Below are 141,096 nucleotides of genomic sequence, written 5' to 3'. Positions count from 1 at the left end.
ATTTAAATTTTGAAGAACAGAATCATCTTTTAGAGCATAGAAGGGTGTTTTATTTATTTTTCTTTCTATATAGAATGGGTTTATCACATCTAATATATATCAACAACCAGAATTCCAGCGACACGCTTTTCTTCTCTCTTTATTTATGAAAAGCGACACGTTAATCATTTGGAAATATTGAAAACCTTGCATGTATATATGTGATAGTTAGGTCTCCCGTATAATGGACCAACTAGTTGTTTCAACCCCCACTCAAAGCACCCCTGCATCCCACAACAGACTCAGGGAATCCAATTAAAAATCATCAAATAATTTAACAACATGTACATTACTTTAACCTGGTTTTTATTATGGGTGAAAAAGAAAAATGCATACGAGTTTTGAGTTTTACTTTCTTTTGAGCTGGCAACTGTTCAACAAGGAGACCAGGAGAAAAAAAAAACAACAAATTCTGTAAATTGGCCAATGATTCGAGTTTAATCGTAACAATAGTTGGCAGTAGAGTCAGAAGAGTTTTATCTAACGAAAACTCCTACTACTGGAGGGTTAATTTTTATTTTTTATACCATATTGCAGGGTTAATTAGTATGTGAAAATACAAATAATTTTTTGCTATTTCCTAATATTTACTCTTTTTAATTAACTTGTTTTATTTATTTTTCCTATTTTTTTAATTTAACTTTTTTAAATAAAGATAACAATATAAATATTAGGAAATACCAAAAAAACAAGTTGATGCTACTATTTCAAGGAAAGAGTATGTATAACAACATAAAGACCGAAATTTTTTCCATAAAAATAGTATTATACATGAGGTGAAATCACCTTTGAAGACCATTCCCGAAGCTAGTAGTCAGATAAAAACAAAAATAACGAGGTTGTCCCAGTGTTGGGTCCAGAACTTTCATGCTCTCAAACTCTCAAGACCCTTCTCCAGCTTTCACATCCACTCTCTATATATTCAACGATTCTCCCATCTCACCCTCATCAACACTTGAAAGCTGAAATCGATCCTTGCTGATCAAAATCGCATTTCCTTTCATTTCTTCGTTATTTCCTAATCCCAATGGCTCAAGCACTATCAACTTCATCACTACTACTATCACAAAAAACAGGGTCCTACGTCAAACCACAGAACAATGTAATTGTACCCTGCATGGCCTCTTTTCCGTCAAGGAAGGAATTTCCAAGGCTAGGAAGGGTGAGAGCTCAGGCTTCTGGTGATAACAAAGACAACTCTGTGGAAGTACAACATGTTAACAAGGGTGACCAAGGAACCGCGGTTGAGAAGAAGCCACGTAGAACTGCCATGGACATTTCACCATTTGGTAAGTATCCACCATTAACATTGCCTTATTGATCAGTGCATTAGTCTTGCATGATTATTTTAATTTGAAATTTTCAAATTACAAACAATCAATTACACAGTATCATTCAACTATAAATCACCGTATCTTAAAAAAAAAACTATAAATCACCATGTATAATGATATTATATTAACTTGATGAATAACTATCTTAAATGATTTATGATTAATTAACCGTGTAATATGTCTATTAAACTCTAAAATATATTGTTATTAACTAGTTGCAACATTCTAAATTTTGTATATAATTTTTTTATCGACAAATATTAGTGATCAGTAACGTTAGTTTTTGTTGTAATATCTTAAATTTTGAATCTAATTTTTTTATCAACAAATATTAATTATTAATAATATTAGTTTCTGTTAGGGGAGGGATTTCGAGCCTCGCCCTCTCCTCTCTTTTCTTATTCCTTTATCACTAAATGAATCTTAAATCTCCAAATGATATTATTAAATGTTTTCAATGTGATTCTGTTATTGGTGATTCTTTACATATATTGTAGTGGTTGCTGTTGTCATCTATTCCACCATTGCCACTAAATTTTCATATTCTTTTGTTGCTTCCTTCGTGTTAATAGGATAGCTTTAAATCCAAGTTTGACATCATAAAGAAGAAAAAGAACTATTGATACTAGACACTTGGCTACAGATATTGGTATTATCCTTTTGGTTCGATTCTGTTATACACTTTCAACTGAAATGGAATGAAAATGACCAGTGATAAACCTTCATGAGTAAACAAACAAAGATTTGAACCTGAAGCCAGAAACCATGACAAGCACAACGGAGAAAAAATATGTCAATTTCTGTAGATACTCAAAATCTAAGCAAGTTCATATATAAAAAAGACTTCTTTAATGTTTAGAATTCAAGTGATTCATTGTAAATTTATAATGCCTGCCTTTGAGTGATGGTAGCTACGTTTACCTGAACTTGCTTCCGACATAGTAAAACATGTACACTGACATATAGTGTGTGTGGCCTATTGCAGGTATCTTGGACCCGTGGTCACCCATGAGGAGCATGCGCCAGATATTGGACACCATGGACCGAATTTTCGAAGATACCATGACATTCCCTGGAAGAAACATAGGAGGAGGGGAGATCCGTGCCCCTTGGGACATCAAAGATGAAGAACATGAAATCAGAATGAGGTTTGACATGCCGGGTCTTGCCAAGGAAGATGTTAAGGTATCAGTGGAGGATGATATGCTTGTTATAAAAGGTGGCCACAAAAGTGAACAAGAACATGGTGGAGATGATTCTTGGTCAAGCAGGACCTATAGTTCCTATGATACCCGTTTAAAGCTGCCGGATAATTGCGAGAAGGACAAGGTTAAGGCAGAGTTGAAAAATGGTGTGCTTTATATCACCATTCCTAAGACCAAGGTTGAACGTAAGGTTATTGATGTCCAAGTTCAGTGAGATATGCTTGGGCTTTGTATTATGCAACACGGTTTTTTACCATGTTTTTACGTTTTTAACATATATACACCCATTATAAGGGTTAAATATGTTGTATTAAGCGTAGAGAAGTTTAAATAAAACTGCTGTTGTATAATTTTCTAATGTCAGTTTCTTCTTCTTTTGTTTCATCATATGAAAATTGTGTTTCGATTGGTTCAGCCATGTCTTTGAAACATCAAATTGATCATAACCTGCGAGGAGATGCGAAAAGAAACTAATCCTCAAAATATTTTGTTTATCTTAATTAGGACAACAATTACCTAACCTCTACATTCCAAATTTATAAACAAAGTTATAACTAATCCGTGAGAGAGCAAAAAAGTTTATAAGAAAACTTATACCAATGGAAAATTTAGAAACTACCTTGAACTATTTATCTATACTATAGGTTCTATGTCTGCCTTTACATATTTCATTTCTTTCGGTACTTACAACCAAACTTCCTTTTTAAAAATAAAAAAAAAGTAAAGAGTTACAACAACGGGCAAGTGTTCCATGACTAAAAGATAAAGAAGGAACAATAACAAAGGAAGGAAGGAAAGCTTAAACAGCTAGAAAATTGAGAGAGACCAGTATTTTTATATGTTACTCATTTTCTTCGGGTATAGAGTCCAATTTTGTCTTCTGATTGCTTGAAAACTTAACACCAACCGTTTGAACCTCCGATAGTATATCCTCTACTGAGATCTGTTTGGTCACTAACTGCTGCAGCTTCTGCTTCGTTATTATTACTTTGATCCTCTTTATCCCTCCACCTGTCTTTAAAGATTTAAGATTTGGAGGGGAATGCAAAGAGGGAAGCAAGTAGTACAATCTCCCTGCCTTCAATTCATGATCTGGGGAGAGATGTTCTGTGACTTTCTTTGAAACACCAACACCATAAGCTGGATAACTTGTCAAGATATCTTTGACATGGATCGGGGTGCTGAACTCTAGTATCTTACCATCTGGTTTGGCTACCCTCACAAGTTTAACCTTTTTTGCTATGCAAGACCCTGAACTGGGTTTACAAAGATCAAGACAATTGCCCATTTTATTCTAGGCCAAGTTGTTAGATAGCTACAGAGAAAAAGTGCATGGAGTTGTGAATGTGTGAGAGAGACAAAGCAGGGGAAAGGAGAGGGAGTTTGAGTGGAAAATATGAGTTTTGCGGGTTTGAAGGGAAAGCAAGTGAGATATATAGTGAGGTGGGGAATTTTTTTAAAAATAAAATAAAAATAAGAGGGGTTTGTTTCGTGTGGAGTGGAGTAGAAATGTGACTTTCCGTTGAGAAGGAAACTTACGGATTATGAAAGATTTGTGTTGAGAATTGGAAAATGAAAGATTTGTCAACACGCATGCAGCATAGGTCGGTTAGTGGAAAGTGGCGCAATTGCATTGCTCATTTAACTATTTATTCAGCCCCTCCAGAGCCCAATGGATGCAACTATACTCCTATTATATATGCATATCATATGGTTGTGCCATCTATGGCACTTCAAAATTGGTGTGCAAGTGGCCTGATTTGATTGGGTGGTCATGAAGCTAAACTTAGCTTTTGGAGGAAACTACAATGTCCCAATTAGGTGGGGAGGAAAAAATCTGCAAGAACTAGAATAATGGAGAGAGATATTTTGTTCCTTTTATATTAATTCATGTGTAAGATTTTTTTCTTTTAAATCATATACTTGTTTTTGGTATATCCTCTGTGTCCCTAACAAAACTGCGAATCTAAAATTCAAATTCAAAATTGCTAATTAATAATTAATAATCTTGCATCAATTAATTCATGCTCATGCTGGGGGTAATACTTTTAATCCACAGTATAGTTATGCTTGTTTACTCTTTTTAAGTTGCATCACCTCATGGTTTAGGTGACGTCAAAGACAATTTTCAACAAAAAAAGTTATTAAATTTCCTCTTGTAAATTTAAAACACAATGGCACAACAGAACAAGGGGATGCAACAACGGAACCCCATCTTCCTTTTGGCTTTCGGTTGGAAGGGAAAGAGGGATTGGATAGTTGAATGAAGAGAGAATGAGAGATTATATTAAATCTTATGTAAGGGTCATGCTGGGTGGTGACGCAACAAATGCAGTTGATATGATATGGTTCAGGTACTACATGGCCAAAGAGTTAAGACAGGGCGTACTTTGATTAATGCCTCTGCCAACTGCTAACTGCTAACTGCTATTTGGCTGTTTCTCTTCTAATAAATAATATCAATGTGTGTCTACATTCCATGCCTCATGCCTACCTACGTTTTAAATGTAACCATACCTAGTATGTATGGGTGGGGTAGCAATTGATCATTATTATATCTTTTCGAATGATCTTGCTTTTTTCTAGTCTAACAGATTTTTCTCACACGCTTTGGGTGAGACTCGTAACACTCGTTGTATGCTCGGAAAATTGAGGGCGCTTCAATGCGCAAGTGCTTTCTTGATCTTAGATTGTCTAAAGCTTAATATCCAAAATCTTGCGGAAAGAGATAAAGAGGCAAACTTTTAGAAAGGCACCTTAGATTGTCTAAAGCTTTATAAGCAAAATCTTGTAAGGAAAGAGTCTAGAAGTTTCATTGTGCATTTGCACAACTATTGCTTCTACAGACAATTATTGCACACCTAAAAGAGATGAGTCAGCTCCATATTTTATTTAATTTGACCTAATATGAAGGAGAGAAAGACGCAACTGTAACACTAATAATGTTCTTAGTTGGAAAATTCAAATACTGGTGCGTTAGAGCCATAGGTATATAAAATAGGCTCATAAGTTTTGCTCACTTGCTAAGTATGCGTTTACTAATAGTTGAGACAGTAATCATCAATAAACAAGTCAAGTTGCTTGAAGTGCCCTAGGTTGTCTGGGCCCGGCTTAAGAACGTCATTATCCCAATGGCTAAAAAGATGAGACAAAGATCTTCTAAATCCACAGAGTCGGTTCCTTTTGTTATTATTATTTTTTAGTTTATTAATTTCCAACTTACTAACTCCATTATCTTAAAATGTTTTTCCTTCAGCTGCACATCAAATAGACCTAACCCCTATCAAACTTAAAGTGCAACTGTTTTTCTGGTAAGAATTAAACTTAATAATTATCGGATTAACAAAAACAATTTATTCCGGTCCCGTAGGGTTTTTTATGCTTTTAATGGTATATTCAATTTTATTTCTTTAATTTAACATTTTTTTTACTTTTAATAATAAAGCGGAATAATATAATTGAATGTTTGTATTCTCTCTCTCTTACATTCTACTTAAAACAACTTTTTATTTTTATTTCTCTTACACTCTATAAACAAAAGTGTCTGAGTTGAAGAAGTTTAATTTAATTGGTCAACAGAATGTATAAATACGATCTTTAAGAAAAGAACATAAAAATATCATTATTATTTATATTGTGGTCAAGTTTCCAATGGCCTCTTTGTTTGGATCCCAAGCTTATAAAGAGAAACATAAAATAAAGGAACAGAGGGACCGAATGTTTGTGGGAAAGAACGGTCTGGTGCTGCCTTCTTTTGGTATAGTCCTGCATTTAGAGGTATCCACTTCGATCTAGGACCATGGTCCACACTCTATACTACTCCATAATAACAAGGTCATTGCTTGCGAAATTCATATAAGATTTTTAATTTAATCCCTTAGTTCCTTTAGAAGAAGAGCATGATTAATTCCATGTAACAAATTTTCTTGGTTAGTTTGTGTGCCCTTTATAGGAGCAAAATTTCAGAACGCTTCTTTCTTTTGCTTTAATTTGCTTTTCTCTTTTATGCATATGATTACATTGGACTCTGGTTGAGCAAGTTGTTTCTAATGCAATGGGTTGTTAAGGACAAAAGGAGATGGCGGCGAGCCAAATCTCATCAATAGAACATGACAAAAGGAGGAGGGCAATTAAAACCTTTCTGCTTAAGAGCCAAACCACACTAGTTATTAATTAATTCCTTTTGTTATGCTGTGTTGTCACCACGCTTCCTTTCCCATCTTCATATGTTTGTGTGTTGTGTCACGTTGTGTGAGGGACTTCGGAGTATGCATGCTCCTCTATTTATTTTTTATTTTTTGACGCAGGGGGAATAGAAGTTAACATCATGATGTCTAAAGGTTAACCCTATGATGTCTAAAAATGACTTTCCCCTCCATTTTCATAGTTAACTGGCTGATATGATCATTAATAGGAAAGTCCCTTGTGTAGATGAAATTCTTTAAATAAACGCTTACTTTTCCTTCTTCCACCAATGCTTTAAAAATAGGACGCAATAAATCCATTCATCCAAAAAATGATGCGTTCAACTAATAAATGATACAAAAAAAGTACCAAAACATAAACTGTAGACCAGAAACACATTGGGCTTAACGGCCGATTGAATTGCAGCTTGAGTCCAAAAGGGCAATAGGAAATTGTGGCCCTCGTGGACTGGACTCCATCCAACAGGATGCAAACAATTTGGACTAGAGTTAGGGAATTGCTATTCTTTTATCAATGTTTTCCATTTTCATCCCCCTTATTTCAAAAACTGATGAAAGGAAAATTTTGTCCCTCCCTCCTTTTTTCCTACACCTCCTTCCCCTTCCCCCAGCCTCACTTCCCCCTTATGCTGCAGCAAACCTTCCCTCTTTCCCTATTTTCTTCTTATGTGATTATACCTTCACACTTTATTTTGTCACTCTAAAATAGTGTGCTCCGATTTAAAAGAAAATTTTAGGGCAACCTTGGACAGTGGTGTAAGACTTTAGCATTTACACGTAGGAATACTTTATTTAGTAAGAAAATTCATATTCGATTCTTTTTTATGTACAAATTTTTTTTTGAGTAATGGCAGTCACACATGAAAGTGAAATTAGTGTTTGATCCAGTGAAATTCATTTTCGATTCTTTTATGTGTTCTTTGATCCATAACCCAAAAGAAAAAAGAAAATTCTAAGGTAAAAAAAAACAAAAATTAATTCAATAATATAAATAACTAAGATTTAGAATTTTGTTTAAAAAAACTAAGATTTAGTAGAAAAAATGAAATTAAACCTAAAAGAAAAAGTAAAGAATAATATTTTTTAAAAAGATAAGCTGCTAAAATATGTCGATGAATAAATTTCATTATTAAAAATTTAAAGTGGTCAATAATTTTAATTTAATATATATATATATATATATAACATTAAAATTTGGAAGAAAAAGACTGTGCAATAAAAAAATTTAGGGCGTTTGATTCTTAGAAATGCAAGATGATGATTCTGTGAAACAAACCCCGAAGAATAATTTTTTTGTGTTATAAAAAAAAACTTGCATTTATTAAAGCATCTACAATGCATATTTGTATATGGATTGTTTATCTTACTTTTGGGGATCTTTTGATTCTATATAGATTTAAACAGTCAACACAAAAATTCACTTCAATATTAAGATTACTAAAGTAGGTATTTAACTTAATTTTATAGATTCTACAATGCTTGAAAAATCTATTATTTATTGTATAAATATTTTAAACAACATTTATTTATATAAATAACTCTACTTTATCTACTACAATGAAGAAGAAAAATGAAACAACATTACTTAAAGTTAAACGACTCATAATAAAGTGCATTGAAAATACTCTTCTAAGAGTTTGTTATTATATAAAGGTAAATTATGTATATAATTTTATTAGAGAATTTGATACAATCTAACTTTTAGGTTGCGACTTGTGTTTTCTTTCCCATATCAACGTCAACAAGATTATTTCACCGAAAAACATCAATCATATTATATTAAAATTGAGACAAGTGGTATCCTGGACATTCTTCTTCGAAGCCTAGCTGGCTGTGAATTTATCTAATTTGTCTCTTTTACACTCGTCACAGTCTATGAACATGTCGTTGTTTATTTGCTTCTGCTTTAGTCCGTAAATTGAATAAGGAATCTGTGTTATTATCTATGCATTTTAGCAGTAAAACATAGCCAAAATGGCTATAGTTTTATAATATTTGATACGATATACGAAATAAAGTTTCTTTTGTTTTTGGCATTGTCTCTTGGAATAGAAGCTCAAACCCCCTTGGATGCTAAAACGAATCCTACAAAAATATAATTTGATTCAAGGAATGCGGTAGGCTAAAACCCATCAAAATCATTTTCACCTGCTATTATTTACCCTCCTTTAATCCAGTCAAGAATGCCTCATCATCATGTGAATGCAACTTTATATAACACTACTTTTTCTAACTCGAAGGTACCCTAAGTGGCTAAGTTTAACCCTAAAGGGGTGACATCTTTTTTTCTCATATCAAAAGTACCTTACCTAAAAAGCTAAGCCAGATTGTGGTAGACAAAATTTTACCATGCACCACCCTAAACATAAAAAACAAAAGGGTAACAAGATTGAAGGGATAAAAAGGTAAATAGGATATTATTGATACTAATACTATATACCATAAATGGAAATGAGACGAACTTGATGCTTGGTTCCCTCCATGTTCTAATGTGTTTACAGAAATGGAAATGAGATGAATTTGATGCTTGAAGTGGGAGTTGGAGTAGACAGTCAATGGATTTTCTCTTTTTCTGCGTGGTCCAAACGCCCCATATGGCATCTACACATTATTCCACGCGGTAAGCATCATAATTTCATATTCCATATTATTATAATATGGAAAACGAATAAATGGGGATTAAATAAGTGATGGAACAGACGAGAGAAGATAGAAAGTTGAATACAGCCCGGCACGTATCTTCGGACCCATTAAAAGTTTGGAAAATCTTTGATATGGGCAAACTTATAAAAACGGTAGACTGCTACTTTTTACACACTCAATTTAATAATCAAAATACACATTACCATTAGAGGTGTCTGTGTAGTTGTTTTTCATAACTAGGATACATGAGAGACATCAAAATATTTACAGTACTATTTGTTTTATTTTACATGCTCCTTCTATTGTCATTTTGCCTACTTTCTAAGTAACTCTTCTGTATAATGACATGAATAAAAATATTGCATAAATAAAGGATTGGATTTTCTTGTGTAGTTTCCTTTTTCTATTTTCTTTCTCTTTTTCAGTTTTCTCTGTTCCTCTGCTTTCATTTCTTACATTTTCAACTCTTCATTAACTTTCTTGCTAAGGGAATCTTCGTCGTGGAATCTGAGGAAACGTCAGTATGAAAATCAAGGAATTTTCCTCGCCATAATGAACGAGAGAATCACTAGAGGCACATGTTGGTAGAAGATTTTCTCTGGGGATTGACTTGATTGATTGTTCACAGTTCATGCTAAACAACCAACCAAACGGCTATTCTGACTATTTTTTGATCCTGTTTCTAATCTTGTTTCTTAGACTGTGTCTAAGTCTTCCTTTCAGGCTTTGTGAATTGAATTCCGATGTCACAGCCAAGGCAAAATAAGATGATGAGTCCAAACCTTGCAAAACAAGTTGGTGACGCAACCTATACCAAGATTTTTGTTGGAGGACTGGCTTGGGGGACTAAGAGAGACACTCTAAAACGCTATTTTGATCAGTTTGGGGAGATCTTAGAGGCCGTTGTCATCACTGACAAAATCACTGGAAGATCAAAAGGATATGGCTTTGTAACACCCACTTCTCTATTCTTTAGGCACTTGGTCTTTCACTTCTTGGTATTTTTTTACTCCATTCACTTCAATATCTGTTTGTACTTTTGTTTTGTAGGTGACCTTCAGGGACCCAAATTCTGCAATAAGAGCTTGTCATAATCCCTATCCTGTGATCGATGGGAGGAGAGCTAACTGTAATCTTGCAGCTCTTGGTGCCCAGAAATTTGATCCATCTATAACAGGTCAGGTCTTTCACTTTCTTTGTTTCAATTCTCAGTTTACTTGATGATGGTTTTGTAAATCCGATCCATATTCCTTGCATGCAAACCATCATAGTGGCTTATAAGGTTGCACATTTTGACTCCTTCTACTGTGGCCTATTCCCACTTTCAAATGTTTCAGGAAGGCAAAAACTCAGTAGCCCGTCATGGAATATGGCACCAATTCCATTGCAAGGCACTTCCACTTATTATAACCAGCACATACCCCACTATCCATTTCCGTATCCAGCCTACAGGTATGCAATTCAAACATGTCACAATAAGCTGTTTTTATATTTGACATATTCATCATCATATTCTAAATGAATTTCAGTCCAACATTCAGGTATCCTGGTTATCCTCACCCACAAGACTTGTATGAAATGGTTAGTTTGCTCAAGAAAGTAGCTCTCTCTTTTCATACCAGCTTTTGAGTTGCTAAATGGATATCTATCTGCTAGAAAGCTATATGTGACCAAATTTGTATAAAATCATTGCAATTCATATAGGGAAACAATTTAGTGTACATTATATACAAGGAAAGATTAAACTACATCCACCATCCAAACAACTTTTATTTGAATTTTGTTGTTCTCTACAGAACTACAATAATGCATATGGTGGACAGCAGCTTCCACTCCGTTGGTTGCCAGCATATTGCCAACCCTTTTATGGCCTTGGTAGACAGTTTATTCCAACAGCATATGTGAAAAAGGCACAAACCCCCAACATGTCACCTCAGGAGTTCACAGTCGTTGGCTTCTCAGAACCTATTTCAGCTTCTCCCTCAATTTCCAGCACTGGTTCAGCATCTAAACTCCAAACAATGCTATAACTTTGTTTTGACTAAAATTTTCTGTATGTTCACTAATTCTTAAGGTCCTTGTGCATTTAATGAAAGCAGGATTAGACACAGGAACAGTACCTGCAACAGGAGTGCTAGAATCCCCCCAAGAACAGAAGTCTTCAACTTAAAGCTATGATGTCAATTGACTAGAATAGTGAAAGTAAAAAGAAAAATGACGCTGCTCAATAAACCAAGAAGCTCTGAGTACATGCTCGATGAGGTGGTCCAGCAAAGGAACTAAATCAAGCAATAACGTATTGAGATTTCCCATCGATGGAACATCTGATCTTAGAGACCAGACACTGAGGATGAAATGAATTCTGGATTTGTTCATTGTCTTTGAACATTTTTACTTTTCAGCATTCTAGTGCACATTATTCATTCTTCGGTTTTCCTTTTTTTCTTCATTTTAATTTTCTTTTTTAACATTGGATTCCTGCTAAGCTATAGTTGAAAAAGAAAAAAAAATGTTTGTTATTATTCTTTTATTCTTATACCTATGCTTTGCATTCCTATTTTGTGTTAGTTAGCTGAACTAAAATTGCAAGAGTAATATCAGCATTTGTTTCCATGTTTCCCAGATCATAGCAATTCTATCTCTTTTTAGCTGAAGTAAAACTCGGTTTTGGAACTGCTTCTCTCTAAAATTAATCCATTGATAATGTATGTTAAAAGTCCAACAATACATACCATCATGTACTCAAATTCAATGTAATAGACTAATAAAGTATTGATACATTTTACTTTATAACTCAATATAATAACCAAACTTTTGTCAATAAAGATAATTACTTTATGTGCATTTTTAACATAGTAGGATTATGCAGAAAGATACAGCTTTAATCAGGATTGTGAAAATTATGACATGAACGACCAATAAAAACCTACTTACAATTTTTTTACGTCCGTCTTCTTCTTCATGTTATTTTGTCGTGTATAGAAAAGGTACCAAAAAATGTGAATAAATTATAGAGTCAATTTAATTAATTTGATAGCAAAGTTTAGCAAAAACTTATCCAGAAAGTATACATGGGCTGTGTCGAGCAGGTAATTTGCTATATAAAGTAATGCAGAGTTTCCTTTTTAAAAATGGTGACTGACTCTGTAGCTTGCATGCCTTGCTATCCACTTTCACAAACAACAGCGACGGAAAACAGTTAGTCAAAATATTTTAGAAAATAAATATTTTTTAACAACTTAAAATATAATTATTTTTTAGTTTAATTAGAATATGCTAGTGTAAATAGTTTTTATAATATCAACATAATCATATATTACTGTATCATTAAAAATCTTTAAATTTGTAATAATTATTTTACAAGTCATAATTCAAATATTATTTAATTAATTGATAACATAAAAAAACTTTATACTGACAATATACTTATTTTTTTTATAAAAAAAAAGATGAATTAAATACATACTAGGATTTTCTCAAACATAATCACTTTTTCAGTTTTGAGTTTAAAGAGTTTCAAATCATAGCTTGAATAAGAGCTTATTTCTTGTAACTTATGCTCAATTTATAAATTGATGAGTCCAAACTGAATGAAACTAAAGACATCTTTAAACACGTAAAAGCTAGAATTAATAGAGCTCACTTTAATGTGAAAAATCATATTGGTGATGTGATTTGTTTCTAAACAGTAAACACTCACTTAAATTTACTCCAACTCAAAATTATTAATTTTGGATGCAACATCAAAATCAATTCATCAATGTAAAATTAAACTTGTAAACATTTACTTAAAATGACATTAACTGATACTTGAATTATTATATAAATTATATATATACATATATATATATATATATATATATCCTTCTCACTACCCTAAAACCACACCTTCAAACCTACCTTAGGGGATGGGTGTGAGATGGGGGAGTATGGATTGAATGATGAAGAACGAAGACCAGTACCCAATAAAGATGCCCACCAAGTTGAATAAGAGCCTCTGCCCTTGCAAATTGCAATAAATAGATGGCGAATTTAGGGTGCTTTGGAGGAATGAAGCGGTGTGCTTTGTGATTGTGCTATGGACATCTCTTCATCCTTCAAGTAACTTGAACTCATTGTTCGTGTAGTTTTTCCATGCTTTCACGTGACAATTTGTGGGTTAAAGATAGTGAGCACCTTCCTTGTTTGTTCTTGCTATTAGTGGTCTTGCTTTCAATTATGATATGGTGTTTTGAGATTCAAATGTGAATTTGGAGTGTTCGGATGGAATTTCATTATGCATGTTTAATTATAAATTATTAACGTTAAATGTTTAAAAATGATACAAAAATTACTTTAAAATATTTCAAATTGACATACAATTATGTCTTGTAATGTATACTTAAACAAGCCCTTATTATATCGTATTAAGGGTATTTATTATAATGTTGATTTTGGATGATTAAGTGTGTGTTTATTTCTACATCAATTATGTGACATCAAACTAAACATTCACTAACTAAAGTAGTAACTTGAGATTTTAATTAAATTAATGATCAAATCATACTCTTCTCTCCGGTTAATATTTTTTTTAACTATTTTATACAAAAAATATAGAATTTAATTTGTTAAATTTGTTAATAACATATAATTTTATAAAAAAATATTAAAATTACAAAAATTTCATATGCTTAATATCTTACCTTTTAATTACTTATTACATATCTACTAAATGGATTTTTACATTCTACAAAAACAGACAAAGCGAATGGAAAAGTAATTTTGCTGAGTACGTGTTTGGATTTTTGTTAGAAGAGCTCAATAATACTTTTTCTTAAAATAAGTATTTCTATACAACAACAAAAAAGAATGTAGCATATAATTTAGAGAGATTCTTACAAAAATCCAAAGAAAGTTAAGTGCTTTCATTATTCATTCTTCTTTCACCCATACTCTATCTTCATAAAGAGAAAAAAATTTAAAAAATATGTATCACATTTATTGTTATTGACTATAAAAAGTCAAAGTATAATATTTATTTAGTGACAGTTTTACATCAATTATAAATAACTGTCTAAATTACTTTAAAATAATTATTTTAAAAGTCAACAAACTTATTATATATAATAAGTTGTGATTAAATGATTATATAAAAAAATTTACACGGTCAATTCATAATCTTTTTTCTCAAAAAGTTATTGACCAATTAAAGACATTTTAAAAAAAATAATGTAGCAAATAATTTGGATGGATTCTTATGAAAATCCCCTAAGGGATTAATGTGCTTTTAAGCAATTATTCATCAACTTACATGGACTAAAAATTAGTTTGTCACATTTATCCTTATAAAAGATAAAGTTTAAGAAATTAATTCGTCATATTTACTATTTATTGACTAGAAAAAATATTGACTAATTAAGGGCATTTTTATTAAAAATTAGTAAATAATTTGGAGATATTCTTATAAAAAAATTAATGTGGTAAATTAGTTTTTTTTTGTCTCTTATAATTTGGGGAAAATGAAAATGAATAATGGAAGAACACTACTCTCATTAGTAATTTTACAAGAATCTCTATAAATTATTGACTTCATTAGTTTTTAACAAAAAAAAATTCCTTAATTAACCAATGATTTTTCTAGTCAATAAATAACAAATGTAGTAAATTAATTTCTCAAACTTTCCCTTTTGTGAGAATAAATGTGGTAAATTCATTTTTAGTCAATTTAGGAAATGAGTAATTGCTGAAAAGCACATTACTCTCTTAGTTAACTTTTATAAGAATCCCTCTAAATTATTTGCTGCACTATTTGTTTTACAAAAGTGTTTGTTTATTGACAAAATAGAAAATAAAAAATTATAACATTAATTGTTTATTGACTAAAAAAGTTATTGACTAATTAAGGACTTTTAAAAAAATAATGTAGAAAATAATTTAGAGGAATTCATATAAAACTTGCCTAAGGAGAAATGTGTTTTTCAGTAACTATTCATTCTTCTTTATTGACTAAAAATTAATTTATCACATTTACCTCGCAAAAGAGAAAGTTTAAGAAATTAATTTACCACATTTACTACTCATTTATTATATTATTTTTACTAATTAAAGACATTTTTTGGTTATTAATATATTTATTTTAAAATAATTTTAAAAAGTGAAATTTAGCAAACAATAATATATAATACACATGTTGATGTCCACATTCTATTACATCCCAATGCCATAAATTTCAGTCAACACAAGACAATCTTAGCACCTACAGCAAGTATACCATTCAATTAATTTGCAACCTCATGTGACATAAGCTTTCATCATATCCTTAAAATCTTTTATAACATTGCATAAAGACGTACTTAAATAATTATATAGAACTACTATCACTAATAATAATATTTGTTTTTTTGTAATAATAATAATAACAACAATAATTAATTTTGATATTGATCAATGGGTCAACGATTAGGTTCACATGTAAACGACTAAAAATTAAAACTTATTATTCAATTCTTACATAAACAAATATAAATGGATTAATTATATTGCTTTGATCGAAACACTTAAAAAATAACCTAAAAATATTTGGGTCAAATTAAATTCACAAATGACTATACATACATGTGAACACTCTTATCTTATGTTAAAATATACCACTTAGTATATTTAATTCAGGGTTAATGTGAACATCCTTATCTTATGTTAAAATATACCACTTAGTATATTTAACTTAGCGTTAATGTAAATTATGCCCTAATGTGTTGAAAAATACAAATATTATATTATTTTCCCAGCTTGTATTTAAAACAAATATAAGTTTATATATTCAATTGTATGTATTTTAAATAAATTGATAAAATAAAAACTTCACTTCCTTTGGTTTTGTTAAGAAAAAAATAAAAATCTAAGTGAATAAATATCAAATTATTTTACTATTTTTTATCTAATAAAATTTATTTATATAAAACGCTTTTCTTTTATATTCAAGAGAGAGAGAGAGAGAGAGAATGATGAGGCTCACAAATGTACATCATCTGAGGGTTGCTAGCAATACTCTTTTATATTCAATTGTGAATCAATTCTTTTTGTTGTTTATGTGCGCATTGCGGCTATTCCTCCAACTTGAATATCAAATTATCATTGGTGGGGCTTGGAAGCATTGCAAAAACAAAAAAAGGTGGCTTCCCAAATCCAGGGTTGGTGGGAGAAACATACCACTATTGGTGATAGGCATATGCAAGTTCACAGGTAATAGATGGCAAACACAATTAAGACAGCAGATAGCCCACAAAGCTAGGTGTTAAATAAACTACACGTAAGACAAACAGAAAATCAGACACTATTTCATATCGCGATCTAAACAAATATCCATGATAAACACCTCATGAATAACGAAAACGAAGGCTTTGTAACATGTTTCTTTAAAATAAATTCCAGACGTTAGAAACACCCAACAACCATAAACTTCTCTCCTTGCATGATCAACACGACACATTGTGCATCATAAATTAAGCCATCAAGATCCTCGAAGTACGATTCGACTCTACATGCTAAAACAGAGACCCATAATCCCCCAAGGGGAGCAAAGTAACCATACTGTAAGACATGAGGACAAAAGTACCAACTAAATGCCACATGTTCCTTAGAACATAGCTGTTTCTATGTATGTATATATGTAAATATATCTCAGCAGCAATCAACCCCAGAAACATGGAAAGTTGATTCAGTGCATAGAAGGACGAGGAGCACGTGAACGAACTGGTGTCTTCGATGGACTTACCCTGCATACCAGATACCAGACCAAACATAAGAATGATTGAAATGACATTAAAAGAGTTCCTAAAGTTTTTAGGACAGTTGAAATCAAAGAGAAATTTATCAATCCAACCTTATGGGCAGTGAACCCAAAATCACCCCACTACAGCTTAGAGCTGCAATTGCACTCTCAGCCTGAAAGAATGAGGCAAAAGAAAATCTTTCAGATAGCCAAAAAAGAAAAGACAAAAGGCTAAACAAACAATAGACAACATAATGAACATATATTTGGAGACAACTGTTATTTCTTAGCTGTAAGCACACATATAATTCTTAAAAAGAAAAAAAAAATTGATAAATTTCAAAGACACACAGAACTTTAATCATTTAAACCCTTGCATTATGGCATTTTACTAGAGTAGTGAAGTTCAGGACTACACCAGTTAAGAACAAAACCAACTGCACAGATGTATCATACAAAGAGAATTTAAAATTAACTGAGTCTCGCATAGGAAAAGAAGCATCATCTTGTTGTGCAAGAGCTTCATTGCATTCAAAACAATTTGCAGGGGAAACTGAAGAAAGTAATTTTTGAGAATAGCCAAAAGATGACGAGAAAGCAGAAGGATATGGAAAAACAAGGGGGTGTAAGCATTGCACAGAAATGCTCTATACAGACTGAAATCCATCCTCAAAAGTTGATAAAATTTAAATCTAAGGTCAAAACGAAGTCCCAAAAGCTTATTAGCCACACCAATTCAAACTAAGGAAGCCCAAGCATGGATGGCTGTAATGAAAAAGACAAATCAACATGGTTGAACCAGAAGTCACCATCATATCGCATGATTCCTGAAAATAACATTAGCAAGCTTAAGGGCCACTACCCTTTCGTGGACCAAGGTTATCCCCACTGTAAAAAAAATATAATAGCAAATGGATATTGTCTTGCCATATCCTTCATCAGCTACAGTTGCAAAAGAATCCACAGATTTGCATCTCTTAACCACAAGACCATACTCATTTCAAAGCACCATACTCATTCACAAAAGTGTAAATTGAAATGACTCACTGAGCATCAAGAACTATACTTATTCATTATGACTTCTGAAGGTGAAAAGCATACTAAAGTACCAGATCAAAGACTATCAACTGCCTCTTAAAACCATACACATCAGCTTGTCATCCCCCTCTTTTCTCCCCTCTGGTTGCTCTAATTACACCTTAGAGCACTAGCTATGTCCAATGCAGGCCATATCAATGGAGTGGATTTTCCACCAACAAACTGCTGCTTAAAACAATTAATTATAGAGACAAGCAACTAATTTACTATGTGAGGCTCACATTATAGTGATTACAATGCACATTCTATGGTTGCATTATAGTGAGTAATGCTCCATCCTTCTCACTTGCTCTCCATGGATGAGGAAAGAAGTTTGAATATTTTCAAAGAGGATCTGCCACCTGAAGCCATTTGATGTTATCATTGCCCAACAAATAGGTATGACCAATGTAGTCAAAATCAAGATCCTAACTAGGATTGGAAAGGTAGGCCCCTTAGCTATCAAACAGCTAAGAGGGAAAGGTTCAAAAATTCCAGCAAAAACTAACATCAGCAAGATTCATTTCTATCTTCTCTTTTTAAGATTCTCCTTACATGGAGAAAGACAGTTTTAGTAAGGAGGAGTTATTACTAGAAAAGCATTTACTGACACAAGTATACCCACAAGAATCTCAAGAGTGTACCTTTTGCTATCAAACACCTAAGACGGAAGGTTAAAAAACTCCAGAAAATGCATCAGCAAGATTTATTTCTCTCCTCTTTTGGTTATTCTCCTCACATGAAGAAAGACGGGTTTTGTAAGTAATGAGGAGTTATTACTACAAACACATTTTTTGACACGAGTGCACCCACAAGAATCACATGAGTAGTGAGACAAGGCTTTGTTGTTGTACATTGACAGATTGGCTTCCCTTTAATTTCCAAAGAATATTTCCTATAAACAAGGAAATAAACATGCCCTTTGCTATCAAACACCTAACACAGAAAGGTTAAGAAAACTCCAGCAAAAGCTATCGTCAGCAATTATTTCTCTCCACTTTTGCTTATTCTCCTTACATGGTGAAGGACAGTTTTAGTAAGTAGTGAGGAGTTATTACTACAAACACATTTTTTGACACAAGTGCACCCACAAGAATCACATGAGTAGTGAGACAAGGCTTTGTTGTTGTACATTGACAGATTGGCTTTCCTTTAATTTCCAAAAATATTTCCTATAAACAAGGAAATAAACATGCCCTTTGCCATCAAACACCTAAGACAGAAAGGTTAAGAAAACTCCAGCAAAAGCTATCATCAGCAATTATTTCTCTCCTCTTTTGCTTATTCTCCTTACATGGAGAAGGACAGTTTTAGTAAGTAGTGAGGAGTTATTACTACAAACGCATTTATTGACACAAGTGCACCCACAAGGATCACACAAATAGTGAGACAAGGCTTTGTTGTTGCACATTGAAGGATTGGCTTCTCTTTAATTTCCAAACAATATCTCATATAAACAAGGAAATAAACATGCCCGTCGCTATCAAACACCTAAGACAGAAAGGTTAAAAAACTCCAGCAAAAGCTATCCTCAGCAAGATTTATTTCTCTCTTCTCTTCAGGTTATTCTCATTACACGGAGAAGGACAGTTTTAGCAAGTAATGAGGAGTTATTACTACAAACGCATTTATTGACACGAGTGCACCCACAAGGATTACAAACAGATTGAAGAAGTTTTCAGGAGCAAGGGACAACATTATTGGAAATGATAACTGCAAAGCCAATAGAAGCCCTCAATCTAAGGGTTATAACTTCACAAATGGATAGATAATGCTACAAAATAGATGTGTAAACCAGAGGAGAGTTGGATAAAAATATAAGGTTGAAAAGTTAGCAAGTAATTACCACTGTGAACTCAACAAAAGCAATTCGAGTTGAATGATGGTAATCTCCAAGAAGCCTCAACCGTTGAACCTGGATAACACACCAAAATGATGGAAAATATTTTACAAGATAATTAAATTCAAACAATAACAAAAACTCAAACATTGAACCCAGATGAATACACCAAAAAATAGTGGGAAATACCTCAAATGATACTTAAAATTCAATCAACAATAAACATTAAAGGTCTAGTTCCATGAAAAGCTACAAACCTCTCCGCAAATAGATTCAAAGAAGTGTTTGACATCAGCTTGAGTAAGCTGCAGAGGTAACAAGAATGCAAATTTTAAGAATTATGAGTCATAATTGTAGCAAAACAGATATGAAAAATTACAGAGCATTTTCTCCAGCAAGATTATAAGAAAAAGGTCAAATCCTAAACTACCTTCTTGTCAATATTTGTGCAATAAATTGTTCTTGAACACATCTCCCTTTCATCTTCAGACTGAGAAATATAGCACCATTAGATAGGTCAGACAAAATAGATGCATTATCAGCTACTCTGGTCAATCTTCTAAATGTAATAGGCAACTCTAACAAAGAAGAAACATTACCCTGGGCAAAAATGTTGGATTAACAGGGGCAATAGCAGTTTTCGAAGGTAGTACTCTCAACGGGTAATATCCAAGCATGGTTCCAGACAGGTTCAAAGCAGCCCTTGCACCATCTGCAAGCACAACACTGTTAATACAGAGAAATGTCAATAACAATTACAAAGTTGCAAACATTTGGTGGTCATGTTACCTTCATCTGTAAACTCAACGAAGGCAAACCTCAGAATAGAATTAGGATCCCCACAAACACGGCAATCAACGACCTATAGTCAGGAAAGTGGAGTTGATTCAATCAATAACACAGTCAACAATTATTAAGAAGAAAACACGCATCATAAATAAACCATAACCATTTCTACCTGGCCACAGTTAAGAAAGAGCCCCGCCAACTGCTCTTCAGTAACCTACATTACAACAAAAAACCAAAAGTCTTCGAATGAATACACGTGCCAGACATTGTATTGGAACCTAAACAAGAGAATCCGCTAAAATTTGTACCAGTTGATCAATGTCTGACACATAAACAGTCCTCCTAATCATCTCTTCTCTCTTCTCCATATCCATTTTATGATTCACTCTTCGCTTCCCATGATTATAGCCATTCTTCCTCTGCAACACATCATCATCATCATCATATTAAGAGTGAAAACATGGTAATGAAAATCGGCAATAGAATAAACAACCAAGGAAATCAAAACAATTCATCCATACCCTTCTGTTAGTTTGACCGTTAGCATCACCAAAGTTATTGAGCAGTATAAAATTATTAGGGTAACCAAACCCGGCACCAGCACCGGCACCAGGTCCAGGTAGGTAGCCATGAGTATTGGTTAGTGATGGGGGCACAAATTCCTCAGCCATGGGATTCAACTTTGACAAAAGCTCTTCCAAATCCCTCATATCACGCTTGAAACTCTCACCCCCATTCTCCCCACAAATGACCCCATTCATTCCATACCCATCATTGTTCACCCCATTTGTGTGCATCTGACCCATTTGGGCCTCGTAGTTATAATTGATATTGGGCACTGGCATAGTGCCAGGAACTCTATCTTGGTGGTTGAAGACACCGTTGTTCAGCTTCTGATCGTCGTTGATGGACCCACTTCTGGGTTTTGATTGCTCAACCTCGCCTGAGTTCGATGACACTACATTGTTTTCCAAATTTTGACTGGAAGAACCGATTTTGGCCCCAACATTCTCAGCAACCGCCATAATCACTTGTGTAGAGATAAAAAGGTGTTGTCTTTTTTGTTCCTATGCAATCAGATTTCCCTGTGAATCTGTGTCAAGAGATTAGTAGAAGAAAAACAACAATTGACCCAGAAAAGCATGTTTTAAAAAGAAAGCATACCCGAGTTCTGTCTAAAAAAAATCCATTGATATAAGATCAAACCGAGAAGATCGTCAGGTACAACTACTCCAAAACCCCCACAAGAGAACAATTATCAATTATCCTTGTTATACATGTAAAGAAAAGCAATAAATTTGTGAAGGAAAGGGAGGTTTATCTTACTAATTTACTGAAGAAGAAGAGGAAGATGATGATTATTGTAGAGAGAGATGAAAAGGGTATTCTTCGGATCGTCCGTTTTCGCTGCACTGACTTTTTGGACCTTCCTGAGAAGAACATCCCAATTTGATGATGATGATGAACGTATAAAAGAAATAAAATAAAATAAAAATGGACCCAAAATTTCGTTAATTTCCACAAGTGCCCATTCTACATGTCATCCATCATACATTTCACTAGTACATCATGCAATGCATCCCAAAGGATACATGGTAAATCCAACAAAAGGTAGGCATGCCGAGGATTTGACAATTTAAAGACGTTAATTAATCAGTCACTTTTGTTTGAGAAAAGTGTCGAGGATGATGAAAGTCAGGGAGGTTACAAAAAATTCTTGGCATGTATCTATACGTTTTATCTTTTTCTTTTTCTTGTTCTTTTTTTCACATTGAAAATGATACATAGGAGAAGTTCTTTTATAAACAAAATTTAGATATAACATTGAGATTTTTTTTCAATTGAAATTATAAATTTATTTTAATAATTTATTTAATACAAGATTACATTAAACACTCATTTAGTAGTCAAAATATGATAGAATTGTTTGAAATATTTTTTAATGTTTGAAATATTTTATTAGTCAAATATTTATAATAAGAAAAGTCAATTGTACTTTTTTAGGAAATGATAAAATATAATAATATATTTTTGCACACACATACATCTATAGGCATAATTACACCCTTTACATGCGCGTGGACACACAAACTTGACTCTCCCTTTTATAATAAATGGTTTAGAACACACAAACTTGACTCTCCCTTTTATAATAAATGGTTTAGATTGATATTCCTTAATTAAAATAGTGACATCAAAATTTCACTTATAACAAAATTTAAATTATTGAATTAAAATGGAAAAATAAATTATTCTTTTAAATAATTTCTTGAGAATTTGTTGACTTTTTTATTATCCACAACTAGTATCTTTATTGACTACTCCAACTACCAAAACTCACCCGACTCTAGCAAATAGAGTAGGAATGATACTGTTGTTGCAACTCCCAACAAATTCAAAGACGATGAAACATATAATAAGGACAACTAGGATGACAATGTCAAAGGTGACATAGAAATAGAAAGACTTATTTGATAATGGAAGCAAATGCGATTCTAGAACAATAAACCTCGTTAACAATAACATTGGTAACAATAATTTTCTTGTAATTATAACAATAAAAGTCATTGTAAAGGCAAAAAACACAAGAAAGATGATTGAGTTGTGATATTAAAAAATTTCGTAACTTTTTTTCGTAAAACAAAGTTATCACTTGCTAATAGAAAAATTGCAACAAGATGTTCCCAAAACCTTTAAAATCATACAAAACTTTGAACATAATTAAAAATAAGTTTTCACACTTCATTTCATACTTGTATTTCAATAATCTTTCCGTTAAGTGAAAAACATTTTTAATCCAACGGTGGTTCTTAGAGCTTAATCGTGGTTGTCTCAGCCTACCTAACCATTGTCTCCAACATGCTCTAGTGCCTTGCACTGTTGCTCTCCATAGTTTCATGGCCACAAGACATGTTGTCCTTCCCATTTTACTAATCTAAGTTGATCACCAAGTCAAATTATTGGCTCTGATATCAATTGTTGGGAAATCGAGGGGGGGTTAAACATCGAGAGATTTACACCAATTGGTCATGATCAATCATATAAGTGAATCTACCACCACACTTTAGCCCAAAATCTTAAAGCTCATGTTTATGGATATTTCCTTCAATGTTGTTCAACTTTTCCATTTTCACCTAATGTGGAACTTCACCTTACACTTGTATTCCAATACAAAGATACAATGAATTTTTATATCGATTCATCTCTACCATTGACATTACGTTTTTTACAATCACCAAGTTTCACTATCTTTCAACAAAGATACAAGGATTTTTCAGTGTCACTTTTGACTCTTACACAAACCTTGTCTGAAGCTTTTACCACCAAAGTATTATTTTCTATTAAGCCACTTCTGGCTCTAAAACAAATCAACCTTTTCAAAAAGTTGTTGATCTCTATCCTTCTTACCCAATTTCCAGATTGATTATCATTTTTTTTAATTTCCCAACTTAGTATCAGATATAAATATTCCTAATACCTATCGAATCATAGTAATAAAGGACATTGAAAGAAATGAAGTTGTAACATCCCTTCCTTTCCAACAAACCAATCATTCCTGTAAAAGATTTTCTCTTTATTTGACTTTCTTTCACATCACTTATTATTTTCTTATTCTGACTCGAATAAAAAAAAAATCTAAATCAAAATGATTAATAAAAAATTTCTATGGAATTCTGAAAGATGTAAAAAAATTATTAAATCATATCATTTCATTATATTGGCAATTCCAAAAAAATTGTCCATATCATGAACACAGAATAATGGCAGTAGGGCAAGTATGTCCCCATCATCTAGTGGTCTAGGACATCTCTCTTTCAAGTTCTACAAAAGGAGGTTGATCATGAATTTTCAATAAAAATTAAAATGTCTACCTTTTGTTCTTATTAATATTTGTGTTTGAAGAAGGTGCACACAAACAATTGTTAATGTCTTACAGACGAATTTACAAGGTAAACACATTGTCTTTTTCTCTCATGCTATACAAGGTGTTTTGAGAGTTTTTACGATTTAAGAAATTTTGAATATAGAGAGCTTCAAGGTAGGAGAGAATATAGTATTTGTAGGCTTATTCATTAAGTAATCATTGTCTCTAAATTGTCTTCATTTGCATCTGTTGTAACATTTGGAAAAATGTCAGTTGGAGCATTAAATGCAAGTATACTCTAAGCTGATAAATCGTTTTGGTCATCTTCCTCGAGTCACACTTCCTGTATTGTTTTTGCTAGTCACATCAAATTTTATGCAGAACAAGTCTGTTGTGAAGAAAGAGTTTAAAATTGATTATTCTCTTACTTTTTTCACCTCGATTGATCCTAGAAAAGGATGTTTGAACATTCTTTACAAAGATCTAGACAAATTAATAAATAGATAAAAAAAAGTGTTAATTTTATAAAACTAACCTTATTATTAATATTACACTAAAAATATAAAATGACACTTATTAGGGCTATCAATGAAAAATAATTAATGCTATGCTAAAAATTAAAATAACACTTTTTTTTAGACTTTTTCTTCTTCTTACACTACACCTATTATGGGATGGGAGGAGTAATATTTATTTTAGGGATATGGAAAAAGTTTTTTAGGCATCACATACTAACATAGTATTGCAAACACCAATAATTGTCACCTAAGATGATCATTAATTTGTCTTCGACTAAACTCATAAGCAACTTAACAAGTGTTTTATGAGAATAGGGACAAAAAAACAATGATGTCATATTTTTTAGAATGAAAACTAAAGAAAGTTTTTTAAAACGACTAAAATCAAAACACTTTTATTATATGGTAATTGAAAACATATTTTAACTATGGAAATTTATCCTTACCATGTTACTTTTTCCTTTCTACCCTCTGTTTGCATTTTCATCCTGATCAAAAATAATATCAAATTTTATTTTTTTTCTTTTTTTTTCTATTTGATTGTAAGCACTTTAATAACTTGTAAGCTATTTTGACTAACTTATAATCTGATTTAACCATTAAATCAGCTTGTTTATAAGTTCTTAACTTTCCAGCTAGTTTATGTGAGCATCTACAATGAAAGTTGTTTAATGGGTTGCTTAACAAAAAATAATATTTTAGTGTCACATGTGATTTTAAGTTGCTTAAATTTAAAGAGAGTTGCTTATATAAAAAATTATTACTCATGAGTTGCTTAATTTTGTATTAAATATAGGAGAGATAAATATAATATTTGTGAGTTAAGGAACGAAATACACATTGGAGAAAAATTAATTGAGTTGCTCAAGATTCAAGTGGTATAAATTAGGTTATTTATATGAATACCATTGATGATGCTCTAAACTACTTTTACGAAACATATCTTAATACTCATAATTAAAAAGTTTTAAGTAATTGTTATATTTAATGACATTGCACATAATTTAGGAGATAATTTTGTTTCCGTTAATAAGTGTTGCTTGTATCATTAATTAATAAGTCATTAAATGCATTCACTTATAAGTTGCATGAGAAACAAATTGGTGTATAATTAATAGATTTCACAATAAATTAAGGGTATAAAAATAAATTAACAATGAATATATTTAAAGGTAGGTTCATGTTTCTTATAACTAACACACCAAATATACATCTATTTATTCTTATATAAAGGACCTTAGAGAGTAATATCTAATAATTGACATTATATATAATAATTTAGTATGAAGAGAAATAGAGGAGGGATCAAGTTACTTCAAGAGTAACTCAAAAAAAAAATACTCATTATTCCTATCTTTTATTTTTTCTTTGATCTAATGGTAAAAAATGAGTTACTCATTAGAGTCCTTAGATTAAAAGAAGATAGGCTACATGTATTTTTGCCCCCCCCCCCCCCTTCACTATAATTCTTGATTTTTGGACTCCATATATTTAAATAATGATATTTGGTCCCCAAATTTCTCAAAATTGGAAAGTTTGGTTCTTCTGTCAATTAACTATTTGCCAAACATTGGATTTGCCAAACATTGGATGGTCAACTAACAGAATGACTAAAATTGTTGATTATGAAAATATGAAGACTAAGTGTCTTGATTTAAAAAAAAGGACAAAAACTCCAATTTAGACAAGTAAATAAAGAGTAACTCATTTAAACTTACTCTTAGTAACTTGACCTTTTTTCATATCTTTATCTCCTATTAAATCTGAGAAAGATTTTTGGTGCATTAAATTTCCCGCTCAAAATAGGATTATTTGTTTATGATATTTTATAACTTCACATTTATTATGCATCATCTTTATATTATATATATATATATATATATATATATATATATATATATATATATATAATATTTCTAGTGCATTAAATTTCCCGCTCAAGACAGGACTATTTATGGTATTTTATAACAATATATTTATTTCCATTAATGACCATTCACTTGCTGTGAGCATTGTTGACACTAACTAACTAAGAGTAGTGGGGCATTAAATCACTCACGTTCACTACATGCACCTCATTTGAGAGAATAGTCTCCGCATGTGTACCACAAAAGTCGTTATGATGGATGATTAACGTGTTTCATGTGTGGTACTTTGAAATCCTCCAGCATTTCCAACAAAGAGACATAGATGGAATGGGTATGTCTAGTCAAACGAATACCGTTTAGTATGTAGGCAATACAAGAACCAATCATGAGAACCTAAGTCACAGAGGCTAAGGTGACAATGAAAATGATGCATATCGTACGTTGCTTGCACAAGCATGGAGCCGTGTAAGAAAAACATCATATTGTTATTATTGTTGTTGTTGTTGTCGTCACATTTGGTTCTGTATTTTATATGTGAAAAAATAAAGGCTTCTAGTACATTAAAATTCTCACTCAGAATAGGTTACTTGTGATATTTTGTAACTGTAATAGCTCGATCAAATCACACAAGAATGAGAGATCCAAGGTTGTGTAGGAATGAAACTGTGCAGTTAATGATGACTTTAAATAATTAATTCGTACTACATACCAACAAAATGTATTTACTTTTTGGTAGCCTATTTCTTAAAAACTCCACAATTAAGAGTGTTTGGTTTGGAATAGTTATGAGATGAGTGACCTTTTGAGAAATTTCAGACAAAATTGTGTAAGTGAGAACAAAACACATTGAAAAGTCACATGTTAACTTGTGGAAACAATCATTAATCCTGAAAATAGCAAAAATAAATTGTCAAAAATCTGGAAAATAATCTCTTATAAAGGGTTCTAACAAGTCAAATATAAAAGAAATGTTCATGATACGTTAAATTTCCCACTAAAAAATATGGCTATTTATGATATTTTATAACAACACATTTATCACACATCATCTTTATCTTTCTATATATAAAAGAAAGATTTGGGTGCATTAAATGTTCCCACTAAAATTAGGGGTATTTATGGTATTTTATAACAACATGTTTATTATTATTATTATTACACATTGTCTTTACCTTTATCTTTATATATACATGAGAAATGTTTTGTTGCATGAGATTTCCACTAAAATTAGGGTTATTTATGGAATTAGTGGATAAGATGATTGACAAAAATTAATTTGAAAGCCTAATTAATGTCTTTTTTAATTTTAAAGAGGTTAAAATATGTTTTTTATCCTTATGAAATTGTAAATGTTTGAATTTTGTCCCTACAAAATTCTTAGTCTCAAAAAATTGAAATTCATGATATTCTAGCCTAGTTGTAGGTTCAGATAAATATGAACCTACAAATTTTAACTTAAATTTTTAAATACGATTTTAGGGATTAAAAACAATCACAAAATACAAAAAAAAATACCACAAATTTTTGAACCCTAACTTTTGAACCTTCTTCATCTTCTTCGAACCCTAAAAACCACAACCCCAAAATCACAAATCAAACATATAACCATTGAATAGAATTATAAAACATAACATTCCTATGCAAACAACACAACATGCAAGCATATCATAGCACAAAAAATCACAACTCAAATATGGTAAAAATGAATACCCAAAACAACCAACATTTCATTTTCACATAGCATAAAACCCTACAACGGAGTATACAATGTCATTTATGAACCTTGATGATGATGATGATGGCGAATTACCTCTGGTGGCCTTGTGCTAATTGGTAGAGGTAAAGAGGGTTGGGAGAGTCATAGGAGATGTCGAAGGCAACAAACCCATTCCTCTCACTGGTGGGAAAAGGCATGGGATCCAAATATTGATACCAATTAACGGTAAATTTGAGGTTTCGAGGTCGCGGTGGATGATGAATTGAAGGAGCATTGACGAGACCAAGTGATTTTGCAATAGGAGACGAATTAAACACCTATTTTGGGACAAATTTGGTGGCATAAAAAATGGGATATTTCAAAGGGAAACATTTAGGGCATTAAGTTCCATGACACTTGCATTCCACAACCCGATTGAACAACCCAACTTGCCAAATGTGTCTCATGGTGAGACAGGAACCAAGCACAACGAGACTCTCACCCCCTTATGTCAACCCTTTTCAAGGGACTTGAGCATGGTCCGTTACTAAGGATGTTTCTCTAGACTATAATTCGAACGTCATTCTCATGGTGGACTCTTCACAATTCGTTCGTTGTTATTTGATGAATTGTTAGTTTTTTTTCCTCTACTTATTGATATATTTAAACTTAACCGGTAGTCCTATTAGACTTTATGAGCAAAATAAATAGTTAGAAAATAAAAAAAAATGAAACTTGATGGTTTTCAAGTTCATGTTGGCTGCAAAAATTTGTGGTGGATTTTTTTTTTTAACTTGTGGCTATTATAACCTAATGGACCTTCAAGTCCATGTAAGAAGGAGAGTGGTCAATGATGGATCATTAAGAGGATGACATGTAAGAAAAAGAATGTTGCCTAGGTATGAAAATTAAATTCTGTATAATTTTAGATAAAAAAAATAATAGATTTCAATTTTATACAAACAAAAAAAAATACTAAATTTTTATTGAAAGAAATATAAATATTTTCAATTTTATGAAAGCGAAAAACACATTTAACTCTTTTAAGAACTAATAATAACGGATGAAAACGATACTAGTAATTAACTGTTGCCTGTTTATTTAGTTGTAAAATGAAGTAAACAATAACACAGCGGCCTTACATTTTTTTATTACTTCACTAAGGTTATATAACGACTCGCTTCTCGAGCGTCCACGTGCCCTTTGAGTTTGGTGGAGAAGATGCTTTGCGTTGAAAACGATGAAGCTTCCAGATAAATATTCATATATTCTTTAAATAAACATGGACTATAAAAAAAAGAAGTTTAAGAGCACGTGAAGATTTATGATAATATTAATATCCGATGAAGCTTCCACAATTTGTATATTTAATCTCTCTCTTTTCTTTTTTCTTTTTCAGCTTGTAGATTTAGTCTCTTATTTATTAAAAAAATGTAACTTGATTCTTACGAATAATTTATATAATTTTCTGTTAGTCTTTTTCTTCACGAAGCGTTATAATTTTTTATGAAAATCAAATTACAACTTTTTAAAAATAATAGATCAAGTAAAAAAAAATAATCTTCAAAGAAAAATATACTTGAGTATATGAAGTTAAACTGAGGAGATAAAGATTGTGTTTGATTAATCGTTTAGTCGAGCTTTTAATTGTTTTTTGATTTCATTTTTAGTTACTATATTATTTTTTTATTCAATTTTTTTTGCATATAGTTCTCATGATTTATAGTTATTAAAATTAAATTTATCAATGCTCCTATTTGCAAATTTGTTTAATCATTTAATATATTTAGCATTGCATTGCACAAAATAAAATATTTATTTTCTACAACTAAAATTTATGATTTATAATAAATAAATATTTTTAAATATATAAGTTATATTTAATTTTATATTTATGATAAATAATTTATGTTGTGAAGTATTGTTATTTTTAATTGTTGATGATTCTTTAAAGAAACAATATTCAAATAAAGCTATAACTAAATATATTGAAAATCATAAACTAAAAGAGATAAGAATTAAAGTAAATTGTTCGGTTGATATTAAAAAAATAAGATGATATATCATTTGCATGTTATTAGAAGTGCATGTAACTTGTCAAATCATTCAATTTATATTAAAAGCATAAAAGGATATACCAATACATGTTAGGACAATGAAGTTCATCATTTTATCGGAGGGAAAGTATTGAAATAAAAATAAATATGAGAAAATTAAAAGCATAAAAATATATAATCTTTTATATATATATATAAAGAAAATTATGAGTGTTTTGACCTCAAGTCCTTTACATCATTAGCATCACTGCATCCAAAATGTTGTCAATTTCAGAGCCTCACAGTTATGTTAAAAGACAATTGGAAGGATTAAAAAAGAAAGATACTATAATGTATTCTTAACCTCTATTCCTAATCGATGAACACAGACAGACGGATTATATTGTTTCATGGAGAGGGGACTAACGTCCCTATTTATTCCCGATGGATGTTTAGGTCATTTTTTCAGTTCTTTCACTCTCCTTTCCCTTTTCTAAGCTATATCAACATGCATGGCCAATTCTCTTTTCCTTTTTCTAAGTTATATCAACATAGCCAACTAGACTGCTTTGATATATAGTAACGATAAGGTAACATAACATTGATTTGTATGTATTTTGCAGTATATATATTTCTCTCTCTCCCCCCTTCTCTCTCTTTAATTATATAGATATGGATTAAAAACTAAAAAATGACTTCAAAATGTTAATTATTTTATGTATGGATTTTTTTATAGTTTTTCATTTAATTTAAATATGTTATTAATATATGGTGAGATAGGTTAGTTTCTTAAATGAAAAACAGTCACTCGGTGGATTAGTAACGGCTCTTGATCAAAGATACCCCAAATTCACCCAAAAAATTTAGTAGAATTTGATATTTTATTAAAAAAATTATATTGAGAGTCATATTGATCAAGAAATTATTTTTTTTAAAACTTTTTTCGTAAAAATATAGTTTTAGGTATATGAGATACAAATTATATATATGCTTACATTTTAAAAGATAATTATACTTTATCATTTAATAATACAAATTTTCTCAACTCACTTTTTTAAGATTATTCTCAAACACAAATTATTTTAAAACAAATTCTTTAATATTAATTCATTTAAAATAATTTTCGCAGTAAAAAGATCATTTAAAAATAATCCTATTAAAATGTACAACAAACATATTCTAAATGACTCTTCGTAGATAATAAACATACTCGTCGAAAACTATGAAAAAGTTACATATGGTTATCTACATATTCGAAGGTTAATTATTGATGCACGTGAATAAGACACACGCATTTAAAATGTATTAAAAATTATCACAGAATGAAAATAACTTTCAGTGTGTTTATAATTTATAGTGTGGGTGAAGGGATTTCCAGAAAACTTACACAAGATGAAAATAATTTGCTCTCTTTGACCGTTTAAAATAATTATTATAAAATTTAATTATTTTTTTTTTATGTTATACCGGATTCGATTCTAGTCCATTATGAACTTGTCTTAAGACATTTACCATACAGACAAAAAATGTTAGATATTTTAAAATTCAGCTAATTTATCATAAATGGTGATACGCAATTAAATAATAATTTGTTATAATATCAATCTATATATATTATTTATTCATAAATTAGTTAGTATTATTTAACTATTTAACTTATTAAACATAAAATATGATTCTTTTGTATTAATTATAAAAATTATTTTTCTTACAATTTTATGGTAATCTACTATTTAGTTGGTTATATAACATTAAAAATATACATTTAATTTTCACTAATTCAACAGTTATTTAAATAATATCAGATTAATAAATTGTGAATAAATTACTAGTATACTTTTATTAATATAGAAACTGATGCGATTCTTATGACATTGGTTATTTCTCAGCCACGAGTGTAGCAGTGGTCCAGTGGACCAAACACATACCAAGACGTGACACACTCAAAAATTCATTGCATTTTCATTATTGATACACCTCAATCTCATTATAATGATTATTATATTTGTCGTAAATAATATTCGGAATTCAGGTCGAACTCTCTTGTAACTTCTTTTTAGTCCACATTATATACAGGTTACTTAAATAGTTCATACTTTCAAAATAAATATTGTATTAAAAAAATTGTCACAAACTAAATATTATATTTAAATTTTCAAAATAATATTAATTACTTTTTCTATCAATAAATCTAATAAATATTATTTTGATAAGACTAATTTTATAAATATTTTATTGTATTTTATTTATTAGTTTTGCCTAGTCCGTCTAAAATAACTTAAAATAATACTTATTTTAAAAAATATATTATATTTGTATATTCAATTTTTTTCTCTGTCTTTTTTCTACCTTTTTTTTCCTTTTTATCTCTCTCTTCATTTTTAATTACATTATTTGTCACCTTTATCAATTTATTTCTCTCTCTTTATTTTTTTTCCTTTCTATTTTCTTTCTCTTTTCGGGTGCGTGCTTAACTTTTTCTTTACATGTACGAGCTTATTATAAATGATTTGTTTTATAATCGCTTAAATTTTAGAAAAAAAAAACAGTAAGTTTTATGCTTTTATATCTCTAACACAAGTTTTAAGTTTTTGAAGAAAAAATCACTAAACTTGATTATTAAATTCTTAATATATTTTATAAATATTTAGTATATATAGTTATTTTATATTTTTATAAAATATTAATATCATGGGAAATGTTTACAGAAAATATTGGTAACTTTCCTGTTTATGTTATTAATTATGATTAGTTATCATAAGATGAAGTAAAACCGTGTGCACGATTGTGTTGGAAGCTTGTTTTGCAATAAACGTGTTTTCATGACAAAGGGAACGAAAATGAGGTTTTGAAAAGGTAAATTGATGACACTCCATTTTTATATTCTCCTAATCTTCTTTATAAATTTTTGAAATATGATGAATTATTTACTTTCTATTATTTATTCTTTCGTTTTTCTAAAACTAACTCTCTTTTTTAAATTAAAGTATTTCACCCAATTATTTAATCTACAAAAGCAAAACCATTAAATAGTTGTTCAAAACTTCAAGATTATACATTTTCCTGTATTTTTAACACAATATTATGTTTGAATTTAATTCTTATTTTAATATATCTTATTCTTTATGCGAAAAAAAAAACATAAAACTCATGTCTATATCCTAAAATAATTTGATAAAGGTCATAAGTACTCCAACTTGCTTGATTATCAAAATATAAATAATTAAATATGTAATTGGTTTTTTATTTAAGTGTTTTTCGATAATCGTTACAAAATGTTTATGCTAATGGATCATAAATATGAATAATGACATTATTATTTTTATTAAACTAATGTCTCTTAATTCTTTGATGAGACCTTTATAACTCTTCAAAAATGAAAAAAAAAATTATTGTATTACTTAAACTATCATAACTTTCTTATATTATGTTAAGTTAAAAAGTTTATCATAATCTCCTAATACATCAATATTAACATATGTTCATTTAAACTCATATCATCTTATTTAACAATTTAATTGATTTACTTATTTTGATCACATGAATTAAGTTCGTTAATTATGAATAATTATATAATTATTTTATAATAAATATAAAATTCACACAGATTAATCTATCAAAAAATGAAAGACTTGCCAATTTAATTAGACAAAATCGCTAATAATCTAATTAAATTAGTTACTCAAAATGCTAACTCAAACATTTAAAAAGAATAAAATGCCATACGTTTATAATTTTGAAAGACTAACTGGTTAGTTTTTTTTATGAAAACATCCCCAGCCTCAGTTTTTTAGAGATCAATAGGTACTTATTTATTTTTTAATTATTCCTTACTTAAAAAAATTAAAATCTACACGGCCTTTTTTATTAAGCAAAAAGATTTAATTTATAAAAATTCTAATAAGCACGAAAGCAAACGTGCTTCTGCGGTTGAAATATCATTTAGCTGTTTTTGTTTTTGTTTTTACCAATTTTACACATGAGGAATAGAAATCGACTAAAGAAGAAAACGTGTATAAGATTACTACGATGTTATTGTTGTTGTTATAAGATTTCTCATTGTCAAAGTCATTTTCTTCTTCCCGAACTCTTTCTCTGATGATGGGATAAAGATATTTAAAAAGAGACTTCAGGCTCAAGTGAGTATATGCATGAATGTCACTCCCTTGTTTCGGCTGCTTTTCTCCAATTAATAACCCAGGATCATAATCAAGTTGGTAATCGTTTATCTTGTCCACTAAAAACAATGGATGATCGTGATTTTCGATTAACCAAAACTGACCTCTTGTCAGACCTCCACTGAATTATCAATCGAGTACTATTACACACCAGAAAGTTGAGAGGTGAAATTAGTCTAATTTCGTGTAAAAATCACTCATCTAAAGTTTTAATACTTTTTTTAATGTAAATGACCATGATGATTGACTTAGTAGACATCCACTGATCCCCATCCTTATTAAAACTAGTGATTAGCATCAGAAGACGATAGCATGAAACACGTTACCTTTGTTTATTTTTATGTTATGATGAATAAATGCAAAATACTCCTATAAGATAAAATGAGAAAACAAAAATAACACAACTATTGTTTTTATTTAAATACTGTATGATGGAAAAAAAATTAATTCTATCCCAGAATTTTTTTAATATTTGTCTTGTATAATTAACACATTGGACCGTATTATCAAGTAAAAAGTAAACATTAAGTTAATTTCTTTTTGTCTAGATTATAAGTATTTTTTATTTGAGACAATTTTGTTTAGGCCTCTAAAATTATTATAGATGATAAAATTTATCCTCTTAATATTTAATGTAGTTACATATTCCACATTTAGATTGAAACATTTGGTTAACCTAAAACATTAGGTTAATCGATTCATTCATTTTGGTAATATATACTCAGCATAAATCTTAAACCTTTATATCTTCAAAACTAAATTATAACATACATTTAATTTTGATTATATATACTCCACATAAATTTTAAACAAAAAAAATAGTAGTTCATGCTTCATGTTGTTACTACAAATTTAAATAAAATTCGCACACGCATACATTAATTATGCATTAAATGGGAACTCTCATAAGACTTGTTTGTATTGTGATTGAGACAAAAAAATCTTCTTGTGCCTCATCGCGAAAGGTGATGGCGACAACACTATTTTGTTATAAAAAAATGTTGTTACCTAGCTTCTACAATTCTTCTCATCCCATGTAATTCCAAATGATCATTACAATCACACATAATCAATATCACATAAGAATAGGATTCGGAGAAAGAGTCCCTTGTTTTTCTCTTCCCTCTTTGTTACCTTTCTCTTATTAGTTTTACTACTATTAAATTATATTTCTAATTTTCCAATACAAAGTGCGTCCGTTCAATTGTTTTTAACGAATTAATTGTAATAGTTAGTTATAATAGAATCGGTCTTAACTCCAAGTTTTAAATTTATTTTTACTTTAGAATATTTTTAATTTTCTTATATTATTAGTAAGACAAAATTCTAAAATTATGATTGTGTTAGACTTAACTCTGAATCAAATACTCTAAAATTATTAGTAGTAAAAATAGGTTCACATTTTTTTTTTGTTTTTTCTTGTTTCATTATTTTTGCCAACATATTAAAACCAATGAAACGTTAATAAGGGGTAGGAGAAGGGTAACTTCGAAGAACTGTAGTCTCATTCAACTTCTGAACTTTTTTCATGTATCTTATATTGCGTGATGGTAGTAATTAATTTAATTCTTCAACTTAAATATTTTGTCGTTAATTTCAACCTCTTGAGATAAAATAAAAAATAAAATGACTCTGCCTGTCTGCAGTAGGCCGTGTTTGGTTCAGTTTCAAATTGAATAAAAATAAATTTTTTCAACGTTCAACCATGAGAGTCAAAGACCTTAACCTTAGGAAGTGGTAATCTTGAATTCAAGAGGAGCCCCTTCAACCTTAGCTCGTCAATTGTGAATCATTCTTTCCATCAAAGTCTGCTTGGATTTGTTGTCGGCTGACAGGAAAAAAAACATATAATACGAAACCTTCGAATAAGTGGTCAACTGTGTTGTGCATATCATATAATAAATGGATAGAAAAATAAAATACATAGTTAGAGACAGATGTTTTAGTTTGAATAGTTGTATGTATTTTACCGCTATTTTATTTATACTTCTTGTCTTGTTTCAGGTAAGATTAAAATAATTATTAAAAATCCTTGAAATAGTATTTCTATACGATGGTGTTCTTCTTCTTTTATTGGTACTGTAACTAGATGGTGTTCGGAGCCAAGAAGTCAGTTTGCGATCACAATGAAAATCTGAATTCTTTATTCGCGATTAAGCACTGTATTCTCGGGTAGAATACCAAGATTGAAACGAATAGAAGGAAAATAATAAACTTAAATCTTATGTAGATAAACTTTTCCAAAAGTATAAGTAGAAATAGTCACTTTTATTTTTAATATGTAATTTATTGATAAATGTATCTATGAAAGATAAAAATATAAAGTGTAGTCTTTTAAAGTGTAAAAAATGTGATAGATATATCAAATCGTTAACTTTCGTTCCGATAAGCCTACGTGAGACAGAGAAATAAATTTGTCACTGAAATAATTGTCAACATGATTATGCTGACTATATTAGATTAAAATGTCAATAAGATATCATTTTTAGAAATAAATATCAATAATTTTTTGTTGAACAAAAATGTCAATATGTTTTTATTGGAGGAAAATATCACTATTTTGTTTTAAACCTAAATACAAGTGCATTCTCTTGGACCAAAATGTCAATAAATTACTATCCTTGGAAAAAATGTTAATAATTTTTTATTGAACTTAGATATTAGTATGTTTCTATTTGACTAATGTTTTAAACCCATAATTTTGTTTCATTTAAGAGTAAAATATAATTTTAGGATAATTTTTTTTTATTTCTATCGTTATAAATATAACAATATAATAATCACTTAAAAAAAATATATTGACAAACATAATTTAAAACAAACATAATAATAAGGATAATATTAATTATCAACTATATTTTGTCTGTCACAATAAAAATCATTTAAAATAAATATTGTACCAGTTTACCAAAATAAACATTGTAACCGTGTACTAATCATTACAAATTTTTTTCCAAATTATAATAATTAGTCACAATCTATTATAAATAAAAGATAAATATATATCATATTTTACTTCTTCGAATCTTGACTATTTTATTAACGGTGACGGGAAGAAAGTTAACGTCCGGTTATATTTGTAGCAATTTTTACACTTTCGGGAACTAAATTTTGTATTTTCATCTTTTAGAGACACATCTGTCAGCGGAGTGGAAAAATAGAAAGTCAAGAAAATATTATATAACAAATATGTTTCTATGTTGACAATTAGAGATGATTATGCTGACAATCATTTCAGTGACAAATTTGTCTCTCCGTGTCACTTAGACTATTTTATTAACACGAAATTTAATAGTCAAATATATTTGTCGCATTTTTTACACTTTCAAAGACTAAATTTTGTATTTTCATATTTCAGAGACGCATTTGTTAACGAATTACATTTAGAAACAAAAGTAATTATTTATCCAAAGTATATATAGAAATAAAAAAAATAAGGTTAAATGATTAATTTTTTCTTATAAGTTAAAACCAATTTATACACTAAACTTTAATTTACCTTCTTATCTTCTTCTGTCATACGTATTTATATAAAAATTATCCATATAAGACCATAATAATATAGGACCTAATACCAAGTTTCATCTTAAGACCTTAACAAATTAAGTTCAACAATCCACTAGAATATAGTGGAGTACTTGAGTAGTTTGATTCAATAATTGCATTACACAAACAAAAATTAAATTAAGTTTAAGTCTTTAATAATTGTCATTTTGTTCACTCTTTTATAAGTTTTTTTATTGATACTCCTTTATAGTTTATAATATAAATTATGACTGATAAAACAAGTCAAATCATCTAAGTCAATTTATTTAATCAGAAAAAAATGATAAAATAGGTTATGCGACTCAACCCACAACTCCGTTGGATTGGTCTACCTAATCCACTCCACTTAACCTATTAATTTAAAAGTAAATAATACATGTATTAAATAGAAATAAATGTCGTGTGAAAAGAATGAATTAACACTTTTAGTATTTTCCTTTGTTGTACTTTTTTTTATGAATTTTGTTAGATTAACGCATCATTTTACAATTCATCATCCCATCTTTAAATAGGATGAGTTATATTTCCCTATTTAGTTGTCTTTTTCACATTTGTAAAATTTACAAATTGAATTGCGTCAATTTTTCTAAAAAGAAATTATCAAGCGTAGATAATAATAAAAAAAAGAAAAGAAAGAAACTTAATACTGAATTAAATAACAATGCATAAATAATTTTTTTTAAAAAGTGAATACAACTGTTGTGAAAATCTATAACTCTCTTAAATCAATCGCTAGCTATTGGATCTAGTTTCCTTTAAAAATTTGCTTCTTTGAAAAATGAAAGGCCTATAAAATGTGCTAATCTTTATATACAGTTTTTTTTTTGGGTTGAACGTTCACCTTAAAATCTTTCATTTATCTAAAAATATATATAACATAACAAATTTAAATAAATAGAATACTTTTTTTTATTGAAGTGTTCATTTTTATTCTTTCCAGTAATGCACCATACGTCATCAAACAGAATCTAGTATTACTTGTACTAGTATTGTTCGATTTCGATGTCATACTAATATAGCATTTAATATAACTTTTTTAAAGCTTAAAAACTATTTAAAAGTTAAAACTAAATAATATTTAAAATTAAATTTATTTAATTTTATAATCTTAATGTAAAAATTAATTTTAAGTTGAAATTTCTTAAATATTATATACTTGAGTCTTAAAATTTGGAGGAAAAAAAGAAAGAGAAGAAAAAGTCTAAAACTCTTAAAATAGCTCTTTTAAAAAATTATTTTTTTTGAAAAAAATCTTCTTTAAAAAAATTACCTTTTCAAAAATCGCCTTTCATAAAATTTTGTTTAACTCAATTTCTCCTTAAAGAAAAGAAACCCAAAATAAAAAAGACTAAAATAGTGCATAATATTTATGAACCTGAAGCTCTCTACATTTAAAAGACAACCGCAGGGATCCTGGAGTCACCATCCGAGACTCGTGAGTTGTGAGTTCAAAGTTTTGAGTTTTATTTTATTTTATTACTAGTATATATTTATCAAGCCTATATAATCATACCTTATACTATTTACATATTATATTATCAGACTTTATCGAGCCTAAATTTATTTGAGTTAATTATGCATGCTGTCTTAATAATTTCAAATAAATTTTCTCAGAAAAATCTAATACCAGAACATCAACAAATGATATTTATGCGTACGCCTTGTAACCCCCCCAATGAAAAAAACCAGCCACTATTTATTCATGCACCTGACGTTCTGGTGTAGTTTTGAACTTTTAATGTCAAATTCAACTACAAACGCTTTAAGCAATTGTGGCGAATGGAATGCCAACATTACATAAGATGTAGGCATACCAAATGTTTCTAAAATCTTCTTAAGACAATCAATATAAATTGAACCAACTAATTTCCTTTTACACTTAAAATTTAAAAATAGTGTGTATGGCATACAGATAAACAAAAAGTGGCGAAAAATTCGGAACATGTTTGGCCAATATTGTGGAATTAGATGACTAGGAGACTAAGAGAGGTGGTTTACACCAACTTTGGCAAGAGAAACATAACATTAGCAGGGCTGTTGTTTCCGTCATTTCCCATTGCATCATAAAAAACTCATTCCGGAATATAAATTACATTCTGTAATGAACTCATAATGTAATGGAAAGTACATAAAGCAATAATGAGAGAACAAAGAAGTTTTATCCCACTAACAGCCAATGCTAGTTTCTAAAAGGGGGTTGTTAGCAATATACTCTTTTTTTTTTATGGCTATAATATAAGACCTTTGGTTTCTTGGTAAGAACCTAAAAAATCTCCACAAACTTCGATCTACAGAACCAGCTATGGAACTGATATTCCACCCAAAGCTTAATCATATTTAAAACTTCTCACTTCCTTCCAAAGATGTTATCATGTAAGAATTGAACCAAGTCTTCCTTCATAAACTCAACAGAACTATACTTATTACTTTAACACATTCTTTGTAAAACGCAATTATTAATTAAAATTAAATGAAAAGCAGGTGGAAGTTGTGGCAGTGAGGTTAGTGTACGCAAGATCACAAACAAACAGCACATGACTAAAACAAAGACTTTGTAGCATGTTCCTTTTAAATAAATTCCAGATGTTAGAAAAATCCAGTTATAAAATTTTCTCCTGCAAGATCAACCCATCATAAATTAATTAAGCCTTGGAGATCCTCAAAACGCCATCCAACTCTACGAGCTAAACACAACTCATGACCCCAACAGGAAACAAAGATACCATACTGCAAGCCTCGAGGACAAAAGTATCAACAAAACGCCCTTAGAATATATCTGTTTCTATGTATGTATATATGTAAATATATCTCCGAGTTGCAGCAGCAGCAGAAACACGAGAAAGGATGATTCAGTGCATGGGGGGACGAGGAGCACGAGGGCGCACTGGTGTCTTTGATGGACTAACCCTGCTTAGCAGAGAATGTTTGAAGAAACATTAAAAAAGTTCCGTAGGTTTTAGGACAGTTGAAATCAAAGGAAATGCGTCGATCTAACCTTATAGGCAGTGAACCCAAGATCACACCGCTACAGCTCAGAGCTGCAATTGCACTCTCCGCCTGCAAGGATGAGGCAGATAAAATCTTCAGGCAGATAAAAAAGAAACAGAAACAGCAATTTCATATACTTATCTGTAAGCACAAAATATAATTCTTAAAAGAAAAACATTTGATCAATTTCATAGATACAAAGAACTGTGATTATCAAAACCCTTCCAATATAGCATTTTACTAGGGAAACGAAGATTAGGACCACACCAGTGAGAGCTTAGTATGCAAAGCTAAATATAGCTTTAGTTTTTGTACGCTACATCGATACAGTTTTTGTAAGATACAATATAGCTTCAGTTTTTGTAAGATACAATATAGCTTCAGTTTTTGTAAGATGAAAAGAGTAATGTGTTGTAATCAAGCATCAAAAACTGTATTTATCCTTTTGGAATTCTAAAGGTGAAAACTGAAAAGCAAACTTAGGTACCAGATCAAAAACCATCAACTGCCTCTTCTAACCTTTCCCTATACCCACCAACTGCCTCTTCTCTTCCCTTTGATTATTCCTATAACACATACTTATGCATCAGATCAAAGACCATCAACTACCTCTTCTAACATTCCCAATACCCATCAACTGCCTCTTTTCTTCCCTCTGATTACTCTTATTGCACACCTTAAACACCAGCTATCATGCAACATAACTGAAGTGGATTTTCCACCCTCATGCTGCAGATCATAGCAAGTAATTATAGATGCAAGCAACTAATGAATTTTGTCAGTCCCATATTACAGTAATCTCCACATTCCATGGGCAAATAGTGCACCCATCCTTCTAATGAACTTTTGACAGAAAATGCGGTTTTTTTGGTGTTATATAACTTGCATTAATGGATATTGTTGTAATATAATATTTAGTTTGTTATAAAAAAATCAATTTAAGCTGTCTTCTGATTCTTCTCTCTCTCCTTTCCTATGTGTGGACATCACAGTGTGAGCTTGACTTAATCCAAAGTTGTCAACTTTAAGATCCTACCTAAAATGAAAATATACATGCGTGCACTTGCAAACACACACACACACACACAATAACATAGATAAGAAAAAATAATCTTAAACATTGTTCATCACTAACATTTAATCAAAATTCAATGAAAAATGCATAAGTCAGTTGAAACCCACAAATGAAGTTAAAATTATAGCACATAATATAAAAAGACACAATTTTATTTATATATATAAATTTTATAAATAAAGTATACACAACATAATTTTTTGCATCCAAAAGAAAAACATCTGTTTTCTACAACTCCTACCATCAACAATTAGCCACAACCAGCAAGCAAATAGAAACGAGTTAAAAAGGGGAGAGATTATTTAACAAAATGTAGGAAAAAAACAGTGGGTCACACCCAGTAGTCAGCCACAACCAAGTTTGAATGAGACAAGTGTTCAACCACCACTGATACACAAACAAATTCCAATCACCACTCTGCCACCAGCCCACATGTCATCACCCGTTATCAACAAGAACAAACCAACCACAGGCCAATTACAGAACACATATTGAGAGATGACGCCAAACAAGAAATTGCGGTTCAGATGGATCTATTTTTTTTTTCTGCCTCCAAATTGGTTTTTGACCCGCCACCAAAATGGCACCTCACAAAAACATTAAATGCGCGTTTGGTTTCTTGTCCATGTAAAAGCAAAATCGCGTCACTACCTAATTTAACATATAAGCAGCTTTATATAGCTTCTGAGATCTGCACCATTTACGCGCATATATAGGTAGTGGACGCTGAACCAAACACTCTTGGCAATCTTATGCCAATCTCACCAATGCAAGTCAGTGAGTGTGATCAAGACTGCTGGTCCTACAAAAACCAGAAGTCTGGAGTGAAATCATGATCTAGACAACCTTGCTTTGAATTCAGAACAAACCCAAAGCACCACTCCTCTTTTATGCAAAAAAGAGAAATATGACCAGTATCATCACTTGCAGTGAGTGAAAATTGAGTGAGAAGACTGAGAAGAGACCAAATCTTCATCAAATCTGTTGATGAGAGACAGATTTACAGAACTTTGACAATTTCTACCCATGGCTGCAATGTGGATGAAGAGGAGGTGAATGAAAAGCGAGGGGAAGTCATTCCCAATATTTGACTGCAGATCTGCCATGAGAGATTTAAAGTTCTCCTTGTTCTTACAAAAAATACCAGCATATGAAATTTAAAAGAAAAGAGAGGATATGAGAGAGAGAGAGAGAGAGACTTTTAGTTTCTCATTTTATACTAATAAATAGTAAATGTTGTTTTACTAAATTACCCAAAAAAATTATAAAAAAAATGCTTGGACGCTTCTCGTAAAAGAAAAGATGTATGCTCCTAAAAAATAGGTATGAGGATTTTTGCAGTTCCCTTTATACACACACACACATATACCTTCTGTCATCCAAATAACAAGTCTCTGATTCTTTTCTTCAAAAGGACTGTTTTGGAGCTATTTCAGCAGGCAATGTGCAGTAACTATAACTATGAAAGTCCAAAACACAATTATTGAGAGTAGTGTACGGTGTACCCACAAGAAGTACACATAGAATGGATTCTTTTGGGGGTTGGGGGATAGGAGGGTAACCACATTACTGCAAGGTCAGCAGTAGCACTCAATCTGAGGGTTATTACTTTACACAGAGATAGATAATATACAAAATAGCTAAGTAAACCAGGGTTTACTCAGATGAAAGCAAGACATGAAAAGTTAGTGAGCAATTACCAGTGCGAACTCAACAAATGCAATTCGAGTTGAATGATGGTAATCCCCAAGAAGCCTCAAGCGATGAACCTAGATGAGTAAATAAAAAATAATGGAAAATATTTTACAACATAATCATTTAACCAACAACAAACAGTATTGAACCTAGATGAATACACCAAAATAATGAAAAATATTTCACATAATGCTTAAACTCAACCAGCAATGAACACTATAATCCTAGTTCCATTAAAAGCTACAAACCTCTCCGCAAATAGATTCGAAGAAGTGTTTGACATCTGCTTGAGTAAGCTGCAGAAGTAACAAGAAAATAATTTTTTAAGAATTGCGAGCCTCAATTGCAGCAACAGACACTAAAGAAAGACCAAGTAGTTCCTTCAAGCAAGATTCTGCGAAAGAGTAGAAAATCCTAAACTACCTTCTTGTCGATATTTGTGCAATAGATTGTTCTTGAGCACATCTCCCTTTCATCTTCAGACTGAGAAATACAGCACCATTAGAAAGGTAACAAGCATTGTTAGTTCACTATGGTCATTCATCTTCTAATACATGTAATAGGCATCATGAACAGAAAAACATTACCCTGGGCAAAAATGTTGGATTGACCGGTGCAATGGCAGTTTTTGAAGGTAGCACTCTCAATGGGTAATATCCAAGCATGGTACCAGACAGGCTCAAAGCAGCCCTTGCACCTTCTGTAGGCATAACACCGTTAATACAGTGAAATACCAATAATAATTTAAGCATATGAGCAACATTTGGCAGCAATGTTACCTTCATCTGTGAACTCAACGAAGGCAAATCGAAGAATAGAGTTAGGATCTCCACATACACGGCAATCAACAACCTATAGCCAAGAACAACGTGTCAATTTAGTAACACGATCAACCATAATTATGAAGAAAGCACGTGTCATAAACAAATCGTAACCATTTCTACCTGGCCACAGTTGAGAAAGAGAGCTGCCAGCTGCTCTTCAGTAACCTAGATGCCAACAAAAAAACGACAATCAATTGCATGTATTCCAACAGAAAAACAACAATCATTAGCGTATATTCCAACAGAAAAACAACAATCATTTGCATGAATACAAGCAGAAAACATTGCAAGCTAGCAAGCAAGATAATCCACAACACAGCTAAAATTTATACCAGTTGATCAATGTCAGACACATAAACTGTTCTCCGAATCATCTCCTCCCTTTTCTCCATATCCATTTTATTATTCATTCTTCGCTTCCCAGGATTATAGCCATTCTTCCTCTGTAGCACATAACATTGCATTTAAGGAAAAAAACTGAAACCCTTTATACTAGTAACATAATATTGGGAGGAAAACAGCCTAATCTAATAGAAATCAAACCAAATTACTCATACCCTTCTGTTGTTAGTTTGACCATTAGTATTTCCATAGTTAGTAGGCAGTATAATATTGTTAGTGTAACCAAACCCAGCATTAGGTCCAGCTAAAAAGCCATGAGTATTGGCTAGTGATGGAGGTACAAATTCCTCAGCCATGGGGTTCAACTTTGACAAAAGCTCTTCCAAATCCCTCATATCACGCTTGAAACTCTCACCCCCATTCTCCTCACTCGTCACCCCATTCATCCCATACCCATCATTGTTCACCCCATTTGCGTGCATCTGAGCCTTGTAGCTGAAATTGCCGTTAGGAACTGGCATGGTACCGGGAACTCTCTCTTGATGGTTGAAAACGCCGTTGTTCAGATTCTGATCGCCTTTGGTTTTCGATTTCTCAACCTCACCCGAATCCGCTGACACTAACCCGTTCTCCAAGCTCTGGCTCGAAGAACCGATTTTGGCCCCAACATTCTCAGCAACCGCCATAACCACTTGCGTAGAGATGAAAAGTTGTTGCCTTTTTTCTCCGCTTCGAGGTTTTTCAGTGAATCTGTATCAACCAGTTAAAAAAAAAAAAAAAAAAACTTAACAAAATGAAAAGACCCAGAACGAGAAAACCTTATTTGAAACGAAAACAAACCTGGGTTTTGTCTAAAAATACTTCATTTACATAAGATCAAACTGATCCTGGAGATTGAGACACAAAAACAAAACAACCTTAAAACCCCAGAAGTGAAAAAGAGAGAGAGAGAGAGAGAGATTGGTGTGTTTGAGAGAGAGAGAGAGATTGGTGTGTTTGAGAGAGAGAGAGAGAGGGTTTGCTTACTGATGAATAATGTTATAGAGAGAGGGTAATATTCTTCGGATCGTCCGTTTTCACTGCACTGACTTTTTGGACCTTGCAGCTGAGAAGAAGAAGAACGTCCCAAATTGAAGATGTTGTTGTCTTGATGGTGATGATGAATGCATCAAAGAAAAAAATGAATAGCGTGACCCAATTTTTTGTATTTTTTTACAATTGTTCATTAATTTTCCACAACTGCCCATTCAGTCACACATGTCGCCACGCGTAGGCAGGATACCCAAAAACAAAAGCCACAGATTTGATATTCAAGACATCAATTAATGAGACACTTACCTTTCATGACAGATGATGTTAATGGAATTAAACATAATTACGGAGATTAATAACAACAGGGGACGACTAATAATACAAAATTAATGGAAAAGATCCAATAATCTTCTGAATTGTTATTGCTTGTGAATCCAAACGAAACGGGTACTGCTTTTTTCATGTTTGATCTTGCTTTTGCCGTTTTTTTTGTTGATATAATGATGTAAGCACTTACAAATATAAAAAATGAAAAATTTACTGTTAAATAAGAAAAACTATTAATAATTATATTTTTACATAATAAGTATTTTCAATTTTTTTATTAAAGGTTAATACTTAATATTAAAAACGTTGATTTTCTATTGTTATAATTTTATAACAATTTTAATTATTGTTTATTAGAAAATTAGTATTTTGCCTTGTAAAATATAAATGATAAACGTTTATTTATATAATTAAAATTTATAATAAATATTTTTTTAATATATAAATTATATTATAATTAAAATTCATAATAAAATATATTTTAACATGAAATTTATTTTTTAAATTTATCATAAATAATTTTGTATAGACTATCATAAATAATTTATATAATATTAGATACAAGATTACTTTAATTACTAATATTTTCCTAAAAAATTATTTAAATTAAATTAAAAAAGGATAAAAATGATATATTAAAAAAAACCGTGGTTAACAAAAACCTTCAAAATTATTGTCATGAAAAAAAATTTAAATATTTTTGTTAAAAAATAACTTCTAAAAATACTCTTATAATATGATTATTTTAATTTATATACCGAGAGAATTAGAAGAAATTTATCTATTCACTAATGGTATAACATAACTCACTTACTGTTATAACAAAAGAACTGATGAATTATCCATGACTGTAATTAATGCCCATTTTATTTATTTATTTATTGATATGAAAATATCATATTATAATGATAGAAAGACAACAAAAATGAACTATAGTTATTAATGTATGATGTATTGGATTTTGTTTCTTAAAGAAAATACAATCCTTTTTATGTTAGTAATGCGAGAGGATTTCACCCTTCAATTTAGTTTTAACTTACATATATTTTTAAATTACTCTTCACTTTAACAAGTGAATTTTACGTGGCTTCATTCATCAGTGATTGCCACATAAGAAAAAACAGAGTAGCCACATGAAAGGATTCTTTCATACTTCATGTGTGCGTAAGCTACACAAATTTAGGTTATTTTCTGTTTCATATTAAAAAAAGTAAAAATATATTTAATTAAAATTTAAAAAAATTTTAAAAATAGGTCTAAAACTGAAAACAATAATTCAATTTTTTATAAAAAAAAATGATAACATGATAAATATTTGTTTTTTTAAATAAAAATAAACATATATTTCCAATCTTAAAAATTTGAAAATGAAAATTATTTTTAAAAAATAAAAACAGAAAATAAATCGTCAGATCAAATGTCATTTTTTTTATTTCATTTTTTTTTCAACAGAACAAATGAACACAGGCCACAAAAGGGCTAAGGGAAAGTATATTTGTGTTCTGTTTAAATACACATAGAAAAAGTACAAAAAATGAAATCAATTTTCCTTTTCTCTTATTTAATTAGAAAGGATAAATAAAAGGCGAGGGAATTTAAAAAATCTTGAGTCAAAATTAAGGATTTATGATTTGACCGAAATTAACATTTTCTTAATTTTAACGCTTATCATATAATACTTTAGGTCCGAAATTACATAAATAATTCATTAAGTCCAAAATACACTCCCCTCCCCATTGACATTTCCGAAAACATCACCCAACCCCAACAAAACCTCACAGAACCCCCATCAAGTTGCAGTAAGGTCGATTACAGTGTTCTAATGCTAGTGGTTTGGAAGTGTATTGTAGGGGAGGAGGACCCCACGTTGATCATATGGAAACAAAGGGATCAATAATGGGGTCTTATCTATTAGGAGATGTATCCGTTGCAATTGGTGCTGCATATGTGTAATTGTGATTGGTACCATTTTTTATTGAGAATCTCTTTTTAGCTAACCAAAAAAAAGTAACGGGGTCTTCTGGGTTTGTGTTATTTCTGTTGTATGATCTGGTGTCTTTGTTTATCATCCTCGGGCTTGTGCTCTGTGCCTGTCTCTGTGAGTGCTTGTATCGTTGGAGGAATATTCCATGTCCGCTTTTTTTATGGGAGCTGCTATCCACCATCACTGTGCCGCCATCCACATCCACCCCTACGCACTCCTCTACCATAACTGAATCACATTTTCGCATTGGTTACATGGAATCATGATTTCGTTGGATTAAGTCAGAGATTTCGGAATCATAATTTTATTTTACATTATCCTGATTTCGTTGTGTTAGGGAGGACAAAAATTAGTAGATGACGAAAACATGATTTTATTGTTCATTTTGTTTAAAGGTTGTTGTTTCTTTGTCGTACTGTTGGTACCACTGGTGTCGTATTAATATATTATTCTCTTCGCTGATTTTAAAAAAATAGTGTTTGTCCTTGAGGTTTAGAAAAGAGAGAATGATGATTTATAGTAACAAAGCGTAGTATTATCAGGAGGTTGAGATTTTTTGGGGGATGAGTGATTTTTCCTGCTTTCAAAAAGGGAGTGTTTTTTTTTAAACCGGACATTTTTGAAAAATAAATTGAAAAGCAGAGTGTATAAGCAAAGAGGGAGAATGAATATAACAACTGCCTAAAAAATTATCATACAAATAGGGTTATCATACACTCAGGCCTTTCCAATTTAGAAAGCTTATTATGTCAAAAACAATTTAGGTGTATGATTTATTTCTTAGTTTTGTTTTTTAAGAATTATCTTCACATTAGATGTATCCTTTATAGTGTGTTCTTGACATTCGATTTTTACAAGTAGACACAATATGATAATGACAACTGGCAGCTAAAAGGTGAGTTTTGCAACTCATTAAGCCCATATATGCAGCATGAAAAGGAGCACATTCATTGTCAATAAGCCCCAATGCAACTTGGGAACCCAATTCTAATATTATGAGATAAGCCACGAGAAATAGGCATTGCTTCCTGCACTCCTATAATTGCTTATTGAATGACCATTCCAGAAGCAATTTGGTAAGTGCATAAAGCAATTTTGGAAGTGCAGAAAAAAAAAATCCCCAAGAAGTGCATATATTAAGCCCGTGCCAAATGGTTAAGAGCTCAACTGCTAAGACACAATGACAATTCAAATTCATTACTCAAGCACACAAAAGGTCCATCACAATTCACAACCCCTTTACACTACCACATAAAACAGTATTATGCTCCATCAACATTTACTTTTATCCACCCCCCTGTCTGGAGGGGAAACCTGAATATTTTGATTGCGATATATGTAGAGATTTTTTTATAAATCTGTTTAAAACCATTCAAATTGGATTCACAGTTTGCGAGGACTAAAGATATTCTTGTGTTTGCTAAGGTACAAAGGGCAAGGCCAATGTCCAACATTTTAATTTAAAAGAAATAAGACAATCACCAAACAGCCTAGGCACATCAATAATTTTCCCTTAAAACAATTTAGTCCAACTCCAATATAATTCCGATACTGCCCACCAGAATGGAACAATATCACCAGAGAACCACCAGCTTTGTCAGAAATTCAACCACTACCTGACAGGACCTGCAAAAAAGTTCATGCTTCAAATTAAGATCGATTACGCAATTTATAACAAACACAAATAAATAGGATGAACTAAAACTTATTTACTACTCCATCCTGGTCACAGAACACTGAATTTATCACCCCAGAAGATCCCTCATCATTTAAACTTCAAAGTCAGCCTTTTAATTTAAAGTGTTTTTCATAACATTCAAAAATTTAAGTTATTCTAACATTTTGAAATTTAGCTCTGAACAAAAGAGAAACATGGTGTAAAAAATTGTGAATCACATTTTATAAAACTAGTTGAACCCTCATACACACTGATTTATTGGCAGTGCTTTCAAAATCAAGTCACATTCCAACTTCACTACAAGAATCTTATCATGATTCTAAATCATGTTAATTTAAATGTTTTAAATACCTGATGAGGAGATCCAGATCCAGATCGTGATCGTGATCTTGGCCTGCATAATTCAATGAGCAATTCAGGTGCAATATAAAAGGTATTATAAACTGATTTATTCAACATAGCATCTTTCGTATCGTCAAAAAAAAAAAATAGTATGTTTTGTATACCTAGAAGATTTGATTGGTGATGCTGATTGAGATCTAGATCGTGACCTAGACACAGAACGCTCCAGAGATCTACTGCAGAATGTAACAGGCTTTCTGTAAGTTAAAGTAATTAAAACCTATATGACAATGAACAATAACAAAGCAGCAGCACCTTCTAACTCTTTTTGGACTTCTGCTCCTGCTGGGGCTCCTGCTGCGGCTCCTAGAACGACTACTCTCATACTTCCTCACCTGTACAAACACCAGTCAAAATTTTTGTCCCCTACTTTTTGTTCAAGGGTAACTCTAGAACAATCCAGCACTCATGTTTTTAAAGTATGGGATACAAGATCATAATGGGGGGGGGGAGGGGGTAAAGGAAAAGAAAGAAGGGTGCAAGACCTATCACTATGTAATAGTTGTTTGAAGCTTTGAAAGATCTAAAACATTGAGGAATTACTTAGGATACAACAGTAGAATCTTAATGGGGTTAAAAAATTATAAACGCCAGTGGAAAGATGAGAAATTACCCGAATATAAGCTCTCGCCCAGGGATTTCTAAACTCAGTGTCATCCAATTTCCGAATCTGCAAAAGTGTATGTTATAAAACAGATAAAAGAGGAGTCTGGCGGCTTTCTTGGTATCATTCAACAAAATGAAGAACTTACGGCATACTTCATGTCATCATAATTAGTGTAATCAACAATGCCAAAAGTCCCTAAATAGAGAACAAATAGTATGAGTGATATACATGAAAACTACATTTATTATGAAAATATGCCAGAATAAGTATACATTCTGTAGAATAGAAAGTTAGAACTAACCATCTGATGACGCAAGAGGCACTGACACGTCATTATTTCCAGAATACAGTTTTTCTACCTTTATAATAATTATATCAATATAAATAAATACACTCAATTATGTAGATTATTATTCACCTAAGTAGAGTTCATGGATAAATTTTTCGCTGAAATGGCATAGGTGGCTTTGTGCATTGAAACCTTAATAGATCACATTACCTAGGATGTTTGATGCCCATTACTGCACTGATGCATGGATTATTACAAAAGGATATTATGTCATGTGTTTAGCACCCTCAACTGCAAACCCTTAATTCTAAAAATTGTAATTTTCCAACTTAACACACTCCAACCTATACAAGTTAAATTATGCAAGGTAATTTGAAATTATACCGCCACATGTTTGATCATTCTCATTAAGATTCTATAAAATGCATAAAATTCATTCACAACAAGGCCAGCAATTAGGAAGACAGACAGACACCGCAAACAAGATTTTCAGTCTCAGCTTGAGTAGAATAGATAGAATGCTGAGGGTTCAACTCTCATGTCCTCATATTAGACCCTAGTTTCTTTCTGTTTCAGATGTGCCAAAAAACATGAATCCTCATAACCTTATACCAATGTACACACAGTAAGTTATGGTAAGCAAGCACAAACCAAAATGAAGGTGTACCTTCACTATCACGGGAAACCTCAGCAAAACACACGTCCCCAGCTTTTCGCATATGATCCTGAAACCAAATATTCATAACATATAGAGGTGGTAACAATTTTAGTAAAGTGTATAAGTATGAACACTTTGATACCTTCAAATCTTGCCAAGATGCAGAAGATGGGAGTCCACGAACAATAACTGTAGATGAAAATAAAAACTAAGCTTTATGGTGTGTGCAAACTATGAAACAAAATACCTTCATCAACTATGGTAGATTCAATAAAACAGCTAAAAAAATATTAATTACGAATTATGAACCATATTAAAGCAAAGAGAATACATGCAAAACAAGTTTTTCAAAATGGAAAATCGAGTCAAACATTCTAAGGAAAAAGACTGAAAATGTTGGCATCACTTGTGCATCCAAAAAATTAAACTCTTTAAAAGTTAAAAAATACACATACATTATATAATTAAAGCAAAGCTAAATGGATGTTCAGTCTGAAGGGAAAAAATATGGTGTTTTAACCCTCTGTCCTTTTCTATATCAAATAAAAAAGATTTTCCTAATGGACCCACCTCGAAATTCAGAATGGCGTGAGATGCCAAAACGACCCCCGCCTGCTCCACCATTACCACCTCCTCCTCCATATCCACGTCGATCACTTGATGATGGCCCTCTACCACCATGAGCAAGCTCCACCTACAACAAGAACAGATGAGACATACCATTGAAAAGTATTTATACATTGCAAGTCAAAAGTTGGAACAGCTCCTTACTCTTAACCGACAACCATCAAAGTTGTATCCATCTCGACCCCGAATTGCATCTTCGGCATCTCGAGCATTATCAAACTAGCAAGCCAACAAACAACAAATTATCAAATTGCAAAAGAAAAGATAACAACACATACAGAATTGTCCATAAGAAGTACTAAAGAGAGTAAGGATAAATACCTCAACAAAGCAATAACATGGAGGGCGGGGAGGAACCTTCAATTCAATATCCATTATACGGCCATACTGTAGTGAGGATATAATTGCAACACAACTACATCAGTCCACAACTACCAACCCCACACATCAGACAAAAGAACTATATTGGAAAGAAAGAAACATCATGTGATTGCTACAGAATTAAGGATCCAAGTGTAGGAGACTTGGTAAATTGAAACCTATTCAAAGGTAAACAGGGTCCATAACAAGAAAATTCACAAGCATGCAGGTTGAAAAGTCCTAGCTCACAAGTCATAAGAATAGTATTAGATACTATTTACTCATCAATTGATATATTCTTTGAATTGATTATCAATTTTAAAAGAAAGAAGGGGTCACAAAAAAATGGTTCTAGTAAGGAAATTCACATTGCATAATTTACAAAAGCAGAGGTAGATTCCACATTACAGATAATAGGTTAAATTTAAATATAGAGAATTTTGGGAGGCCAAACCAACAGAACATGCACAAAATATAATGCACTGGATGCATCACAATATACCGTACAAGAAAATTACAAATCCAACCTTGTAGAATAGATCTTCAATTTCTGACTCTCTTATATCAGAGGGCAGGTTGCCGACATAAATTGTGCGAGAAAAGCGACCGCTCATGTTTGATAGGAGTTATACAGTTTGTCTACAAACAAAATTGGAAGCTTGTCAGTAAAGAAGATTTCTCTCACTTTTTTAAGCCATGCCTAAATCTAAAATGTCTAATTATCATCATCATTACTCTAATGATTACACAAAAATAAATAAAACCAAAACTATGAAGCAAACCAAGAGAGCAATCCTTGAGGTGAGCCGTGCTCCACAAGCTCCATTGCTCATTTGCTCCAAGATGCTCCAAAGCTATAACAATATTGAAATTAAATTTGATCTCCTCATCCATTCCAGTATATTAGCAGGCATACATCTTCTGAGAGTGAGCAAGAATCTCCAATAATTTTAAAAAAATAACCATAACTCCACCCCGATTCTCCCATTCCCTCTCTATATCCCTATGTTTGATTGCAAAGCTCATATTTGTCCAAGCGCTTGTCATCTATCATAAAGAAAGCATTGATGTCATGAGATCAAATTAAGATCGACATATACTTAAACCTTACTCAGCTCTCTTTTAACAGCATTGAAAAATCATCCCTGGCAAAAATTCGCAACATGACCCCTTATTGTATTGGTACACCCTAGTTAAATCAACTTAATTGTCCTGGATATGTAGTGGAACTACATTTCTCTACCCTCCCTATCTGAAACAGACGTGTATGTACACGAACCATTTATACGTACGAACTCTTTGTTTGAATTACTATAAAACCCTAAAATTCACAAGCTACAACTGAATACCCGGTAACCAGGTTCTTCAACCTCTTATAAAGATTTCCCCAGTGAATTACAACCTTAACAATCAAATCAGATAATTTGAAATAAGCCTTTCAATAACAACTCGGATAAACAACTACAAAACAAAAAAGGGAGAAAACATAGGAAAAATAAAATTCGAGATTAAAACGTAATTTATATATTGTGCAGAGTCTTCAGAATATGGAAACAACAATAAATGGCGAGGGAACATGGAGAAATTAAAAATTCCAATCTCATCGATGGAATTTAGGTCAAATTCCTAAAAACCCTAATTGTAAATGGGGTCACTCAAATCGAATAGAGACATGCGACAAATGCAAATTCAGAGAGAAAGGAAAAATTCGATGAATGTCATACCAGAAACAGAGAAGGAACAGCTTAAGGACCCAATCGACGCTTCTCGAAGCCGAAGCTGAAACTGAAGCAGGGAAACACGACCCTTCCGAAATCGCGAGAACAGAGAACAAAGAGCGTAAGTTGTAGGGTTGAGTAGCGAATTTATGGACCCAAAATGGGTTTGGACCTCCAGAACAATAGTACTGGCCCATTTCTCCTGTTAAGGTAACGGTAACTCTTGATTAAAATTTTGTAACTCATTTACAATTTTATTCTTGAAAAGTAAAATTTTATAAATTTAATTAACATTTAATTACTCATTTACTCCATATAATTTTCAAAATTATCTTTTTTAGTCCTTATAGTTAATAAATAAATTTTTTAATCCTAAAATTTATATTTTAATTCTTAAAAATTCAGGCTTAGAGTTAAAAAAAATTTAATGACAAGGATCTCTTAAAGATTAAGATCTTAGGGACTAAAAAATTAACTTATAACTATAGAAATTAAAAGGAATAAATTTAAAAACTGTAGGAACTAAACTAAAAAAAAATTAAATTATATCCAAAAGAATTAAATTATATTCATTTTCTTAAATTAGAAAATTAGGCATAATATTTTGCAATTTATAGACGGAATAACTTAATTAAATCAATTTTAAAAATTCAAAAAAGAAATTGAACTATTTAAAAATTAAAGGACCATGTCAAATTTCAAAAATAACTTAGAATACAAAACTAGTAATTTAGCCAAAATATATATGTAAAAAAAAAACCTCAGTTTTATTGTCAACATTTTTGTAGGAAATTTAATATTTTCTTGAACTATTTCTTTGTTTCCTTCTCAAGTAACAAGTAATCACCACAAGCTTTGTATCCATTGAACGTCGCTTTCTACTCATTGCCTGCTCAGTGCTCGGTAAATGTCCAAACCAACAACACACCAAGAGTTTGTTGAAGGGCAAGGAATGTCCCAGGTCTGCTGTTGAAGGGCAAAGAATGTCCCAGGTCAGCAGACCGCGACAATTTGTATCCACATAACTTAAAAATGGAGATATGTAGATATGTAGTTTTGTACAAAACAAACAATTGGCCTACAACCATGCATAAACTCTAGACACAATCTTCTTCGAAATTCCATCTGTTGTGCTCCAATTTACCCGACGGCTGATATTTTTTCTTTCTTTTTTTGTATGTGTATGTTACAACAAAAATTCCGCTGGAAGTGGTAAGTATAAAGTGAAAAAGAAAAATGTTCTCTTTGTCCTTGAAAAAATAACCCAAATTTAATGAAAGAATAGATTTGAATACCCATATAAGCTCAGCAAAGATAGGACTGTGTCACGTTTTTATAACCTATGCCTCTCAAAAGTTATGGAAAACTTGGATGATGTATAACTGTAGACTATATATGCACATCCCCTTAGTCATTTGGATCCATTTCCTCATCTTGATCCCAGAGTGGAGTCTGATTGGTTTTGCTACCATTTTTTTCAGATTCAGATTCATCAACAAAATCATTACTTTCATAGTCTGCCAGCCCTTCATCTTCGGATTTGCTACCTTCTTTCTCCAATGAACCTTCGTCATTAGCATGTTGCATCCATTTGGGGCATATATCTTCGCCTCCATATAGAACCTGGCCATTCTCACCTCGGAAACGACTGGTGGCCTTGGTTGAAGCAATTCTACAGGAGCATTCGGGAAGTGGATGTGAAAGGAACATTGCAGGTTTTGACAAAAGAGATTGCCTTATGAGGCCTTCTTCAGCCAAACTTCTGTTAAGATGTTCCTGTACTAAAACCGTCCAATTATGTTTAGGATGGTACAGATTTTCACGAGTCATGTTGAAAAGTTCCGCAACAACTTTCCTGTGAAAGACCAGATACAGTAGTGTTATAATAAAATGTGAAATTTTGGGAAATATAACTTCAAATTTCAAAATAGAAATTTCAACTACTGATTAAAAACACCCATACCCACGTCATTTTCAGACGAGTAGCATGCTAAGAAGTTTGAAATACGCATACAATTCAGGTAAAGGATTACAACGCCCAAAATGCAAATGTGAAAAGGAGGGCATCTCATGCAAACATTTAATTATTTGCCTCAAGGCAAGGAACAAAGAGTGGAAATCTACAAAAATTTAATGCAGGAAGTGTTTTTTACCTGTCCGGCCGGTATGTTCTAAAAGAAGCCGTCTCATACAGTCGATGCCCCATGACAAGGCTTGAAAAATCTGGCCATCCACTACCATCATTGTTAAATCCAGGAAAGAAGGCATCTGCTTCCAATGAAACAATGTAATCAAGCGCATCCCAAAGTAACCTGTGTGCTTTCATCCTCAGATCCATAGGGGAAGGATCAGGTTCTGTAGGGGTCTCAGTGATCCAAGCATACCAACCTTCTTTTTCATGCTGGTAAATTGGTCTACCTGGAGGTGGGGGAAGGGGCCGAGGCCGAGGACCAGCCTTCTTCCATTCTTCTTTGTGTTCATTCTCACTTTTTGCAGGAGGTGGTCGAAAACTATTTACAGGAAGAGGTGTTTCAGGTCCAACCAAGTCAGAAAACTCTTTCTCACTGCACAAGGAAGTGCGATCCATAGTATTGATGAACATGGATCGCAAAGGAATTAAAGCACGTTGACCACCAAATAATTCAGAGCCAGCCAGATAAATGATTGTTTTGGCAGGATAACCCATTACTCGAAGGAGAATGCCAACCTACAAAAGTTAAAACAAAAAATCAAACCTCTGCATAGTACCATTTTGAAATTCCAAAAGACAATCCATATTTATCCATAAAACTGGAAACAATGTTTCCAAAATTCTTGTACTACATAGCAATTGTAAAATTGGTTGCCCTCGGCAGAGGCTGAGATCCCACATAACAGCCAGGAGCCATTGGCAGAGGCTGAGATCCCACATAACAGCCAGGAGCCATTGACATCTTGAACGGTTGCTCTACAGCTAAATATAACTCAATCATATATAACTAGATTCTGTAATTGTGTAAAATATAATGGTCTATTCTTAATGTATTCATCATTCGTTATTAAAAAAAAACAATATTAAACAGGCTTTTGTTATTTAAATTAGGGAAAATAGCATACAAATATTCTAAACTTTGTCTTTTACAAATAGACACCTCAAACTTTCACCTTGTACCGGTTAATCTTTAAACTCTTACTAGTGTTATAAACTTATAATAGACCCTTCAGTTAACTTGGGATTAAGTTATTATAGGTAAACAAATATAACCAACAGTAAATAGAAGGGTTTATTATAACAATATTAGGAGCTTGAGGATCAATTAAAACAAAATAGATTTATGTACTTTTTAAAGACTGATCCACGACTTCCTCTTAAATGTATGTGATAACCGTAATGAAATGGACTCCACTCTCCCATTACTGCTGATATCTACTTTAAACAAATTGAATATCCTGTTTTTTGGAACTGTTCAAATGATGCTCATCTTTTACAATTGAAGCCAAATATTATATTATGAAATTAGTCCCAACCCAACAGTTTCAGGGGGAAAAATATATATTTTGAATATAACTAACAAACTAATAATTAACATTTGCCAATAAAAAAATCACTCTATACATATGCTAACACATGGCATCCATCCAGGATCAGTATAAAATGTAATCTAGATTACTTTGATTACTGTCCCCAAATGCAAAAGTCCATTTATAATAAAACTCTTAGAAGTAACAGAAATTGTAACTTACAATACCATCACAACCACTTCATTACTACCAGGAAACCCTATAGTAAAATTTAGCATACCTCTTCAGGCATGATCGGACATAGACCTTTTTCTCTTCGCAAGTGTGAATCCACATTCAGTTCATCCTTAAGAACTCCTTCCTTTATCATACGAGATCTCCGATGTTGAATGAGTTCAGTGTGTACATCCTAACAAAACAAAACCTTTACAAAATAACCCAAGAAAGAAAAGATAAAATGAAGGAGGGGGAGAGAAAAGCTGAACATGGATGACCCAATTCATATATTACCAATTTCTGATGTACCCAATAATACTTAAAGAATTTAGAAGAAATGAACTTTATATACACTGTAGAAGTAGAATAATATGCTCCAATAACTCTAGGCAATGATACATAAGGGAAATACAGAGCAAACCTGAAAAAGTTCTGCACAACCATTGTATGCCAAGGTTTCTCTCAATAAGCCAGGATGGAATGCCAAGAATGGTTGGCCTAATGCTCTTAACCTTATAAAGAAAGCAGAAATCACTTATACATCAACTCCAGAAAACATTAGTGAGTTGTGACTTATGGGCAGAACATGACCACCATACAGAAAATCCATGTAAAACTGTACAGGCAAGTTAAACCCTATAATTTCTAAGAAACCACATTATCATCTTATTTTGGAAAATAGGAACATGCAGACACATTTTAAAGGTCCACCAAAGTTGGCAGCGCCAAGAAAAACAAGGGAGTAATCTACATGGAAACAAAGCAAATGCAGATCAATTTGTTCAACCCAAAGGTATACATACTTGTGAACCATCCGACGACCAAGCATTTGAATTTCTGGACGAAATTGCAGGGCATGGAAAGCAACCCTGCATCTTAGCCTCTGAATCTCAGCCATGCTAGGTGGGAGTATTGACTGCAGACATGTATATTATTCTCAAGTTTAACTCTAGCAACTTGGTCAAAAATACACATGCTCAAACAAAAAGTGAAAGAACGGAAATACTGGTGTCTAAGAAGCTGAAAGCATCGCATACTAAAGAAGCAATGCCCTTGGGACAGCAAATACACAACTCAAAGAAGCATTTAAACAGAGGGATAAGCCATGGAAAGGTTAAGGTGATGGTAAAATGCTGAAGGAATTACAATCCTTTTAAAATAATAATTTCAAAGTGGAACAAGAAAAAAGAAAATTGACTAACAAGCGACATACAAAGTCCAAAATATATAATGAATTACCAGGAACCTAAATATTAAGCATGAAGCACTCGATAAAAATTGAAGTCCTTCACTTCTTATGTGGCATTTGTTAACTTGTTCAGACTTTCCTGGTTTGTTTGAGGATGAAGTTAAGCTGATAAAGTATATGCATGGAAGTCCAAAGTCCATGACAGGTAAAGTAACAAGCACACACAAAAAAAGGCTACCACAAAGCTTTGAAGTTCTAAAAACAAAGTACTTTTGATAACATTCAAAAATGACATAACTCACGAACTTTCATCTATATAGAGTATAGATAATATTTTGGTATCTGAAAATAACTGATGACAGATGTCTCAATGGCATCTACAAGGTTGCAACAATTGACAATTTAATTAATAATACTGAAATACCTGCAGAGCTCCACCATTGGCAATAATTAATCCGATAACCTTTGATTTCTTTAGCTTTGGTAAAATTTCTTTAATGTAAAAGTTTAGAGAAGCTGAACTTGTGGGCTTAAATGTAGGAAATTCATTTCTTCTTCTCCTTTCCATCAAACTTTCTGGCAGGCTCTTTGCAATGATTACATCATTTTTTAGAAATGCTATGAACTGCTCCTCGTTATAAAGATAGGAAAAACTCTTGAACTTTGAGCTGAATAAAATTTCAAAAACAAATAAAATTGTACATAGGCATCACAGCAAGAAAATATTAATAGTGTAATAAAAAATGGCAGCAGAAACCTTGCAGTACATACCTAATTCCTTTTGAGCGAGTACTTTCTTGAATTTCAGGAATGACAAGAGTAGCATTTAAAAGTCTAGAAATAGCAACAAGATCGGGGATCTATAAAAACAAGAATACTGTTGTCAAATTACAAACAATGATGGAAAATCATTTTTCACCCCCTCCCCAAAAAAAAAAAAAAAAAACTTATACACATTTGGTGGATCATACCGATGATCTTATCTTTGAAAACCCACCAAAAACTTTTGCATATAAGAAACCATTGCTCTGCTGCTTTGGAACTGCAAAGAAAAGAAACACAAACTTGATGTAGAAGATGGACAGGGTGAAAACAACATGTATGAAAAATGAAGAAATGTATTATTTCTGTTAAAATTTTGTCAAAATATCAAAATCACCAATTTAGTATTAGCTCATGCTCAATTATGTACATTATAGTCAACTCCAGGCTATGTCACAAATCTTTACTTCTCTACTGAATGGCAGTGAAATTTGTCAAAGAGAATTTTTTTATTGTCACCACTGGAGAATTTCCAACTAGTTTGTGGTGAAACTTTGTCAGATTGAGATTCTTACACTGACAAGATTTGTTTTGTGGCCTTGTGAGGTATAAGTTATACTAAGTCTTAGACATTGAAAAACCACATTTTGGACAGGAAGGTGAAGAAAACAAACCTTTTTGTCAAAAAAGTAGATTGATAAAACTAAAAAACTTAAATATATGATACGGAATGAAATTTAACATGAAACTCAAGAATAAAAAAATAAAGTGAAGGGAGTAAATGGACTTCAAAAGAGAAAGCAGTTAATATGCGTTGAAAGTAAAATATGAGAAACATAAGGAGTGTTAAAAATAAAGTTGCAAGCAAGATAAGGGGGTGTTTGGTTTGATTGTTTTCTGTTTTCATTTTCACTGGAAATAGAAAATGGTGATGGAAATGTGTTTGGTTGGATTTCTGTTTTCATTTTCAGTGAAAATATTTTCCTAAACGAACCAAAAACTGAAAACAATAAAATCTCGTTTTCAGTTGAAACTAGGAACCTCATTTTGGGTAAAATGAAAACGCGGTGGCAAGGAATGTAATTTTAAGCAAATCTAAAAATACATTTCCTTTTGAAAACGCATTTTCAGTGTTTTTATTTCTTGAAAGCAGAAAACAAGAAGTCAAACCAAACATGTTTTCAGAATTCCAATCTTTTGAAAATGAAAACAGTTTTCAGAAAATGAAAACAGGAAATGAAAACAGAAAATGAAAATGCAAACCAAACACACCCTAATATTCTTTGAAATGAAAAAAAAAAAAACTAAATGGTAAGAAATAGTAAATGTGCTAAAGAGTGAAGTGTTAGAAATAAAATGGACTGAGAAATTAAAAAGTGCCAAAATGATAAAGATGCCATAAATGTAAAGGAATTTAAATTGCATTGATGAAAACGTAAATTTAAAGGAAATGTAAAATGCAAGACAAGCTAACTCCTTGAAATCCTAGAGAGTATGAATCTGAGGGAGTGTTCCACAAAATGCCAGCCCCAAGTTGATCATCCTAAGTGCCATTTATAGACACAATAAATAACTACTTCGAGTCTTAACAATTATTTACAAATTTGAATTCATAATACAAAAATTTAAATAACTGGATTTTAGCAGGTATTAAATGAAGGACCATGATCTGCTGAAACCTTCTCTAGATTGAATTCTTTGGGTGCTGTGACCCACTACTTAAGATTTGATCTGGTAACCATCACCCAACTGTAACATCCTTGACACCTATCACTTTGATAGTCTTCTTGTTGGCACTACTCCACCAAAACCGCCATTCTACTTTCTTATCAATGGAAATATCAATCATCGATGGAGCCAACATTATCTGATTCTATTGGCTAGATCAATTTGCTCATGTACTTGCTACAATAACTACATCAAAATTACCCTTTTACACTGACATTTTCGGATTTTCCTCTATGATCGTCGGCTTATCAAATAATTGTATTAGCATTATACTTCACCATTGGCAGCAAATCTCCAATTGATAGATTTAGTTTGCAAAGTCACCCATGTACTTTCTCTTGTTGGAAAAATTGTCAAGAATTGACAAGCCCACCAAATATTGGCTCCATCGATTAGAAACCACACAAAGTATGGCTGTTAAATTATCCAATCAATCTCAAGTACTTGGTTGATCATTTACTGTCCACAGCAAATCTTCAATCGAAGAATTATTGTTGATGACAAATCTTCAATCAACAAATTTATCTGACATAATTGGCAACTGAATTATTGTTGGCCTACTTTCACTTGTTGATCATGTTGGCTCATTCTATCAGAGCATCTGATAGTGTGTGACATTATGTCCAAAGACTACCTCTTCAAATTATGCATTCCCAACAAAAGTCTTTGTCGGAATTTAATTTTACTCCCAACACCAGTTCAATAACGCTCAAATGGAAAACGTTTCAAACTAGATTATAATCAAAATCTTTAAAGATCTTTTAATGTATGAAAGTAATATTTTTGAAAAAAGTAATTGCTTGTAATATCACATGGAGCAGAGATTCCCATAATCTATAATCTGTTTACTAGATAATACCTACGCAACCGATATATGAAAGTGGGAAAAAAAAGTCATAATGATGTAAAATATTTACACATCAACAAAGTTTAAGTCATATGGTCATATCCACTTAGGACTTAACTACAAATCTAAATTGCACATTTCCATTCTTCTCATATCTACCACATAATAAGTTAAGAAATTTGAGCAAAATTGTTACCAGAATAATTGCTTCTAGTGTTGGCATTAGGCTGCAATGTTTCCAAAGACTCAATGGAACCCCATAGCTTCTTATTCTTTATAACCTGTAGGATTTCAAGCAAATAAAATCAAAATAACTTGGTGAAACACAAAACACATGACCACACACAAGCAGCAAATACATAAATATTAAAAACTAACCTGTCTACCCAACACAGATCCAAATTCTTCAGGAAGACTAGGTAGTGCTTTATACTGCACTATGTTAACAGTCCACAACTTTGTCAAAGATAGATGAATGATGATAGATGCCAGAGATAAAGTGACTACAGAAAGAACAACCCATTTTATCTTTGTTAAGAATGGCATCTTGGCTCAGTGAGTCTACATCACCAATCCTGCACCAGCCAACTCTGAACTAAATAGTTGCGACATCAATCTACAAGAAAGTGTACAAACAAATTGGTTCATCAAAGAAGTATGCAGCACAGTGCTCATAGAGTCATAGTTGACAAGTACAACAACCAAGAAGAATGCCTTCCATCCGTGTACACTGTACCTCAACTCAATCACCAATCTCCATACAAACTTTATTTAGGCCTGTTTGAATAAACTTCCTCATACGCACTTTAAAGATAAGAGAGTAAGAGGGTAAAATAAATTGAATTTCTCCCATAAACTAAAATTAATTTATATATTAACTTACATAGAAGTTCTCTCATTTTACTTCTCCAAAAACCAAAATGCATAAGTTGATTACTTGACTATTTTACTTTGGGAGAGAAGCTCAACACATTTTGCCTTCTTATTTTCTTATCGTATAATTGTATCCTTGGAGATATAAGGTTGGTTGGATGGTTAAGAAAAAAGGGAAGGAAATGTAGCGGGTTCAATCCCTCCAACTAACAAACTAACAATTACCATCTACCGAAAAAAAAATGTATAATTGTATCCTTAAATAACAAACTTTTCATTGCAATAATCCTAATCCGACCGACATTAGGATCAATACCAGGAATTACTCATGTGGCGGCATCACATGCAAAAATTTTAACTGTGCAGCAAATAATAGCAATAAGGTAGTAACTTTTAACAGTTAACAACTTTTTTTTCCAAAAATAAAATAAAATTACGATGTTACTGAAAAGAAAGATGGTTAAACTAGTCAGATCATAACAAATGCACAACATCCAAGGCGAACGGCCATGGATTCCTCCAATGTAATCACCGACGACACAAAATGAGAACCGAAGCAGCATTTCCGAGGGCAGAGACAAGCATGCAAACGCAGTAAGTGCAGGAAAACAACAAATAAAGGCGTAAAAAAATGGATACAGAAATTTAATGTTGGATCAGAAGGTCAGCACATGCATTTGGCATCGAGCAATGGGATAATTGAATAGGGATTCGAAAGCGAACCTGCAATTCCGAATAAGAGAATTTGGAAGCGAGCGAAAGCACCCACACAGCCAGCAAGTAGTAGCGTGGCGTTGGGCGTCTCAGCTCAATCGATTCCGCGATTTGGTGGCGGCGAGATTCGGATTTCACAATTTCAGGCACAGTGAGGAAGGGGATAGCTTGTTGTTTGGGGTAAGGAAAAGGCCGAAAGGGTGGTTTGGATTTTGTTTGGGTAGCTGCTCTGGTGGGTGTGAATGCGGATCCAAAATCACTCACTATCACATGGATCTTTATTCATTCACCCATACTCTTCCCTCATCTTAAGTGCTAACTTGAACACTAATATTTAATTTCTATCTAAGCGCGTCAAAGGGGAAATAATAATAATAATAATAATAAAAAAAAGCACCATCCTTCTAATCTTCCATAAGATGTTTGGAAACAGATTATTATTAAACTAAAATATTTTTTATTTAAATAGGATTGTGTCTTAGACAGAGAAAAAAAATCTCCCACAAATTTTTTGATTATAAATTGCTTTAATATAAGGTTAAGTAATGTAATTAAACACGTTACTAATGATATATATATTTTTGTATAAAACTAATTATATTTTTTTATGAATACAAACTTTTTACATTTTAATTAAAAAAAATATATAAAGAGAGAAGCGGTTAGTGAACTTTTTTACCATTCAATTTTTAATGTCATTTCATATATTTTAATGAATTAATAAAGAAAAACTATATGCATTTTATAGTATAATATTTCTTTACATGATCATCCGATCTAAATAACAATATATGATAAACTTTTTCACTTTGATATTAGTATTTATTATCTTAAAATGCAGTCCAAAAGTAATATATAATGGTTGACAGTGTTAATTTTTATACTTCTAAGTATTTATTAGATGTGAATTTACATGATCTAGTATTTAAGTGCATGTGTTGGTTTACGTTTAGGTAATAGTGACACACGTTACAAGACTCATCGAATGGAGAATGTAGAAGACATTTCAGTGATGTGTTTGCGAAATTCGATTTTGGAGACTTCTATCGGATATTCAAACATATTGTAAGTTTCTTAGTGTGTATGTTCGACATTAGAGCATGATTTATGAGAGAAGAAGCTTTGGCGTTGAATGACAACTTCTAAATTATTTAAAATGATTGGATTTGAGGACTAAATTTTCAAATAATTCAATCATGTTCTCTGGATTTTAAAATGCTCCAGGTCATCTACTAAATCATCGTCGCTTTCATCTCTTACTCTCAAAATTTTGCCGCCGTTGGAGCACCGGATCCACTGTCCCATTCAAAGAAGCTGAATCCAGAACCCGCCGTCATCAATAAAAAGAGGCAACTACGCCTCTCGAAGATGATGATGACGTAGAGGACTTCGATGACAACAGCAAAATCGTGGAGCTTAACGATGTGAAAATCCTTGCAGAGGCACATGCACTTCTGCAAGCTCTGCGGGAAAGACTTCGCCATCTGCATCATGGAGTTTGATTTTTTTAGTCTAAATCACAATGTATTTTCAGCACAAATAATATTATTTAAGTCAGATAAATTTATTGTGGATAATAAAGTTTTTCTTTCAAATATTCTAAAATAAAGAATCGATTTTTCAGAGTCCAATTAAATGTTTTGTTCACGACAGTGTTCCCCTAACGGCGCGTACCATTGCGCCGTGATCTCCGCCGTGCTCCTCCTCCACTCCTGCCACTCCCGCTTCCACCTCCCCCGCCCCTTCCTCAATTATTTCAGAGTCCAATTTAAAAAATGGTAATAATTGGTCTAAATTTTTCGCAAGTGATCAAAATAAAATAAAAAATAAAAAAGCTATTGTAAAGTTAAGTTAGCTTTCTTAGTTGGCGTTTATTTGTAATTTCCGATTAAATTTTAAGTTGCTGAGTGATCTATATCAATTCCAGTCAACTTTGTTAAAATAATAATGAATTGATGAGTTTGATGAATAATTCTAAAATAAAGGAATCAATATCATGATAATGAATCTAGAAACTTGATAAATTCAACAATACAACGCTTAAATCCAGGAGTCAAGTTCCATATCATTAATCATATTATACTGGCAACAAAATTCCAAAAAGAAAGTAGCTGAGCTGGTTCCCTTTTGTTTATTGTATATGAAAACACAATAGTTAAATTAAACAAAAGGTCAAATTTGGTTTGTAAAGCTATAGATGGCATAAGATCTTTTAAGATTAAAGGTATGGTATCTAAATGTGCATTTATCACATATGTACTCGATTCTATATCTAGTCATGTAGGGTTGATCATCATTTCCTTTTCCGTGGATATTTCGCGGGGTTTGAACATTTACAGGTGTGTTTAAAACTGGATTAGTAATGAACTACATGAGACAATTAATTGAATGTTTTTTTTAAATGACATTAATTCAATGTTTAATGATTCAATAGTAATATAATTCATGTATAATAATCACTTAATGTGTGTTTGAAATTGCTTATTTAAACCAAGCATCCATTTTAAAAAGTGCAAAGAACATTGTCTCTCCGAGGATCTATTGATTTTCTATCCCCTGCTAACCATTTCCTATGCTCCTTGAGGAAGTCCCTTCCTGGAAAAAGACTCAAACATATCCAATTCCTTTCAAAAACTATAGGACCCATATACCGATTTAGAAATGTAGCTATTTGCCATTTGCATACACTGGAATAGCTTTAATAACTACCTTGATCAGCACCTCTTTCCACATTTTATTTAGCAATTTCCCCTTCTACCCCTCCATCTTCAAGAATTTTCTCCTAAATCCATGATACAGCAGAACATTTAGATCTTCAAATAAGTAATAATTGGGGCTTCCTTTATTGGACTTAACCCAAACAACAAGCCAGCAGTTGAAATCAGCATGTGGAATAACCAAAGGGTTAATGCTTTTCCCTATACTATGAGCATTGGAAGCTATGCATGACAAAACGTGCTAATTTGTGCTTGCCCGGCCCATTTTGATCCATCCCACCACCAGTCTACCAAAAATGGGGACGGATTGGCCTCCTAAGACTTGGTAGGTTAAACATGTTAGTCCACTTGGAAAAGATGGCCTGACGGGTTAACCAGCTGATCCATCCTTAAAAGAAAAAAAAAATCTTAAAAAATAATTGATAATACAAAATATTTAAAATAAACTGGTCTTAGAATTTTAAATCACACAAAATACAATAATCTTCAATAATAACTAATAATAAAAAATTTATCAAATAACTAAATCACAACACAAAGTCATAAACTCTAAAACTAATCTTAAAATCCTAAACAATACAAAGTAATTAAACATTAATCAAACTAGAAGACTTTTTCTACTTTTTTTAATGGTCTCATTATTAATATAATTATTTATGCAACCAATCAACATTAGAGGGTCTACCCAACAGACAAGACGAGCCGCGACAAATAAATGGGTTAAGTGGATTAAGATCTTCACCTCAACCTACTAAATTGATAGCAAACTAGAGGGTCTACCTGCCTATCCCATACGGATGGATAATATGTAATGACCCATAAGATTTTTTTAAAATTTTAAAAAAATATATTTTACAAATTAATTTAAAATTAATGATCCATACAGTAATTTAAGATTTGCCAATTGATGAGCCTTTTCCGAATTAACAGCTTTTCCTTTTAAGAATTAACAGCTTTTCGGAAAGGCAATATTGGAATTCCCCATCTTGTCATTCTTGTGCCACCACAAAGCAATTGCCCCCGTTTTATCATCTCTTTCGGAAGCCATTTTTCTTTACGGAGTAAGAAACTCATGATACAAGTTACTGGGCCCATTCCTCGTCAAAGTATGAAATCCCACTCCTACATGATAACAACCTGGTGAGCTAAACTATTTTCTCCTTCTCAAAGGATGAAAGACTTTCATGAGCATTAATAATATATCTTGATTCTAATACTGCCACAAAGGAACAATGACTAGGGATAATCAACTCGTTTATAGCTCTTGGTCTCGATCCCTACAAATCACCGGATTTAAGAAAACCAAATTGCCATCGCTGATTGGTTTTAGTCAAACCTCGATAACAATCATAATTATACAAAAAATGACCAGCGGGTATCACGAGCCAAAATCACGCCCTAGTTAAACTGAATTTCTACTAAACAAAATCGTCAAACGGGCCAACATCGGACCCGGGGCAAAAATTTAAGCTAGTATTCGGTTTGAAAAGATTAAAATGAAAGATGAAAATTGCACCTTCTCCCATTAACCTGTGGTAAATACTAAATAAAAATGTCATTGGCGTAATCTTTTAAACACGGATTCTTGTAGAGACATTACATCCCTATATTTTGTGACAAGTAGAATATGAAAATAAACAGGTAAATAAGAATTTAGTTGCCACAAATATATTAAAAAACCACCAAAATTCAACAATTATGATAGTAGATTGGCTAAGAATCCCTTCAATAAAAATTATATAGAACAAAACAAGATTTCAATTCAAAGACTCAAAATCTGGCTACAACTATATAAAAAGATCTAATCAAACAAGCCGAAACCCATGTCATCGTCACTTTCTTCCTTCACTTCTTCCTGTAAACACACATTGAAAGGAACAAAATACATAAACAGCAGCCTTGCATAAATAACAAATAGAAAAGAGGAACACAACACTAGAACCAAAAAAAGGTATAAAATGTCTGCGTAGTGCATGCTGCTAACACAAAGATAATTCAATCCTAGTCATTCTTACTATACAAACGGTAGAAAAACAATAGTTGAAGTCCACACAGCATCAAGTTACTTCAAATGTGCCTACTGTTTTTGACCATTCATTATTCAAAAGTCTCAATGAAAAAAACACATCCTATTAACTCAAAATATCAAATTAACTCTCATTCGCAATTATGGACAAAATCACAAGCATTTTTTCCCTATCACCTTGAGACATAAAACCCTACTTGCTAACTCGGGTACATATTTATTTACAAGTAAAAAATACCAAATTACAATCATGAAGAAATTCAATTTACTGCAATTGGGGCTACCTCAAACCCAGTCACAAAAATCAACAAGCTGACTATGACCCAACAATACACGATGCCTTTTTTAGGTTTTAATATATAATGATAATGCAGAAAACAATTATTTGAGCCCAATTGCATGCACGTCGATTAGTTTCAAGCTTGAATATATAATTTTTAAGATGCAACTATTTTTCTCCTAAACAATGGGAGGATCGAGGTATTCTCTTAAAGAAGCTGACTATGTCCGTGTGGTTGATTCTTATGATTATATCCATACATTTTACATCACATTCACACGTCAATAAAGTCTTGAAACATTTTCATCATTATTAGGTTCACCAAGACACCACAAAAAATTAATCATTCGCAAACATCAAACGGAAAACAGAACATCCGTAAACGGCATCAGAAAAATACCTTCTTTTCCTCGGCGGCGGGTGCGGCTGCAGCAGCGGCACCACCACCACCGCCGGCGGGAGCGGCAACTGCAACGGCGGCCCCACCACCGCCGGCGTTCAAAATGAGGTCTTCGATGTTCTTATTCTGGGCGAGCTTGGCGAAGAGGCTGGGCCAGTAAGACTCGGCGGAGACATTAGAAGCCTTCAACAGAGCGTTGATCTTCTCAGCCTGAAAAAACAAAAAAACAAAAAAACAAAAAAAGGAACACAGAAATTGAGATCTACGATCGATTGATAAAGAATGAAAAATAAAGGGTTAGATTGAGAAAGTGGACTAACGGTGACTGGGATTTCCTCGTCGTGGAGAATTAAAGTGGCTAAGATGCAACCTTGGACACCGGAATCCATTGTAGCCCACACAGAGATTACACGAGTAGAAGCTGATGCTGCTGCGTGCGTCGTAGAAGAGAGACCAGTCTAGGGTTTTCCTAAGGAGGACGACAAATATATAGTGTGTTTTGACGCTACTTAGGGTTTCTTCAATTTGGGTACCTTTTACATGATTTGGATTGGGTATTTTCTTCTTCTTGGAAAATTCTAAATACACTCCCTGCTTTGCTTTCTACACTCCTCTTCTCCCTTTTGATTTACCTTTATTCCAAGATTTCCCTTTATTTTATTAACTCCTTATCTTATCAATCATCGCACACTCCTCTTTTCACACCAGTCATGCATACTCCCTCGCATACCTGTAAAAAAATTTCGTTTCTTTTTGCTCATCATACTTTTCCTTGGAATATCTCTTCTCGTTGGAACACAACCATGAAGAACTAGGTGCTCTCAACACATTTCTATTTCTTTCTTTCTTTTTACGATAGCATAACACAAATACATTTCTATTTCAGACTTTAGGTTTTTGAAAATAAAATTCACTTCTTTTGGTTCAGGAAATAAACTTCTGGTAGTTTAAAATTTTCGAACGCATATTTCACCTACGCATTTAATTCAAAAAATTAAAGGGGATTTCTTTTACTGTAAAACGAAAATTCAAGCATGGCAATAGAACCCAATCAATATGATTTTCAATAAATAACCTACGTTTTTCTTTAACACTCAGGTAAGAATAGTTAGTAACCAAATTACTCACACACGCTCACTAAGTAAGAAGATAAATGAGAGGAAACATAAATTGTAGTTTTTTTATTGATTACTCAAGCATACATATTCACTTTTAAGAACATACAATACTCATACACAAGCGTCCTTTTATAACATAATAGACGTATATATTTAACTAACAAACTAATTACAACAAACGTTATTTGATTAGACGATACATAGTAAATACATAGTGAATAACACTCACTATACAAGTCCATGTCTTAGATTGGACGACTTAAGTCTTAGATTGGACAAGACTCCTCTTGCCCCCATCAGATTAACTAACAACACTTCTCCTTGATTTGAATGACTTGAAGAGATAACTCCCAACGTATCTCTTAGATCTTTGATCTTTTCTCCATTCAAGGCCTTAGTAAAAATTTATGCAACTTGCAGTACTCTAGTATCAGTTCAACTTTTGAAGTGTCACTCTCTTTAGGAAATAGAATTCTATAGTGAGTTCCTTTCACATGGCGCATTATTCTCTTGGTTACTAGTAAGTAAGGCACTCTTACTGTCTCTTTGAATCTACTTATTAATCCAACACTAAATCCTAAATCAGGTCTGGTGCTACATAAATATCTGAGTGATCCAATGATATGCCTGAAGTAGGTAGGATTTATAAGTTCCTCAGTCCCTTCCTTCTCAAGTACCAATCCAATTTCAGTTGGTGTGAGAATTGAATTACAATTGAACATGTTGAATTTCTTCAACAAGTCAATTGCATACTTGGCTTGGTGCATCATAGTACCATTCTCTATTGTTTTGAATTCAATCCCAAGAAGTACTAGGACAAGAGCCCTAGATCACTCATTTCAAACTCCTTCATCATTTTCTTCTTGAACCCTCCAATCTCCCTTTTATATCTTCCAAACACTAGTAAGCCATCTACATAGAGACACCCTATTAGCAAATTTGTACAATGACCACTTTCAAGACCTTTAGATACACTTCATGCTCAGATGTGCATTTAACAAAGTCTATTTGGCTTAGAAAGTTGTATGTTCTTTTGTTCCAAGCACATCCAACTTGCTTAAGGCCATACCAAATTTTCCGTAATCTAAGAACCTTTTCTTCTTGATCCAAAATCTTAAAACCTGGTGGTTGAACCACATAGACCTCCTTGTCTAGTGGTCTATTCAAGAAGACAGACTTCACATCTAATTAGTGTGTAGATAGCCTTTTATATTTTCTATAGCTATGATCAATCTTATTATTTCTATCTGTGAATGTATGAATACATGATTTTGATGATGTCAAAGAAGAATCAAACAAGGTTGCTTCAAAGGATAAGCATTGTTTCATGATTAATACAAGGTTGCTTCAACAAACAAAACCTTGCTTCAAGATTAACTCAAGATCAAGCCTTGCCTCAAAACAAAGTGTTTCCAAGACATCTAAGGCTCTAGTAATCCATTACCAGGCAGTGTAATCAATTACCAGAAGACAAGTTTGAAAAATAGTTATTAAAAAAAGTTTTGAATTTAAATTTTGAACCTGTAATTGATTACCATATGTTTGTAATCGATTACCAGCAACGGAACTCTTGAAATTCAAATTCAAAAGTCATGACCCTTCAAAATATAACTGTGTAATCGATTACAAATTTCTGTAATCGATTACCAGAGAAAAATTTCAGAAAAAGTTTTTTCAAAAGACGCATCCCTTCAAACCATTTTGAAAATGCATGAAGGGCCTATATATATGTGTGTCTAACTTCAAAAAGCAACAAAGAGATATTCCAAGAAGACTTCATTGTCAAATTCTCTCTCAATAACTCTTGGGCAAACACTTGCAAATCTATTGAGAATTCATCTAGAAACTTCAAATTGTATTATCCACTCTAAATGAGAGAAATCTTTCTGTTCTTCTTAGAAAGTCAATTGTAATCAAGAGACTAGTTGTCTCTTGAATTGTGAGTTTCCTGAACACAAGGGAAATAGATTCCTTAGGTGTTCAGAAGTTGTAAAAAGAATTTTTACAAAGATAGTGGAAAATCTCAAGTGGGTTGCTTGAGGACTGGACGTAGGCACGAGAAGTGGTTGAACCATTATAAACCGAGTTTGCATTTCTCTCTTCCCGTATCTTATTTATTTTACTGCAATCGATTTTGTCTTGCATGTTTAAAGAATATTATTAAATTGATTGCTGCTTCTTCTTCTGTATTATGATCCTATCATTTAGAAGGGGGTTAAAAGTTTGTTAATGGGAAATTAATTCACCCCCCTATTAAGTTTATTGAGGCCACTTGTCCAACAAGTGGTATTAGAGCGGGATTCTTGTCTAAAGTTTAAAAACTTCAATAATAGATATGGCCTCATCTAACTTTCCATTTCCTGAGGAAAATTTTATTAATAGGTGATAACTTATTAGAGCGGGATTCTTGCACTCGAAGCATTCCTCACATACTTCACTTGGCACTTGAATGTGTGATAACCTATGCATCATATTATCCCTATTTAATAGGTTTAGATCCCTGAAAGTGAGATGCCTAAACCTATAGTGCCAAAGCCACTCACTTTTGCTCACTATTGTGGCTAGACATTTATGTTTTATAACATCAATTCCCACCTTAAGGGTTTTGTTCTTGGACAAATAAGCCATTAGGACTAGTCCCTTCTTGCTATCATACACTTTTAGCACATTATCCTTCATTTTCATCACAAATCCTTTCTCTAGCAATTGACAAAGGCTTAGAAGATTACTCTTCATTCCTAGCATAAATAGCACATTAGAAATGAAAGATTGTTTACCATCATTTCTTTTGATCAACACTTTACCAACTTCTTCTACCTTTAGTGTGTTGTCATCAACAAATCTAACTTTGTTCTTTGTTGATTCATCAAGACTTATAAACCAGTCTCTTCTGACTGTCATGTGAGTGGAACAACCAGTGTCCAAGTACCAAGATGAAAAGGTATCAATCTTAGTACTTGTGGTGACCATCAACAACACCGGATCAAAATCTGACCAATCATCATAAGCAAGATTTGCTTCATCATTTAATTTTCTCTTTCCTTCTTTGCCACTTCTACATTCATCTGCAAAATGCCCCTACTCACTACAGTTATAGCATTGAATCTTCCTCATATCGAACTTCTTTTTTTTCATTTTTATTTCAAGATTGGGCACCATTTCCTTTATTTGAAGATTCACCTTAATCATGCCCAGTATGACACTAATATTTACCATTTGATGATTCATTACTTCTTCCCTCTTTCTACTTGCCTTTACCATTCTTGTTCTAGCCACTTACACCTTTATTTTTAAAATTGTGTTGAGATTACAAAGCTTGTTCTTGATCCTTTTCACCATTTTCTCCTCTCATTTATTTGTTGCTCGTGTGCTTCAAGAGAGTTTTGTAACTCTTCTACCTTATTTGAATCAAGATCCTTCGATTCCTCGGTTTCTACAGCAACATGATCAAATCGAGGAGTCAAGGTTCTCAACACCTTGTCAATAATATGTTGATTAAACAACTCGTCTTTGCATGCCTTCATGGCACTGACAAACATTAGAACTCCGTTGAAATAGTCAACAATAGACTCTTGATCAGACATAGACAATAATTCATATTGCTTTTGAAGCGTTTGTAGCTTCACCTTCTTTGTCTTGTCAGCCCCTCCATACACTTTATTCAAAATATCCTAAACTTGTTTTGTTGTTGTAGCTTTGGAAAATTTTCCAAAGATTGCATCATCAACACATTGATGAATCACGAGGCGTGCTTTAGAATAAAGCTTTTTGAATTCTTTATACTTTATCTTTTGTTCCTCTGTTGCATTTCTTCCTAATTCTTAAAACCCAATCTTGACGAATTCTTCCACCTCTTGGAAGCCAAAGATCGCATTATTTTTCACAAACCAGTTGTCAAAGTTCTTTCCATCAAACACTAGTAAATTTCTTGAGAAAACACCAGTTGAATAAAGTTCTTTCCATCATGATTCACTGCTTGGATTCTGTAGAATTTCACACCAAGGAAATGCGCAAGACACAAATTAACACACACTGGACAAGATTTATCACATAACAAAAAGCCTTACACTTTAGTGGTTAACACACACACACACACACACGCACGGGTCCATGATCGAACTTGCTCGAGATACCAATTTTTTGGGAACAAAACTACTCATACACACTAGTAAGACAAAAGATAGATGAAAGAAAACATAAATTTTAGTTTTCTTATTGAATATTCAAGTACACACATATTCACTTTTTAAGAATATACAATACTTGTACACAAGTTCCCTTTTATACACCACACATATATCTAACTAACTGATCATACAACAAACACTAATTGATTAGATGACATAATGCATGACACTCACTGTACATATACAGGCCTTAGTCTAAACAACCCACATTGGATGACTCAAGTCTTACATTGGACGACACTCCTCTTGCATCCACCAAATTAACTAACAACAAGAATCCCCAAAGTGCATCTCAAACTCAATCATTCAGTAAAAAACACAATAAGAATTGTCATCACTGAGGATCTTGAGTACTCTCCCCTTTTCTTGTCGTGCATGAAAGTTCTTACCCTTTTGTCCCTTTTCCACAAAGAATAGTTCCTTGTTGTAATTCCCTTATCATACGGTCCCTTTGCTTCTCCCTCCTCAACATGTCAAACTTCTCCACCCACTTGTTGTGTAGATGAACATGTTCTTCTTCCTAACAAATTCTTGGTTTATAACCTCTTTGGTTCCAAGTTGCCATCAAAGCTTTGGGTCTTTACTTTCAAATGCATGCTTTGTTGGTAAGTTAGAATTCTCTATGTTTATAAACCAATCTTATGTGCCAAGATTTTACTCAAACTTTCCATTACAAATATTATCTATATTTATGTATTCATCAATCTGTGTTTCATATTTGAGATTTGGATATGAGAAAATGAATCCAGAAAAGAGAATATATTTGTTAAAGTTATGAGGATTCAAAGTGGAGTATCAATTTCTTTGATAGATCGATATTGATAATTTTGAGTTTTTATTGTTTCTTGAAAAAATAAAGATATTACTATAAAAAAATTAGAGATATAAAAAAAGTTTTAATAAATAAAATTAGAGTTTAATACTTTAATGGCTATGTCAACTAATAAAAAATTATTGCTAATGTAAATTTTAAAATAATTATTGTAAAAATTAATTAACTTAGAGTTTAATGGTCATGTATTGATATTAAAAAATTGTTTTACACAATCAACCAATCACAAAGCATAATATGTATGACTTTTAAGTATTTTTTTATTTATAAAAGTTAACAAAATTATTATACACATCAATTTTTGATTAAATTATAATATAAAATACCTTTACGTTGTTAATGCATGTAAAAAATATTTAATTATATTTATTATATAGATAATATTCTAAATACATGTATTACTTATAAAATATTATTTACAATACCACAATTGATGTCACCAAAATAAATTAATTATAATTATAATTATTTGATGCTTATTTTATATCAATTATATTATAAGTTGCATTCAATAGAATAGTCACATTCTTTATTGAGAAATGTTAAAGACGCTTGAATATAAAATTTTAATAAACGAATTTACAGTTCAAAAAATAAAAATAGCAAGGTTAAAATTGATAAATCATATTAAACTAAACCACATAAATTCATCTAAGTTTGTTTTATTATACAATTAATCGAAGTCTGTTAGATGATCAATAACCAATATGCCTACAAATCTCCTATAACAAGTTTACAACAACAACTTTTTTATTTATTAATGTGCTATAATAGTAATGTATAAAGATGACATAGTAGTTGATGGTCAAGCGTGTATGGAGATTGGAGAAGAGTCAACAAAGTTGTAGAAAATTCAATTGAATCAAAGTTGGCTTAGATTACGATTTACGAGTCAAAAGAGCGTGATGGGTTGAACGTGTAAACAATTCAACTGTGTGTGAATGCAGAGAAAGTTCTAGCAAAGTCCATGACCGTTTCTTTCCATTTCTAATTAAATATAAATACTCATCTTAGTGATTGTATCGTTGCAAACACAACAACCTGAACACAATAACAGACAACTCAACCACAACGACACCATGATGTCTATCTTCAGCCACTTCGAGATAGCGCAAGCCCAGAATTGGAGGTTTTCCTTGGGCTAACGACTTATCTCTAAACACAGAGTTAATATTCTGAATTACTCTACAACAATGACTTCATTGTGTCCATCTGTCATCCTTCTATCTTTATGTTATGCAAGGTTGGAATAGTATGCAACAATGGGTAACTTCACTAACTTGTAGTATAGATCAATAAAAAAATGTAATGTTATTTAAATATTCGTACTTGTACAACAAAAATAAATAAATTCAACACTCGCAAATCCTAACATGAGAAGCATGTATGGCGTGATCTACATGGAACAGAATTATTACATATGTCTTCTTATTCTAAAGGATTTGTTCTATTCAAGGAAAAACTTGTATTCACAGTATTACACATATGTATTTATATACAGGTCACTTACATCAAATAACATAACAAAAATTACTGAATTAATCACTCTAATAAGTATTGTTAACAATAAGAAAATTTGAAATTAAAATTTCCCAGTTGAGAATAGGGTTTTTGAATTTCCTCAATTTGAATTTTTATAAATTAATTTTATCAAATGAGTTGATCAGATAATTTAATAATTTTCTTGAATTGTATAATTGTACAATTTATTTTAATTTAAAAAAATATGAGTTTGACTCTTATTATCAATGTCAAGATTTTATTGATAAAAAAATTATAAGTATTTCTTTAAATATTTTTTAACTTTTGATCTGTTTGAAACTCAACTCATCTAAACTTTTTATGATAAAAAAAAATAAAATTAACCATAGTCAAGTTAAAAACATTTTATTGGTGTAGATCCTTAATTCCACACACTCATGCGTTTGTTCCATTAAAGTAAAGGTCATAATTAAAAGTACGTTATTCTTACTATAAGATGTCAATTGACAAAAGTATTTATAGAATGTACACAATTTACATTAAAATTGTTTTACAGGTCCATTTAATTTTAGGAGAGGAGCCCATGTATTTACTTTGCGGTTGTGTTAACAAAAATTCAGATGATATAACATGGGATAATGTAATTTCTTAACGACAAAAAAAGGTTAATTACAACAGAACTATAGAATGAAGGATGTGTTGTTCTGTTAAATATTCCCAATTCCCATGATCCTTTCATTTGAAGTTTACTTTTCACAACGTTCAAGATATTGCAAACTTAGTGGCTTTTTATCCATTTCCCTCTTTATACACTAGTGTTTGCTTCTTTTCAGAACTAAGGCATCTTCGAAAAATGCTTCATTATAAAATTTTGATAGATAAATTTACGATTAAAAAAGAAGAAGAAGAGAATTAATAAATCATAAATTTATCTAAGGCTTTTACTGTTTTACATGATAATCCTATTATAGTAACAGTTTTATTAATGTGTTATAAAAGTAATATATAAAGATGACATAGTTGGTGGTCAAGCATGTATGAAGAAGAGTCAACTAGAAAATTGTGGAAAATTCAATTGGAATCAAAGTTGGGTAACCATAACACGAGTCAAACGAAGGTGAAGAAAAAGGGTTGAACGAGTAAATGATTGAACTAGGCGTCAGTGCAAAGAAACTTCTAGCAACCCAACCACCGGATAAGAAGAAAGAAACTGGTGAAAAATCCAAAACAAGTTTCTCACGACTCTTCCTTTGCACAGATTCTGATTCGTCTAATCCTATATAAATACTCATCATCATCGTTATTGTATCGTCGCAGACACAACAACCTAAGCAGAAGAATAGCAGACAAATCAACAACCACTGCCTTCATCAGTTTTTACAAATCCTCACAACATGTTCATGTCTCTCTTCAGCCACTTCGAGATCGCACAGGCCCAGAAGTGGAGGTTTTCTTTGTCCCCCGTAAAAGGTACGAATTCCAAGCCCAACGCGGAAGCCACCTCTTCCTCCGCAGAGTCCAAAACCGCCGGAAAAGATAAGAATCCATCACAACCCGGTGGGCCCAGGTTTGCGCCGGAGTTGGATGGACTACACTGCTTCGAATCCATCGTACCCTGTTAGATGAGATGGATTCCTTACACCTCCAATCTAAATTCGTTTATAATAATCACATCATATCAAAGATCATAGGTTATTCAATTCAATTTATTTTTACTGTATAGTTTAATCAATTTGTTGGGGAAGCCATGTACTGTACCCGAGAGATCAATTTGTGTTTCCCTGTAACTCGAAATTTGAAATAGTAATATTCTTCTTATTGCTGATTACCTTAATTGCAGTTCTTTATACTAGCAAAGTAGCCAGCAGTCTCGATCTATCACCGGGTTTAAAAGATCGTTTGGCTTAAGGTAAAAATAAATATTTAAAATTAACTACATATACTATGAAGGTCATAGCAACGGTACAGCAACCAATTATACAAACAAATTAAAGGGTTTCATTAAGCTGGCTTCAACTAAGATCAATTTTTCCCCGTTCTCATGACTTAACGAGAACACTAACAAATTTTCCCTGGCCATCATGAATCATGATATTCCACACATCATTGCGCCATGGACGTACCCAGGGGTATGGTGCGTCGGTTGTTAAGGTGCAGGTGCGGACAAGCAAAGGTAGTTGAGAGAGCAGTAGTAAAAACTTAGAAACCAGAAAAAAGTAACAAAGAGTAAGGGGGTGATGGGTAGGAGAAAAATTTTGGTTTTTCATAAATTATAAGTTAGAAAACTTAGTTTTTCATGTTTGTTATTTACTTTAAAAAAAATAATATTTTTGAGAAAGAAAGTTTTTTGAAAATATTTTTTTAATTAATTTCTTATGAAAAATTTCTTGTGAGAGAGATGAAAATCTTTTTTTTTAAGTTTAATTTTTTTATTACAATAAAAATATCATGTTATTTTTTATTAAAGTATATAATATGGTAAATAATTAAAAATATGTAATTTTTTTATTCATAAAAAACTTATTAAGAGATTTTTAATGGTTCGAAGCTTCAACTTTCAAACAAATTTTATTCAATCCCAAAAAACATAATTATGATATATCATGATTCTTAGAAATCATGATCTTTGGGCATAAAAAGCTTTTTTCCTACCAAATTTTTCCTAGAAGGATGAATATGAAATAAATGTTACCATTAACTCTTTTACAAATACATCAATTTGTTCAAGTAATATTTTAAAGTAATAAGATCAAAAGTCGAGTTCAGGCCTTTGACTATACTCATAATTTATGTATGTTCAATTTTTAGCAATTAATGAAACAAAATAGGAAGCATGTGAAGATTTTCTTTCAGTACCACGCTTGTAGTGCATGTTATTTCATTGCTGCCAAAATTGTGTCTTCCTGTTTTCCCATTACCGACCTTAGCCTGATTCAAATGGACAGCATTGATTTTAATGATCTTCACTCCACTCTCCTTCGAAATGCTAAAAACCGACCATAACTTCAACTTGAACAGGTGGATCTTCTCTCGTATATGATATAATTGTTCAAAAATACTAGATTAGAGTCAACAAAGGAAGGAAAAACATTTTTGTGTAAAAATGTTGGTCTGTGGGACGGTGGAGGATACAAAAGAGCAGGAGCTAGTGATTTGTGCGGTTCTCATACACCAATGACGTGGCCTTTCAGCAGAGCTTGCTGAAATGACTTCTTAATCCTTTAATCAAACTCTTGTTTTTATGTTGCGCAGGGTTGTTGGAATATGCAACTATGGGCCACTTATATTCGCCACAGACCATATACATTTCCTACGGAGGATGATAAAATTAGCACGATGAAATGAAGAATAAGAAAAATAGAAATTACATTGTCTCCTTGCTGAGAAAAAGGGTGTTTGAATCACCTAAATTTTGACTTTTATAGAGTGATTTAATTTGTTTTATAAAATGGGTTGGATAAATAATTTGACAATTTACTTGTATTATTGTGTAATCATGCAATCTATTTTGAGTTTTGAGAATTACCTAGCACGTATATATTTATTGAAATCGGAGTTAATAGATAAGAGTCCTAAGTTATAGCATCGGGTCAGCTAGTCGGTGGTGGTCTAAAGTATACAATGAATGATCAACACGCAGGTGTTCTTTCTCACCAAAATCTCACATTGAATAGGAACAGAGGTAAGATGGTTTATAACCATTCTTCTCCCTTAACTTGAAGTATTTTTTAAAGGACAAAACCATAAAAGACTCACAAGAACTAAACCAGACAACACCTCAAATGCAGTGAACCTAACAATATAACGGATTTTAGCGGATCATTGACCCCGGATGAAGGACCTAGGCCACACATGGAGTTCTTAGGCCTTTTTAACCCCTTAGCTTCAACTACGGGCTATTGTTTTATTCGTCAAGAACAGTTTATATATACTTTTCTCCTTTAACTTAGCAAAATATCTTTTAAAAGACAAAATTATGAAGACCTACAAGAACTAAAAGGTCAATATCTATGTAGTGAGTCTAACAATGTTACCCAAGCATAACAGTAGTTTATTAAAAGAGAGTAGATTTTTTCCACACGCTGATGCTGTTCCATTAAAGTAAAAGTCTTAATTAAAAGTACATGTATTTTCCTATCAGATATTAACTGATAAAATTATTTCAGAAAGTGCAAAATTTACATTAAATCTTAAATTTTTAAACTTCTTTTTACAGATCCAGTCAATTTTAGTAGAGGCAATGGATTTACTTTGCGGTTGGGTGACTAAAACACAGATGAAATAACAAGGGATAATGTAGTTTCTTAACGACTGGGAAAAAATAAAAGTTTATTACAACAGAAATACAGAATAAAAGAAGTCTTGTTGTGTTAAATATTCTCATGATCCTGTCATTTGAAGTTTACTTTTCACAAAGTTCAAGACACTGCAAACCTTACTGGCTTTTTATCCATTTCCCCTCTTTATAGGCCAGTGTTTGCTTCTCTTCATCACCAAGGTATCTTCTCTGCCTCATTGGGCCACCCTTGCCTTATATCATGCTGAAAAAAGCTAGTTGTTCAATCCAAGAATTAATCTTTCAAGGGGAACAATGGCCATGGGAAGGTTTTTTGCAGCTGTGCCTGCCGTTACTGCTGTTGTCGGATTTTATTTCAAAGACAGAAACTATATCAAGGTAAGAAAGATTGCATGTATTGTTTTATATCAAATATTAGGGCATCTCAAGGTAAGAAAGGCTATGTATTGTTTCATGTAGCTAAAGTTCAAGATGTCTTGTTTATAGGAAATCAAACAAGGGTCATCAGTATCCAATCTAAAAATGCTAGCAGAAGTGAAAGAACGAGCGAAGACCCTTCAAAAGCCAAAATTGGCACCACAGCTTGATGGTTTATATTGTTTCGAAACCTTGGTGATGAATTGAATTTTCTGGGGCACTATGTATCTTGTGCTGAACTGAACAAATGGTAGATTATATATATTTGTTATTTATGTTATATTTGCTTCCTATCACCTCGCATTATTATTTTTTTCATTTTACTTCAAATCATATCAATTCTTCTTCACAAGGCCAAAGTTTTGACTAACAGTGTAACCGGTGAAACACGCGTAATATCTTGACATGTCACGTGTAAAAACATAATGAAAAAGAAAACGAGGAACATAAAATTAATATGCGATAAAAGCATCCCTTAGTTTATTTTATTTTCTTCTCTTATTGTTAAAATTTTCTTAAAGTTTTAAAACTGAGGCAGTTTTTGTGTATCATTTATTGAAAACTTCAAATAACAAATCCCACCTTGTCAATTTGTAGTTGGATTTTTTTCAAATCTTAAATTAGCATAAACAGACATTAAACACACCGAAAATATGATGGGCCAGGCGAAAACATTATCCAACTAGTAGTATCTCGGTGCTTTAGAAGATGGATGACGCCTGACAGAACCAAATACTCATTAGCTCCAAGCATTGCATATAGAATCCAAAAATCGAAACCGGTTTAAAAATTAATAGACTATTGCCGTTACAATAAGTGGGGTATTGATAATTCATAAACCCATAAAGCAATTACATAAGAGGAGTAGCTGAAAAATGTAGAAAAAAGGAAGAATAAGTAACTAAAATACTATTTGTTGTATTTCCTTTTTAATTGCTACTTAGTTTATACAACCATGCACAGCTTGAAATTCCATAGTCTTGACCAACAACTACTATGGTCCAAGAAAAAAAAATCGTCATCTACTACCTCCAGCAACCCGGGGTTTTCTCATTTCCCTTGGTTTATTGTTGAATTATAACTTATTTGGTCCACAATAGAGCCTCTAAATTTTCAGGTAATAATAACGTGACTACAAGGGTAATGTGGATCGTCCAAAAGAATGGCATCCAAGACAATGCTGTTTCCACCTCTATTTTTAACTATCTTTTACCTATATTAGCAAATCTTCTAGCAACACCAAATAGAAGATACTTTGTCACCAGTCCCCTATCAAGACTACAAGCAAGAGCAACAGCACCACCAATGACTAGCATCTTTGGTATGTTCATGCCCTGTGGTTTCTCAGAAGCAACCAAACTTTCATTCTCTGCTGAATTATCATCACCACCAATGGATTGCAAGTACTCAGGACTTATTTTTGTGTTGACTTGGGCCATAAAGGCTGAATGAGAGAGTGCAGCACCAGAAGCTCTTGCTTCTTGATACGCTCGCAAACCAGGTTCAATCTTCTGAACAGTTCCCCACATCCCTTTCCTTACTCCAAGCTTTGCAATCTCCCATGGAATGCCCATTTCTTCATGATGGAAGAGCAAGACTTCACAGGCAGTTAACTGGCCATTACCTCTATTTGATTCCACTGTTAAAAAAATCCATCATATCAGTCATATATCTAGTAGTGAAGAACATCTAGTTTAAATAGTGGGTTTGACAAGTCCAAGCAACTGATCTAATGAACAAGTTACATGGATAATTCAATAACAAGGGTATCAAAATTCACCTGCTCTAATGCACCAACTAGAGTAGTACACATCAACACGTCTAGGTTTATCTTTTTTAGGGATTAAAGGACAATCTACTCCCTGAAAGAACAAATAAAACAAAAAGAAGGTAAGAACAACACAGTAATAACACAGTGGGAAAATAACCATTATCAATCAACATCTTTAAATATTCCAGAAGAAAAAAAGTGAACTTTATTCTCATACCTTAGTCACACAATAGTAATGCCTTCCAGATTCCCAGATTCTCCGACCAATTATGTATTCTCTATCTTTACAGAAAAAGGGAAACTGTTCCACAGATAATTAGCATCCATTAGCACACTGAACCAAGACAAAAATTCAACAAACTTAAATCAAGTTAAAAATGTTATTCACCTTCCGTATCCACTGCACTTTCATGGTACCAGTAGTGGGACACTCTTCAATGATTGAGGAGGATGCAAGCATGTCATCCCATCTCGGTCGGAACTCATCATCCCAAAACAAGTCCCTCACCATCTCAGGGGTAGCATCTTCAAAAATAGTGCTGCTTCGATATTGGGGAGGACCATCCTAACAAATCAACAAGAAAAAAATTAATAAACCCAAAAGATGTTATCAAGGAATAAAACTTTACAATATAGCAAATAATCAAATATCATACCTTTGGTTCTCTACGCCATGCTTTGTAACTCATGGTGGGGGTAGAACGATCCATCATCTGAATCCAAGGGAGACCTCCATCTTTCTCCTCCACAAGCTGCCATAGATGATGTAAATCCGCCATTGTCACAGCCTCAGAAGTTTCCTCGCAGGATTTGGGTGAACTGCATGGTAAAACAAAGTGATAATTAAAACAGCATGCTTATACCACATTCTAATTTGTCAATCACAAAAAAGTAGCTTGCAGCTGCAAGAACATGTTACAAATTGATAGCAACATGTCCGAATTCATTTTTTCACCATCCTATTTTCCCAATTTTATTGTAAGAAGAATAAAAAGAAATAGATGGATTTAAAGACCCTATAAACAACTATTTATGATATATAATCCGAATAACAGAAAAATGGATAATTGCGAAAATACCTGACGGAACTTGCAAATTTCACGGGTGAGGATGATGAGGAAGCCTTTTTATCCACCCCTTTTTTGAGGAGCAAAGATTCAGGGTTTGGAGGTAGCATTTTAATGGAATTCAGGCAAGGAGAGGAAGAACAACTCTTCATAGGAGACACTGGAAACTTAGAAGGCGAAGAAGCCGAGGAGGGTGAGGCAAAATCTAAGGATTTGGCGAGGGAAGTCGCCAATTTTTTTTCCCCCAACCTCGCCCATTTCGGTTTCCACAACCATCCAACGATGACACCAAAGAAAAATGTTACCCACAGAGGACTAAAAAACATTCCAATAACTGTGCACAGACCCAATATTGCAGGGTTCTCCAACATATCGTAGAAAGACTGTGACAAAACCATAACACCAAGAAGAAGAAAAAAAACTAGGAGAGAATGAAAAATGAATAATAATAATAATAATAATAATAATAATAATAAGAAGAAGAAGAAGAAGAAGAAGAAGAAAGGAACCCCCAGAATCTGTTCAGCTCCTCGAAAAGTTAAGGGGGGGAGAAGGAGCTGCAGAATATTATTTGAGGCGAACAAAAATCAGGGAGAGGGCAGAAAAAGAAGACAAATTTGGCGAAAAATCAGAGGGAGAGAAGGACAAAAACGATAAGGGGGGTGTGGATTGAGACACGAAGGGTGGGGAAGGAGGAGCGTTGGTTTGGTGCTAAACGACGGCGTCGCGTGATGTGGGCCAATGGCGGTGTTTGGTGTATGGAAAGGGATAAGTGTGTTTTGGAAGAGGCAATGTGCGTGAAGGGGAATGAGTAGCACCACATAAAAAAAGAATGGTGGCCAAGGAAGGAGTGATGCGTGTGAAATGGCACTGTGTCGTTGAAATGGATCGAAAATCAACTCTAACGTTGTTTGTCAATTTGACTGACAAAATACACTATATATATAGAAATGGAGGCAATTCAAATGTGCCAGGGTTTGGTTTTTTTAAGGCTACCGAGTCTTGACTAGGCCTTGTTTTTCACGTTGGGGAAACTCATTTTTCTTACATTTCTAATTATCTATTGCTTCTTCACATGGGAGGAACTCATCATCATTTCTGCATATATGGTTTTTTTGTTTGATCTTCACTTTTAGAGTTTTACCCATTACCACTAATAAAGAAAAATAAATTAATTATATTTTTAGTCTTTAAATTTTTATCCAAAACTTTTATTTAATCCATTTTGCTTCTTAAACTATTTTTTTTTATTTTGACCTTTGTCGTCAATTCTTAAGTAATGACAACAATTAATTTATGGTGATTATTTCTAGTGATTTTAAATCACTAGAAATTGTTTGATAAAATTATTTAAAATGTAATTAACCATTTTCTTTGGCCAAATTATACATATGCTTGTGGTGGTAGCAAATGTTTGTCTCAGTATTAGCTAGCCATTTCATGTTACGTAGTTTAAAGGAGTACACATAGTACCAATCACAATTAAAAAGAAAAAAAAGAAAACCAAGCACAACTGGTCGGTGCCGCAAATCGAGCTTATATGTGTAAAAATATTTGGTAAAGGGTCACAAACGAAGTCTAAGAGTGAAAATGTGTGAGAGGTGCACTTATTTTATTTTTAAATGTAAGCGTAGTGAGAGAAAAAAAAAACATATTCAAGAATTGTTGTAATATTGAGGGATCATTATATTTGTTTTCATAATTTAAAATTTTAATATTTTAAAAAAAAAACTAAAAAATAAATTATTCATTAACAATATAAAGAATCATTATTATAAATCTGTTAGACTTTTATAACAATTATTTTAAAAATCATATCAATAATAATTTTAATTTATTGATCGATTTAAAGTATAAACATGTTTATACTGATAATGCATCATCACTAAAATCTTTTAAAAAACTAATTTTAGCATATATATATATATATATAAGAAAATATTATTCCATTAAATTTTTTCATGTAATTTAGTTGATTATGATTTCATATATTAGAAAATTAATATTTACTTGGGAATCTATATTTTATTGAATTTTACTTATAATATTGTATTTAATTATAACTTTTAATTAGAATCATTTATAAATTTTATTATATTAAGGTTATTCAACTTTATATTGAATAATTATATAATAATAAAATTTTATTTTCTTCAGAATATATGTTACTTTAGTTTAGTTAGTGATTTTAAATTTAAATTTTGAATATACAATTATGTTAAATATTCAAGCAAAGAATTTTATAACACATAAAAATTTGTTTGACATATAATCACTTTCTATGATGCATGAAGTTTTGTATATAAAGAATTTTCATATTATTTTACTTCTAACTTATCACATCTTGAATTTAATTTTAAAATTTTAATTTTAAAAAAATCATATGAATAAAAATAAATGTGTGTTCAAACACATGCACTTTCGGATATCAGGCTGATCAAATGGCAAAGAGAACCTTGTCCGGTTCTTCTTTATTTTCTGTTTTTCAGGACCCCTGAATTTATTTCCTCTCTGCTGCATGTTGATTCAGCTTTTTTGGTTGTTTCATAGTTCTGTTTTTTTTTTGGCTGTTTCCCCTTTAATTTGGTCCAGAAAAAATAAAATAAAGCTGTTGATTTAAATATTTTGTTTTTATAATTTCTCCTTAGTGTTATAAGTGTTATTTCTTTAATTACTGATAATGAAATTATCTACTAATATATTTAATTTTTTTATTTAAACATAAAAACATTCTTATAATGCATAAGAAACTCCTTAATTTGCTAAAAACTATAGGCATGTTTGGCTAGATTTTCAAAAAGTACTTTTAGGTATTAAACATACTTTTGGAGAACAAATTTAATTTTCTGACATGTTTAATTACCTCTCAAGAATACACTTGCACATTAATTTTTTTTTCTTAAAAACAAAATTTAAATTGCCTTTACAAACTCAGTTTTCAAATTTAAATTTAACCTAAAATTAAATTTGCAAATTTTAATTCAAAATAGGAACTATATCTTTCTCTTTCTAACATGATCATATCAACAAGACAACAACATTGAACAGACTCAAATCGATTAAAATATCTTAACTGTTTGTAAAAAAAAAAAAAAATTATCTCATTCAATAAATGAATAATGATAGGGCTTTTAAAGATAGTTTCATTAACCATTACTCTAATTTTGATAATTAATAATTAGAAATAAAAATCAATTAACAATATAATACTTTTACTAATATATTTATACCGTAATTTTTAACAAAAAAAAGATTTTGTTTATTAATTCTTTAACCACTACCGTCAATAATTAACAAAGCAATTATATAAAAATAACTAAATAGAATTAAAGAAATAAAGAAAGCCTAGGAAAGGTAAATAAAACGGAAAGGAAAATAGAATGTTATGAATTTGTAAAAGTAGTATTTAGGAGAATTCGCGTTACTACAACGTCCAATTAATGTTTAATTAGTTCCCTGGTCAATACAGATATCTGTTGTACGTAGTTGTATGAAATTGGAGAGTCAAGTCTAATTTATGCTTTCTAAATAGGAGGCATGGTAAAACTATATGAGCAAGATAAAGTATAACTAAAAGTTTCATGAATTTAAAGTTTGAACGAGACCAAAGTGGAATGTTGACCCAGGTGAATTGATCCTTAAGAATGATATTAATGCATTGATGCTTGGGATTTGAATGTGAGAAATTTTAACAATTTTTTTAATATTAAGTAAATTTTATGTAAATTAATTTAATTAAACAAATAAATAATCAAATTATTTAATAACACACAAATATATAATTTAAACCTAATACTAATGTTCTACAATAATAAATCAAATAATATGTTAGCATCGTTCTTAATTATTTGACTACATATTTAGTCAACGTACTTAACTCGTGCTAATGCAATAATAAACTGGGTATAGCTTGGGCTTCCCAGTGAAAAAGTCATCAGAGACGGTTTTGAAGTACTAGTAATACCCTTTTTTTTCCCTGAATGGGAACACGCATTTAGACCAACAGGACACTAAATAAAGACTTGGGTTTCATAATGAGAAGGGAGAAAAATGTATCCACCACTCACAATGCTCCACATTATAGTGAATAGAGATTGATCAAGGGATCATATATTATCTGCAGCAACTAATAGATGTGGAAGCTGACACTAGTGCAAAGTGCAAAAACATAGAGAATATTAGCAACAGCGGTTGTGTTTTCCATTATCGCCAAATATATATTGGTTACTATTATTATCATTTGAAAGCATATTAAGAGTCCCATGCAATAGCTAGTGGTGTTTAATCTGTAACATCGAGTTATCGTAACAAACTGTTGCTAAATCTTTAAAATTCAGCGGAATCTTTACAAATAGCATGTTTGTGTCAGATTTCATAAGATCTCAATTTGTTGTTGAAGAGAGAAGCTAACGAATTTTTTGCATTAGTAGCTGAGGACGTTATTGCTTATTATCCTCATTATCCCTAAGAACATGAATTTCATCCTTGATATAGTTGCATTTAGATAAAGTTATATGGTAGTCCTCTTGTACACTTAATAGTCAGTACAGTTTTTACATTTATAGCGAAATTGACTATTTTTTTTAATTGTGGGCCATTGGGCCAACTAATCATCTTTCCTATTCCTAGATTAATTCGAAAAAACACACATGTATCGCCAACTAATCATCATTCATTAGTAGATATCATTAGTAAAATTAGTAGATATTAATATCATGATTAATTAAAAAAAAAGTATAATACTGTTGGAGCAATTCGCTTTCTTCCTATAAAAAAGATAGGAAGAAACAATTTTGCAAATTAATTAAAAGTAACAAACGACGAAAGCAATGTCCACCATAACAGGGATACAAACAAAATGGTTTGCCAAATTGACAGGGACTGGACGCTGAAGGTGGCCTTTGCATTTTCTACATTCTTTTCACTAGGAACGAATCCATAAACCTTATAAAAAAATGGATTGGAAATTGTTCAAATGTGTAAATTTTAATAAAAAATAATTTTTAAAAAGATTTACAATTTTCACACATAATATTAAAACTAATTTTTATATTAAATGATGATAATTTTAATTATTATCATGATAACAGTAAACATAACTAGTTTTACATAATTTTACAGTAATTATTATTTTAATCTGCAATAAAATAATAAATACAATTAATTTTACATAATTTTATACTAATTAAAATTAATCATTATTATTATAATAATAATATATAAAATTAATTTTATTTTATATATATATATATATACACACGAAAAGTTTCAAAGGGGGACTCGATCCCCTTAGGGGTGTTTGGTTGTAAGGAGGGAAGAGAAAAAAAAAAAAAGATAAACAGAAAATGATAAAATTCAATTTAAACGCACAATTCAGATGAGATTAAAAAGAAGAACGGTTGTACAAACTAAAATTCACAGTCTCAAAATATACTTGTTAATTGGAACAATAAATTAATTAATACTGAATATACTAATTGCATTCTGTTAGTTCAATTACACGACTTTTAATCAATATAAAAAGTTTTACTTTCTTAAAATATATCGAGCATACAGACTCAACTCATTCTTTCTTTTTGTAGTATAAGAGGTTGATAAAATCAAGACGGAACGCGCACTAGTGTTACTAACGAGTTATATTTTTTTTTATCATTTGTTAACGAGTTATACAAGTCATTACTGTCTCACTAAAAAAAATATAAGTTAATATTGACACATGTAACTCGTTGATAATTATCGACACTGCATATACTAATCATAAAAAAATAGATCTGGTGGACGTACTGGATAAACTGTATGATCTTATCGCTATATATCAATTCTCACTATTTTCCTTCTCTTGCTGCATGCGTTGTTTGCAATTTGTTTTAGGATCATTTTAATATATATGGATAAGAGATGTAACTAACTGAGAAATAATAGTTGGAAGGAAGGGAAAATTTGACAGCAATTCTAACAAAAGTTTTTTTCGATTGTTGGCAGCTAATTTTTTTGCATAACTATTATCGACAGGTATTAAGTCAGCACTTTTTGGCGAAATATAACCGGATAATTTAATTTATCCGGCATTAATCTATCCTATAATTACCTTAGTAGAAAAGTTTATTTTTTCTGAAATAATTTGACAATAATTTATCTAAAATTAGGAATCTTCTATGTTTCTTGACAAGTAATATGCCAATACTTAATTTAATATTTGCAATTGCAAGTTGTAACATGGACGATTAAAGATTTAGCTATTGTTAAGAGTTTAGTAGTATATAGTAAGATATCTATAAACAAACATTTAATACAAAGGTAACAAGACTGGACTAGCAAAGTTCTAATAAAGGCCATAACCGAGCTCAGCTTATGAAACATGCTCGTGTTAGTCTAAATTTCTAATAATGAGATTGTAGAAAACTACAAGGTTTAATTTAGGTAATCAAGTACAACCAGTATCATAAGCTGAGTGTTGGGTTTGAAATCCTATAACTAAAAGCTGTAAAGACATTAAATAGAAAATTTGTCAATTGAATATTTTTAATCATTTAAAATTTATAACACATGCACTAGAAAATTTCGTAACAATCCACACACTTTACTTAATCATATGAACTAATCATTCATCAAGTATTTTTATGGATTAATCAGCAATACTAATAATAAATACTAAGAGTTAAAATCTAGTAAATATTTTCATAAGAAATAATTACCGACACTATTTTTCCATAATTTCCAATAAATGCTTTTACAAATTCCTCCATTTTATTAATCAATCATCACATCAACACTTGAATAAATAGCCTACTTGTTTAACAGTTTTTATTTATGATGCTTTGTAGTTTGTAAAAAAACTAAAAAAAAGGAAAAAGAAACTGAAAGTAACGATCCTCATCAGCGGTTTTAGAGGGGCGTGGTTCACAACGTATCCACACTGCTGAGGTTTTGAATTTTAAAACTCAGTGTCACTTTGTCGTCCACGTGGCAGTCACCGACGCGCATTCTTCCTTTCCCCTTTGTTTCTCTCTTACTCCTTGCAGTGCCCGTCCATTTTCTCTAGAACCTTCCCCATGCTCTGCTCGGCCCAGACCGGAAAATCCGGTCTGAACTGGCTCGACCGCCTCCGGTCCAACAAGGGCATCCCCACCGGCGACGAACCCAACCTCGATTCCTTCCTCCTCACGGCCCATCCGCAATCCCCTCAGACCCGCCCCAATGACCCGCCCCGGAACCCTCCTTCCGAGGCCCGCGACGAGCCCATGCCCATGAGCACCATCCTCGCTGAGCTCTTCTGCATGGGCGCCACCCTCTCCAAAACCAACAAAAAATGCCCCCGGAAACAGACAAACCCTAAAATCTTCCTCGCTTCCTCCGCCACCACCACCAGCACAAACTCCAAACCCTCCGTCCCCGCCGCCTTGTCTGCCGCTCCCAGCGGCGACCCGGCGGTGCCGGAAGTGGAAGAGGAGGCCGCCGCGGACCGCGGTGAGGACGAGGAAGAGGGGAACGAATTGAAGGGGTTCACGAAGAGCGAAGTGACGGTGATCGACACGAGTAGCCCCGGGTGGAAGGTGGACAAGTTCGTGTTCAGGAAGAACAACGTTTGGAAAGTCAGAGAGAAGAAAACCAAGAACAAGTTTCTCGCCAAGAGGAAAAGTAACTCCACTCTCGCGCCTCGTGACGTTCATGTCAATGCAATTGAGAACTCCAAGTAAGACCGTACGTAGCTTTTGTTTCTGCATATACAATGCTCCAATCATTCGATACATTTGTTTCAGTTTGAACTTCGAAATCAAAGTTTTCCAGTCATTCCATGGCGTCTGTGTTTAATTATTGAACTGTCTTAGTTACTCTTATCACAGCTAATACCTTCGTCACTTGCTTTTGTTTTTCATGTTTTTGTATTCCGTGTTGCTTTTATGGGATGTGTTGTGTTGTTTGCATCGTTATCGCATGTTTGGAAAATGGTGATGCCTTTATATTTTATGCTGGTTTCGGCGTATTGCTCTATTCCAGTTTAAGATTTATGTTGGTGGGGGTTTGGAGTGGCAATGTCAGTAGTGTTCTTTTAACTGTTTATGATGGTTTTGCCATCTCACGCACGGAAGGTTTAGCTTGGATTTGACAGTGATTCGATGAAGAATAAAATTGCAACTTCTAGTGCAATGTGGATAAGTGATTAGTTTTCTTCCTCTCTTTTTTAATGATTGCATGGGATCTATCTCACTATTTCGTATCTCTTTCTACTGGAGCTTGTGTACTACTTTTATTTTTGGCTTCTTTAATCATTAAATTTCCTGTTCTGGCTTTTGTTCGTAATACTTGATAAGCTTTGTTTGCTTTCTCCTTTCTGTATGATAAAGATAAATCCTTCAAAATGTCCACACTACAGTTTATATATATATATATATGATAGAAATATTGGTGTTTTTAAGAACTAATAAAGAATTATAATACTTTTCTCGTTACATATTCGTAGTTAATTCCTTCCCCATGTTTATATGTGTTGTATAATCTTTGATTAAGAGTGCTTTGTGTGTTGAGTTTAACTTTAATGCTATCAAGTTATTGAAGTCTAATATTTTCCATGTTAATATGATTAGTTTACACAAGTTTGAATATCATAAATTTTAGTTTAATTTTCTCGTGACATATGCTTGTGGCGCTGACATGGACAAATTGTTTTCACTTTGGTAAAAAAAAAATATACGTAATTATGTGCTCACAATTCATAAACACAGTGGTATATGTTTCAAGAACTTTCAGCGAATAGAAGCATACAGTATTGAATAAAAGTTTTATTACCTATTGAGTCCAAGTGGTCCTTTTAGGGAACCTTTTTCAGCATTTCATACCATTTTCCGTCCTGTTGCTTAATTAATAGAGCAAGAAATTATAAAGAAAAATATATCTAAACTATAAATGGGCAAATCGTTGCCTTACATTGCCGGAGGTTAATGTGATGCTCATGCCCTCCTATTTTTTTTTATTTATCGAGATTGGCTTGTAGATCTGTTAGTATTACTTGTATGATGATGATTCCTTCAACTACATACACTACTGTTGTTGGTTGACAACTCCACTTGACATCCAGAAGTAAAATGAGAGGATAGCATCATATGATGATTAGTTTTTCTGATCGGAGACTCTGTTATGCACAAGCTTCTTACTGTGTTTTTTAAGATAAAGGATAAAGCTCTCTGAAAAGCTCAGTTTCTATTTTTGTTTTATTTTTAGCTGTTCATAATTAATTTGAGTATTACTACTTGCACATGCGTCCTACTATTTCCCTATAAGCCTGTATATATTTAACTAGCCCTTCTTAAACTTTCCCCAAATGGCTTAAGTTATTCATACACAGCCATTGTGAGACAATTAATCATCCTTCATAATTTTATCCTGAATTGTTCTTTCTGTCATTAAAAGAAATGGCTCCATTAAATTCCAATCAATAATATTATCTTTATATTTTTTAAGTAAGTTTTAACACAGACGTTGCAATTCAGCTCAAATTTTCCATGTGTTTCAATAAATGAAGTCTGTTGTACTTCAATCTGCATACCCTTGCATGATTAGATATATATAAATTCTGTTATTGGTGGCCAGCCAGTTTGTTTTATATTACCATTTATGCCTCACTCTAAATTTCCCAAGATATCTCTATGTTGTCTTGTTCTAGAATTGAGAGCAAGCTAGTTTTCTGTCAACACCTATTTTGTGCTGTTTGGGAACTACCTTGATGATAGACATCGTGGAATTAACACAAGTTTGTCGTTGGTATTATTTAATTTGGTTTCTACATAAGTAACACTGGCTGATAACATAAATATAATACGAAGAAAATTTATATGCTGGTATGTATTATGCCGAAAAAAGTTATGTTTCATCAGGTTGTGAAGCAAGTGATTGTACGCAATGCTTTTCTCCTTTGAAATAAGTGGCAATAAGTCAATCAGTATAAAAAACTGTTCTTTTTTTAGGGCCATTGCATGGAGATTATATCCACATTTTGTGGATGTGGCTTGTTTCAAGTACATATAATTTTGCAGTCCTAAGAATTTTTATATTTCTTGTGGTGTCATGTTCAGGGACAATGTAATCAACATGAGAGGAGAGAAGCCTGTAAAGACACAAAAGGTGATCTAAAGCCTTATACCAAAAGGAGGCAAGTATACTTACTGCAAACTGCTTATGGTCACTGATTTTTTCTTTTGATGCTTTAATCAAGCCATTTTGGTAGGAAGTATGTGAAAAACATGGAAAGGAAGGAGATCAATGTAACTAGACTATAAGGTAGTTTGGATAGGTTGATCTTTTTCCTTTCACGTCTCTTCAAATACTACATTGACTAGAAATATGCCATAACACCTTGCGGGTCTCTCTCTTTTTTTTTCAGGTTTTCCAAAAAATCCAGAAAGGAAAATACATCTGCCATTTTAATAACAGACACCTCTTTGTAAAAGAGCACAGGAAAAAAAAGAAAGTTTTAACAAACCAAGAGTCAGAAAATAATTCAAGTCTTTACAGGTCATTTAACTTGAAATTTTAAGTTAGCTACAAGTTAATGCAGGTTTCGCCTTTGTGCAATTTGATGGTGGCACTACTGGTCTTCCATTGGCATTTATCAATTAAAAACTACGTCCTCTTGGAAAGAGATTGGTTTTGGAGTTCTAAACATGCGCATTGTAGCGTCAAAACATTTGCCTTTGTAAATTTCGGTTCCATTTTTCCTAAATTGAAACATTTTTTTCTTCAATATATTTGCAGCCGTGAGTTGCTTTTCTTTCCTTTGTTAATTATTAGGATATTTTGCTTCATGTTAGATAGAGACTCATATTTGGTAATAATTCTTTTTAAAAGTGAATGACTAATAATAAGAGGATGGCCTTGTGAAAGAAAAAGTCAATAAAAATTGTAATTGAGCTTACCATTATTTATGTCGGTTCTAAAATTCAAGGGGTTACATTTGTTAAAATGTTTACGTTTATGCTATAATGTTAGCAGCTATAGTAGAACATAGGTTAATTAATCTTTAGGTTCCTATGTTGTTTTAGATTATTTTTGTTTGATATTTTATATTATAGAAGTTTGTAACTAGCTACTTGGAGTTTCAAAGAATCCTAACATTTGAAGTATTCCTAGAAATTTTAATAGTCTTTTTAACATTTGAGATCTATTTGGAAAGTTTTGAAACTATGAAGATTAAGTTGCAAAAAAACAAACAAACTATAAAGTTACATTTTCTTTTGTTTTAGACTTTGATAGAATTTATTTTCATAAAATTGGTTGGTGTTCCCAAGGTTAGATGATGATGGAGCGAGGGTAGTCGTTATTGTGGCGGGGTAATATAGAAGTGGTGATTGTTTAAAGAGATTCTGGCACCCAAGTAAGAAACTAGTAAAATAACGATAAGTATGTAGAAACTAATAGAACAACCATAAGTTGATATGGATGGAATAAAACGCACTTGAGACTGGGTAGTAACTTAACTAGTTCAAGGCCGGGGTGCGTAGCCGAAGATAGGTTACTCCCACAATTCGGAGACTGGGTAGTAGCTAGACCAATGCCGATATAGTTGACAATGGTCCGTATACAAAATAAAATATTACAAAAATGTGTTAAAATTATCTTTATTAAAAAAAATTACATTGAGATATGTTTTTCCTTGTGTCTAAAATTGATTATGATGATGAACAAAATAAACCTTTGGTTGTAAGTATTTTTTTGGGTATTTATGAAGGAGTTTTGATGTGGTGGGGGTGGGGATGGGGGGATGTGTTTATTTTTCTTCTTTTTAAATTGTTAAGTTCTAAATAGTACAAAAATAAATGAAAGATTATTAGAAGCTTGCATAGTAACCTTTCATATAGTTCTTTTCATTTACTTGGATTCATATTATTTTATGGATTTCCTTTGGGTTGATTATCTTGTGTTAAGAAAGATAAAAATAGAGCAAGGATTAAACCTTGTAGGCTGTAGCAATGACACAAAAGTACAGTGTTAGTTTTTTTATTTGCAATAAATAAATTAGTATTAATCAATAATTAAAATGTTATTTGATACTATTAATTGACGTAGCGTTTACGAATTTTGTTGTTATATATCGGTTATGAAATATGAGAAGAGTTTTGTATTAAGAGTGACATTGTGATGGATTGAGTTGATCATTGTTAGGAGCGTTGAGAGGTCCCTAACTAATGTTTGAGAGTTATAATTTATATCTATGCATGATTTAGACTTTCTACAATTGCTTAAAATTTTCATCATTTGGTCCCTCTTTTTTCCAAAAATCCAACATTTTAAAAATGCAATGTGTTAAATCTTAGGCTTGAACTTGTGATTGCATCACTGTGGACAAGTAATGAAGCACCTACATTACGAAACACATTTGGTAAAATACAACAAAAGTATTATATGTAAAGTTTTGAAAGGAGTAAGAGTACAAACACATAGGTGTATAATTGGATTAACTTCAGTCAATTTTAGAATGTTTAAAAATTCAAACCAGTTAAGTGATATTAGGTTTTGGGTAGTCCAATCAATCCAACCATATGTTTATTGGGTGGTGACACATTAATTAAATAAAAAAAAATCTAAAATATTAATCTTATTGCTATATTTTTTTATTTGTGTATTTGATCACCTTAATTGTTCATTTCTTTCGATATATCATCTTTTATCTTCTTCTCTAAATTGAAATTTAACTGTTCCTTTTAAAAAAATTCAATAATTAAAAATAATTTTATATCATAATTTAAATTATTTATTACAAATATAAATATACTTTACATATAAACAATATTTATTTATAGGAAATTTAATTGTTAAATAATTTATATATTATAAATATTTATTACATAAAAACAAAAAATTATTCTATGATGCAATTGTTAAAATGCTAATTTTTAATTATTATCATTTTTCAGTCTCCCAGGGATAATTCAAATTTTGGTTGGTGATGCGTTGGGGACTAGCAAATGAGTTTATCCTTGTCTCATTCATTCCGGTTGGCATATTTTCAGCAGCAGCAAACATGGTGTTGGCACTTGCTTTGTCCGCAAACCGTTCATGTTTGTGTTCTTCTACCACCTTTCATCCACACCCACTATTAAATCCTTCACCCTCCCTCCATTTTTCACCTTCAACCTTCCATCCTCAACCCCTATGCTCCCTCATCAAACAATACATCATACCACAACCATCACACAAGGCCTCCATTCACCGCCGCCGCTGCAGTAACTCCCTCGCCACTTCCGACGCCCAATTCGGTAGGTAACTGACTAACTCACTTCTCAGAGTCAATTTCTCAAACACCTACAAGACTCACTCACTCACCCTTCGTTTTTATTTTAGCATCAATCATTGCTCTGTTTCAAGATATTGGAATCGGCTTTGAAGAGACCCAAGTCCTCTTGTGCAACAACCATGACCTAGCCTCTGTGCCAATTGACTCATTGCACGTTCGCTTTCTCTCTCTGCGCTCTCTTGGCTTCGACCCTCTCACTCTCTGCAAATTAGTCACAAAGCGCCCAACCATATTAACAGCCAACGAAATTGACCCTTTGTTAACCTTTCTGAGAGACAATTTGCAAGGAAAACTCGAGAAACAGCAACTCAATCGCCTCTTATCTTCTACGGAGCAAGAATTCTTGGAGAGTTTTCCTCAGAAGGTTCAATTCCTAGTTGACCGAGGAATCCCCGTTGACCAGGTTGTGCACGTGCTAAACAAAGTGAATTTGTCAAAGGTCTTGTGTCGTAGGTCGCTTGAAGAAATCGACAGAACCATATCTTTCTTAGAACCTTTTGGTGGCATTGCTTTGATTCTGAAACGTCCTCAAATTTTGAACCATGATTTGGATACTCAAATTGTTCCTAGAGTCAAATTTCTGATGGAGCTTAGTGATGGAGATGAAGATAGTGTTGGGAAAGTGCTGCTTAGGTTTCCCATATTCTTGAATTACAGTGTGGCACATGTGGAGGAACACGTAGGGTTTCTGAGTTCTTTTGCCGAGTTTGATTACAAACAGATATTTAGGATAATACAAGTTTACCCGGCTATTGTTACTACTAGCAGAGAGAGGAAACTGCGTCCTAGAATACAGTTTCTCAAGGAATGTGGGTTGGATTCTGATGAGATCTTCAAGTTCTTGATTAAAGGGCCCACGTTTCTGAGCATTTCATTCAATGAGAACATCGCTTATAAGCTGGTGTTGCTGGTGAAGATTGGCTATAGGTATAGGTCAAAGGACTTGGCAATGGCGATTAGGTCTGCTACTAGGACAAACTGTGGGAACATGCAGAAGGTCATTAGTTTGTTCTTGAATTATGGGTTTTCGTGTGAAGACATTGTTGCTATGAGCAAGAAGCAGCCACAGATACTGCAGTATAATCACACCTCTTTGGAGAAGAAGATGGAGTACTTGATAGAGGAGATGGGGCGGGACATTGAGGAGTTGCTGCTTTTTCCTGCATTTCTTGGGTACAAGCTTGATGATAGGATTAAGCATAGGTTTGAAGTCAAGAAGCTTGTTAGAGGCAGGGGAATGTCTATCAATAAGCTTTTAACTGTTTCTGAGGAGACATTTGCTGGCAAACGAAAAAAGGTCATGCCGTAGCCGATCTTGAGTTAGATAAAGGTGAATATGTCAATTTTTTTTCCTGTTTTTAGCCTCAGTTTCGATGCCCCTTGTTGTTTCATTCCTTGTGTCTCAAAGGCTTTCCCAAGAAACATTAGGGGAAAGAGTCATACTAGTAGTTCCTCAGCTCTTCCTATTATTCTGGCGTTGAAAAAGGGGGAAAATGTTGAAGTGAGACCGCTACAATCAAATATGAAAACAGGTAATTGTGTTTGTGGCCATTAAGGCAATAGTGTTCTGGAAGTAACATTTTTCTATAGCAAACTTATTTTTCACTGGCAACTGCTGTGGATATACAAACCGTTAATTGATTTTCTTGAAGCATAAAAGAAATTAGTTTTGCCATATCGGGATGAAGCAATGCTGTTTCCTGCAGAAGTAACCATTAAATCAGAGTTTGTGCTTTGTAGTGTGATATTTGTTTATGTAAGACGCCTTGGATTACATATTTCTAAGAGAATGTCATTGTCATCAGATTTTGTGCCAGTTATATTATTTATACAACAATTTTCTATTACATTAATTTTTTCTCTCTATTTCTTTCTATAACATTGATCATTTTATCAATCTGTAATATCTTTTTGTTGTACAACATTTTCTGTAAAAAAAAATTATAATACAATTTCTCAATTTTTATTATTGTGTGTATATAATTTTGTGGCTAGCTTGTTTTTTTACTCCTAATATTTCGAGTATATTTAACGATGATGTTCGATAAAGTTGCTTAACATTACACTCTTACTATACTACATCAGTTCTCTTTACTTTTAATAACTTACGCATTTCTTCTCTCTTGACAGTGCGACTCTAACGAATTTATCAATTACGTAACAAATCGTTCGACATTTTTATATCTCATTCATCTTCTTTTTATAAAATCTTAGACCTTTTTTTATTTATTATAAGCAGCAGTTTCTTATCTAAGATATATTAGAGAGAGAAAAAGCCAACTCAAACTACTCTGTCAGTGCAAACCTGTATGCAATCGTTTCATTTCTGCAAAAAGTTAGGGAAAGGGCGGCATACTTGCTCTTACTAACCGAAAAGTTCTAGTATATCTTGGGTTCTGCCTCACTGGGGAAGAAAGGAGTGAAATATTTGAAATCACTTCTACAAGGAAATCCATAATATGTATTCTCTGTATTAACATTTCTGACTACGATAATTTCATCTTTCTGTAAATAATGTAGTATAATCATCCTACTTTTCTAGACAAAAAGATGAAACACTTGACAGAATAGATAGTCCTTACATAAGGATCACTGGCTTTTCCTGCACTTGATTACAGGATCAATGGTTTGGCCACTGACCTGGATCATGCACCCCAAAAGAAAAAAAAAGGTATATGGTAAAAAACATCTCAACAAACTTGGATCCTTCCTTTGGCAACTAGGACCAGGTTCACAAGAATGACCTTTCAAAGATGCATTTATTAAGTGTACATGGTTCTTGTTGGTGTACCGAGAACTGACGGAACCTCAGGTGATCAAGTGCAAGTGGTTTGTTGCTAAGTTTTCGAACGTGAGCTTGGTTGGTTACTTCTCTTTTCCCTCACCGTTGGTCTCTTGTGCAAGCATGGTCAAGGTGACATTGTACTGAAAAGGGGTTGAGTTGGGTTTTTATGGCTACGCAGGAGTTATTGTTACTGAACCGATATTACCTGCAAATATTATTGAGCAGGGACTCATGGTTGTATCGGTGGAAGGAGTTCAGTATTTGATCTTGACTTGCATTCTCAATGAACTATATGAACGATAATAACAGACGGTAATGTTGGTTTACAACAGCTTACAGAGGATTTATCAAGGTGGTTTAGGTACAGGAACAGCTACATTCCTCAGTAAACGTTCATCATATATTCATATTATTCACGAATGACGCTCATTTATTCATGCCATTCACTGCAACTGAGCGTTGGATGCTTCAATGAAATTAGTAATACTGGGGTCACGTAATCTTCGTATCATGGCATTTTTGCAACTTTCAGGCTTTCATCAAAGTTTATTAGCCAAATATATAATTTATATATTCACCAATTTCCTATGATCTAGCACTACTTTATGGTATCTCACCAATTGACACGATTCCAATGGATCCAACCAAGCCAAGAAATTGGAATGCAGATACCATACTGCATCCCCTCTAGTAGGCAAAATCACTTGCCTTTCTCTTGGTGGCCAACATTTACCTAATCAACTCTACACAACACGCAAAAAAATTGCTAGACAAACAATTAAATAAGGGTCAGAAGAGAAAAATGATTTACTTTTCATGGTGTAATCTGGATAAGCAATAGACAAGAAAGCAGAACAAAACCTGTGATGAAAAATAGTGTGTGGAATTGTTAGAGAAAAGGCGTATTCTGGACATTATATGCAAATGCTGTGCATGGGAAATGGTGCATCTCTTTCATTTATAGTGACTAGTCATCCAAGCGTACATCATACTTTAAAACTTGGTTTGCACTTTAAAATGTCAGAGACGCCATTGAAATTGTGTATGCACTTCTGGCTCCAAGAAACCGCCATTAGTATCCGCTAATCATGTACAAGCTCTTATGTTCTTACAAAAAGAGTTTATTGTGGGAGCCTATCATTCTTTCAGGGAGGATTCTATAGCTGGTTCAAGCACTACAGGCTCCAATTTCTCTGCTTCGCCATCTCCCTTTGGTACAATGAGTCCATATCCTCCTTCTTTTCTTTTGTACACAATATTAATTTCCCCTGAAGCAGAGGAAAAACATTTCAATTCCCAGGATATCAAAAGATAAATTACTCATAGTTTGGCAGGGGGACAAAACCAAACAAAAGATATATACACTAATTGCTCACCAGTTTCTTCATTTCGAAAACCATAGAAGTCATGATCAACATTTTCAAGCTGCTCAATTGCTTCAGCCACAGTCAATGGTGGCATGTCAAAGTACTTTGTGCGAACAACCTGGTTAAAACAGCTCACAATTTGGGTAGGAGCAGTGTAAGGAAAGAGAAAGAAAAGCACTGTCTCATTATAAGCAATAATGTATCTACCAACAACAGATAGCACAGGAGTTTTTCAATATGCGTGTAAAACCTTATCCCACAGCAAACACCCATCAAATTTTCTATTTTGTTCATGTAGAACAACTTTCACTTCTATACAGAAAAACCTTATCCCACTAGGTAGGTCGGCTACATGGATCACGCTAAGTCATTCAGCACAGTTAACAATGAATACAAATGTTGACAGGTATACAAGTATGAACCGAATTCAAGATGTGCACAATCAGAAATCAAAGCAAGCATAATAAAGGAAATTGGCATGACATGAAGAAGAGATAAAATGAAACCAAACAAGACCAACTGTTAAGTACCAACTACCAACCTCGTCAATTGATTCTTCCTCCTCCTGTGGGGATAATATTTCATCCTCTTCGACAGGTAATTGCTCCACGGGCTCCCTAACCTTCAGCCTATTGAACCCCTTCATGTGGCGACCATGATCTGACACCTTCTCCTTTATTTTCCTCAACTTCCTCTGAATGATCGATGACACCAAATCTATACTTCCATAGGTGCTTTCAGCATCCTCCTCAGCCCGCACCACACCATGCCTTTTCGTGAACAAAGTCACCTAATGCAAATCCAAATCAAAGAATTGAACCCACTAGGCATGTATGTGTGTAATGCTGCAATTAATCCCACCCCAGATTACCAAAATTGGAACTTTAAAATGAAAATAGACTCACCTCACATCTACGAGTTCTGGGTCCTCGCCCAAATTCACCTCCTCCTCGAATAGAAAGCCTCACATCAACCTCTCTCACTAGGTGACTGTGCTTCTGAACCGCTTTCCCCACTTTGTCTTCCACATGCTGCTTCACTGCATCAGTGAGCTAAACACCACGAAAGATAACAGATTAGGCCAGGTTCAAAATTATTGCTTTTAAGAGAGGGAAAAAAAGTGGGGGTAGCATGTGCGGGTAAAACCAAAACCCAAGCATACCTCGAGATTTTTACCCTGAATGATCAATTTGACGGAAGAGAGAGGACCGTCCCATGACATGTGAGCGGAGAGTGAACGGGGAGGGATGCTTGCGGAAGTGGCAGCATATTTGAGGGTTACGGTGTGGCCCAAGAAAGTTGTGGAGAGTGTCTTGGAGAAGTGGGGATAAGATGAGGAGGGTGAGGAGGGATGATAACAAGAGGGGCGAAGGGTGGAGTTGAAGTTAAAGAGAGTGGCCATTGAAAAGAAAGTGGAGATGGAAGATTTTTCCTTTGGGTGTATGGGAAGAAGGTGAAGGAAGGAGATGATGTGTTGGAGGTAGTGTAGTGTTGTGAGAGAGTGACAGCAATGGATATGGGGCGTCTCTTTCTTCTTGTCGGATGACGATGAATATTCAAGTGTCACACGTGGCCAATTTTATCTATAACAGAACAATTTCTTTTATAAATTTGGGATATGTAAGTTTTTTTTTTTTTTTAATGTCATGGGTATTTTCAGCCAATTAGATTAATTCTGCTGCTTCTAATACAGGATGAATTTTTGCACACGACGGGATCAAATAAAGGATGGATTTTCCATTAGATAGGACGTCCCCATGTGAGAGTTGGGTGTCTACGTAATCACTGTATCAATCCGTGAAATTTGGGATATTTAAGTTTTGAGGATGACTAACAATACATTAGAAAATATACTCCTTGAGTATATACTTTATTATTGATTGAAAAACTAGAAAATCATGATATGATAGAGTTTAAATGAGCTGTGAGGCTCACAGTTTTTGGTAATGTCCAATAAATTTTAATAAATAAGAAGTGTATTATAAGCAACAACAGAGAATATGTTATTAGTATTTTTATTTAAGTTTTTTTAAGGGAAATATTACTAGTATAATAGATTGTATAACTAAGAGCGTGATTGATAAATAAGAAAGGAAGAGTAATTAAGGAGTTGGAAAGATGAGGAAATAGATGAAAAATTAATAGAAAATTGACTTGTTTGGAAAAATGACATTTGGGTAGTGGAGAAATAAAAAAAATGTGAATCTCACATTTTATTTTCACAGTGGAATGGTTAGAAAAAAAAAAGAAATATATTATCATCTAATACATTTTTTTAATATGTTTTCTTGGTTAAAATTTAATAAAAATTATAATTTTTGTAGATCTCATATCTTATTTAAAGAATCTCTTTCATGATTTTGTTCAATAAACTTTAAACGATGAAGATTTGAAGCTAGGTTCCCTTTAATCCTAGACAATTAAATATTTGAATTATGATGATTTTTTTTTAACATTAGTTCTCTATTTTTTTATATTTTGAATTATTTTTCTCTTTTTTAGGTTTGCCAACCTAATTAGCCCATGATCTAAATTGTGTTTGCAGGCCTAGAAAAATGAAACTCATTTGAATTATGGGCTCAATAGAAGGGTTAGATGGGTTTCATGGGTATGAACTCAAATGGGTGAGTTGATTGATGTACCCAACTCTTGACACTTATATTCTATACCTCCTTAATTGTATCTTGCACCTTTCATTTAAAAAAAAAAAAACCCAACCTACCTTTACCTTTTATATGTTTTTCTTTTTCTTTCCCTTCTTTCACGTAGACCCTTCCATTCCTTCTTCTCTTCTTCCTGCAGTGCACCGGCTTTCCACCACCAAAGGTTCCAGCCCTCTCCTTCTCTGAGTCTCCACGCAGGTACATTTCAGTGCAAAAATCTTGTACCTCCCTTTTTTTTTTCTTTTCTGGAATGATCGTTTTAGAAAAAGGTTTTCCAGAATACCTATTCAAAGAGTAACTCCTTTTTGGAAAGGTTGTTTCGAAATATCTTTTCTTTCAGATAGGCCTTTTTGGAAGCCAAAAATTCGTTATGGAAAGCCTACTTCAGAGTGCAAGTGCTTCTTCTGGAGTGGGCTTTCTGTAAGCCCACTAAAACTTTCTAGAGCACCCCTTCTAAAATATAATTGTTAACATTTTGCTTTCCAAAAAAAGGCTGTTTTAGAACACCTTTTCTGGAAGGTTATTTTTTTCTTATGGAATAATCATTCTGGAAACATTTTTTGTTTATGGAAAGGTCATTTTGAAAGCATTTTTGCTTGCAAAAATAACAATTCTAGAAGCAACTTTTGCTTATGGAAAGACCATTCCGAAAGCATTTTTTACTAATGGAAATTTCATTAAGGATATTATCATATTTTTAATGAATAATGAGAGATACAAGATACAAATAGGGAGGTGCAAGATTCAAGTCCCAAACTCTCCTATCATTTTAACCTGCACGCCGAATTCATCCAGGAGTGTTGCTAGGTGCACCCAGCATTATTGCTGGTGCACCCAGCATTCTTTAAAAATGATAAAATTGTCCTTGCTAATTTCTCTCCTTACAAACTTACGGATCAAGTTGATCCGTAAGTCTTAAAAATTCACTTACGGATCAACTTGATCCATAAGGGGTATTTTTGTCTTTTCGTGGTCAGTGCTGGGTGCACCTAGCAGCACTCTTCATTCAGCCAGTGAGTTATTCTGTTTGAGATGAAAAGCCCATATCGAATTGGGCTCCATATTTAAAAGCCTTAGCCCACAGGGGTAACGGGCTAAATGGGCCACTACGGGCCGTAGCACAGGCACCTTGTTCTAACTCATGCAATCTCTTAGTCAAATATCATTATGAAAAGCTCCTTAAAAAAAAAAAAAAGAATTTGGTATGCTGGGTCCGAAAGCGTCGCGTCATTGGATTGTGTTGTGTTGCTTTCATTGTAGCTTGCAATAAAAAAGTTGAGACCAAGTTCATCGCCCTTAATTTGCACATGCTCACATGCACGTGCCTTTCCACCTGTTTACCTAAATACGGATCAGAAGAACTAACCATTCTTTTCTTCCCTTGTCGTATTAAATCGGGCACTAGTCACTAGCGCACTACACCTCTAAAAGTAATTTACATTATCACCATAATATAGAGGAAATACTCATTTATAACTGTACTTCGTGACAGTGCCACTTAATATGGAATTTTTAATCTCTTGAGCTTGCTTTGTCTCTTTTCCGGAGGTAAATCCTACAGTATGAATTTGATGTTTTGTTGTTCAAATTGAATTTAGCTAGCATTAATTTTATGAATCATTTTCATTTTTTGCTCTAGAAAAGAAAATATCTTCTGTCCTCCAGTATTCGTTATGCAACAACTAGGCCCATTAATGTACATAGATATTTTATAGATACAGAAGCACGAACAGTTTCTCCATCGAATAAAATTTTAAGCCAATCGCAATTGGTTAGTGATAAAACTGTACATAATTTATACGAGAGTGGTTGTGAATTTAAACATTCGTGTTACTAACAAAGTGACACTCACATAGATGAAATAGCCAAATACACATGACTTTGTTCTCTAGCATAGTAAGATTTCTAATTTGAGTTATTTAGGCTTTCAAGCTCCATGTATGCAAAATCAACACTAACTAATAACAAGCACTCACTAATCAATTCAGCCCATGTTTGCCACCAAAAAAGGCAGTTCCTAATCAATACTAAATAAATATTGCTCACGTGTTTAAATACTTATCTCGATGATATATAAAAAATTAACACAGATAAATTAGTTTTTAGAAAGGTAAAGAAGCATTTTCAAGGAAAACAAAATTTTACTACAAAATGAAAGAAGGCTTATCATTTAGAACTTATTAGGAAAGGAATAATATACTACTGGGGAAAAGAATAAATAAAAAGAAATGGAAATATTTCATTGTTTAAACTACTAAGTTTAGTCCATATAAATATGGATGAATTTAGGAGTGTATAAATACACAAAAGAATCCTAGTGGAGCAAGAGATAATGATGATAGTAGGCTTCTAGAGTTGGGAATATAGAATAGGAGTAATTAAAGTAGTTAATGATTGGATAAGAAGAAGGCGCTGTATTGTAAGGAAAAAAAGTGTCCCTGGGTTGATTTGAAGGTGATCCCACCCCAGCGCTGAAACAAAGTCAAACAGCGTGGGCGCGTTTGACAACTTCAAAGCCACAAAACCAGACTCTCCCTTGGGACAGAGCCACGTGATACATGGGCAACCTCAAAAATATCTATGGGAGTGGCTTTAAACCTTAATATCTTTCTGCCGGCGGGGCCCACACCCTCCCACATGAAATTGGGATATTTTATTAGATTTTGGATTTGGATGGGAAGCCAAACTAATACGAACCAAAGAAAAAATATATAAAAGCGGGTGAAAAAATATCCACCACCAGAACCAATGGCTTTTTGGCTTTGGATCTTTGGTCGAAAATCAGATCTGATTGCTGACGTGGATCATGTGCGCCAGCATGTCCTAGTGTCTAGATATTTTCTGAAACCAGGATATTTTCGGTAGCCGTTGGATCCGAGGGCTTTTAACGTTGGTGTCTCATCCCACGCCGTTCGATCAGTCCGATGTTAAACTTAACGGTGTCTCTCTGTCCACCCTTGCTTCCATATATCGCCTTTTTCTTTCTTGCTTTTTTATTTTTTACCCTCCAAACTTCGATGCGAGATATTGTGTGCTTGCTTAGAGAGGTTTTGGTTCCGCAGAAGATTCTGAATTCTGATGCTCTAGTGCGATTCCATGGGAGAGGTGGTCATCATGAGTGGAGAGAAGAAGTCAGTTAGAGTGGAGGGGGTGGAGAAGGAAGATAGTGGTGGAAGTGGGAGCAAGGCTGGTGAATTTAAGGGGTTGATGAGGTGGGAGAAGTTCTTGCCCAAGATGGTTTTGAGGGTGCTGTTGGTTGAAGCAGATGATTCCACAAGACAAATTATTGCCGCGCTTCTCAGAAAATGCAGCTACAAAGGTAATACCACCTTCTTTTATTGCTTCTTTCCTTTAATTTCATTAGGATGGTTTTGTTTTAGTTCTTTGTTCCTTCTATTTTGTGAATTCTGGCTTGTGTTTGTTTTACTTTTTTTTTTTTGGTATTCTTTCCACTCGACCTGGATATGGGAACTTGCTTGCTTCTTTTATGGTCAAGGTTATATAATTTTCATTTTTTATTTTAAACTTGTACTTGTTTGTTTGCACTATGTTAGTCTCTCTGCCCAATTTCCTATTTTGTGGTTTGCTACTAAGTTGTTTACTTTAATATAAAGCATGTGTAGGTTAGGTCCGATTGTTCTGCTTTTTCCTCTGTCACTCTTCTGATTTTGAAGGATGAAACTGTGAATTTGATTGATTGTAAGCATTAACTTCTTTTCTGGGGTCTGTATCATTAAGGGTATTCACCAGACTCAATGAAAAAGGGGGGGTAAAAGCAGGAACTGAAGAAGCTATCAGTAAATCCAAGATTTCTGAGTCCCAATTTGAGAAAGGACTGACATATATGATCTTTGATATTATAAAGGGTGCCAGTAGTCTAAAAGCTTATAAGGATTTAATATTGAAAAGAAAAAAAATTAGGGAAAGAAGTGAAAAATTGTGTGCACAAAACATGGCCCTTTTGTTTATTTTATATAGTTTTAGTAAATTTTCTTTTTTAAAGAAATTATCTATTTTCTTACAGGTTATGTGATGGGGATCTGGGTTCAATGAAAGTCTAAGGATCTAATGGCTCCTTTCCACTTGCTTTAAGAGTCTTGGCAGTCTGGAAACTACAGGCTTACATGATAGTGATACAATTATTTTCTTACATGATATGATTATTTTCAGTTGTCTATTTGCCATAAAGAATTTCTATTATTGACCTTTGTTCTTGTATGAAACTTTTAATGTGAGAAAATGAAGTACTTGAAACTAATTTACACAATATTAGAACTTCAAAATAACTTTGCTCATCTGCTTTGAGCAGTGGTTGCTGTTCCTGATGGCTTGAAGGCATGGGAATTACTCAAGGGAAGACCGCACAATGTTGATCTAATTCTGACAGAAGTGGATTTGCCATCCATATCTGGCTATGCACTTCTCACATTAATTATGGAGCACGAGATTTGCAAAAACATCCCTGTTATAAGTATGATACCAAAGATAAATGTTTTAGCTGCTATGAAATTTTCCAGCTTTGTTAATAATACCACAAGTAACTGATCTGCATTCTTTTTAATGCTTTTCAGTGATGTCTTCCCAAGATTCAATTAGCACAGTATACAAATGCATGTTGAGAGGTGCTGCTGATTATCTTGTTAAGCCTATTAGAAAAAATGAACTGAGGAACTTGTGGCAACATGTTTGGAGAAGACAATCAGTAGGACTTCCATCCATTCATTTTTCAGTTATTTTTTCTTTTTTCTACTTAAATACTCAGTTATTAATATATTGTTGACAACTGATTGAATTTTAATTTATTATTTATTTTCTGTCAGTCAACCACTGGTATTAATGGCCTCCAAGATGAGAGTGTTGCACAACAGAAGGTTGAAGCCACTGCAGAAAATAATGCTGCTAGTAATCGTTCAAGTGGTGATGCTGCTTGCATTCAGAGAAATATAGAACTAATTGAGAAGGGAAGTGATGCACAGGTTAGTGTTCCAGACCTATAAGTTATTATTTATTTTTATACTATTGCAGTTATTTGAACACATTTGTGGCAAAGGACAAAGAACAACACAATCAAGTACATTGGGTATATCACCTGACTAGCAGGGGCTGTAGAGCTTCCATGGAATCATCTAATTATCATCCTATTTCCTTTTGTTGGTTAATTCATTGTAAATGAGAATGTTTCTTCTAAGATGCTTGGATAATATGACACTACATTCATAATAGTCTCCAATGTTGACTCTTTTGCATGCTAATCTCTGTTAAGCTCGGAAATTCTATCATATCAATGTCTGAAATTGTCCACCAGTTATTTCCTATGTAATTTTTCTTTTTAACTGCTTTGGAGTTTGGAATATTACCAAAGTACCAAACCTTGTCACCTTTTGGAATGGCAGCAGTCCTCCAAAAATCTACATTTAGTCAATATACATCAAATGCATAACGTTTGCCAATAGATATCTATGTATCTTTATAAACCTCTTATAGTTAAAAGAAATTTGCTTTCAGTTTGGGTTGTCTATATGAAGTTTTCATGTAGAGACTAAATGATTGCTTTCTGTTGCAGAGCTCTTGTACCAAGCCTGACTGTGAAGCTGAGAGTGACCCTGTCGGTAACATGCAGGAATTTTCTCTGCTGAAATGTGGGGAAGCATATCCAAGTGGAACAGAGACACAACAGGTTGAAACAAGCTTTCGCTTAGGCCAGACATTAATGATGCATGACTGTCATGCTGGAGGTAAGTTTCTGCTTTTTTACTTATACAGTTACTTGATAGGGAAGAATATCTAAAATTTAACCAAACTTGTCTTTTTTTATACAGTTACTTTGATAAGGAAGAATATCTAAAATTTAACCAAACTTGTCTTTTTTTATACAGTTACTTGATAAGGAGGAATATCTAAAATTTAACCAAACTTTTTATTTTTAGGATTAAATGTGAGTATCCGCAAAAATGGTGAGGCAAGCACGACTAATGACAAGGATACTGATACAGAGCATTTTGGGAATGCTAGCATCAGTGGTGAGGCTCATGACAATCCCTATGTTCAAATTAACTCTTCCAAGGAAGCTATGGACTTGATTGGAGCATTTCATACTCATCCAAACTGTTCCCTGAAAAATTCCACAGTTAATTGCACAGGCAACTTTGACCATTCTCCTCAATTGGATCTTTCTTTGAGAAGATCTTGTCCCGGAAGCTTTGAGAATAAACTCACTGAAGAAAGGCACACCCTGATGCATTCTAATGCTTCAGCTTTCAAGCGGTAACTGCTAAAAACCCTTGTTATTCTTATTTTAAATTTTTTTGAAGTTGCTTCTAGTTCCCATTATCTGGTAGAAATCAGTTGGTTGCTTGTATTTGTCTGCACATCTTCCTTATTTAATTAATTTACTACAAAGGAATTCAAGGGATGCAATGCCTTAAACAAACTAACTAGTGTGGAAATATTCTCAGAACTATGTAAACATTTTCATTTTTGATTGCTAAATTTTACATAGTTTGATTTGTTTCCTTTTTAGGATGGGGAAGAAGCAGTAACTGCCTTGCTGAATTTCTATATTTCTATATGCTTATCATTGAAATGGATTTTCATGCAGGTATACTACCAGGCAATTGCAAATATCAATGCCTGCAGTGTTAATTAACTTCTCTGATCAACAAAGAGAACAGATAACAAATTGTGAGAAAAACATCTCACACATCGCTACTGGCAGCAACTCAGATAGTTCAACACCTATGCAAAGATGTATTGTGTCTCCAACTACAGTCCAATCAAAAGAATCTGAACTTGCAACCTCACACCCCCCGCAAGGACATTCTCTCCCAATTCCAGTAAAGGGTGTAAGGTTCAATGATCTATGCACAGCCTATGGTTCTGTACTTCCTTCAGTGTTTCATACACAGTCAGGTCCACCAGCAATGCCAAGTCCAAATTCAGTTGTGCTCCTTGAACCAAACTTTCAAGTAAATGCATTTTATCAGTCAAATATGAAAGAGAGTAGTTCAGAGCAGCTTTATGAATCTCGTGGTCCAAATGGAAACACCACCCAAAACCACATTGTGTACACACAGGAGCACAAATCAGAACATGCAGAAGATCGAGGACATATCTCTCCTACAACTGATCAAAGTGTGTCAAGTAGTTTCTGCAATGGAAATGCAAGCCATCTTAACAGCATTGGTTATGGAAGCAACTGTGGAAGTAGCAGCAATGTTGATCAAGTTAACACTGTCTGGGCAGCTTCAGAGGGAAAGCATGAAGACCTCACAAATAATGCAAACTCTCATCGATCTATCCAAAGAGAAGCAGCTCTAAACAAATTTCGCTTGAAAAGGAAAGAGAGATGCTATGAGAAGAAGGTTCGCCACTATCAGTATAACTTTATATTATACAATGACTATCATTGTTTCAAAAGATGCTAACTTTTTTCTTATACTTCTTAACAGGTTCGATACGAGAGCAGAAAAAAACTAGCAGAGCAGCGTCCCAGAGTTAAAGGACAATTTGTTCGTCAAGTGCATCCTGATCCTCTTGTTGCAGAAAAAGATGGCAAAGAATATGATCATTCAGATTTCTGACTCACTGGAGAGGAGAGCATGAATTCCTTAGAGTATATAGTTGCTTCAAAATTTTGTTTTCCTGAATCCTTAAATACCAGAAGCACTTAATCTGTATATGCTTTCTAAAACCGTTTTTCTTATTTGCCCTTACTGTAGATCGTGATATATAATATACCTGATGTATTATATCATTGTAATTTTACAGTCTTATAGGGATCTTCGTGCATCATTATTTATTTATTTATTTATTTATTTATAAAGAGTTGTTTACTTACAACTTACAAGTTACAAGGACCGACTGATTTATCTTGTAAGAGTTTTTACATAGTACCATAGCATTATGATTTTTTATAATAACTGCCACTACCAGTTAACTTTTATATTTTATTCAAAATTTGCACCTTTATTTAAAAAAAAAATCGATTTACCTAAGGTGGTTGCAGGTTTAGCCATCAAACTTTTCTTAAAGAAGGCATTTGAAAGAGTTTCGAAAGTGATTCCCGTCCCACCACCACTACCCATATTCCTTCCCCACAAAAGGAGAATTGAAAAAATGAAAAAAGGAGTAAGATTGATTTCCATTGGAAGCTGCATGATATCAGGACGCCATCTACCTTTTTATGGCTTTGCTATGTTATTTCGAAGTTTGTGGCCAACTTTTTAATGTAATTCAAAATGATTATTTATCCATATTATAAAAACACTTTTTAATGTTATTGAGAGTTAATTTGGACCACTATTAATAATTTTTAATTTTTTATTAGACCTAAAATGAAATTCTAAGCTTTCTTATTACTAGTTTTGAAACTTTGTTTAAATTTTTTTATTTTACTTTTCGAAGTCACCAAATTGATAATAAAGGCTTGAAATTGGCTGTATTGAGAATCATTGAGAAAGAAAAGTATCACTGCACAATTCGTTTAGATTAAAATGGATTTAAGTATAAAATATATTTATCAGAAAAAGAAATTGTAACTTCTAAAAATTGATGGAGTGTAATTTAACCATATATTATTTTAAAAATAGACCTTTTCAAGAAAAAATAATATTTAAACAAAAAATATGTTTCAAGAATTTAAAAAAATTGGATTTTATTTTTTTAAAATAAAAAAAGCTTAATAATACTCTTTTTTCCCCAAGTTAGAAAAGGTAGGTTTGTGATTTTCTTTAAAAAAATGTCATGAAAATTTTAATCATATATTATTTGAAAATATTTTTTTCAAGATTTATCCAAACACACTCTTTCTATGGATACAAAGAAGTAAAACAAAAGGCAGAGCTTAAAAACAATTCCTTTTCACATGCTATTATCGGAGTTCGGATCCTTGTCACCTGAATTTTTGAATTGCGTAGTTGAATCGTACTTGCGTTCAAGAATTGCAGGTAGCAATAAAGCATTTCCATTCTCTATTAAGTTTGTGGATAAAATTTGAGAAGAAATGTATGTAGACAGAAACAGAATACATACTTCAGAAATGGACAAAAGCTAGTAGCCAAATCCAATATACTCCATCAGGGGACCCTTTGGCATTCTGGAAATAATAATGCCAAAGGTTGTCTAAATTTTAAACAACTCAGTCCCCCACCATCCCCTTTCCTTGCTTGTACTTCCCAACAACCAAATTCGAAGATGAATAGATGATTCACTTTATTTAGTGCTTTAGCAACACCTACAGTTAGCCTATTTGATTGGTTTCTCAGGTTCGTTTCATTGCTAGAGATTTGCACCTAATACACAGTTGTTCCAAGAACCAACATAATCACTAAGCTATGTTAGTATAATAAGGAGCAAGTATTGAGGTCTCAAGTTTAAGTTTAGAATAAAAAGAAAAGTTATGGGAGAATTTTGTCCTATAAGTGAATTCATCCAAATTAATTCAAATTAGAGTCAAAATCCAAAATAATTTCTAATACAGAAAATGAAAGGAAAAGAGAAGAAAAAACCCAACATAATATAGAGGTGCGGAAGTTGTATTTTATCTCCCAATAAAACCAAGCAAAACATTGGCTGTCCCTTAAATAATCTGAACATAATGGGAGTCGTTATGGTCCATGAGCAAAGACATAACCAAAAGAAATTGAGAAACAGCTGAGAAGAGGAGAAACAACTAGGCCATGGGGCCATCAATTTCTATTGATTGAAGGGATCAATACTCAATAATAACTGAAAAAGAAACTTTTAATGTCAAACGTCTCTGCGGTAGTATCTAAACTCCTAGCTAGAAGGGTCCTAAATGGGCAAATGACAGAAAATTAATGCAATCAAATGGTCCACCATCACCATGTATTGATATGAATGATGGAACTTCACTTGGTAATCCTTTACTTAATTATTTATTTGGTTAATCAACGACTTAAAAGTTTATCAAGACTATATCAATCAAACAAATGAAACGATGAAAACTCAGGCTGGGCCATTAACTAGAAAATCATCACAGCCACAAGTCTCACTAATCTTCTGAATAATATACATCAGACTATGCGGCTATGATGATATAGTTTCCAATGGGCACAAGCAAGAGAACATGCCACTAGGCAATTTGTACCATATCTCTAATCATGAACAAAGGCTATTTGGGCTATATCCTCTACGGCTCTTTTAAAAAAAGCATTGCTTTTGCCTTTCTTTTCTAATCACCCATTATTGCTAAAGAGTTAACCCGTATCACCGTATCCTCTTCCTACAATCATCGTGGCAGTATCATATAGTATATTGTATATACTATATACTATATAGTATCATTTAAATTTGCAATTCCCAAAATATCGTTATCTAAGCTACCACAGGGCAATAGGGCATCCATTATATGTGACACTGGAGACGTGAGGACCTGGGGCCCACTGAATTATGATGTACCCTCTTGTGTGCCACGTGTCTCACTTCTGTGATTACAGCTGGTAATCACCACCAGTGACGTGCAGTTCATGCGGCTTATTGGCTTCGTCTTTACCATGCTACTATTGTTGCTTGTTCCTTAGTCTTGTAACTACTAAACTTTTTATTGTCTAAAAGAAAGCAAGCAATACAAAAAACAACCTCAAGATAAGATGTTTACTCGGAAGTTTTGATTGGTAATGTTGCCTAGAGAAGTAGAACACTTTTAATTCAATGCTAATTCAAGTTAACACCATTTTATTGAATACTTGAAGGTTATTAAATATCAAAGTTCATATGAATTATAAGGTAGGTTGAAACTTCAATTCAGCTTGCACTTTTTTTTTTTTTGGCTTAAATTGCTTAAACAAAGTTTTTGTCTGAAATAGATCTTTTGAGAAAAGTAAGCTACTGCGGACCCAATTACGCCAAAAAGAACAGGTTGCATCGGGGACAGTTATTGCCACAAATTTGGTTCTTAGCGTTCAATCATCACATTACACAAAAGTGTGAAAACGACCAAAGCAGTTTAAGGCCTTAAAAAAGGAAGTATAGAAGTACTGTGGAAACAACCGTAAATACCTATTACATTAACACAACTAGGTTACATTATAGGCTTTCTACAGTAAATGTGTGAACTTTATGCTGCTATTAAACCTTTGAACTATGAGCGTAGAACGTGCACATTTTGTTTTCCGGGGAAAAGGCTAAAGCTTGCGTTGTACCACTGAAACTTCGCTCCTCAATTCCTTGCAAAAAAGATTTTGATTAAAAATCATGTGGTATGGAAAAGTGACGGAGAATGGTGCAGTGTCGTTCAGCTGCACCAAATTACACGTTCAAAATAAGTCATTCATTTGTGTCCCAAAGTGCATACATATTCAAGGAGCGTTTAATTATATGGGTTTTTTTTTATTACATGCATGTTATATTTTTCACTAATTATATATTGGAAAAAGTAAAATAAAAAGTATATGTTAGAATATGCGTTTTTCACTTTTTGTATAGTTATACTAAAAGAAGAGTAAATAGCAATATGCTATACGAATTGATGTATAGAAAATTATATTTACTAACATTATTGTTCTTTTAAAAAGAAAGTGAACAAGTGTATGATTCCCTACAATATAGAAGCCTAAAGTTATGTTATTTTTCAGCAAAAAGTTATCAGTTAAACTTAATTTACCCATACTAATAAGCGCGTGTGCGTCTGTGCCATGCCAGAATTTCCCTACAATATCTTAAAAACACTTTTTAGAATTTGCATTTTATTATTGTAAACTAATGACCACAAGGGGAAGCTTAATTAGTGCTACCAGTCAAAAGCATGCTACAGGCATAATAATTGTTACTTTCTGCTCTCTTTATAAACCAACCCGACCCCCTCTTCCTTAACGTTGTAAACATCCCTTCTTTCAACTTTCAACTCTCTCTGTCTCTTTCCCTCTTTCTCTCACAAATGTCTAAAATCACAATAACCTCTCCAAAACACTGTGCTGGCAAAGAAGGACTTAGAATCAAGAAGAACTACAAGAAGATCTACTTCACTTTCTCAGCATTTTTCACCACAATCCTACTACTAATACTTCTTATATGGCTCATCCTCCACCCTGCAAAGCCTCAATTCTCCCTCAAAGAAGTTGACATCTACCAACTAAACCTCTCAGGCCCAAACCTCAACTCCTCCATCCAACTCACCCTCCTCTCCAAAAACCCAAACCAGAAAGTTGGCATTTACTACGACGAGATTCAACTCTATGCAACCTACAAGGGCCAACAAATTACCGGTGATACCCCTGTGCCACCCTTCTATCAAGGCCAAGAAGAGAGTAATCTCATAACAGCATCTTTGGTCGGAAATGCTTTACCCGTGGCTCCATCTCTTGGTTATGAACTTGGTCGTGATCAAATTGTTGGAAGACTAGTTTTGAATCTCAAAGCCAATGGAAAGCTTCGTTGGAAAGTGGGAACGTGGGTCTCTGGACGTTACAGATTCAATGTTAATTGTGTTGCCATCAATGCCTTTGGACCCTCTATTCCTGCAGGTCCTCTCACTTCAAAGCAAGGGGCTCAGTGTTCTACCACACTTTAAACTCACCATGATCTTCTTGCTAATTAACAACTTCAACATATAAATGATATATATAATCTACTATTCATATATCACGGCGAGTTCTATTCAAGTTTTCTTGTTTGTAGATTTTGTTGGTTGGCTTTGTATTGAAGCGTATTTTGCAGCCACTATAAGTGATTTGTAAATAATAATATATATGTGAATGATAGGACAAAAAGTTACACTTTGAGAGGGAAAATGAAAAGAGGATGCATATTAGATGGTTAATACATAATCTATAATCTTATCTCTTTGCTTTTAGTTTCATCTCTTTCTCTTTATTTTTTTTCTCTCCCACTATCTATTGAAATTTGTTTTGCTCTACACGTGATGGTAGAAATTAGAAATGAAAAAGAGTTGATTGTTGGATTTCATGGCATCTCTCTTGCGGCTTTTGGGAGTGGATGCATGAGTAGATATTGGGGTCACCTTTGTTTCTTTGGTTATTTTGTGGAGACGAAGGAAAAAAAAAAACTTTGATCCAAGAATCTATAGACAAGATTCGGAGAAGAGAGAGTGAAAGAAAAAGGAGGAAATTGGTAGCTTTCTTTGTAGAATCTGCAGATTTTACTTGTCAATTCCTTGCCTTTAAGAATCATTGTATGGTATACTTTAATCACACTTTTGGCAACCATGAATCAGCTTACATTTTTCTTCTGTCTTTTTTTAGCAATACCAAAGAGATGATACTGGCCATGCATGTCTCAAACGAATATACCAGGGGATGCTAAATCTGGGATTGATAGTTAAACACTTTTTCTCTTTTGATTTTCAGCATTTTGTCACGCCTTGATTACCAAGAGCTACTCTTTCATCTATGCGACGTCGACTATGCCAGCATTTTCGGAATTCGTAGTTACATGCATATTCTGAAACTGCCAGTTGAAAATTTTGTACTTAACCATTGTCCCATGAATACTGATTATATATATACATATAACTAAGTCAAAAGGTTTGGGTGGTTGTTGTTGGGTACTTTATAAGTATTTATTTAAATAAAGACTCCACGTTGATTAAATTAGGAGTTTTGAAAATCAAAAACTTCATTAGTGAAGAATCTTGACTTGTTCTATTAAATTTACTTAGTGAAATTATCTCCGGTAACAAGGCATTACTCCCTTTTATTGTAAAGGTACTCTTCTTGCAGGAATTCAGTTCTTCTCACTTGCTTCTAATTTTTGTTTTCTTCTTTCACTTCATCTCTGAAATTAAGTTAACAAATATTATATTTCTGCAGTTTTTGTTATTTGTGTTCATCTTTAAAAAGTTTTGTATTTTGAGAAATTTTTACAATCTAAAAATTGGTATTATGAAGGGAATCAATCTTTGAAAAATGCACCATTACACTTCTAGTATTTGGAATGTGTTGTTATTGACAGCTAATGACTTACCGAACAGATGCATGAAGGGTAAACCTACAAAAGTTAAAGCAGCTAGTTTGGTAATGAGTTTTAAATCAGATCGTTTCTCTTAAGTCTCATCATATCACTCTTCTAATATAAAACTATAGTGGCTCAAATATTGTAAAGTCAAATAGCTTTTTCAGGATTATAAAAGCCAAAAATCTCTACCTACCGGTCCCTACAATTGGAACTGATATTAACGTGAAAATGGCAGGGTAAACAAAGAAACTTGACAATAGCAAGCACTTCCACCCACCATCCCAAATTCCCAAGTCCCAAAAGATTTATGCACGTACATAAAGCTATTTAAAAGTTCTCAAATTTAATTGGTCTAATCAAGGTGACACAAAATACAGATGCCAGTCTTCAAAATGAGGAAGCCCTCTTCCACATTGAGTGAAAATGTAGAAAGTAGTAATAATTCAAACAAGCATTATAGCAAATACTTGTCCCACTTAGGATCTTTGTTAAACAAAGTCAGTCAACACGGAAACCTACCTCAACAGAAATTCTTTATAAAAAGTAACTTTAAATTCGTCTACCTTGAGAAATTATAATGTCTTCAAGTAACATTACCTAGACCATGCATGTGGCACAAGCTATTCCATTGTTTATTTGAGAGGAAAGAAAATATAATTAAGTAGAAACAAATTGAATTTTTAATTCAAAAAATGAGAAGAGAGAAAATTTTAACTTTTTATTTTTTATAAAAACTTCTCTTTTTTCATTTTATTTTTCCTTCAATAAGACAATTTTTTTATAACTAGTCATGTTTTGTCTTCTTTATTTTATTTTTCTTTCCATCTAAATAGACCATCAGTGCATCATTTTCTAACCTTACCTCTTCCTTGCATGCAAATCTGTATTTAAATAACAACTAAGTATGAGAAGCGGTTTTTTTAAAGAAATCAAAGTGAAAAAAACAATGTCACACAGTCCAGCAACAATGCATGGCAAAGCTGCTGAACAGTTTAATATATATATATATATTGATTACACGAAAATTGGAGTTTAAATTGAAAGTAATGCGAAACAAATATTACACTTTGCGAAACACAGATCTGTTAAGCAAGAATAATTAAGCATATAGTCCTCGACTCTTGTTTGTGAGTGGACATATGTAATGTTTGGTCGATCAAAGGTGTAAATTTTTAATTATATATAAGGATTAAATGAACATTAATATAATGCCCGCTTGATTTAACGAGAGGAGTTGGATAAAATTAATTTTGAAAAATCTTGAGAAAATTATACAACTAGAACATATGTTTTTTTTTAGAAAGTATGGAAATTGTTTTTTCTAACGATAAAACAAAATACTGTATCATAACTTAGGTTTAAATGTTGATTATAAATGAGACTAAAGTTCTATCAAACTAGACCTAAAAAAAGGTGTACCTTGTCGTTGAGGCAAGAGGTGACCCAATAATTGCTTGTTGATTTCTTTGTTAAGGACAAGCAATTTCGAAGTGCTGCTGGAGCTAATTAGTTTGATACTTCACGTTTGAAAAATCGACGTGCAACGCCTTTTATTTATGGACATGAAAGTCGCTTCCAAATGTTAGGCAAGACGTTGGTTAGTGAATAACCCTGAAAATTGAACTTCGTTTGCTTGAATACCGAGTACTTTTTACGGCATCCATCAAAATTTGTCAAAAAGTTGTGTACATATTATTAGTCTATTACATATGTACAGTTTGCTTCTACCATCTCCAACTCCAAATCCCTACCCATCCATTATTAGTATATACGCAAATGAGTAGGGTACTCATCAATCAGAACTTCGGAAGTTGACCCTTTTTTTTATCTGTGAATTTCGGAAGCAGACTTAGTGGTTAAGCATAGGGCATCACCTCCTAAAAGAACCGTTATATCTAGAAACGACGCTAGTCTTAATTTATGATGCAAAAAAAGGGAAGAAAAAAACTGGGACCTCATGATGCTGAAGGAATTTTGAACAGTTTAAACACACTTTATTAGCGAAGTTAAGGAATAATAGGTAATTTGATTCATGTTATGACACAATTTTGATAATATATATACATAATTGAGTGGTTTTGGACGTTTGATATATATATACTCTCCTCACATTTTTTTCTTTTTTTTCATTGAGAAGACTTGGAAATCAAATTCCTTCTACTTGAACCAATATGGGTTATTAACTGAGTTTTCTTTTCCTTTACTAAACTTTTATGCCCACGGTATTTTTGTCTTTATTAATCAATTACGTATTCCCAACTGCAAGCACCTTATTACAGAATTAGGGTGCAGATGATTCACAACTATATGATTATACCCAGCCTCCATAATACACCTTATCTGTTCCCAAAGGTGTGGGCTAATTCCAAAATCCTATTAGCTGTGTGTATGTCCCAAATTGAATCCCATATGTGGGTTGGGTAATTTTGATAGAAAATGTGCTGGACCCATTACTAATTTGGCCCGAGCCCATCGTAGGCTCAGCTTACACGTTGGTCTTGAACAAAGTGTTGTTAGACACTACTCACAAGAGGATATTATATCGAGTCCAGCATATGGAGTTACTTGTCTAGTTTTAATTATCTTTCAAAAAAAAAAATTGACTAGTTTTAATTCAAGATGTTAGATATTAGCGGGGTTGATTCATGTGTGTGCTATGGGGGATGATCAAGCAATAATAGATTCTGCTTATGTCTTCTACAAAATTAATACACAAGCGCATCTATTTCAATATAATAGTTGTATGTTGTATCTTCTTCAGTTCTTTGGCTTGAACGTCTGTGAACCTGTTATTAAATGTGACTAGAAGTGATAGAGGATTAGAGGTCTGCTACGAACAACTTTTATAGCAGGCATTAACCTTTTAACTATGTAATGATTATATTTAGTTTACGATAATTAAGAGTTTGTAACCTTTTGTTTAAGGTAATTAAGAGCATATATAATTATAACGAAAGAATAGTATGAGATATTAAGGTTATAATATAAAACATCACATGATAAAGTGAAATGAGAAGTCACACCTCAACAGAAATACTAACTTGACAAAATTATAATGCAATGAACATTTGACGTTTCAGTTTTAATAGACTAAAAATAAATTTCAAACTGAATGATCAGTAACTTGGTAGTTCTGAGATGCTGACAGTATAAATGTAGATGCATAGGGAGAGGAATCTACTCTTTGATAATAATAGTGTGCAAAGGCCGCATTCACTCTAACATGGCAACTGGCCAAATGTGTTGGAATAGGGATAGGTCATCCTCACCAAATTCTTCGAAATTTGTAACCGTGATTGACTCGGACAAATAGAAGAGTTATATTCGTTATTTCATATAATAAGAGCCACATTTTGGTGGGTAAAGAGAGAATGACATGCTTCATCCTTGTTAAAAACGCCCTTAGCTTTTATAAATTCATTCACGATATGATGTTGTGGCCGAAGAGAATTTCCGTCCCATACACTTCTTTTTCAGTGAAGATTCCAGCCAATAAAGAATAAAACGCATTGAAATCCTCTGATGGAAAAAGAAGACAGAGAAGCATCACAAATACCAACACACCCTCAAAGCATTAGTAACAGAACTTATCCGACTACCACTGCTATTTTAAAACTCTTGTCAAATTGGATAATTGGCATTCAAGAAAGAAACTCCAATTTAGGGCTTCACTTCATTATACACCCAACCACCAAGTCAAAATTTGCCAATACATATATGTTAGGAAATATAGACACCCTAAATCGGATTGGGAAGCCAAGTTGTCCAGTATCACAACTCAGAAGCAAAAGCCAGAATGCAAAACAGTGAAGTAAAAGAGAATCACGAAATGCCATAGTTACAACAAATTCTATACTAGCGTGCTTTATTGACATCAAGTACAAGAAGTAGCAGCTTCACTCTAATAATTGCCCCCACCTTATTACCTCAAATATATAATACAAGTAAAAAAAAAAAAAAAAACTGTTGGTAATGGTATCAATATTTCATCCATAATAAAAACTTCCAACATAACCCAGGAAAAAAATGTCAGCTTAAACTCACTATAAAAAAAAATAAAACAAGTTTGATATGAATCAAGTGTGCATGGAATCAGCACTAACCCAAGTCCAATGATGCTTCTTAACAGAAACAGCTTCATCCGCAACAATTTTGTCTTGAAAAACCCCTCCATACTCATCGACCTCGTAGGTGGAAAAATCCCCCTCGGGCAAACCCTCCACGGTGGCACTGAGCGTGTGCAAAACGTAGCAACCGGGCAAACCCGGGTACGAACCCGAATCCCGCTCCTCAACCCTCATCTCATACGAATTGGGATCAATGGTAACAATGTCATCGATTTCAAAATTCGCAGCTCTGAATCCGCCGCCAATAGCGGACCCGAGCTCCTCCATAATCCCTCTGACGGCGGCGGATTCGGGGTCCTCGTTGGGCTTCATCTTCTCCGACAGGGGCCTCCCGCGCTTCCTGACGTTGCCGTCCGACAACTCCTGGTGCGATTCTACAAGGATCTTGCCGTGTTTTCCGGTGACGCGAACGAGGACGACGTGGACGGTTCGTACCGGAGGGGTGGAGTCAGCGAGGGAGGTTTCCCCCTGGGAGAGCTCGAGCCAGAGGTTGTGCACGTTCTTGGTGCCCGGCTTCACGCCCCACGAGGCGAACGACTCGGAAGGGAGCCGCGGCTTCAGCCACTCCGAGAGCGACTGCGGGGACGCGAAGCTGTGGCGGCGCGGAGGGAGGAGGGTGTTGTTGAGATTGTTGTTTTTCGAGGATTTCGACGTTGTTGTGTTTGTGAGGGACATGGCGGGGATTTTGAGGAAGCGACGCGGGAAGGGGCAGCGGGTGGAGCCGCCGATGTGGGGCTTCGAGGACGAGACTAGGAAGCAGACGGAGAGGGCCGTGAGGAGTAGATCCGGCAGGGAGGGGAGGGTCGTCTGCGGCGGCGGCGGGAACATCTCAACCGGCGGAGCGATGATGATGCAGCGTGTAAGGGGTGCGTGTGTTGATGGAAAGGTCCATGCTTGGAAAAACAAATACGAGGTCGGGGATGGGTTTGTAAATTGTGTTTTGGGATTAGATATTCATATTCTACTCTCCTCTGCTGCGCTTTTATATTCTTTTTCTTTTTACCCCTCCTCTCCGCTTTGGCCTTTCTTCATAACTAATACGTGGCCTCATTCACTCTGTCTCATCTCTGTGGTTCTCAATTCCTGTGGTCCCACTTTTTGCTTTACTTGGACTGGCCTGCATCTTTCAGAGGCCCAATAATATTGTGGCCTTTTGCATTTGCTCTCTTTTTTTGTTATTTTTTCTTAAACTTCTCACCTCATTCTTTATTATTAGACCAAATTACACTCATATTTTTTATGTTTTTTTTTAAATTACACTCAACATTTCTTTTTTTTTACATCCTAAAAAAGTTCCTTAATTATTTAGCTTACATTACACTCATACTCTCTCTCTCCTAAACATCGTCTAATAATTTAACAGAAAGTAGACACATATTGATCACATGACTTTCAATAAAAATTTATGTTTAAAATACTTTCATATTCTTCATTTTAACTCCATAAAAGACATGACATCATTTGCAACCTAAAAGTATTTTAACACTCTTTCTTCTTTTTCTTTTTTCTCTAATATTGGACGTAAACTCAGCTTTTTATTGGACATGAACTTACCTTGTTGGTACGCATGTGTTAATATTCTTCCTTCTTCTTCTTCTTCTTCTTTAATTCATTTTTTTTTGTGCGTGTTGAGTCGTTTGGTTGTTGCGTTTTTGTTAGACGTGTTCTCAACAATGCCTATTGATTGAATATAGTCTTTTGCTTCAAATTCAAGTGTTTTGTTCTTGTATTTTTGTTTTTAACTTCTTTCTTTGAAATATTTATTTTTTATGACTATGTGTTTGATATAATGTCTCAATCAAAAGTTATATCTTCTTCAAGTGTTAACAACAATAAAATAAAAGTCAAATATTAAGGAAAAATCATTATTGTCTTAAGAAAGATCCATTCACAATGTCAATTATTAATTTGTTATTGAGTATTTAACAAAAATATTAGAATAATTTCGTCTGCTCACATATTTTAATTGACGCTAGTTAACAATGTTAAAAAAAAGGGATAAAAGTAATGTAAAAAAATGAAAGAATATCATGTGTCATTTGAGAAAAATACAAAAGATGCGAGTGTAATTTACTCTTATTATTATGGTAGGCATGAGTCAAACACTTCTTAGTTAAAAAAAATAGTTATTATATATAGTGGGAGAAAGTGTATCTTTGAAAGAAAAGTATAAAGTGATTAGCTTTACTTTGTTTATCATCATTTTTTTTCTATAATGTTTACTCGTTATGTAGTTTGTTTGTCATATACTTTGTATATCACTTAAATGAAGGCACCACAAAATAGTTAAAAAAAATATTGACACGGAGGATAATAATAAACGTCATCCTTTTCGAGTTAATTTTCTTGTCTTTTTCAGTTTGAATCCATAGTATAATCTAAGTCAAGTCAATTGATTTCATTATTTAATATTAGCTCACTTAAATGACTTGGATGAAGAAAGGAAAGAAAATACAATAGCTTAGTTTATAGTAGTCGACTCACATCGTGTAATAAATAATAGCTAAATATATCCCTCTTGGCATGTCATGATTTCTTTTTGCTTCTGTTGATTAGGCAAGCTATTTATGCTAAACAGTAATATAAGTATCGTTCAGTTTTGTATTTTTCCTTTAATGGAAGACTATACTTGCTTCATATACATTCTTCTTGTTTTATCGCTTTCTCCAAAGCTTTGATGCTATCAAAGCTCTTTATATCTTCTACACAAAAATGGCAAGGAATTTGCATTCGTTGAATTCGAATCAACGGCTAGGTTATAGTACAAGTGGAGCATCCCACCAGTTTGTATTATGTGCATCGAACAAGAATCCTACTGCAATTGTGGTTTCACCACCATTGAGTGGAGAACCTATCATACATGGGGTAACATTGATGAAGCAAGCGTTGATTTCAAAGAATAAATATAGATTCATTGTTGACACGATTCAAGTACCAAATGTGGGGGATCCAAGCAATCAAGCATGAGAGAGAAGCATCAGTCTCATCCATTCCTGGATCCTTGATACGTTATTACCTTCTATGGCTCAAAGTGTTGTTTATATAAAGATAAACAAAAAATGCTTTTCATGTCTGGAATGATTTGAAAGAAATATTTTCTCAAGGAGATCTCTTTCGAATTGCTGAGTTACAAGAATAATTACATGGTTTAAGCCAGGAGCATTAACTATTTCAGAGTAATTTTCTGAAATGAAGAGAATGTGGGAGGAATTGGAACTCTTAAAGTCAATGTCTCATTGTACATGTCCAGCAATTTATGCATGTATGAGAAATGCTAAGATTCATTGCCAACAAGACTATATTATTCGTTTTCTAATATTGAATAGGGCTCTTTTAATGATATTCTAACGGGAAAAACAGATTCAACTTGAACTAGTATCTAATTCGTAACCACTTCTTAATGTATTCAAGAACAAGAAACTGACGGGTAGAGGCAGAGGTGGAGGATCTAACTATAAATATTAACAGGAAATAGAAATATACATAGTCTCAAGCAGCACTTCTTAAAATAGGAAAATATCAACGTAAAAGGAAACACTATTCTTTAGACATAGAAGGGAAGGTTGTATCAAGCAAAGCACTTAAAAACATCCAAACAAATACTAGGACTAGGACATCTGCAGAGAAGAAACATGAATAAAGATCAAGTAGGGCGTTCACAAATGTTTATAAGTTTGCTTCTAAATAAAATGACAAAGCACTAACTAAGCCAATATACATGAGTACAAAACTTCAAATTAATTGGAGTTATCAGTTTCCCTATTAGCGATCCTATCACTTATAAGTAGCAGAAACATATGCTGAAACAGACATGAAATGTTGTTCCAAAGCATATTCACCAACGCACACAATAAGTCCAGTGTACAGTTACTTCAAAATGACAAGTACATTCATCAAACAGTTTTAGGCATTGGGAGAACATGACAAAAAATAGTCATCAGAATTACATATTATTTACACCATTAATGTCAAAGTTGCTGAATGAAAAACAAACTCCTTTACACAGCGTTAACATTAATATTGCAAGCCAATTTGAAGGGAGTGCTAAACTGCAGGTATAAAGCTCTACTTAAAACCACTAAGAATTGACTTTAAAGCCTTCATGACAAAAAGTTTAAGATATGTGACTAACTCATGCAAACCAAAAGATTTTACAGGTGTGATCAAAACATCAATGTTGAAGACTAGGGCAAGTGGCTTAAACACTAACATAAAAGATCAAACAGGACAGGAAGAAGAGAGCATATATGGTGGGAAGTAAGATACAAAACACATAATTGTAAATTTTTATATAGGTAAGTGATGCTTAAAGAAGCACCAATTCAGGAGCGTGACAGTGTACAAAGAAGGGGAATTTGTCATTGAAACAGCTCCAGAAAAATGCCTGAGTTAAAATAAACACCAAAATCACCAGCAATACCAAACAGTCCTGAACAAGTGGCATATTCTTAATGAGATGATGAGTTTTCGGCCGAGTTTGAAAGCTAGCATACAATTGCCAAAGTCAATCTTCAATTAACACTTAGTTCAAAAATATGGTGAGCTTATAGTGGTCTAGGAATATTGTATTCTCAGAGTTCAGAATTGAGATTGATACTAACCATAAAGACTATGGTTGGACAAATAAATGCTTAGCAAGGAAGCTCTAAGCTATAACAAACAAAGGCATTAGTCATGGAGCTAAGCGTGAAAGCATATGGTCAAAAGTCAAAAATACAGATCCATACATATCAGAGGTAGGGAGTTTAATAACAATCAAATGCTAATACATACACTGAACATTTTACAACTATCATCTGGACATGTGATTTTTCATGTTTACTAAGAAACTAATAGTTATGGCTTCCACATCAACAGACATGGAATCTTAAATCCTGAACAGGACATACATGTATCTAAAAGCTATCCTCAACAGACAAATTGATCATCAATTTCGCTACAAGTAAAACATGAGGAGGGCAAACTAGTTTACAGTCAACAACTACAATAGTATTATATATAGTACTAACTCACTCACTCTTATACACAAGCCACGAGAACTAAGAAGTTGCAGCATCCGCGAAAGGAGTCCTATCTATCCCACAATCAAGTTTGAGTAACTAGAATTGTGTTTATTCTCCCTCGACTCACCTCAAACCTTCAAAAGCTGCATCTTGTTGGCAAAAGCAATGGCAATCCATTCGGGCTGCACGGCAGACCACTGCAGCTGGTTAATTTCACAGCCAGCAGAATACATACACACGGGATCAATCCCAGTGGGAGAAGCCAGAGTGGGCAAATCCCAAATAAGAGCCTGAGTATCATCCCCAGCAGAACAAATATGCGTGGAACTATGAGGAGCCCAAGCAATAGCGTTCACACTCCCACGGTGCCTCTCTAACTCCGCAACAGGGGTAGTGGGAGACCTAATATCCAAAATCACAACTTTATTACTGTCCATTAAAATAGTAGCCATGTACCTCAGGTCCTGTTTGTTCCAAGCCAAACGGAGCAGAGGGGTGTCAGGGTGGGGGCTCTCGTAGATGATGGTGGAGTGCTCCTTGTCGCGTAGGTCGAAGATTCTAACGGAGCCGTCGGCGGAGACGGAGGCGAAGACTCTGGCCTCTCCCCATGCGATGTCGTAGACCTCTTTGTCGTGCGCGATGAGTTGGGTTTCGACGAGGGTGCGTTCGATGTCCCAGATGGTGCAGGTGGTGTCGATGCTGGAGGTGGCGATGCGGTTGGGGTCGATATCGTTCCAGTCGAAGGAGGTTAAGGGGGCGCAGAACTCGCTGGTCTTGCTGTTGTTGAAAAGGGAGACGGCCTCCACGGAGTTGTCGCGGACCTCCCAGAGGCGGAGGTAGTCGCCGGAGGTGGCGAGGAGGTCGGAGGAGGAGGAGGGGGGTTTGCGGGGGTGGAACATGAGTTTGGTGGGAGGGTAAGGGTGGTCAAAGGAGAGAGAAGGGTTGGGGGTGAGGGAGAGGGTGTCGGGGTGGAAGGAGAGGATGTCAACGCGGTTGGTGTATTCTTCAATGAAGCTGCCGAGGGCCAGGCGGTGGGGGTGGGAAGGGGAGAACGACATGCCGTAGATTGGGTAGGGGGATTCGTAGCTCACGGAGTTTTCGGATCGGAGGTGGGATTCTTGGGTCGAATTCTCCATTTTTGTTCGTTCTGGATGGAGAAGATGATCACTGGAAGTGTTGTGGCATGCCAGAATTCACGAGGGTATATATATATATATATATTACAATATTGAATGTCCATATTACCCTTAAATTAGAATGTCGATATTGCCCATAGTAATTTTGGGGTGAAGGATCATTGAATTTTGTGGTCATGTTCCAGTCTTCTTCACCTGGGCCACCTTCGTCGCCGTCGATATCAATAACGCAACCTACTACCTTGCCACCGTCAACCACTGCTTCTACCGTCGATATCAACTACTGTTTGAACTGAAATCACCTGTCTCAAACTGCTGTTATTATGCCACATCAATTAAAATTTCACATGTCAGCATCATTGCATTTTAAATTCGTTAGTCGCTACCTTCGTCCCAACATACCTTTCTTCTTCTTGTTCCCTTATTCCTCGACGACCCAATCGACCCTCTCATTGTTTCCAGCCACCGCATCTCCACCTCCTCTTCCCTCTCCCACTCACTTTCCATCGAACCCGCTTTCTCACGAATCAATTTCCGCTTCTCCGATACTCACCAATTTTTTTAATCTCAACTCGCTCGCGGAGTTCGGATCCTTCTGCGGTGCAGTGAGTCCGATCTGTGCATCCTCACCCCTCAACACCTTTATGGTGATTTTGGTGTTGCTAAACGTCATCGACCATCATGTGCCATAGGGAAAGCATTTCTGCAACTTTTCGCATTTAAGGTCGACAAACACGAGTTGCTGCTTTGCTTAAAATTCTATTGCCCCATATCCTTCGATTTGGCGAAATTACCCATGAGTGAGAGATAAATCAATTGGCACAAAAAATAGAAGGAGGAGTCAGTGGATAAGTCGGAAGGAAGTAAAAAGAGAATTTTTCTTTCTGGAAAAATGAGAGAGGGAGGTGTAGTGGGTGAAGTGGTTATGGTACTTTAGAGAATGGGAAGAAGAAGAGTCACAGGCATCACCATGTTTTTTTAAAAAAAAAAAATTACTGATGTCCGGAAATTATATATACGTTTTGTTGTTTTTGTAAAACTTACACATTTTTCCTTTCATATTTAAGAAAATTATACATTTTTTTTAACTTATAAAAATTCTCTAAATCTGGCTTAAATATTTTCATAATAATAAGTTGTCATATGTATTAATGATTTTGATTTAAATAGGTTAAAATATATTTTTTGTCCTCATAAATATAAGATTAAATTATTCATTTATTTTTTATCGTTTTATGATTTTTACTTCTTTTGTTCATTTAGTTTATATTTTAATTTTCAGTTTAAAAGTGTTCTTTTTATTTCATATAATTTTATGATTCTTATTTTTTTTAGTTCCTATAATTTAAAAATTATAGGAACTAAAAGAGAATTAAAATCTAAAATATATAGACTAAAAATAACACTTTAAACCTATAGCGACTAAAAAAGAATTAAGATGTAAACGATAGATACTAATAAGACTACTCTCAAATTATAAGGACTAAAAAGGTAAGAACCATGAAATTATAAGGATCAAATGAGTAATTTAACCTAAATATAAAAATGTTAAGTTTGAATACATTCGAACTTACTTTTATGTTGTTGTAGTGAGTGTTAGGTTTTTTAATTTCTTTACATTGCTTTTTTAACCTTTTTTTAATTAAAATTGTCAACACACATGCTTATTATTGTCAAATGTTTAGACGACATTTAGGAAATTTTTGTGTAGGTTTTAAAAACTCAAAAGGGAGTCCTGCATAATTTTCTTAAATTTGAGGAAAGACATGTAATTTTCTCAAACCTCAAAAGAGATGTGTGTATGTTTTTTAAAGGAGGAAAGACGTGTGTAATTTTCTTAAACCTCAAGCGATGTATTTGTAATTTATTCTTCTTTTTTACTCTATCGACATTAAAATTTTAAATTGTTGACATGTGAAATATTAATTTATGTGCCATAATATTATTCGAGGGACAAGAAAAGGGATAGGACTTTGGGATAGCTGAGTTAGTCCTTCCTCCAACCCATAAGACACTTTTTTCAAGGAAAAAACTTTGACAGCCAATCAAACATTTAAGTGGATAATATCTTAGATATATGAGACCCTAACAATGCCTATGAATTTGAGGTAAATGATTTTTGTCACCTAGGATACAAGAGACATCAACTAGTACACACCATCTTTGATAGGTATTTAGCATTAGTCAAACCGATTCTAATAAAGAAAAGTCGGGGTAAAACATTTTTTCTATTTATTTATACATATACGCAAACTGAAAATGAAAACTACTTAGAACTTGTTTCATTTAAGAAAATGTTGTTTTTCTTTCTCTATTAAATATAAAAATATCACTATTTTTTATTTAAGGATTTAATATAAAAAATAAAAAATAGTGAAAAACAATAGTAAAAAGTAAGAACAATCAAACCAAACATTAGTGTTTTAAATAAAAATAATGATATGAGATCTAGTCATTAAACAAGTGTTTAACGTTAACTTGATCGACAATAATTGAGTGAAAACGTTAAAAGAGATTTAGTCAAACAAATATTTATCATATGTTTTTCTTTTTTAGAGTCGGCTTTGCCAGTGCTAAATACCGAATAGAGATGGGGATTATCAGGATGGCGCCTCCTATGGGCTGCACACAGGGTAGCACCTACTATATTGAAAAAATATTTGAAAAGAAGAAGTGAATCAAAGGGGTGTCTTCTATTATATGATAAGCGAAAAATACAGCGCGTTACTATAAGTTACATCTCATGAATCCTAATTGGTTAAAATACCATTGTCGTTAAATAGTTTTCTAATACACCTATACTGGTAAATAGTTTTGCAAGATTACCCGTATTAGTAAAAAGTCCATTTTATAGACTACAAATATTCGAATGTTTAGAACAATTGATGAAAGGTAGTCATATTAGTCTTTGACTCTTTGATGACATAGCAAGTCAATAGACTATCAATATTATTATTATATCATTTATTAACGTTATTGTTTCATCATAAATTAATAGTTACTTGATATTAGAGATTAAAAAAATGAATAAATAACCTATTTGGTTCCAAAAAATATACTTGGCATGGTGTCAATTTTATCCTGGAAAATTTATTTAAATCACCAATTTAGTCCACAAATATATAAATACTCTAATAAGTTAATTTTGTCGTTGACCTCTTGTCGTTCTAGTTAACGTTAATGCCCACATAACACTTAACTACCTGGCAAATCTGTGTACAGGAGTTATTCACGTCATAACACAATGTTTTCGCTAAAATGTTACAACGAAAGATGATTTTTATCATTGCTTTTAACGTTAACTTGGCAATAGCTCTTTGAGTAGAATATCTAAAGCTTTGTTTTCTTCTTCTTCTCCAATTCAAAGCTTCTTTGTTGCTGCAGTTGCCTGATTCGTGTTGAATGAATGACGGGTTGGACTCAACGAAGAGTACAAATCCGAAGAAAATGAAAGATAAATGTTAGTCTGCTTCTCCTTTTGGATACAATGGAGGTCCTTGCTTCATGTTTAAATTAATTATCTGATTATTAATTTGTCGTGGCATACATTAATATTTGTTAATAATAATAATAAAACAAAGAAATATTAAAATAGCAATCACATCTTAGGAATAACAAAAAATATGCTGAATCAAATAAAACAAATATAAATAAAACTGTTTATTACTGTTATTAGTTTGAGGGAAAAAATAATATGTTTTTTCTAAATTTGTAGTCATTGCTCCTGATCTTGTTTGACATTTACTTTTAGAAAATATATTGCTTAAATATTTAATATATCTTCATTATTTTTCCTAATCGTATTTTCGTTTTTCCTAAAAAAAAGTTACATTATTTTACCACTATTTTTTGGGCCAAATGCACTAATGCATATTGGTTGAAGAAAATAAACGAGCCTCAAAACACTACGGGCCTAAACAAATATCTACACCGTTTAGACTAAACCCAAGTAAAGCCCAATCTAACTAAAGAAGAAAAAGTTTACCCTAAACTGGAGGATTACTGGATTATAAGCAAATAACCTCATTGATTCTAGTTTTTATTTCTGAAGTGGACTTGGTTGTTGTGAGTCAAAGGAACCTTTGATAAGCAATACTATCTTTTATGCTGTAAAAACTCAACAAAGAAAGGTAAAACTTCATGCACTCCCACCATTGTTTCCTGCACTTCCCAATGGATTTTCTATAATGCAATGGGAAGTACAAGAAGCACAACCAGAAAAGAATACTATGAGTCCAATAAAATAATCATTCAAGCCCAACATCGTATTTAGTGCATTTGGGAAATGTCACCTTCTTCATATCACTCTATTAAATCAAATCAATTGATTTAGTGCATTTTGAATTAAAGTTTACAAATTGAATTTGTGAAAGTATCTGAAGTCTTGTTTCTTCAAAATTAAGTTTGTAAGGCAAAATTTTATTCCCAAACATACTTTTGAGCGGAGAATCAAACATAACTTAAAACTAATTTTACTCTCAAACATATTTTTGGACCCTTATACCTTAAATTAAAAAATACCTGTTTACGCTGAAATCTGGTAAACAATCGCTAGTCTAAGTTAATTGCTTGCGAGATCAACTAGTGAATCTCAGGAGCATGTCATTTGTGTGTTTGCATTAAATGTAAAGCCTTTAATGCTCATCATTGCAACAAACATTCACTGGTTTGAGATTTGCAGAAAGTAAAATTCTTTGACAGAATCGAAATGCTGGAAGTAACTTGACAAGGGAAAGGTAAATTGCAGAATTTAAAGGATCAGCGAGTTCATTCGATCGAATGAACCATTTAAAAGGCAGGAATTATAAAGTGAAACGTAAATTGCATTGCACTTGAAATGTAAAGTTTACAGAAACTTAAAATGGTTCACAATCATACATTCTCCTTGCGTACTCGTTTCTCTCTGCACTGGGTACTTTGAGTGTATAAGGATTTGTAGAAATGATTTGCGACCCCTAACTCTGACTAAAAAACTGCTATATATAGACATTCGAAAATAAACTGCCCTAACGGTCGAAACACTACCCTAATGCCAAGTGTCCTGCTACGTACACCTTGCATGCATATAACTGCTCCTTAGAACGGTTATCCATATCGCTCGAAGTCGAACTAATTTTGTGAAGTTTTGTCAGAAATTGCGCTAAGTCCAGAAATCTTGTTGCCTTGACTTCGATTCGACCCTACGCCAGCTCGATTCGCCCAATGGTTCGAAGCCCTCTTTCTTGTCTTAGCCTTATATTTTGTAAATACTTCCTTGAACCTGTGAATCCCTTTCCATAGACTCTTCTTTCTTTTCGATTCAAACAGAATCTGACAAAATTCGTATTTAGAGCATATTTTTAGCTCATCAAAAATATGGGCTAACAAATTGCCCCCAAAAAATGTCTGCTTCGATTCGAGATCGAAGGAAGATGAGAAGTTGACATTTTTTCTCTTCTTCTACCAGTTTTCCTGAAACGGTGACATGATGGCACGTTTACTGGTAACCGTCGCCTCGATCTCCCACTACCCATCATTAATTCCACTTTTCTAGGCAGAGTGGGACACGTGTCACGCTGGGGAGTCGGAAGGAAATTTGATTTGATTGATTTTTGACCATTGATTATTATTATATTGTTTTTTCCTTTTTAAAGTGAAACTCCATAAATAGCGCCAAAAAACTCCAGAAAACCCCTTCAGCTTCTTTGCTTCCAAAAACCCTTCTTCTTCTACTTCCTATCTCCGGCGAAACCTTCTTATTTTCAGATCTTCATATCAACTTGTTACTCCTTTCATCATCAACCTCACCGCATCTCTGAGCTTTGCCACTGTTCTCCGTGAATCCAAGCTTTTACTCACTGATTCTATCAGTTACCAAACCCTTCGTAAGAATCATCCTTTTTCAGATTTCTTACGATGTCGCAAGAACAATCAGTTCCGTTTGCTGGGAAGTGGCAACACTTTACAATCAGGAATGATGGAGAGAAGGTGGTCCCAGAACCCCATGGTAACGCAGAACAAACAGAAACCTGGGAATCAGAGGTGATGATCCCTTTTGCAGTGGAAAGAACAATTTACGCTTTTGGTGGCCCCCTACCAGACAAAGCATCACTTTCGAGTAAAATGAATAAGGTATTTCCCTGCTACCAAACTTGTGAACCTAGGATTTTTGATAGTGAGCCTTACAACTTTAATTGTTTAAGCAAACCCCACAAACTCTTTCGATCCGCCCCGTCAATAGCCCATAGGGATTACCTACCTTGGCTTGATCGAGTCGAACAAGCGTATGAGGATTTCTGGAAGACATATGGCATCTTTGATTTGATACAATTCTCTCGATCTGGTCCTGAATATCGACCAGAAATGCTGATAGCAGTCATGCATTTCTTCGAATCTTCTACCAACACCTTTCAGTTTAAGTGTGGGATGATGACCCCCACTCTCTTAGATGTGGCCGCCCTCACAGGTCTTAGACCTAGCGGAGAAACTTACGACCCCACTAATTCTAGTGATAATATCAAACTAGTATATAAGGAGAACACCTTTTCCAAATATATAGCTGAACACAAAGGACCCGTCGAAGAGGAGGTTTCTGATGAAGAGCACGTAGCCTTCTTAACCCTGTGGCTATCTCACTATGTCTTCTGCACGAAATCCTTGCAAGTAGCCAAAAGATTTATTCCAATGGCATTACAAATTCATGAAGGTCAGAACTTTGGATTTGGACGCCTCTTGTTAGCAGTGCTATACGAATCGCTTGGTGAGGCATGCGATGATCTGAAGAAATCGAAGGATGGGTCTTCCTTCTTAGTATCTGGGCCTATGTGGCTTCTCCAGTTGTGGCTTAATGCCACTTTTGAACAAGAAATGGGATTAATAATCCCACAAGATTATGCTGAAGAAGTTGCAAATCGCTCGATCGAAGGCCAGAGAGCACTTCGACTAACACCCAAGACCTTGGATCAAAGCTCACAAAAGCTGTTCCTAAAGTATATGAGGATTTTCCTGAGCTTTGACAAGTTTCTTCCCCAACATGCTCCATTCATTAGTCGAGAGGTTGGCCCAGCCTGGTTCACTGACTATTTCCCTACTGTCGACCCGGACAATGAAGAAGAAGTGAACGCAATATGGTCATTTTACTTGAATCCACAGATCCTGTCTTGTCGTACAGGTGTTCAATCGAACTATTTGGGCCTGGTTGGATACCAGCCTAATTTGGTTTCAAGTTAATTTGGCCTCTCGCAAATTCGTCCTAAAAGCTTGTTCGAAGATCCTCAAGACGTCATAAGAGGGGCCAATCTTTCGGAAAAGACTTTCAAGAAGTTTTTGAAGATTTCTCTTGATGAAAACTATAACCTGCATCCTTTTGAGTTCAACCATTCCCACTTCTGCACCATGGGGTTTGTTACCTGGTGGGAAAAATATTATTCGACCCGTTCAGTTGGAGACACTACTATCATGATCTCCAGGCTTGAGAGTGGTTTTACACAACCAACGGTCGAGAATATTCGCTCAAACCTTCAAGCTCGAGGTATTAACTTACTTTTGACTTTCTAAATTGATATGTATTTTTGCCTTTTCTAATATTATTACTTTCAGGAAAAACAATCATGACGAAGAAAAGTGCTGAAACGTCTCGAGCTTACGTGAGACCCAAGAAACCTACTGGGGTGAAAATCCAAGAAGGGAAACAAGAAGAAAAGGTAACTCTTCTGACTTATCTTTTAATCTTAACGTCTTGCCTCATATTTCTTTATTTTTTCAGAGTCAAAAGAAAGATGATAGTACTGAGACTACCACGACTTCCAAACGCTCGAAGCATGCGGGCGTCGAATTAGACGAAGAGAAAGATGCAAGTTTTATTTCTAATGTCAATATTATAGCTTTCTTTCAAGTCTATACTCTGACAATTCTTTACCCTCGTAATACAGGAAGAAGAGGAAAGACCACTTATAAGAAAAAGAAAGTTACCTACGACTTCGACCAAGTCTGCTGAACAAACAGAGGCAGGCAATTCCCAGGCTCAAATGCCTAAGAAGAAAAAGAAAGTGAAGCAGGTCGAGCCTGAACCTTCTGTGGCTGTCGAGGGTGGTGAGCCAGCCAAGAAGAAAAAGAAAAAGACCAAGTCTTCAAAAGAACAAGGTGACAATCAACCTGTTGACGTCCACCCACCTTCGACCGATATTGACGGCACTGAAGTAGAAGCTGCTCCTTCTATTGCTGAGATGGGCAACCCTGTCGAGCAACCGAACTTACCACAAGAACAACCTGCCGTCGAGGTATCATTCTCTTAATGTGATTTTAATCATAGCTTATACGAAATTATTTGTTAACCTTTTTCCATGACAATTCGAATCAGGTACAACAAAATGTTTCTGCAGAAGAAATACCCTCATGTGCTCGAACATCTCCCGCTCCTGAGGCGGATGCAGTGAATGTTGAGGAATGGGGTGAAGGTCAAGGCATTGGATCCAGTAGTCCTCATGGTTGGGCAGAGGTCAATGACCCTCATGAGCCGAACCAGTCAGATAACACCATTCCTCATGAATCGAGTCAGAAAAGTTCATCCGAAGAAAACTTTTTCGATGAAGAGGCCATAAAAGAGGCTGAAGCTGGAGGCTCAGACATTTACCCGGTGTCCTCAACATCTAAACTTTCCGCTAGCATAGGGATCGCAGAAGATACATTCATTCAAATGCAAAATGAAGACCCTGCTGCAGCCCTTCGACTCCTGCTGAACACAAGTCAAGCCAACACCTCAAGTGAAAAGATTCCTGGTGCTTCGTCCTCATCTGATGCTGAAATAAACTCTTCAGTACGCCAAGATTGTCTGCTCTTGAAGCTATCAACGGAATACGCACGGAAAGATGTGCTTAAATCCATTGAAGAGAACCCCTCTGCTGCCTTTGGGCACCTGAACTTTTTGAAGAAATTGCATAACCCCCTTACCTCTGACGAGACTCTAGGCATAGTTATCCAAATCGAGGCCATCATTGACCAATTTGCAAGTACTGTGCAGAAAAAACGCGAAAATGGCACAAGACTAGATGCCCAGAAACAGGCACATATCCTTCTGCTCGAGAAAGCCCGAGCTGCTCAACATGAAGTCGAACGTCTCACCAAAGAGGCGAAAGAAGGATCTTCTGAGATCAAAGACTGTGATGATAACATCTCCTCCTGGGAGGCAACTATTACGGATCTGCTGTTTCAGGTCGATGATCTAAGGCAGAAAATTGTGACAGAGCAGGCCAAACGCAAGGAACTCCAGGAGAAGGCCGCTAACTCGATTCAGAAACTGGTTGATGAAAAAGGGAGAGAAGGCCTGAAGGCCTTTAGCGCATCTCAGGCTGTAGCAGATGAGGCAAAGGTTATGGAGAGTGCTGACCAGGTCTTAACTAAAGAGATAGCCACCTTGAAAAAGCTGTATGGGGATTTGGTCATGAATTAGTAGAACTTGTGATTTCTTTATTTCGAATTCTGTATTTCGATTCTACTTTTTGATGTAATATTGACAAATGCCCTTTTGTGGCAATTTACTGTTATCGCCATTTTTATGTTTCCAGTATTTCTCTTATTCTATGCTTATTTTAACTTCGAGCAGTGTTGGTTTATATTTTTTCAAATATTTACCATTTATACTCAAAGTACGTTTCTGAGGGGTTAGCTCCTCCACCTCATAAGCACCATTCGAATAAATCTGAATTATTTTAAACGGTCCTTCCCAATTTGGGGACCATTTGCCCAAGGCTCGATCCTTACTATCCATAGGCAGGATAACCTTCCAAACTAAATCTCCAATATTAAAAGTTTTTGACTTCACTTTCTTATTATAAGCTTTAGCAACTCTTTCTTTTTGTTTAGTCAAAACTTCTAATGCTCTTAATCTCTCCTCATCTAAATCAACCAAATCATCTGACATCATTTTCCAATAATGGTCGATTGGAATGTCCATTTGTTTTTGTATCCTGGCTGATTGCAAATGTATTTCGACCGGAAGTACAGCATCATGCCCATAAGTCAGTCGAAATGGGGTAGTATTAGTTGATTCCTTAGGAGAATTTCTACATGCCCATAGAACTTGATCTAACGTTTTATTCCAATTTCTTGGTTTTTGGGCAATGTGTTTTTTAATCAAGTTAATTACAATCTTATTGGCTGCTTCGACCTGACCATTTGCTTGCGCGTAATATGGTGTTGAGGTTAATAATCGAAAGCCAGTTTCTTTGGCAAATTCTTGCATTTTTCGTCCAGTAAAAACTGAACCTTGATCAATGGTAATTGTTTCGGGAATACCATACCTATAAATAATATAATTTTGAATGAAACTAATTACTGCTTCCTGATCAACATTTGGCAAAGGGACTGCTTCGATCCATTTTGTAAAGTAATCGACACCAACTATGATATAACGCTGGTTCTTAGAAGAAGCGGGCTTAATTTCACCAATTAGGTCCAAAGCCCATCCTCTGAAAGGCCAAGGTTTGATTATGGAGTGTAACTCACTAGCAGGTACATGCTGTATCCCTGCATGCTTTTGGCATTCCTGACAGCCTTTAGCAAATTCTAAGCAGTCTTTTAACATCGAAGGCCAATACAAACCTTGTTGAAATAAAAGCCATTTCATTTTATGGCCTGCTTGATATGATCCACAAGCCCCACTGTGAACATGGGAAACTGCCAAGTACGCTTCTGATTCACTTAGACATTTCAGCAACACTCCTTCTGCAGTCTTTTTAAACAAATCATTTCCCACAATCACGTAATTTAAAGCCCTATATTTGATCTTTCGAGCCACATTACCCATTGGATTTTCCAAATATTCAACAATGGACTTTCTCCAATCATTATCTAACATATTGTCAATGGCCAAAATTTGAATTTTTCCCTGGAGATCATCCATGCTTTCATCTTCATTATTTTGTGATGTACTTGCCCCCACAAGTTTTGGCATTGGCAATTTAGTGCTTAATGGCTCTGGTAACACCAGTTTATCTTTTATTTCGATCAACTGAGCTAACTTTTCCTTCGACATTTTGTACCCTGAAGCTATTTGGGCTAAATCATTTGCTTCTTGGTTTTCTTGTCGAGGTATATGCTCAATGTTAATGTAATCGAAATGATTCAGAAGAGAACTCGCCATAACAAAATATTTTACTAAGTGTTCATTAACACATTTGTATTCTTGTGTTAATTGCTT

General features: G+C 33.3%; 16 protein-coding genes and 1 long non-coding RNA gene across 27 annotated transcripts; 7 read left to right on the top strand and 10 right to left on the bottom strand.

Moving 5' to 3' along the window:
- The first annotated feature begins 890 nt into the window (after positions 1-890).
- On the top strand, positions 891-2,936 carry LOC114410242 (small heat shock protein, chloroplastic). Its single transcript, XM_028374093.1, has 2 exons — positions 891-1,328; positions 2,359-2,936. Exons 1-2 carry the CDS (start codon positions 1,067-1,069, stop codon positions 2,790-2,792), a joined length of 696 nt encoding a protein of 231 aa, XP_028229894.1. The 5' UTR covers positions 891-1,066; the 3' UTR covers positions 2,793-2,936.
- Positions 2,937-3,159: 223 nt separating this feature from the next.
- On the bottom strand, positions 3,160-4,237 carry LOC114410244. The gene has a single exon (XM_028374094.1). The coding sequence runs from the start codon at positions 3,864-3,866 to the stop codon at positions 3,420-3,422; it is 447 nt and encodes a 148-aa protein (XP_028229895.1). The 5' UTR covers positions 3,867-4,237; the 3' UTR covers positions 3,160-3,419.
- A 5,368-nt stretch (positions 4,238-9,605) lies between these two features.
- LOC114410241 (RNA-binding protein 38-like) lies at positions 9,606-11,962 on the top strand. 2 transcript variants are annotated; one of them, XM_028374091.1, is made up of 6 exons: positions 9,606-10,376; positions 10,477-10,603; positions 10,764-10,878; positions 10,956-11,007; positions 11,223-11,424; positions 11,526-11,962. In XM_028374091.1, exons 1-6 carry the CDS (start codon positions 10,170-10,172, stop codon positions 11,594-11,596), a joined length of 774 nt encoding a protein of 257 aa, XP_028229892.1. In that variant the 5' UTR covers positions 9,606-10,169; the 3' UTR covers positions 11,597-11,962. The 2 variants fall into 2 exon arrangements, with proteins under 2 accessions (XP_028229892.1, XP_028229893.1); XM_028374092.1 differs by having other exon boundaries at positions 9,610-10,376; positions 10,968-11,007.
- A 4,759-nt stretch (positions 11,963-16,721) lies between these two features.
- Positions 16,722-22,410, bottom strand: LOC114410240 (polyadenylate-binding protein-interacting protein 12-like). 3 transcript variants are annotated; one of them, XM_028374089.1, is made up of 12 exons: positions 22,209-22,410; positions 22,047-22,109; positions 21,404-21,967; positions 21,191-21,301; positions 21,052-21,096; positions 20,883-20,955; positions 20,693-20,805; positions 20,524-20,583; positions 20,351-20,398; positions 20,100-20,168; positions 17,288-17,349; positions 16,722-17,180 (listed from the first exon to the last, which is right to left on the bottom strand). In XM_028374089.1, exons 3-12 carry the CDS (start codon positions 21,905-21,907, stop codon positions 17,123-17,125), a joined length of 1,143 nt encoding a protein of 380 aa, XP_028229890.1. In that variant the 5' UTR covers positions 21,908-21,967; positions 22,047-22,109; positions 22,209-22,410; the 3' UTR covers positions 16,722-17,122. The 3 variants fall into 3 exon arrangements, with proteins under 3 accessions (XP_028229890.1, XP_028229891.1, XP_028229889.1); XM_028374090.1 differs by having other exon boundaries at positions 21,404-21,975; positions 22,047-22,057; XM_028374088.1 differs by having other exon boundaries at positions 21,404-21,975; positions 22,209-22,407.
- Positions 22,411-41,124: 18,714 nt separating this feature from the next.
- Positions 41,125-46,788, bottom strand: LOC114410239 (polyadenylate-binding protein-interacting protein 12-like). Its single transcript, XM_028374087.1, has 12 exons — positions 46,540-46,788; positions 46,354-46,400; positions 45,729-46,263; positions 45,504-45,614; positions 45,292-45,336; positions 45,127-45,199; positions 44,935-45,047; positions 44,771-44,830; positions 44,596-44,643; positions 44,353-44,421; positions 41,585-41,646; positions 41,125-41,496 (listed from the first exon to the last, which is right to left on the bottom strand). The coding sequence occupies exons 3-12, from the start codon at positions 46,197-46,199 to the stop codon at positions 41,439-41,441; spliced, it is 1,110 nt and encodes a 369-aa protein (XP_028229888.1). The 5' UTR covers positions 46,200-46,263; positions 46,354-46,400; positions 46,540-46,788; the 3' UTR covers positions 41,125-41,438.
- Positions 46,789-50,177: 3,389 nt separating this feature from the next.
- On the bottom strand, positions 50,178-55,339 carry LOC114410238 (serine/arginine-rich splicing factor SR34A-like). 4 transcript variants are annotated; one of them, XM_028374082.1, is made up of 14 exons: positions 55,202-55,313; positions 54,260-54,524; positions 54,005-54,116; positions 53,439-53,504; positions 53,262-53,336; positions 53,061-53,184; positions 52,633-52,679; positions 52,500-52,557; positions 51,689-51,738; positions 51,550-51,606; positions 51,192-51,271; positions 51,041-51,112; positions 50,886-50,928; positions 50,178-50,482 (listed from the first exon to the last, which is right to left on the bottom strand). In XM_028374082.1, the coding sequence occupies exons 3-14, from the start codon at positions 54,089-54,091 to the stop codon at positions 50,462-50,464; spliced, it is 780 nt and encodes a 259-aa protein (XP_028229883.1). In that variant the 5' UTR covers positions 54,092-54,116; positions 54,260-54,524; positions 55,202-55,313; the 3' UTR covers positions 50,178-50,461. The 4 variants fall into 4 exon arrangements, with proteins under 4 accessions (XP_028229883.1, XP_028229887.1, XP_028229885.1 ...); XM_028374086.1 differs by having other exon boundaries at positions 51,041-51,109; XM_028374084.1 differs by having other exon boundaries at positions 54,260-54,331; positions 55,202-55,302.
- A 794-nt stretch (positions 55,340-56,133) lies between these two features.
- On the bottom strand, positions 56,134-65,346 carry LOC114410236 (protein EMBRYO SAC DEVELOPMENT ARREST 30-like). Of its 2 annotated transcripts, none has more exons than XM_028374080.1 (11): positions 65,035-65,346; positions 63,817-64,054; positions 63,635-63,719; positions 61,073-61,143; positions 60,873-60,961; positions 60,526-60,769; positions 59,716-59,828; positions 59,334-59,424; positions 58,977-59,105; positions 57,349-57,902; positions 56,134-57,050 (listed from the first exon to the last, which is right to left on the bottom strand). In XM_028374080.1, exons 2-11 carry the CDS (start codon positions 63,982-63,984, stop codon positions 56,603-56,605), a joined length of 1,992 nt encoding a protein of 663 aa, XP_028229881.1. In that variant the 5' UTR covers positions 63,985-64,054; positions 65,035-65,346; the 3' UTR covers positions 56,134-56,602. The 2 variants fall into 2 exon arrangements, with proteins under 2 accessions (XP_028229881.1, XP_028229882.1); XM_028374081.1 differs by having other exon boundaries at positions 63,817-64,013.
- A 4,030-nt stretch (positions 65,347-69,376) lies between these two features.
- On the bottom strand, positions 69,377-70,931 carry LOC114410235 (60S acidic ribosomal protein P1-like). The gene is made up of 3 exons (XM_028374079.1): positions 70,769-70,931; positions 70,449-70,658; positions 69,377-69,597 (listed from the first exon to the last, which is right to left on the bottom strand). Exons 1-3 carry the CDS (start codon positions 70,835-70,837, stop codon positions 69,544-69,546), a joined length of 333 nt encoding a protein of 110 aa, XP_028229880.1. The 5' UTR covers positions 70,838-70,931; the 3' UTR covers positions 69,377-69,543.
- An 11,617-nt stretch (positions 70,932-82,548) lies between these two features.
- Positions 82,549-83,077, top strand: LOC114410234. Its single transcript, XR_003666283.1, has 2 exons — positions 82,549-82,742; positions 82,851-83,077. It is a non-coding gene; the product is annotated as an uncharacterized LOC114410234 (long non-coding RNA).
- A 511-nt stretch (positions 83,078-83,588) lies between these two features.
- LOC114410233 lies at positions 83,589-86,548 on the bottom strand. Its single transcript, XM_028374078.1, has 6 exons — positions 85,632-86,548; positions 85,209-85,371; positions 84,941-85,117; positions 84,770-84,853; positions 84,562-84,643; positions 83,589-84,420 (listed from the first exon to the last, which is right to left on the bottom strand). Exons 1-6 carry the CDS (start codon positions 86,015-86,017, stop codon positions 83,984-83,986), a joined length of 1,329 nt encoding a protein of 442 aa, XP_028229879.1. The 5' UTR covers positions 86,018-86,548; the 3' UTR covers positions 83,589-83,983.
- Positions 86,549-92,546: 5,998 nt separating this feature from the next.
- On the top strand, positions 92,547-96,397 carry LOC114410232. 2 transcript variants are annotated; one of them, XR_003666282.1, is made up of 3 exons: positions 92,547-93,320; positions 95,690-95,766; positions 95,998-96,397. XR_003666282.1 is itself a non-coding variant. In XM_028374077.1 (3 exons), exons 1-2 carry the CDS (start codon positions 92,672-92,674, stop codon positions 95,745-95,747), a joined length of 699 nt encoding a protein of 232 aa, XP_028229878.1. In that variant the 5' UTR covers positions 92,551-92,671; the 3' UTR covers positions 95,748-95,766; positions 95,998-96,397. The 2 variants fall into 2 exon arrangements, 1 of the variants encoding a protein (XP_028229878.1); XM_028374077.1 differs by having other exon boundaries at positions 92,551-93,312.
- Positions 96,398-98,530: 2,133 nt separating this feature from the next.
- Positions 98,531-100,760, top strand: LOC114410230 (transcription termination factor MTERF8, chloroplastic). Its single transcript, XM_028374075.1, has 2 exons — positions 98,531-98,869; positions 98,955-100,760. Exons 1-2 carry the CDS (start codon positions 98,560-98,562, stop codon positions 100,214-100,216), a joined length of 1,572 nt encoding a protein of 523 aa, XP_028229876.1. The 5' UTR covers positions 98,531-98,559; the 3' UTR covers positions 100,217-100,760.
- A 1,718-nt stretch (positions 100,761-102,478) lies between these two features.
- On the bottom strand, positions 102,479-104,576 carry LOC114410231 (ribosome-binding factor PSRP1, chloroplastic-like). The gene is made up of 5 exons (XM_028374076.1): positions 104,222-104,576; positions 103,965-104,111; positions 103,601-103,849; positions 103,069-103,177; positions 102,479-102,960 (listed from the first exon to the last, which is right to left on the bottom strand). Exons 1-5 carry the CDS (start codon positions 104,459-104,461, stop codon positions 102,830-102,832), a joined length of 876 nt encoding a protein of 291 aa, XP_028229877.1. The 5' UTR covers positions 104,462-104,576; the 3' UTR covers positions 102,479-102,829.
- Positions 104,577-108,553: 3,977 nt separating this feature from the next.
- LOC114410229 (two-component response regulator-like APRR9) lies at positions 108,554-113,561 on the top strand. Of its 3 annotated transcripts, XM_028374073.1 has the most exons (9): positions 108,735-109,041; positions 110,032-110,193; positions 110,294-110,424; positions 110,543-110,698; positions 111,286-111,457; positions 111,650-111,742; positions 111,851-111,986; positions 112,321-113,083; positions 113,171-113,561. In XM_028374073.1, exons 1-9 carry the CDS (start codon positions 108,819-108,821, stop codon positions 113,300-113,302), a joined length of 1,968 nt encoding a protein of 655 aa, XP_028229874.1. In that variant the 5' UTR covers positions 108,735-108,818; the 3' UTR covers positions 113,303-113,561. The 3 variants fall into 3 exon arrangements, with proteins under 3 accessions (XP_028229873.1, XP_028229874.1, XP_028229875.1); XM_028374072.1 differs by having other exon boundaries at positions 108,554-109,041; positions 111,650-111,986; XM_028374074.1 differs by having other exon boundaries at positions 108,907-109,041; positions 109,747-110,193; positions 111,650-111,986.
- A 3,987-nt stretch (positions 113,562-117,548) lies between these two features.
- On the top strand, positions 117,549-118,641 carry LOC114410228 (NDR1/HIN1-like protein 26). Its single transcript, XM_028374071.1, has one exon. It carries the CDS (start codon positions 117,619-117,621, stop codon positions 118,249-118,251), a length of 633 nt encoding a protein of 210 aa, XP_028229872.1. The 5' UTR covers positions 117,549-117,618; the 3' UTR covers positions 118,252-118,641.
- Positions 118,642-123,451: 4,810 nt separating this feature from the next.
- On the bottom strand, positions 123,452-124,756 carry LOC114410226. Its single transcript, XM_028374070.1, has one exon. The coding sequence runs from the start codon at positions 124,607-124,609 to the stop codon at positions 123,731-123,733; it is 879 nt and encodes a 292-aa protein (XP_028229871.1). The 5' UTR covers positions 124,610-124,756; the 3' UTR covers positions 123,452-123,730.
- Positions 124,757-128,478: 3,722 nt separating this feature from the next.
- LOC114410225 (protein TRANSPARENT TESTA GLABRA 1-like) lies at positions 128,479-130,816 on the bottom strand. Its single transcript, XM_028374069.1, has one exon. The coding sequence runs from the start codon at positions 129,918-129,920 to the stop codon at positions 128,913-128,915; it is 1,008 nt and encodes a 335-aa protein (XP_028229870.1). The 5' UTR covers positions 129,921-130,816; the 3' UTR covers positions 128,479-128,912.
- Positions 130,817-141,096: the final 10,280 nt, after the last annotated feature.

The sequence above is a fragment of the Glycine soja genome, chromosome 4 (genome assembly GCF_004193775.1).
Source record: "Glycine soja cultivar W05 chromosome 4, ASM419377v2, whole genome shotgun sequence".
NCBI classification, from domain to species: domain Eukaryota; kingdom Viridiplantae; phylum Streptophyta; class Magnoliopsida; order Fabales; family Fabaceae; genus Glycine; species Glycine soja.
Note: the sequence above shows the minus strand (reverse complement) of the source record. Positions and strands in the feature narration are given on the sequence as shown.

What these genes read in the sequence shown, in the direction of transcription:
- LOC114410242 (XM_028374093.1), top strand. Translation starts at nt 1,067, where the DNA reads ATGGCTCAAGCACTATCAACTTCATCACTACTACTATCACAAAAAACA. An exon ending in CATGGACATTTCACCATTTG is followed by an intron (nt 1,329 to 2,358) that starts GTAAGTATCCAC and finishes GGCCTATTGCAG; the next exon opens with GTATCTTGGACCCGTGGTCA.
- LOC114410244 (XM_028374094.1), bottom strand. Translation starts at nt 3,866, where the DNA reads ATGGGCAATTGTCTTGATCTTTGTAAACCCAGTTCAGGGTCTTGCATA.
- LOC114410241 (XM_028374091.1), top strand. Translation starts at nt 10,170, where the DNA reads ATGTCACAGCCAAGGCAAAATAAGATGATGAGTCCAAACCTTGCAAAA. An exon ending in GATCAAAAGGATATGGCTTT is followed by an intron (nt 10,377 to 10,476) that starts GTAACACCCACT and finishes TTTGTTTTGTAG; the next exon opens with GTGACCTTCAGGGACCCAAA. An exon ending in TTTCCGTATCCAGCCTACAG is followed by an intron (nt 10,879 to 10,955) that starts GTATGCAATTCA and finishes AATGAATTTCAG; the next exon opens with TCCAACATTCAGGTATCCTG.
- LOC114410240 (XM_028374089.1), bottom strand. Translation starts at nt 21,907, where the DNA reads ATGGCGGTTGCTGAGAATGTTGGGGCCAAAATCGGTTCTTCCAGTCAA. An exon ending in ACGGTCAAACTAACAGAAGG is followed by an intron (nt 21,302 to 21,403) that starts GTATGGATGAAT and finishes GATGTGTTGCAG; the next exon opens with AGGAAGAATGGCTATAATCA. An exon ending in TTGAATCTATTTGCGGAGAG is followed by an intron (nt 20,169 to 20,350) that starts GTTTGTAGCTTT and finishes TGTGTTATCCAG; the next exon opens with GTTCAACGGTTGAGGCTTCT.
- LOC114410239 (XM_028374087.1), bottom strand. Translation starts at nt 46,199, where the DNA reads ATGGCGGTTGCTGAGAATGTTGGGGCCAAAATCGGTTCTTCGAGCCAG. An exon ending in TGTCTGACATTGATCAACTG is followed by an intron (nt 45,337 to 45,503) that starts GTATAAATTTTA and finishes GTTGGCATCTAG; the next exon opens with GTTACTGAAGAGCAGCTGGC. An exon ending in CGTTGAGTTCACAGATGAAG is followed by an intron (nt 45,048 to 45,126) that starts GTAACATTGCTG and finishes TTATGCCTACAG; the next exon opens with AAGGTGCAAGGGCTGCTTTG.
- LOC114410238 (XM_028374083.1), bottom strand. Translation starts at nt 54,091, where the DNA reads ATGAGCGGTCGCTTTTCTCGCACAATTTATGTCGGCAACCTGCCCTCT. An exon ending in CATGTTATTGCTTTGTTGAG is followed by an intron (nt 53,337 to 53,438) that starts GTATTTATCCTT and finishes TTGGCTTGCTAG; the next exon opens with TTTGATAATGCTCGAGATGC. An exon ending in TTGATGGTTGTCGGTTAAGA is followed by an intron (nt 53,185 to 53,261) that starts GTAAGGAGCTGT and finishes TTCTTGTTGTAG; the next exon opens with GTGGAGCTTGCTCATGGTGG.
- LOC114410236 (XM_028374080.1), bottom strand. Translation starts at nt 63,984, where the DNA reads ATGCCATTCTTAACAAAGATAAAATGGGTTGTTCTTTCTGTAGTCACT. An exon ending in GATCTGTGTTGGGTAGACAG is followed by an intron (nt 63,720 to 63,816) that starts GTTAGTTTTTAA and finishes GAAATCCTACAG; the next exon opens with GTTATAAAGAATAAGAAGCT. An exon ending in TTTCAAAGATAAGATCATCG is followed by an intron (nt 60,962 to 61,072) that starts GTATGATCCACC and finishes TTGTTTTTATAG; the next exon opens with ATCCCCGATCTTGTTGCTAT.
- LOC114410235 (XM_028374079.1), bottom strand. Translation starts at nt 70,837, where the DNA reads ATGGATTCCGGTGTCCAAGGTTGCATCTTAGCCACTTTAATTCTCCAC. An exon ending in ACGAGGAAATCCCAGTCACC is followed by an intron (nt 70,659 to 70,768) that starts GTTAGTCCACTT and finishes TTGTTTTTTCAG; the next exon opens with GCTGAGAAGATCAACGCTCT. An exon ending in CCGCCGCCGAGGAAAAGAAG is followed by an intron (nt 69,598 to 70,448) that starts GTATTTTTCTGA and finishes GTGTGTTTACAG; the next exon opens with GAAGAAGTGAAGGAAGAAAG.
- LOC114410233 (XM_028374078.1), bottom strand. Translation starts at nt 86,017, where the DNA reads ATGGTTTTGTCACAGTCTTTCTACGATATGTTGGAGAACCCTGCAATA. An exon ending in CATGGCGTAGAGAACCAAAG is followed by an intron (nt 85,118 to 85,208) that starts GTATGATATTTG and finishes TTGATTTGTTAG; the next exon opens with GATGGTCCTCCCCAATATCG. An exon ending in ATTACTATTGTGTGACTAAG is followed by an intron (nt 84,644 to 84,769) that starts GTATGAGAATAA and finishes TTGTTCTTTCAG; the next exon opens with GGAGTAGATTGTCCTTTAAT.
- LOC114410232 (XM_028374077.1), top strand. Translation starts at nt 92,672, where the DNA reads ATGCTCTGCTCGGCCCAGACCGGAAAATCCGGTCTGAACTGGCTCGAC. An exon ending in AATGCAATTGAGAACTCCAA is followed by an intron (nt 93,313 to 95,689) that starts GTAAGACCGTAC and finishes TGTCATGTTCAG; the next exon opens with GGACAATGTAATCAACATGA.
- LOC114410230 (XM_028374075.1), top strand. Translation starts at nt 98,560, where the DNA reads ATGCGTTGGGGACTAGCAAATGAGTTTATCCTTGTCTCATTCATTCCG. An exon ending in CACTTCCGACGCCCAATTCG is followed by an intron (nt 98,870 to 98,954) that starts GTAGGTAACTGA and finishes TTTTTATTTTAG; the next exon opens with CATCAATCATTGCTCTGTTT.
- LOC114410231 (XM_028374076.1), bottom strand. Translation starts at nt 104,461, where the DNA reads ATGGCCACTCTCTTTAACTTCAACTCCACCCTTCGCCCCTCTTGTTAT. An exon ending in TTCAGGGTAAAAATCTCGAG is followed by an intron (nt 104,112 to 104,221) that starts GTATGCTTGGGT and finishes CGTGGTGTTTAG; the next exon opens with CTCACTGATGCAGTGAAGCA. An exon ending in AGGAAGAATCAATTGACGAG is followed by an intron (nt 103,178 to 103,600) that starts GTTGGTAGTTGG and finishes TGTTTTAACCAG; the next exon opens with GTTGTTCGCACAAAGTACTT.
- LOC114410229 (XM_028374072.1), top strand. Translation starts at nt 108,819, where the DNA reads ATGGGAGAGGTGGTCATCATGAGTGGAGAGAAGAAGTCAGTTAGAGTG. An exon ending in AGAAGGGAAGTGATGCACAG is followed by an intron (nt 110,699 to 111,285) that starts GTTAGTGTTCCA and finishes TTTCTGTTGCAG; the next exon opens with AGCTCTTGTACCAAGCCTGA. An exon ending in GCATGACTGTCATGCTGGAG is followed by an intron (nt 111,458 to 111,649) that starts GTAAGTTTCTGC and finishes TTTTATTTTTAG; the next exon opens with GATTAAATGTGAGTATCCGC.
- LOC114410228 (XM_028374071.1), top strand. Translation starts at nt 117,619, where the DNA reads ATGTCTAAAATCACAATAACCTCTCCAAAACACTGTGCTGGCAAAGAA.
- LOC114410226 (XM_028374070.1), bottom strand. Translation starts at nt 124,609, where the DNA reads ATGTTCCCGCCGCCGCCGCAGACGACCCTCCCCTCCCTGCCGGATCTA.
- LOC114410225 (XM_028374069.1), bottom strand. Translation starts at nt 129,920, where the DNA reads ATGGAGAATTCGACCCAAGAATCCCACCTCCGATCCGAAAACTCCGTG.